This window comes from Rhea pennata, chromosome Z (assembly GCF_028389875.1).
Source record: "Rhea pennata isolate bPtePen1 chromosome Z, bPtePen1.pri, whole genome shotgun sequence".
NCBI classification, from domain to species: Eukaryota; Metazoa; Chordata; class Aves; order Rheiformes; family Rheidae; genus Rhea; species Rhea pennata.
Window position 1 is genome coordinate 30,771,554 of NC_084702.1, and position 121,896 is coordinate 30,893,449.

A 121,896-nucleotide genomic window follows, 5' to 3' on the forward strand; every position below is an offset into this window, starting at 1 on the left:
GCAGGAGGCTTCTGTGTCAAAGCAACTATTCTATCTCCCTTTCTGGACTGTATCGCCCATGAGATATCTTAGCCATACTGCTGCTGTGGCACAGCGAACAGCTCTGAGAAATGGCTTTTTACCACTCCTAAGCATTTATTAAGAATAAGGAATTCTTTTTTTATTGTAGAGGGATGAAAACACCAACACGGTAAGGTTGGATATAGATCTATACTTTTAGCTGACACTTAGGGAATTAAGAGTCCAATTATACTCCAATACTCCATTGCACCTACAGTTTGGTTAACTCGGAGCTATTATCCATCTTCCTGAGGTTCACAAAAATTAGCACTGCCACCTCACTCAAACCCCATTCTTGCATCCCTGGTAGAGGAGGGAGTTGTTTGGCAGTAAAAAAGGCTGGCAGTCTGGTTCTCTGCAGAGCCACCAAGGTCTACCCACACCCTTCTACTAGGTCCCACCACACAGTACCTTGCAGTGTCCTGTGACACCAGCTCTCCTCCCGCAGAAGCTGCAGTGAGGTCCGCTTTGAGTGTCTGCCCCAATTAGTCTCCCCTGTTGCCAGCTTTGTGCAGATGCTCTGGCTACATTAGACTGTGCTGTGAAGTCTGCTTTGCACCATAGCTGCAGCTTCACTCCATACTGGGCACAGGCCCTCTGCACTGTGAAGCTTTGTGTGAGCAAAGCCCTCTGCCACCTCTGACCAAGCTTTTGACCTTGGTGACTGAGCCAGAAGTTATCAACTGTAAATTCGGGGTCCTTTCATATCTACTTACAAAAATGATTTATTAACAATCAACACGTAAACAAGTCACATGTCCCATCCAGGCCTTCAAACTCAGCAAGCAGATTTTCGGTAAGCATGCAAATAAAACCCTCCAGATACATTTTCTCCTTCTTTGAGGAGCACAGAGGGGCTTAAACTTAAAACTACTTCCTTGTCTGCACCTAAAAAGTGACCTTTTCCCTGTCATCTCTCACGTCTTTCCCTTAAACCAATCACTTCAGATGAAGATTATGCTTTTTTCATCATTCCTCTCTTGAACGATTGTCCTGTGTCATGTCTTCTGTGTCATGCCTGATTTAGAGTTTAAATTCTTTGGGACAGGGGAAATATCATCTGTATTTGTAAAATGTCCTGCAAATTTATGGCTCTGTGTAATTTATGATTGTAAGTGCAAGACATTTCAGTTTGACATTCCAACTTATATTTTCAAAGCCATAAATAAAGTATTTATGAGCAAGATCTTGAACACTTTATTTTTAACATGTTATGCTTGAGTGTTTATTTCAAAGATGTATAAATATTGAAATAATGTGCACAGAACACAGTCTAGCTTTCTCCTTCTTCAGGCAATATTGAGGGACCAATGCCCTCTTTATTGCCAGAAAAGGGATATTTTACTCTGCTTATAAGGATCCAGCATACTGTGCGTCACTGAGGAAGAGTGAACAATGATGACTCCAGCTAAAAATGGCTTCAGAAAGGACAAACAATGACTCTCTTTCAAAAGCACTTGCTAACTAAACTGATATACAGAAATGTTATTTTGATATAGCACAGAGTGAATATGAATGTTCATCTCTTAAGAAAATATTTGAGTGCAGCTGTTGCTGTCTTGTCCCATATGGCTATGCTTTTAAGCATGACTTGAACTTGAAGCATTTTCCTTTTATGAAAAAAAAAATCTTTAGCAAAATCCTTTTCCCAATAATAATGCTCACATGTACAACAACTTTACTTCTGGTACTTTTCTTATTAGTTAATCTCTTGACACGTAGTTCCTTCATCCCCTTGCTCTGTTCTGTATTTTATACCCACCACTCTGAAACCTTCTTAACCATTTCAGGGGCATGGAAAGGTTAGGCTGCCTTGTTTTTGCTCCAAAGGATCTTAACTTACACTATTATGACAGTGTGTAAAGTCTCCCAGACCAGGTGTGCTGCCTCTTCGTCACAGGCTCAAACCAATCCTACTCTTTTAATGTACTTGCTGACAGTTTCCCGATGTATTTGTCTCTGGGAGACTGTTCTAAACTCAACACTCCGCAGGGGAAGATGCTTCACTAATGTATCACTTACATAATTTGAAAAAAAAGAAACATCCCTTTAAATATGGGAATGTGTTCATGCAACGTACTCTGGGCCACCTGGCGATGTAGCTGAGATTATACGTTAGGAGTTGGGCTTATATCTACACTGACACTGAAGCAGAGCTGTAGACAGGTCATTTTCTTTTAAAGGTAGTGTTCTGCACAGGATATTAAACAGATACCCTTTCCAGTAGCCAGTCAAATGGAAGCAAAAATTGCCCTGAGTCTCCCAAAGAAGATAGTAGAATTTAAATCCCACTGGTGAGGTAATAGCATGAAATGTTTGCTGCTTGTCAAATGGATTTCAGGAATGTCCTTTCTGAGCATTGTATTATTTTAGTGAAATTCATGTAAATAAAACCAGTTTGTTTCCCCATATGCAATCTATTACTGGCTGAGCAAAAAACAATGCAAACTGTTGCTGTATCTGCTTCTGGGGTATATCTACAGCACAGCATGAGAAGAGAGCCCTTTATATTACTGGGAAATGCTGGAATAGCTCTGATATATTATGGATAAACAAGAACAATATCTAAATATGCTACTTTCTGCTGTGCAAACAAGGTACCTATTGTGACATTAAATACTAGATTATATTAATCTGTGTTTAACCCAATGCATTCTGTATAAATAGTCTGTGACAGTTAATAGCCAATTTTATACATCACTAACTCTCCACTGTCATCTGCTCCTAACCTTTTTATTCTATGATGTCCAGCATTAGGCTCTGATGGCACTTAGTGCTCATCATAACATTTCTCCATTACACTTGAACAATATAAAATGGCTAGTCAAGCAGCTAGCTCCTGGACATTATTACATTCCCTCCTCCTTTTTTTCCCCCTTCTCTGTTGCAAGCGTTCCCTGCACTGGTTAACACTGTACTCTGAAACAGATATATATTGCTGCTGCACTTTTTCACAACTGGTTAATCCCTGTTTTCTGCTGCTTACATGACAGAGCTCAGAAGTCAGCGGACAGGGCCCTACAGCGGTGAGTGCCTGGTTTGACAGCAACCTTTAGAAAATGTGAAGAAGAAATATTTAATATTTGCAGGAAGGACACTATGCATGATGTTTACAGTCAGTATTTAAGGAACAGTATAGTATTATTGCTAGTATTTCTGAGGACTAGAGATAGTAGAGGTTTAGAGAAGGAATGATGAGCTTTGCCAGTTTCAAGTATTAAATGATAACAGATCAGGCCTCAAAAAAAAAAATCATGAGACTGCCTTAAATCCATGATAAAAGAAAGTATAATAATGAAAATCTTGTTCTTCTTATTTATCTTCTGTTGTCTGAGGCTTATCACTGCATTAGATTAGATTTTCAAACTTCAGTCAGGGTGTCTAGACACTAGTCACAAAAAACCTTGATTCAGCAGTTTAGGTGCTTGAGGCTTATAGAAAGAGGATCCAAATGTCCTGAGGATCTGGATAAAACTGTGTATCAGCAACCCTAAAAGGATAAAACTGGACTTGAAAAGTACCTGAAAATGCATCAGTGGCCCAACTGATTAGATAAAAATTGTGCAGCCTCTGCATAACTGTAAAAGAAAATTGAGCTCTCTGTTCTTCTCCATATTTATGCTTGACTCAAAGCCTGCTGAAATGGTAAAACAGTGGAATGTTTTCCAACAGCCTTAGAGCAGGCTTTGAATACAGGCTTAGGAGCTGCAGTTAAGGAAGCAGGAGAACATGGGGAAACAGCACTTTCAGGGAGATTTCTGTTTAGGTTTTTCCTTCCTATTCACCATGCAATTGCTGCACAGATGGTGTTCAGCTATGGAAATGAGTTCTGGTTCCAAATTTAGGACATTTTAGAACTTGCATTTTTATTGTCAGTTATTTGGAGGGAGGTTAAACACTCAAAGGATTTTAGATTACCTTGCCTTTAAACTCCCAGTTCAAAATAAGGGCATGTAAAATACATCAATAGCTGAAGGACTGTATCCTGTGAGACTGAAAATTAGTATGGCTAAGATTTAAAATGTGGCACTGAAGAGTCAGAAACAGTGTAAGACTGTAAAAATAAAATCAGCTGGAATGTGAAGATCCAGTATCTGTTTCTATGACACAAAGTCCCAGCGATAGAGTTTCATTTCAGAAATTCCACTCATTGATTAACAGAGGAGTTTCGTGCATACTTTAAACTCCCAAGTGGCTCCTTTAGCTTCTTTGGGTCTAAACAGGTGTTAAAATTTCTGAACAGACTTAAGAATTTTGCTGAATTTGCTCCCTACAGCTTTGGTGTCCTCTACTGACACACTGAATAGGGCACTATTTATGTGTGTGAAAGCTGCCCACTGTGCAGATGTCAAGTTTATGCCTCTTTCTTCTATACAATTTTGTGACTGAACTGCTGATATCACAGTGTTCAGTATGCTGCAGAAGGGGCTACTCAAGGATATGTGGTTTGGTCTGACTGGGCAGTTTTCTTCTCACAGCGTGCCTTGGGGAAGCAAAACTTACAACACCAATGCTCAGCTCCTCTCTGGTTTTGAGACTTCTGTTTATGAAATTAAATTCACAGGAAACATGCAACAAAATCCTAAGGATTTTGTATCAGTTTTTCTAGATGAAGGACCACATAATTGTGGTCTTACTGACTCTATAGATTTCCTTCTGCTTTCTGGATTCAGTGATCTGCATTTATTTTTCAGTAGATCTTCCTGTTAATCCTAATTTTGATCAATGTTGGGGAATAGTCATTGCATTCACCCTTCAAATCCAGGTAATAGCAAGTAGCAGTTAGATTACTTATTTAAAATGCTGACTCTCTTTCTTCCTCTCTCTCCTCCTCTTTTTTTCTGCTCTCCTCTTTACCCCCAAACTGTGCGAATGCAATAGCTGTACACAACGTACGTGTAGGTGCCTAAGAAAAGACCAATCTTTATAAGTAATAAGTATTTTTGTAAATAAGTATTATTTAATCTTCTAATACACGTTGATGCACAAACTTTTCTTAATTCAAAATTTCTGCACCTGGGCCTTTATTATCTATATAAAGATTATAACTGTGAAACTAATGGAGAAGCTTTTTTTCCTCTTACTGTTTGTTCAGATTCCAACTGAATTTAATTTTGAATGTCTGTGAAACTTTTAGTGTTTGCTATCTGCAAATATTGACTGCTCAAATTTAAATAGAGCAACTTCTTACCCCTCACGAGAGAGAAGGAAGGAATTTTAACTGAGCACTTGAATGCTTATGGAATAAAAAATCTTTTATGTACTTGGCTGTAATATGTGCAACTCAGCATTCACTCTCACCGTCACCAGAAGAATTGCATCTTAGACTTACATACGAAGGCTTGGATTAGCCTGTGCGTGAAAATGCTGTACAAATCAGTTGCAGTCCCAAGCAATGGAGTACCTTAGGGCCCATCTTGTCTCTCTTCAAGCTGCAAATACACATAACAAGGGTGCTGTGCTTCCCTCGGATGGGGAGAAGAGCACCACCACATCTTTGTGCCTCTCCAGAGAAGCTGCATTTTCGCACTTTTCTGGAAGGAACCCACATGAGGCCTGATTATTCAGGCATTAGGACTTCCCATAGAAACAGGCAGTAATTAACTGAGCTTTACAAGGAAAAATGTACAACACTCCATGTGATCTTGCTGACACTCTCAGCTGATTCATATTGGCATTGAACAGAAAGAGCAGTGGTTCCTCCAGGGGTCAGAGCACTCTCTGGGTAAGGAGGTGCCCACTGGAGCATCCCGCTATCACCTGCTGATGGTCATACATCATTTTCCTGTAACATGACCATTTCTGCTCCCATCAAGGGATCAGCATGTATGCCCCTACATTTTCTTCTGCATGTACACACCCAACTCTAGCCAGAATCCGTTGTGTTTCTTTTATCTGAGCTACTGCCCGTACACTTGTTTCCAGCTGACCTGCACCGGCATATTCATGAGACCCTTGGAAAAAGGGACAAGAAGGAGATTACTAGGCTGGCTGTGCTGGCAGGCTGTGTCTGACCTGCTGCCTGTAATCCAGCCCCTTGCAGAATACAGGCTGTCCCAAGGTTTGCAAGTTATCATGAGGTAGGGAAGTGGTCCCTAAAAGATAATTCCATCAGGAAATAGCAGTTTCATTGCCTACAAGAAAATAGGAAACAGGCCACTAGCACTATTTCAAAATCTTAGAAGGGAGCTGAGTGGTTAAGAGACACTACATACCATACCATACATGCAGCACTCTAGCTCCTTTACAGGATTGCTAGGCAAGAAATCATGAGCTGGATGATAATTTTGTCTGTTTTGTGCTTATGCTAATTAAAAATTCATGCTCTGTAGAAACATACTTCTTTAGTCATCATTTTAATTACACTCATTGAATAGTAAACTGCATGTGTACTCAAGAAATAGTATGCAAAGTGCAATAGGTCCTGCCTTAATTCAATCTTTGCCTATTAATATTGGAGAAATAATTATTTCTCTTTTCTCTTTAGTAGTTATTTTGAGTCTAACTTTTGATCAATAACAGAGACTTAAATTGCTTAGACAGTAATCACAAAAAACAAATACAACTGGCTTACTCTGAGAAGCTACCAATGAATGAATTTTAATTGTTATGCACCTTTTCTTCTGTAAAGTTTTTTTAGCTCTCTGAGGTGCTACAGCTCAAGATCAAAGCAGCTATTCAGATGCTTCTATTTTCATTTGTCCCTTTTGCTTGTAAATTAGTGCAGACTGTTCCAATTTATGGACAATGCTCTCACAGAGTTCTTTGCCCTTCCGTGCTCAAAACTGATGTTGGATTCTGAGGATTTGCCCAAGAATGGAGTCCCAGCTGGACAAATCTCTTTTCTAGGTAAGTCTGCAATTTTTTTTTTCAGAAACACTCTTAGCTCAAGCTTAAATGTATTATTAATGCATTTATTGGTATTTCGTGGAACAGCATGGGAATTTCCATATTTGAGTTGACTACTAATCATAAGAATTTCTGTATCTGAGCCAGCTACTATTCCATATATTAGACAGATATCCTGTCTCTACGTGTGTCTGAGAAAAGGATTATACAGAGTCTAGTTAAGCAACACAAGCAAATCAAGCTTCCCTATCACAGGTGTTTCTTCCTAGTCTCAGTCATTTAGGGACTGTCTTTCAGTGAATGACTGTTGAGATATAACTCAGTGGAGCTTTTAGGAGGAAAATCCTGCTGCCTCAGTACATGGAGAACATTTGAGCTTGCTTCAAAGTCAGCAGAAGTAAAGAGTATTCAATGCCTCAGAACTAAGCATAAAGGGATTTGTGAATGAAGATGAATTCTGCCCCAGCTTGCAATCATTTTGCTCTCCTTACATGTCAGTGTTACTGCACTGGATTTGGATGCCCCTAGGCAGTGAGTGTTCTGTATAAAGGCATTATAAAAAAATACTTGCAGAACCAAGAAAAGTAGATAGAGCTACCAGTGAGCTCCCTGTATAGCCCCCACAGTTTCCTGTGTCTCTTAGTGATTCTGTGTCAGCCTTCCAGGTGTGATGACAACCATAAAAATTAGTTCTCTAAAGTGACAGGAAAGATCACATGCCTGACTCCTTTCTTGATCTTGTCCAACAACGGCCATCATCTGAGTCACCACCACAGAGCAGCAACTCAGATCATAAAGCTAGCCATATTTACTGTCCTTTCATACAAATACAGACTCTAGACCACTGTTAAATTCTAGCGCTAAAGTAATACAAAGATAATTTAATGTAACATAGAAAAAAACTGTCAGAAATTCCACTCTCAGGAAAGGCTATTATTGTATGCATAGTTCAAAGTCCAGGAACACTAGTGTATTTCAGCAGCTAATAAAATTACTCTTAGGGATTTTTTAAATTTGCAATCCACTGTGCTTATACATTCCGGGGATAAAAAGGAAAAATACTTCATAGCTTTGAAGAAATGATGTCTAAGATGGAGTTGTTCCATTTGAAAACAGATCAACTGTAATGCTATAAATACCTAGCTGTGGTGCACTAGACCTTGAAGTGTTTGACAAAGAAGTCATTGTACAGGTAGGAAAATTGTAACACAGCCTGGGGAAGTGGTTTGTGAAGATTATCCGGAGCAGAGCTGGTTTCAGGAGTGAACAGTGAGGAAGGTTGCCCTGCAACACATGCACTTCCTAGCTTGGTTTGGGTAAGCAAGTCTGCGTTCTTGCACAAGGAGAGAAAGGAAAGATCAGAACAGAGCAAGAGCGGAGCCTCTAACCAGGCTTCCTAGCACTGACTATGCTGGGCCAATGAAAAATGTTAAGATGCAAGTCTCCTGAGCCTGTCAGATCCATCAGGATATAACCTCACCCTTATTCTCAGTCAGTAAATAATGCAATGGAAAAGAGCATACTTTTTTATTCTGCGAAGAAAATGTGATTGAACTTTTGAGATATATTATGACCTTTTAGTGTGAAACTTCTGCTAAAATGGTGAAAGAATTTTGGCAGGCTAGGAAGAGAGCAGGAAGAGGCGTATTAAAACTGAGGAAAGAAGAACACCAAGGTACTCTTCCCCTACTAAATACCTTCTGACAATATTAATGAATTTATGCCACGGGAACTGCCCAAAGTACAGAGATGGCAGTTTGTGTGATAATGTTTGGTCCAGAGGAAGGTGGAAAAAGCCTCTTGCTTCTCTGTTTCTTTTTTCTTCTTGTGCATCTCCTTTGAGGTTTCAGGCTACCATGGCTCAGGAACTTTGGTAGTTCCCTCCTACCTGTGTAGGAGTGTAGGAATGATGGGCAGTCAGAAATTTCTTTTCCATTTTTTCTTCTCAGAAGTTGGCCTCCTTTCTGTACTTATCCTCTAGTTTCCCCCTGCACAATACAGTTCTCTTTCACTCCTACATTAGTCCGTGTTGGTGCATTATAGTATAAAATGTCAGAGATAGGTACTCACCTTACAGAAACTCTGCTTCACCCACACACTTAACTTTTGCTCCTGCAGCTGTTATTGCCTCCCCCTTCTGCTGCACTGAATAACAAATAATATGCACTAGGGAGTGGAAAAGACCTTTTTACAGTTACGTATTTCGTCATGCCATAATGAGATGAACAGGAGAAATGTCTGACTACTGACCACCCCAGGTGCTAGGCGGGAGGGTGACTGCTGTTGTTTCTCTTGGTGTTGCTACAGCTGTTGTTCCCCAATGGGAATACACTGCCAATACTTTAACTCCATCCATTACACAAGCCTTCCTCTGCAAAATGTGTGTACGCATAAATATACAGTAAAGTTCGCATTGTTCTCCTTTTCTCTTGCCACTCCTCAAATCCGGTGGTCTTGCTGTCACTCTAACACCCAGACCAGAAGTTCTCCACTTCCCCCATTTCCTCCCTTCATTACCTGGCTGCAGCTTGTTTTGTTGGTCCCCCAACTCAGCAGCAGCGTTTGTGGAGGGGGTGGTCCCAGCTGACTGGGACTGACTGTCCCTTGGAGGGGTTTCCGTGTTCATTCAAGGAATAAGGATAGACTGGTCTCCCTGGCTGCTCGCTTGGGGAGCTGGGAGCCGATCTCGCTTCCGTGCCCGTCTCCGGATTGCAGCGCTGACTCGTCTGCGAGAGGGAGACGAAAGTAGCTAAGAATAAAGTGAAAACCGTGCAGCTCAGGTTGCAGTTTTTACGTCTACTTGGTGTGTGAAATATGCCTGCATACAATGAGAACCAAGGAAACATTCAGGTTCAAAAATCAGCATGGAGAGGTAGTGTGAAAGTAGCATAACCAAAGAATCGATCAAGGTGAAAGTATCTTTTGCTGCATGCACACAGGTAGCTTAGAGAGGAGGATTCACACAACAAATGGTGTCTTTTTCTTTAAATCTTTATCTTTTGCAATTTTTTATAGAAAATTTAATGGACTGTCTACAGTCTACATCTTTCTCCTTTTTAACACAGTTTTACCTTCTATACCTTCTAATGTGCTTTTTTATTTATTTATTTTTTTAGTATGAATAGCAGCAAATATATCGCCCTTTCACAACCTGGTGCAAGTTGTAATTTGCTAAGAAATTGAATGTAAAATCATTTTCAAATTAATAATAATCACTCTCCCATTAGTTCGCCTCTGCATGATTGCTGGAATTTTGCTTTGACTGCAAACCAGTTTGATGAAAAAGTTTTCACTTCTCATGTTTGCATCCTGCAAATGTTATGTCTTAAATCCTTCTTTTTTCCATATGACTTCATGTGCTAGCAATCTGACTTAATGAGTAGCTAAAATAAATGTACAGTATGGAAATGTTGTTGTAAGTCTAGAACATTCCCATGCTCAAACAAAGTGTTGCGTTGAAAATGTTGCGTGAAACATACAATTACACTGAGACTATGAACAAAATCCTACTTCTTACTTCATTCTTACCCTTTTTTGGACAATTGAGTAGGCCTTGATTATGCCTTCTTTTTAAACAGTACTGCTGAGCTCCTAAGCATCTGAGCTTTACTTTCCCTCACATCATCTATAAATGCATCCAAACTATTAAAAAGAACAGATTTTCTTGTGTATTATTTGTTTTATTTGAAGCCCTGCCACATTCCTTATGTAATGATATCATTAAAAAAAATCTTACCTATGTCCATTGGTAATTTTGGAGGGAAATTAAATTTAGTGGAGGCAGCAAACAGGCTGGGTCTAGAATTAAACACAGTGAGATTTCCTCTGCAGTGTGTTTACAAATATTAAAGAAGTTAAATCTCGGTAAGTCTGTCCGTGTGCTTCAGTGCCGGCCTGTTCCCAGTTTGTTTTTCCTTGCCTAAAAGAGCAGAAATCATAGCTGCTAATGCAGGTTCTGCGGATGAGGACTGTGATTTTTTTTTTCTGCTTCCCTTGCCACCCAAGTCTTTCAAAGGTTAAGGAAGTAGGTTAGTGCTAGCTCATAACCTAAACAGCTCCCGTCTGTCTTGTCCCCCTACTCCAGACTTCAGACAACAGCATGTCTTTTCAGGGGGTACCAGGCTGCCACTTGTAGTGCTCTCCCACATTAACAGCTGAGATGCTCTGTACTTATTTTGCATTTTCTATTGACCTGCCAGTGGCAGCAAGGAAGTGTTGTCTAAACACAGTCTGTCTGATACAGACCCCCTCTGTGAGCTGTGCTGCTCATTCTGTGCCCCAGCCTTTTATCACAGAATCACAGAATTGATAAGGTTGGAAGGGACATCTGGAGATCATCTAGTCCACCCCCACCCCTTCTTTCTTGCTGAGACACAACATGAACTTTAAAAATCCTTAAACACAGTGCATCATGGAAGATGCAACCTGGCTGGCAAGGACTCAACAGCATTTCCAGACAAGAATACTGCCAGTTGACCTAGATGCTTTGGTTTGTCAGGCAGACCTTTATTATTTTAAATGGAAATTCAGCATTTTTCACAGGAAGTGGCCATTTGTTGATTGAAATTTTGTTTTTTCTCCAAGACAGTTTTCAGTAGAAGTCCTCTTAAGTTCTCAGCTCCTTGCTCTCCCACCCACTTAGCTTTAGCACTGTTCTTGGGATCTGAATTGTATCTCCACCTTTGTCCTTGAGCTTGGCAGCTCAGATGCTTTTATCTTAATGTGCTTAAGAAAAATGTCACCTTTCAATGTTATTGTACCCTGTGCTGTAGAGAGGCCTGGGCAGACTGCAAAAAGCAGGAAGGGACATTTTGAAGCAGCACTTGGAAACATTTAACTAAACTGTGCTTGATCTAGACACTCCATCCTCCAAAAATTACGAAAACAGCCTTTCTCATGAAATGTCTTTCCTGTTCTGCTAAAATTACAAAGAAGAGAAAGTGCTGAAAATGTAGCAAAAAAGGTTGGCGGGCCACAGTCTGATTCTAGTTGAGCTCACCAAGAGGGACAGTGTAGAGAGTTGTGTTAGGTCCTATTTCACTGAAACCTTTTTGTAGCAGATACGCATCACTCTGAGATCTCTTGCCCTGCTTTACTTTATTCAGTTAGCATCACTGACTCTCTCATTTGACCAGCTTCTGGGAAAATTTTGAAAAATTTATTCAAAACTCTACTTTAAGCAGTTTGTAATATCAACACAGTAATAGCACTGTCATACTGTTTTACAAGGCCATAATTTGGATCCCTTGCTGGCATAAACCATGAGAGCTTTAGTCTGGTAGTTTCTCCACTTGGTGAGTGGCTTACTGCCTTGTAAAACAGCATGACAGGGCTATTATTACTGAAGGAAGGGACAGGCATCAAGAGATCTGATTGGGTGACACCCCTTTTTCATTTGGCATAATATTTTTCTTCTTGGAAGTACACGTAAAACAAAATGTTTGCAACTGTAACACCTCATAATTTACTTTTCCCTGCAATGGGAAATCAATTTTAATATAGTTTGCTTAATTTATAACCAACCTACTGATGCTATTATTCATTGTTTATATAACACCTTAAACAAGGAGGATGCAGCAGCCATGCAGGTCCAGGGAGGACAAGGTGGCCATGCCCTGTTCCCAGCACAGGAGTGCTTTCACTGCATTGAGCCACAACTCACAGGCAGGCTGCCGCCCCTTGGGTTCTTCCTGTAAGTCCACACCAGCTGGAAATACATGGGACATTTCATAACACTTACAGTACTTTTCTAAGCACTTGCGCAACTCCTCCTTAAAAATTTATTTGCGTGCACTTGCAAGACTTCTATGTGTTAGGGAAGCACTATATCTCCATCTTACTGTGCACAGTCAGTATGAGACAGTGTGACCATCTGCACCAGCATGGACCCTGCATCCCTTCCTACTGAGAGGGATGGAGCACTGGAACAGGTTGCCCAGAGAGGTTGTGGAGTCTCCTTCTCTGGAGACATTCAAAACCCGCCTGGATGCAACCCTGTCTAACATGCTCTAGGTGACCCTGCTTGAGCAGGGAGATTGGACTAGATGATCTCCAGAGGTCCCTTCCAATCTTACTGATTCTATGATTCTGTGATTGTAACTTGCCTTGTTCCACATTATTAAGTTCAGAGTCCAACCTGTATTGTTCCCATCCCAATCTAGCACTCAGGATTCCCTCTGCATAATCCCCAGTACCCCAGAGGAAATCCAGGATGCTGCAAGAGGTACTGAGCATTAAGTTATTTGGTCAGTGATGGTGTGGGCAAATGGACAAGTGCTATATTTACTGCTCTAGATGGAATCTTTTCACACAACCAATGTATTCTTTGAGAATTCTAAGGGCGAAAAAGAAACTTCCAATGACCTTCAAGTTATTTTGAATGATTACTAGAGAGAAAATTGAAGTTGTGGGAAAGAAGCTCTTAAAAGAACATTTCCTGCTACAAGTACCATTCAGTAATTCTCCTTTTCAGTGAGTGCTGAACTAACTGAAATTACCTGGTATTTGTCAGGAGCTGAGAATGTGTGTGCATACTCACCAGTGATTAGTTGATGTGCAGTAGCTTCTCATGTATCTGAACTGATTCTACACTAATATTCTCTTGCAATAGATTTATTGGAAATAACATCGTCCGGTCACAGATTTGTCTCCCTCTTGTGGTGTGCTATAGTTAGATGTCCATCGTTGTTGATGCGTACTGTCTCAGAGATGAATGAGTAGCTGAAATGCATAATACCAATATTTGGGGTCAACCTGAGAAAGAGAAAAATAGGGTTTGTTTCACGCCAAATTCTGAGACTGTCTATCCAGTATGAGATGCTAGTACTGCTGATACTGCTCCAACAGTGGGAGTCAAGACCTTTCCTGCAGACCTGCCTGGTGTAGAGAGAGCCCCTACAGACATGAGGGTTGTTTATTAAAGTTCACCTCCTTCTTTCCTGCTTTCTGTGAAGCAAGACACTTTCTGGGGAGCTGTCAGTAGTGTAGCAATGCTACAGCACACTCCAGCTATACCTAGCTAACATGGGACCCTGATGACCACGGTCAGCCATAACAAAATGGAAAAGTCCTCATGCTGCTTCAAACTTTGCTAGGGCTCAACCAGATGACTGAGCCAATTAGCTCTTTTTTCATTCTTGATCTGGTCTTGTGCATTTAATAAACATTACTGAACATGATACAGCCAGCTGAACAGTATTTGTCCTTTCAACTACGCAATTGCACATCTCCTTGCAAACTTGCCAAGTTTCTTCTAAATCTGTACTTGTTAGTCACATTTGCTCTCTGAACTGCTACCAAATGGTTGCTTTCAAGTTATCTTACTTCAGAATGGTGTGGAGCTGCCAAAGTGTTGCCTTGACGCCAAGTTCAGTTCCACATGTAAAAACTTGTAATTAAAGTGGAATTGATCTTGTCAATTCACTTTCTGCATTTGTAGCTCTGTTTTAAATTGCTCGGAGGCGCCGTTTTGCCAAGTGGCTGCCGTCACTGAGGCTGGACTCTCCACCGCAGGTATCTGCTGAGCCCAGCTCACCCTCCCTGCCCAATCTCACTATGGTAGGCTGCAGCTCAGTTGGCAGCTCTGTTTCTCAGACAGCGCCTGCTAGACCTGTCGTTAAGGTGCTGTGCAAACCACCACGGTTCGCAGCCCAGGGTGTCCCTGTGAACTCAATTAATGAGCTTATTGCAGTGTATGCCAATAACTGGACTGTGAATGACAGCATTTGAGAAGCAAGATCTTCCAGTCTGCAAACTCTGCTACAAGGTGGGTAACTTGCATCTAGTTGAAGTAACCAGAGGTAATTCCAATATAAACTTGAGTCACATCTCTTTAGGAAACAATGTGCAAATACATTTCAAGCAGACTGAGACAAACATATCAGAAAAAGCCAAATGTGAACATTCAGTCTTGAAAATACTCTTGTAGCCAAACAACACTAATTTAATTTCTTCTCAGACTTCATTAGCAAGTTTCCCTGGAGTGGCTGCATGCTGTGCAGGTAAACCTGGTTAGTCAAACATTTCTTCATTGCAAGTCTGCCAAAGACATGTTAAGTATGATTGATACTGTGGATATTTTTTAAAAAGCCCGGAGACAGCCAAGAATGGGCTTAACACAGTCTAATTCCCCACCTTGCAATACTACATGGGGAGTTTGTGCACTGTTTTGCATGCGGGTTCACCTAGGTGGCTCTGTGGCAGTGATGGGCACGAGCTTGATGGTGCTGGTGGGCTCCAGCAGTGGTGGTACCCAGGCCACCAGCCACAGGTCTGCCATGCCAGGGTGCAGCCAAGGGGGAAGGCCGGGGGGAGTGAGTGGGAGGATTCTGGAATATGTTGTCAATGTCAATATTTTTACAAGAAAATGGAACTTTTTTATTTAAATTGTGGATTCTGTTCGTCCAAGGGGAAGCATGGAAAAAATGACGTAAGCTCACAGATCAAAATCTAACAAGTTTATTCAAATCCCAGATCACTTTTTTTTTTTTTTGTTTTTTAATTGAAGAAAACATTCTGTACTAAAAGGAGAGTCTAATTCCCGCTTGGTAACATTCCCAATGCGCTGCCTGCTTTTTGGCTTTCTCTCAGACAGACTCTTCAGAGCACTGCTGACAAGATTTGAAGCTCGCCAGTGGTGCTGGGCTAAGTTTAAAGCCCAAAGCCAGCAGCTGTGGGGGCTGTCTGTGTTTCCATGCATAACTAATGAGACATTGATTATCATCTTCGGTGCAACAAATCCCAGGGGATTGCAATTTAAGGAATACCTCCTCGGTCCTGCAAAGAAAATGTTGCATAGTGTGCTCCAAATGAGCTTGTGGAAAACTGGCTTCTGCCTGCAAAGTGGGAATGTTTCTGGTCAGGACATCAACACTTTAGACAGCTTCTTGCCTTTGTTTAAATACTTGAAAGTGGGCTCTTCTGTTTATCAATCCTACCACCACTACCAGAAAAAATCCCACATTAGTTTAGTCACTGGCCGCCTTTTATTTTTTTAGCTTAAAAATCTGCAATTAAAACCGCACTTGATCATTTTATTGGCCCAGTGTTCCTGCTCTGAGAGACTGCACACCTGGAGGTTTTTACAGGAGTTTGGTTTTCATTTAATTCCTATGGGTTTTTGTCCTCCTCTCTTAACAAGAATCAGAATAGCTTACATTCCTATACCATGCCTTTCCTCCCAAAGGATCCTAAAACCATTTACAAACTATAAAAGCTGCTTTTTCTGTAAACAGAAATCCCTTTACCCATCACTGAAGTGCAGCCACCTGGAAGGGAGGGAGAGTGGAGCGCAGCAGCTGCTTAAAAGTGCACTGCATTCTTCTGTTTTAAGCTAGAAAGTCCTAAGTACTGTATCCAGCTGAATGTATGGCTGGAATTTAAGAAGGTAGGATGTAATTTTTCAAACTGTAATTTGACCAGGACAACATCTCCAATTCTTGCCCCAAGTGCAAAGAGGCATTTAATTTTAGTATGCAGTCAGGACACCAGCTTTACGACTTATCAGAAAAGAAAACAGGACTTCTGGCAGGAAATTATCCTAAAGCTATGTAGAAAGGAAGTAAAGAACCAAGTGGATAATCAGCTCCCAAGAAAAACTGTGTAATATTATTTTCATGAAGGTCCAAGTGCTGTGCAGATCTCAGGCTGCTTTGTTTTTCAAAGCTCAGAAAATTACAGCCCAGGGGCAAAATGGCTGCAACAATTCTCTTGATGGTGCTCACAGAAATCATCCTTCTCATCATTGTCAGAATATTAGAATAATAATAAAAAATAATTGCTAGTGATGACACAAGTAAAACCAAGTTCCCGTGAACAGACTGGAGGCTGTTTTTGTTTGTTTTCAAAGAGATTCCTTTTGGTGACTCAGAATGAGCCCCAAGCCCTGCTAAGGCAAGTTGTGCACTTGGCAAAATTGAAGTACAAGAAAAATATAGCAAAATCAAGACAAGTTTAGAGTTAAGATATGTGTATGCATCTTATCCAATTAGGAATGATGTGCTAAGGAAGAAACCTTTACGCCTTTTAAACCTTGCAGTACAAGTAAAAATTTGAAATTAACCTCTCCCCCCCACTCACAAATGGAGTTTCGTATAAGATGCTAACAGCTACTGAGGCTGAAGTTGTTACATGGTCATCATAGCAAAAATAATTACTGCTTATTTATCTCTCCTTGTCCAAGCGTCACTCAACTATCCTGAGGGGCTTCAGAAGAGAAGGAGAGAACTGTTACCCTGACTAAAATGATAGAAAGGTACCATTCATCCTTTAATGCGTAAATCCAGATTTTTTTAAGACAGAAGAAACCATTAAAGCACGTGTACTGTCTCCACTGTTCAGGAAACTCCTGAGAGTCGCTCCCTTGCTGAGCTTGGTGCTTGGATATGATCTAGAAAGAGGCCCGTCTTCCTTTGATGACGGGAGGCAAAAAAGTGTCCATCACCTTCCTTACCAACGTTTTTCTGCATGTTCCTGGAATGAAAGGGTGTTAAAGCACTGCCATCTGGTGAGTAAGATAACTACAGGAAGGCGTGAGTGGAGAGAGCTGAGAAAGGACTAAGCAGCCTAAGGTGGAAACCAGGAAAAAGGAGTGACCAGGGCAAGACTGTACACGTGCTATTCCTACTGCATTCGTCCCCGGATGCATCCAGACTCCATATATGACTCCAGTGCACACCTGCAGTCCCCTAAACATTTCATGTGCTTTGTCAGAGCCTCATACCATAGGCAGAAGAGACTACAGAGACCGTCGGGTAGATCTGGCGTGGAGGCCGCACGCTGCGAATGCTCTGCGCAACCTGCTCTCGCCACCTTGGCGGGGGCTACGCCGAGCACCACGACGTCGCCCACCTTTCTCTCGTCTCCACCACCTCTGCTGCAAACTGCTGTAGCCTAACTTGCCACTAGTCTTTTAATTATTCTGGCGTCTCTTCCGGTTGGCTCTTACTTTGATCCTCTGGAGTCATAAAGAGGTGACAGCGCAAAGAGACCCGTTTCCCTAAATCAGATCTGTGTCCTTGCCTAGACTCCACTACAGCATTCATGGGAAAGGCCAGTGTTAAAGCATTTTTATCTGAGTGTTCATTACTGTTCTAAACTGTTCTTGGCAGGGTAAAAAGAAAGTGATACAGGAAAAAAATCGGAAGTTCACTAAAGGAGAAATGTTCACTGAAAAATAGAATAAATTCTTCCTGTCCTAAATTTCTAAATATATCATGGATTGCAGAAGTTAAAAGAATTTTTAAAATGGTAAGTTCACTGTGCAGTTGATTTATTTCATATCTTCTCATCTGTCCAATAAAAATAATTCAATTTCATTTATGCAAGTGAATTCCATACTGAGATTGGAGCAGTACCATTTGGATATTTATATCCAAATATCAAGTAAAGCAGATTTCTGTGTGTTGATTCTTCCTGTTCATTAATCGAGAGTTTGAAGCTCCCTTAACATCGTCCCTATGATTTTACATTTTTATTCAAAATGAGATTAGAAAGATTTTCCAGCTAGGAGGACTTCTTCGAAAAAGCCTATGACATGGTCAAGTTAGAGTTAAAGCAGTTTTAGAAAACCCAAACTGCAGCAGGTGGTACATCTAATTTATTTTCTTTTATTAGCATTAATTGAAGATAACTCTTTTAATTCCACTTGCTTCCCATATGCCATTTCCATGTTAGAAGGTCATTCACAAACTGTAAGTCATAGCTGAGTTCACTCTGTCAAAAGACAGAGCGTGTAATTCTTGCAAGGAGATCAACTGATATTTCATCCCCCAGCGATAAGAGTCCATAACAGGATGAAGATAACATCAGAGTCACTGAGGAAAAGAGTAACTATACCTGAAATATATATCATGATCCAACTTGTGAAGTATGTGTGCAGGAAATCTTAGAAGGCCTCAATGTTTTTATCAACTCTATCTTATTTATGTACTAAAGTGATAAAAAGCGGGGGAAAATTATTACAGAATTACAATTCCTTTACAATATTTCCTTCAAGGCCATGGGTCAAATACAACTATACCAGAAATAACCTTGGACAATTTTATTTGAAAAGTACAAATGCAACCAAAGCCCTGGAGTTAATGTTTAAGTATGAAGTGTAAGTTCATGGTCCAATGAACATTTACATGTTGCCTTAACCTTACTTTGAGAATATTCCATTAAGTCCAGTAAGACTAACATAGTGCGTGACTTCAAGCATTGTTGACTGTTTAAAGATATTCTTTCTCTCCTACAGCTTTGCTGAGCAGTGGGTATATAAATAGAAGCCAGTTACACTTTGAAAAGCCTACCTAAAAGTTTTGTTAGTTTTTGTAATTGACGTAAGACAATTTGTACCCTAGACATATGAATGAAACAAATAGATACATAACGGCTTGCTCTAATATAAGGAGGATCATATTGTTGTTAATGGAGGAATAAATGCAATTAGTCCTTTAATGCATATATGCACTAGCTTGAAATTTTTGTAAACTAGACAAACATTGAGCAGCTGGTGTCCCTGTAACACATTGGTGAAGCTGGACTGTGTGTTACTTTTGGCAACCAAATAACTCTGATATTAAATTGTAATTTTGGCACAGATAATGCTGGCATAGATAGAGTATGGCAACAGACAGAGTTTATAAATGTGTATCTAGATATTGCAGCTTGTGGGTAGAAACAAAGGTAAGGAGAACTGTTTACCTAGGAAAAGATCTCTGGCATCTGACGTTTATTTTTTCTTGCTGAATTAGAAAGAAGGATGGTGGGTATGGGAACTGAAAAGGCTTTGGCTTTATTAGAAAGCATATTCAAATATTATTAATAAAGTTTATTTAACTTATACTTTGTGTAAGTAGTATTTATTGTACAAGCATATAATATCTTCTGTAATAACTTTAATACATCCATGTGATTGTTTGGTAAGATGTACCTGCAGAATGGAATATTTAATAGGCATATTGTTGTCACTGCTCTACCTTATAATTTGCCACATATGTATAGCATGTAGAAGATTCAGGGCCCGAATACGCAGACTTGGAGTAGGGTTAGGATAATATTATAGGCAAAATCAAAGCTTGGATTCAGAGGTAGATTCAAGGTCAGCCTGAAATCACTGCTCTGGTAGAATTTCACCTCAGTGAGGCTGATGGAAAGCATGAGAAAACTGTTCTGGATACCTCATTTGCTAACAGCCATTCTTGTGAGTGTCCCCAAAACTTCAAAAGTAAATCTGACTTCATGAAATTGTATTTGCATCCCTGTCCCATGCAGAAAAACAGACCCTTCCACATTTCAGATATGATCCAAACCCATGGAGGAACTTCTGATCTAAGAAACTATCAAACTCTTCCACCTAATGCCTCATGGGGGAAATGATCTGTTGTGCCGAGTACGATATGGGCTCTGTAGCCATGAGAGATGATTATACAGAGGGCTGCTACCCTTCCATAAGCTTCCTGAACCCTCCTATTCTGCTTCAGGGAATATAATCTCCTATTACTAGAGGGTTATTCATAAACCTTCAATTATGTTTTATGGGAGCTTTCTTTGAGGATGGGCTCTCTCCCCTCCTTTCCCTCTCAGAAATGAAGTATGACTCCAGATTAAGTCCACACCTAATAGCCTGCAAGCTTTTTAAACTAACCTGGGTGAGTCACGTGGCCTGAAGCAGTCCATGGTACTTTCATTTAAATCTGACCCCAGAATGGGAGCTAGGAGCCAGACATTTCCCAAAATGCAACCTTTCCACATAACCATCACAGGGCTTTTAAATGCCTTAAATCTGTGTCATAGGGGACTAATGCCCCTTTTAGGACTAACTAGCTCACTTTTTTGTTCAGTAGATGTCAATTCTTAGCACTGCATAAGACCAAAAGCCTACTTCAGGAAGTGAATCTTCCACATTAAGTTTCAGATAGTCACACTGGTAAGAAAACACCAACATTCATGCTGCAGCATTCAGCTCCTATTACTATTTTTAATTTAGCCCAGTGTCAGGATAGCTAGTAAGACACATATCTGCCAGAGACAGCAGAAGCAAAGGAAGTGGTGAGAAAGAAACCGAAGAATCACTGAAAAACTGTATTCAGGGCTTACACTTCGCTATCTGTCAGATATCCCATCTTCACAGAAGGGATAGATTTCACTAGAATAATTTTACAAATTGGAAGACTGACATCCAAAAAGAGTAGGAGATTTGTCCAAGATCACACAGCCTGTGCAATTCCTCATTCCCTGGTACCTAACTCACGGTAGACAAGGAGCTACCTAGAGCTGTTCCACCAGGGAACAAGTGTGTCTGGATTGCACACAGGCAGAAAGAATCTTTGGAATGGCAAATTAAAACATTTAGCAGTGTGTCTCCTAGCCGGTAGTCTGAATCAAGGAACAAATCATAAACTGATATCAATAGACTACAGATAATCTGCTTTTTTTCATTTTTCTATCAGACAAGCTGTTCTAAATTTGATACGGTAGATACAATATAGCTACTAATTTTTCCTAGCTGTCTTTAAATAATGGAACAAAGATGCTAGTTCCTGCGGAACTCAGTATTGTTTCTTTGCCTAAAGAACTCAATATACACCTGTGTTTTATTTCACGCATTGTTGGTGTTTTGCATCATTTTAAATATATCTGATTTCATGGAATGCTGCTGAACTTTAAACTAGATTTTCTGATGATCAGTGGAAAGATATCAGGCCAAATTCTCCTGTGGGCTCTGCTCATCTTCAACTGGATCCAGACCTCAGAACAGGATATGCAGCCCCACGAAGATCACTAGAACACCAGCAAGGTTTTCAGGTGGTATCAAGTCAGCTTGGGAGCTCCTGCAGGAATCTGCTTCCCTGCTGTCTGCAGCAAAATGTTGCTTAAAACTTCCCTTTATCAGCTTCTGGGTATGGTTTTAATTCCTTGGGGCTGAGAGCTGGTGTTGGCATTAGGTTGCTCTGACTAAGTATAGGAAATTAGTATGTAACTGAAACAGGAAAGAGATGGGGAGGATGGAAAAAAAGCACACAGCCACAGCCCCAAAACAGCTCCTACTGCATATGATTCAGCTCATGCCTATTGTGCTTAACTCTCTTTTCCCATGCACTTGTTTTTGATCTACAGCACACGCGACGGTGGTAACTACTAAAACCAAGAGAACATTTGCAAGCTATCAAAGAAGGTGGAGTAACTCAGGCAACTGGAAAGGGAAACTCTGCATTTCTCAGGATATTTATAGAAGGGTACCCCCACTGCCATTTGTGCTTCAGGGAGGTCCTTCGCTTGATTACTGATAGTGTGTACTTTAGCCATGTGTGGTGCAGCAGATTGGGCTCAGCACTGTGAGCCGCAGTTCCCCTTTCCCAGCGCTTCCTTTGAACTTTGCAGCCCTACACAATAAAGTTATGTGTGGTGTGGGGCTGGCCCACCCAGAGAGTGAGATATTTCTTGGAAGCTGTCTTCCACTTCCCTGTGCTAAGCTACTGTGAAAACGCTATGGTAGGATCCTTGTGTCAACACTGTTTTCCTTCCTCTCCTCGCCCCAGCCTGCCCGCTGGAGGCAGACTTGGACTGTCCTACATGAAGCAACACTGTTTGCTCAGTGTTGTCCCTGATCTGGGACCTTTCATTACTATCCCATTCATGATGGACTGTCTATAAAGCAGGATGTTCAGTCACAATATCATATTTGTCCAAAGCTATTGATTCAGCTTTTATTTTTAATTATTGTGCCCTCGATAGCAGGCCTGTTTTCCTTTTCTTTCATTTTGATAGAAACAGGGCCATGTTCCGTATGTTTCTTTAGTGACGATGGCTTTTAAATCTCTACTGCATCCAGAAATAACAGACAGAAAATACCTGCCAGGCCCTACTCCCCTGTAACAGCTGGTGCTTTTTCAAGGATGTAGGTTTAAGATGAAAGAAAAGGAATAAAGAACAGAAGGGGTGAGTAAGATTGTCAGCTCTCTTGTCCAAACACATTGTCATTCCCATGATTGAGGGGCTCTCAGGCCAAACTCTGGAAGTCTTTCAATTACACTCTCTCCTGGGGCGGTGTGAGTTTCAGAGGGTCATTCTGGCAGGTGTGACTCTACACATATTAAGTGTTAGCTCCTCAAGTAAGCAATGGCTCCAGAAGACAGCAAGTACAATTTTCATAATTCACTATCTTTGAGCAAAGCAAATTGTCTCAGACCTTAAAGATACTCAAGAAAGACTCTGAGAGTTTTATGGTTCATGAACCTCTGGGCATTAAGGTAACTCATTTACTACCTTTGCCTAGAAACATATGCTTCCCAGCCAACATTGCGAATATATATTTTTATTTCATAACTTTTCAAAAAAAGAGCTATATATTTAAAGTAATATTTTAGAATGGCATGCAGGAAAACACCCTGTTATCTCAAAAATATCCTCAAGGAGTAGCTTATTAGCAGGAAGAATCATATGGTATAGCCATCTTTTTGCTGAGAAGAAATATAACTAATTTTAAATGGCTTTTTAAAAGTCCCAAACTTGAAGAGTTGCAGCCTTTTATGTACACTTTTACACTTATGTACACTAAATAAAAATATTTAGTAGAATACAAAACTAAATGCAACTGTTACTCAAATTAACAATTTCAAATGTATTACATAAATAGAAAGGTCAAATATTCACCTTTTAAACTGAACTTTAAATTTTCACATATATCAATTAGAATGACTTGTTTTTCCAGTGTTTTCCTCAGCTACGAGCTGTCAGTAAGTGCATGCATCAGTCTATAAATGAACTGCTTGGACACCTGTTTCAGCACCAAATAAAAACACTTCTTGCTGCTTCCAGAAAGCAAATCACCTTCCATAATCCTATAAATAGTAGTTGGCACATACAACCATTTCCATCTAAATTTCCAGAAGTAGCCAAAGTATCCCTACATCTTTGAGAGATGCAGGAGTGGGAAGTGAGAAACAGGGTCAGGTTCCCACAGAACCAGCACAGTCAGAGCAGAGGTAAAGAATCAGTTCCAGTTCATCTCACCACTAACATGTTGCTGTAAGTATTAAACCTAACGCTTCTCATATTAACAACAGTCATCCAGAAGAGAATTACTCACCTACTTGGGAATGTGCTTTTGCCACATTTCCCCAGGCCTCTCCAGAGAACAACAGCCTCATAGGTTTCCTTTGGAATTGTCACAGGCTGATTAAAAGAAGAATCCCCCAAACTGTGTGATATGTGGGTCTACACATTTGGTAGGGCTCTTGGTTTGGCCAGCAGGCAGATGGGTAGAAATCAAAGACTGTATTCAGTCATTCCATGAGCTTTGTGGCTGTTTCCAGATTAAATACTCTGGGAATTTGCCTTTACACTGGAAAATACCAGAATTAATTTTTCTCTTACAATTGTACTAACTATGGTCACCAAAGGACAAGCGAAATTTTCTGCTGTGGATGACTCAGTTGGTCACGCACAAAAGTCTTGCTCTGGGCAGATCTTCATAATCAAGCCCATTTCTCAGTAAGAACGATGCCCCAGCTTTGTTTCCTCTGCTTTGCCAGCCCTCTAGGTCCCCTGCCTTTTTAAGAGTCCCAAGTAACTTGTCACAGAGGCTCTAACTCCTGCGTATGTCTAAGGCTGGAACATTTTAGCGCTTTATAGCCTACGCAAATTGGATCATTGTGAAAGTGCCCCCAGTCTACCCGGGCATATGAATCACCCCGTAAATAAGAACTTTTATTTACCATTACACTGCTTTGATGGTATAAAGGCAACTAGATATTTCATTTACAACTGGGTTCTGAATCGTGGCCTTGAGGATTTCATTCTGGTTTTGATTTCTTGAATTCTTTTGTTTCAAATGTAATGTAAATGACTGAGTATATGGGGTAGGAGGGGAAAGAGCAGAAGAGTCACCACATTGCATAGTTTTGAAAGGCTGGAACAGGACAGCTGCTGTTGAACAATGCACATTAAAAAAGCGCAGAGCCTGTGCTGGCAAGCTCAGGGAGCTTTAAAGTGGTATGGTTATAATACGTCCCGATCGTGAGTCTGCATTGCTGTCCCAGAGTACTGCAATGCAGTCAGCGCGTAAATGTAGAAAAGTCCCCAGTATCTCATTGACCATGGAGGCTATGAAAAAGAGGCACAGAGGATTTTTGTTGTTCTTGTTGAAAATACGAGATGGGCAGGGCTGATAGAGAGGGAAATCCCTTCCACACCACCACCACCCTGTACATGTTGACAGTGTAATCTCTATGATCGTTTTAGAAAGGATGGAGAGATACAGGCACTCTGGCAGAAATATCACAGCTATTTTAGAATCTGCTTTAAATTGAATTAATCATTCCCTTCTACACAATGATTGTATTGACTTGATAGCTATTGACTATAAAAAGAGGCTGGAATGACTAGCTCATAGGTAGATGCCCACACTGTAGACTTTCTATGGTTGGTCAAATAAAATCCCACTCAAAATAATCCAGCTCTGCAAGGACACCTTTCAGCATTGGTTCATGTATCCCTTGACCTCGCCAAGCTTTCTCATGGCAGGGCCAGGAGAAGGCCTTGGTTTGTTGTCAACATGGCAAATGATAACTCTGACTGCTTGGATGTTTGTGTTGAGTTCCATGACCTTTCCATAGCTCCTCATGGACAAAGAGTCAAATGGAAGAGATGGAATAAAAATACATATTCCTATACAAACACACATACATACGTACATACAAAAATACATATCATAGAATCATAAAATCACAGAATGGGTAAGGTTGGAAGGGACCTCTGGAGATCATCTAGTCCAACCTCCCTGCTCAAGCAGGATCACCTACAGCATGTTAGACAGGGTTGCATCCAGGTGGGCCTTGAAGATCTCCAGAGAAGGAGACTCCACAACCTCTCTGGGCAACCTGTGCCAGTGCTCTGTCACTCTCACAGGGAAGAAATTCCCCCTCACGTTCAGGTAGAACTTCCTGTGGTTCAATTTCTGTCCATTGCCTCTTGTCCTGTCACACAGGGCAACCTAAAAGAGTTTGTCCCCGTCCCCTTGACACCCTCCCTTCAGGTGCTTGTACACATTGATAAGATCCCCCCCTCAGTCTTCTCTTCCACAGGCTGAAGAGGCCCAGCTCTCGCAGCCGTTCCTCATAGGGCAGGTGCTCCAGCCCTCTGATCATCCTTGTAGCCCTACACTGGACTCTCTCCAGTAGCTCCATGTCTCTGTTGTAGTGGGGAGCCCAGAACTGGACACAGTCCTCCAGATGAGGCCTCCCCAGGGCTGAGTAGAGGGGCAGGATCACCTCCCTCCACCTGCTTGCTGGCAACACTCTTCCCAGTGCAGCCCAGGATACGTATATACAAAATATTCACACACAAATACACATGCATACGTAAAAACACATAAATGAAAGGTCAGATTTTGGCTCTCAGTTTGAAAAGGGGTTGTAAATGAGTATCTTCTTGATTAGTAAGAGCTCATCTATCCCTTACTGGTCTTATATGTCTTACTGGTGTCATTACATCAGCAGAGATGGCACAGCATTAGCATAGCATGATCACACATGGACCCTGTATGAAACAGAGGTTACCAGATGGAAGAACAGTTGATTCAAAGTGAGTATCATATATGTAAAATTAATTTTTAAAAATACTTGTCATTTTGCATGCATGACTACAGAATTTTTGCTAACCTTAGTCCTTTCTTGTGCCATAATGTGACACTGAATGTTGTCTGATCACAAGTTACCAATCTAGACACCATAATCCTGTATTTTAGGTATTTGTCAATTTGCTGGAGTGTTTTAATTAATTTTTACTCTTGCAAAAAATCAATACAGAAATGTGCAAATTGTAATGATTAGATATAAAAAATCAATTAGGTGGTAGTCGCATTGTGGATATTCTTTTCTTCCTTGCAAAACAGTTGGCTGTTAGACTGGATTGCTATGAAGGCTATTCCCAAATATTGGTTTTGATCTGTGGCAGGAATCCAAACTAAACTTACATGTGTTTCTAGTAGCATGGCAATTACTAATATAAGCAAAATACATTACCCAAGCTTGTTATACACTCCAAAGCTGAGCTGGAGCCTACAGAAGATGACAGGGGACAAGCCTCCATTCATTTCCTTCTCCATTCAGTTTCTCTTTATTCATCAGTTCAAGCTAAAGGTATATTACAAATGTGGGGTGTTTTTTTTTTTTGTTTTTGTTTTTAGATTTTTCTCTTTTTTTGATAAAAGGAGATTTTTATATTAGAGTTCTTATTCACTGAAGTCAAAGTGAAAAGGGAAATGTGGCAAATAATGGTGTCTGAAGAGGAAATCTTGCAGAGAATCAGCCTTAGAAGTAGTGGAGTTAGATGGAAAAGCATTCCCCGAGGTTTCTGTAATAGCCCCAAATATCTGAGCCTCAGGTAAAATTGCAAGAAAGAAATACAACATAGACAAAGGAAAACATGTAAATAAGCTGTTTGGAAGATTATTATTTTTGAATGGCCTTGATATTCTGCTTCGAAGAACAATTCAGTGTTATAATTAAGAGAAAAGAATTGAAACAGACAAAAAGTGAGAAATTAGAGTGAGAATAGTTTCTCCCTGCTCTTATTTCTCTGTCTGTTATAATTCTGTGAAAATACCTACTTTCTAGTTTGTTTAAATACGCATGCCTACTCTGAAGAGCACCTGACAATGACCTTCCTCTTAGGCAGAGCATTTAACAGAGGTTAATAATTTATATAGTTTTAGTGAAAGTTGTGATTGTTTAGATCTCATATAAATAAAAAGCATTGCTATCACCTGTCATAATACTCTATATTGTTGTAGGCCAAGATAAAAGTTCCTCAGAGTGATTGGCTGAGTCACTGCAAGAATTCAAAGGCTGTTTATCTCGATTAGTTAAAGACCTGTAATTACCGCAGTTTGACCTCGAGGAAGGTAATTACTCCACAAAAGCTCTCTACAGGAAACCAGATATTAGCCTTGGCTAATTAGCCTGACATTCACAAGCTGCCTGTATCAGAATGCAGATGGTTTGGCAACACCCGCATGCAAACAGGTTCTACAAATGCAGCAGGAGCTACCCAGAGAAAAGCAACTGCCAGTCAATGGTGGCTAAGAGTGAAATGATTTTCTTGATGGCTTTTATAACTCGCTTTAAGAAAAATCCGTTTCCCAGAGACAGTTTCCCATGGAGAAGGTTGGAAGAAATGGATGGCAGCCTGGGAAAACTGACTCAATTTATTATGGGAAAAAATAGATGAGGCTGGTTCTGTAAACTTTTCTGCTGTTCCTTGTTCTTCTGACAGCGATTAGTCTGCTCATACTTATTGGCACATTCTTCAATCCTTTCTCATTCCAGTGCCTATACGGTTTATATTTAGGATGCATTATGCTCCCTACACATGGTCCAAATATAACCGAGCAACAGTCAAATGAAAAAATATCATTTAATTTGTGCTAAAAGTTGCATCATTTGCATACAGAATAAAACTGAGTTTTGGTTTGGATTTATAATTCCAACATACATAGATGTATAAAAAATGACTCAATTATTCCTGTAGAGATGTACTCAAAATAAGGTCTGAGTAAATAGTTTACACTTATTTATTTATGAAAAGAGAATTTAGGTTTTTTTCACATCACTGTACCTCTCCAAATGACAGCCAAATTTTAACCTATCTTTGAATGCCTTCTCCAACACTTTTCTATTACCTACCTTACCAGGATATAGATTTGACATCATTTTCGTGAGTATGGTATGAGAACAGAAAAAAAAAAGTGGCATTTGGTAGCATGGTGATGTATCATGAGCCTAGGCACTGAACACTAAACTTGTTTGGGTTACAGAGCAAGGGGTTTATCTGCTACAAAAAAGTGTTTCAGCAAATGATTGGCCTATGAGTTTGGGGGGAGCCCCATAACTCACAGCCGCAAAATGGCTTGGCCATCTCTGAAGGTCTGACCTTGAGAGATGAGTGTTGCTCACGTCTCTGCATATTCACTGCCGAGACGTCCAGCTGTGGTGGTAGCAAATCCTGCCAGTTTAGGTGATGTGGACTCAGCAGAGATTGGACTGGCACAGCTTCTCACTAAGAAGGGCTGGTGTGAGCCAGGCAGTTTGCCATGTCTCTCATCAAATGATAGATACGTATCTGGATCAAGCATCTGATATGCCTAGACCTTGCTGAGGTCCCAGACACGTGAAGTCTCTTTCATACTTCGAACCAATCTCCTAATTCTCTTAGATATTACCAGGGGAAAAAAAGACCTTTGGAGAATTCATTTGGCTACCTATGGTTAACCTTCCTAAGAGTTAAGAGATGTTTTCCCTTTCTCATTGTTCATATTAAAAATGTTTTATTCAATGTCAAAACCTCTTACTAGCTCAAATGCAATTTTAAAAGCAAAACATTACAATGTATTAGAATATTTTTTCCTCCTACCATAAATAATTGTTACAAAAGAAGATCTGCTCTGCAAGTGAAGAAAGGATCTGAGAAGATGATGATCATAAAATCAAGGTAAGACAAAAAGATGGTGGATCTGAGAAGATGATGATCATAAAATCAAGGTAAGACAAAAAGATGGTAAATGCGTATTCAATGAATGTCACTAAGGAATATTCCCTCCTGCTTCTTTCATCTGTGCCTGAACATTACAATGTTTAATTTTCCATCACCTAAACCACTTTCACTATGCCTTCTGCAATTTTCCATAATTTTAAAAGAAGAAAGGACTAGATTACCTTGCCACTTTTATGAGATACAGATGAAGTAAAGAATGGAGAAGAAGAAAACCCTCCCGTGGAGTTAAATATTTTCTGCGGTCCTTTGTTTTAATTAACTGCTTTCCCCTCTGCAAAAGTGAAATGGACAAAGAATGCTGGAATAAATATTAACAATACACTTCTCCTATGTTTATTTGTCATTCACTTATTTTCCAGTCTCAGAACATGCAGTGTTTTCTTGCTCAACTAACAGAGTGATATTTGTATGTATTACATCTTTGTTAAATATCCCTAGAAATAAAATGCAGAAGAAAACACATATACAAAAGAAATTGTGTGGCACTGAAAAACATCAGCTAGCCATGCAGACGAATGTGCTTAACCAAAGAAAATTTGCCAAGTTGTACGAAATCATTTGGTGGACAAAGTGAATATTCTTCATCTCACCATTTCCCACACCTAGAGTCACCCCATATTTGCCTCTCTATTACAGTGACAAGGAGTCTTCAGAACTGTCACGTCTGTTATATTCACAGACATTCAAAACCCTATCTTGAATTTAACACTTTTGCTGGCAGGTCCAGAGTCTTAAGAGATGCATTTACATGGATCTACATGGAAGTCTGTGAGAATAGCGGCAAAAACCTGGTCCTTGCCTGGGGCATCTGTAGTTTTCTGCTAAAACAGTTCACATCACATCACTGACTGCAATGCTACTTGTGCTGCGTTGCCAGCAGTATCAGAGCTAGCTTGTCTAAAGCTGATCAGGTGTGTCTCGTGATCATCAGTTTCTGTCCTGGATACAGCACAGTCCTATCTCAGAGAAAATATAAAGGTTGTAAGCTGGCTGAATTTTGACCAAAGATCAGCTTAATAGTAGTTCTCCTTCACCTCCCCCCCCCCAACAGACATTTCTGGTTGTTTGGTCTGTCCACAGGCCACACACCCAGGGTCTCTGCTGAGGAGTACAGAAGGTAACTGCATCAGTGCAGCCACAGCACACTTCCTCAGTGTGGAGGAAGAATGAAGCCCTACACTGCTAACAAAATACAAACAAAAACATGCAAAGCACAGCAAAATAATTTCACTTTCTCTACCCCAGACATATGCCTTAACTATGACTCATGGCAACCCACCTCAGTGTGTGCATGTCCTGAGAAGTGAATGCTCCTATTTCTGCCTGGCATTTTGGAGGAGGCAGGGAAGCCAAGGGGAAAGTAGTCATGGCCAGTCACATGCCACGTTCACGTGTGATGAACTCCACCACATGTGAAGTGTTTGGGGAAAGCAGATAAGTGACAAAAGCTAAGAAGGATCAGGACTACGAAGAGGGACCTTGTGTGGATTCCCGACCTTCTCAGTAACTTTATCACTCCTCATGGTCTTCTAACCCACCCTCTTGCCTCAGCCCTCCTTTCACCCCGCCTCCTCAATCTGATGCTTCATGACACATCCATCACTTTCTCCCTCCATCTGGTCTTCCAGCCCAGTACTGAAAATCTACATAGCAGGACCTAAAAATTACAGTGTGCCCCAAAACAAAAATGAATATGCTGGCAGAGGTGCCTGTAATTTTATTGCCTCTTCCAAATTCCCAGCCCCTTTCCATGTGTTTCACAGGGCTGAGCACTATCACAGCTGTCTCCAGGACCCAAGGGACAGCACTATTGTGAACTGAGAGCAAGATATGTGTCTACTTTCCCACTCCACATAGCCACGGAGTTTAAGGCTATCTGCTTTCTAGATTCCCCAACACATGTAAAAAGGGAGGACCAAGCAGCTGCTGTTTTCCAGATCCATTCAATCCTCAATCTTGAGTGTCTTTTCCAACAAGGCTACGAAATCTAGTGGTGGCATTTGGGGACCTTTCTTTGGTGGGATAGGGTAGTTGAGGGAAAACAGTAACGGCTGTTCTTCCTTCAGGAAAGAGACTAAATCCTACCAAGGAGCCACTGGAACGAAACTGTTGACTGTGGGTGTGATGCCTCCCAAGTCCATTTTTGGAAAGGTAGCTTGTTATGCATATGGCATGAAAACCTGTATCCTGGAAAAATACAGAAAGTAAATATTTAAAGAAAAAGAAACACAATGAAACAAAATGCTTTGTGTTTACATTTCCATGGGCCACTGCCAAGTATCTCTCAGCCTGTTACCCATCTAATGTTTAGTATACCATATGTTTTTTAAACCAGTGGATTAAACTCCTCCATGGTAGTGAAAAACATCAGTGCATTTGTTCTGGACTTCCTCTCCCTGCATTTGTTCCTAATTTTCAAGTTTCTCACATCCTTCTGACAATTTCTGTCTGTCTGTTTACAAGTTTTAGATTTCTGAAGAAATGTATATATTGCTGTTACCACTATCCAGGATCTGTTGCCCATTATCTCCAGAAACATTGGATGTCACTTGGCCATATTTTAGTGGACATTTGAAAACACAGGCCAGGAGTATCTGGGATATCTTTTGAGCCTCAGCCTCCTCAATGCCTGCCTTTTAATCCTCGGAGACCCATCTCCTTTCAAGGAAAGGAAGTGTCATGCTCAACCTCTGTTCAAAGCTCACAGAAAATCTTATTCCAATCTTTTTTACGTGAGAAAGAACGAGAATCAGAAGCTCCTAATTCTAGCTTGGTCTCTAACACAGCTATGCCAGTCACACACTGCACTTTGCAATATGCAGTGGTCAAGCATCGCTTCAGAAGGCAGCTAGGGAACTGGGTTTTTGCACATCTCTGCATAACCAAAGATACACATATCTTCTCAGCTTCAGAAGCTCAGCCCTTGAAGACACAGCCACCAACACCACCCCTTTTCCAGATCTGTGATTTGCAACATGAAGAAAGGGGTCCCACTGACTGCCACTCACATGGGTCTGTGAATGGCAATGTTAGCATAATGCACAGTTTTAAAACATTTTATTGTTGCTGATATCAGTGCTGAGGTTTAGAAAATTTATTTGAAACATAAGCATTCTCCTATGTGGCTTCTAATTTCCCTGCAAGCAAAAATATGAACTGAGAATAAAACTGGGATAAAGATTGCCAAAACTGCTATACTCTTTTTATTTTAGAAACAAGTGGCAGTACATTTATAATGGCTTGCAGTAAATATTTTGGAGAATTAGTGTTTTAATAAAAATTTATTTGGAGCAACAAGCATTGACAAATCTCATATTTTGATTTTTAAATGTGAATGTAGGAATAACCTTGTTAGAGGGGGCAGTAACTCTTACTAAAGACGTATGGATTTACCTCAGGGTAGTGCAATATTGTCAAATGTTATAAAATATTTGGGTTTTGGGTTCAGCCTGAGGGAAAGTGGTTTGACAGCAGTCTCTACTACCCCTAACCAACAGCTTCTCCCTCACATTTCCTGCACAGAGCCAGGTACAGTGCTTGGATAGATATTTGCTTTCCACTTGTCTTCAGTACAGCTGGAGAGCTCACTTCAATACAGAGCTCAAGCCAGGCCTTGGGCTGCTGGGAAGTTGCTTATTCACAGTGGGAAAGAGGATAAGGCTGTCACTTTAAGCTGTGAAAGAAATCTTTTTCCACTGTTAGGTTGTGGGTGAGAAGTCAGTTCTGGTGTCAGGATGAGTGGTGAGCTGCATCTAAATATTCTGGAAATGTATTTGTTTACTTCAAGGAAAAGGAAAATCCAAGGAAACTTGGCTTGTGCAATGCAATGCATCTGAAGAGAGGGTGTCAAGGGGATGGGGACAAACTCTTATAGGTTGCCCCGTGTGACAGGACAAGAGGCAATGGGCAGAAATTGAAGCACAGGCAGTTCCGCCTGACCGTGAGGGGGAATTTCTTCCCTGTGAGAGTGACAGAGCACTGGACCAGATTGCCCAGAGAGGTTGTGGAGTCTCCTCTGGAGATATTCAAGGCCCGCCTGGATGCAACCCTGTCTAACATGCTGTAGGTGACCCTGCTGAGCAGGGAGGTTGGACTGGATGATCTCCAGAGGTCCCTTCCAACCTTACTGATTTTTTGATTCTGTGATTCTATGAAATATTTGGTTGTTGCATTACCTAACCTGGAAAAGTTTGCACCTCATGTTGAAAACCAAGAAAACAGTAAAAATGTCAAAAATTTATTGTTTCCAGTAGAAAAACAAAGTAAAAACTGTCACGCTGAGATTGTGGCTAGGAAGAATACTAACTGGTGCTCAGCTGCTCGTAAGTTCTTGATACCAAATTCCCATTGATCTCAATGACATGAGTGGAATTTGTGGGAATTTGACTCTTGAGTTTTCTTGAAGAGCTGACCTATCTTTTCTGTAGCTTGTGCCTTTGACAGGATATTGAGCACCAATAATTGTTTTGACATAGTCACTTTTGTTTGGCTCTTTTGCTGCTGCTCCCAGCAAGCGCTGAGAGTGTTCCTGCAATGGTTAGCAGAAATCCAGAGCTGACACTGTCTGACAGATCCCAAAGACACTTCAGTGCCAAGCCACCATTGCTTTCCTGGGCAGGCAGGAGCCTGCTCTGCAGCCTGCCCTGCCCTGCTGAGCGAGGGCCGTTGCCTTTCACCAAGAGTATGAGAACTGTGGAGGAATCTGTCTCATTCAGACTACATTGCTCCCAAAACCTGCTACTGTCTGCTTCAGGCTTAGTTTCCCTTTGACTATAACCCTGTATTGCTTTGTGTGCCTTCTGTCTATAAATGATATAGCAACACAGCTCCTTTTTTTAGAGGACAATTTGAACACAAAACCAAATGTTACAGTGAATTCTAAAGTGGCAAAAATATTTTTGCATGATCACCAGATGCAATGATTACAGAGCAGACACAGAGCTGCAGCTCTTAGTAGGGCAGTATTTTCATCCAGTGTCATGTATTTCCTTTAAACAATCTGTTCTCAATGTCCAAGAGGGATAGGACACAAGTAGGCACATATTTCAGCAAGAGAGATTCCTATCAGATTTTAAGAAAGTATTTCTAATGGTAGAACCGGTGAAATTCCCAGAGCTGCAGCGTTTTAAGAACAGATCAGTCAGGAATAACATAGTTCTGTGAGATATTTGACACTTACCAAACTTCTCTGCCTATTATTGAGCATTTTAAAAAGTAAGCCAGGTGAAAGTCTCCTTTGCTCTGTACAACTAGGAAGGGAACAGGATTTAGGGGAAAAACAATAACCTCTAATCACTTCACAACAAATCTAGTCAGCTATATGCCAACTTCTGGCATCATCAGAGACCAGGTGGGCAAGCTCTGCCTTTACCTCACTCCCAGCATTGCCAAAGCAGATGGAGAAGCAAGACTGCTTCACTTTAGGCAGAGCACGTGGGGAAATCAACCCTTCGTACAGCCCACGTCCATCTGCAGTGGTGTTGCCAGAGCTCTCACAGGAGCAAGCCTTAACGATGCCCCCACAGTTATCACCACGCACATAAGCACATGAAAGAAACTGAAAGGTCACTCTGGCGCATGTCTCTGAGGTATTCCCACACCACCCATCAAGTCTAGATAGCCCCACATATTTGTAACCCCCTCCTCCTCACCTGTGTCCAGCCATGCTTCTGCTGTGGATGGGGCAAGCTGCATGGGGAGCCCATGGATTCATGTCCTTGGTCTAAACATATATATGCCAACATGCTCAAGGGAAGTTTGCAGCTGAGATACTGGACTATCCATGTCTCTGAGGCCGCTGCATTAGTCCCTCAGGCAGGAAATTGCTATGAGGTTGCAAGTGGAGTGTATTTGTGTAGCATGGTGGGAAGGGAATGTGCGGTGTGCATGTCCGCATTGAGGTACAGGCCATGAGAATGAAAGTGTTGGCATCGTCTTCACAGAACAGCCACAGCAATATAAAAGTTGTTTAAAAACTAGCTAGGCAAAGTCTGGTCAAAATACTGTCCAGAGAAATGACAGGTGTTTGTTCTCATGGGCCCTCTTCACATCACAACTCCTCTGAATATTAAAAGGAATCATTTGTGTGTGAAGGGGTAAAGAAGGGTCAGGGTCACATTGTTCTTTGCTTTCTTTGTTCTGTTAGAACAAAGCAAAGAGTCAAACTTGAATCCACAGAAGCAGAGGGCAGCCAAACTGCATGCTTGGGAACCTGTTTGCATTTGTAACTAGCGTAGTGTTAATTAAACTGAAATGGATTCACAGACATACTTTCCGTGCTGATTTGCTTTTCTATAAAACTTTGTTTCAGGCAATGTAAAGGGAAGAGGAGAGACACTCACTCTGTGTGTGTGTGTGTGTGTGTGTGTGTGTATGCCCGCGCGTGCATTACAATTTAAGTGCAGCTACTGAGCACTCAAGCTTCCTCTGCTTGCATCCTGTGCAAATCACAAAAAGGTAGTTAATTCCTGGTCCAGAATATTATTGTAATTCTTACAACAGCATATAGTATAGGCTTACTTTTTCATCAGAAACTGTACAAAGAATGAAATAATATATTTACAGTATGAATACAGCTTGGGGTTTAACTAAATGAAAATATAGCATTCCTATGAGCAACAACCCCAAAACTCAGCTGGGAGCAAACTATATGTTATCTCGTCAGTATTCACCATCATCACCAGTGCCTTAAATTGCAGCTCTGCCCTAAAAAGTGACTGTGTGAACACATCATTGAATAGGCTCTGGGTGTCTAAATCAATCCGTATTAAATTTGTTCAGTTGGAGTATGTACAGAACAGGCATTCTGCCGCCTGCTCTGCTGCTGGTCTGTGCTTGCAAGGCTGGGGGACATCCTTGGCACACTGGACTTGAATCTGGGAGAGGGGGCCAGATGCAGTTCCATTTTCAAGTCTTTCTCCAAAGCAGAGCTGAAGCTGATAGAAAAGCACTACAGAAAAGTGAAGGGGAAGGAGAAGGAGAAAGGACAAAGGGAAGAGGAAGGATAAAAGGGAGAGGAAAGGGGAAGGGAAAGAGGAAAGATAAAATGGAAAAAGAAAGGGAAATGGAAAAGGAAAAGGAAAGAAATATGTTGCTCAAGAAGGGAGAAAGATCACATTTATGTAGGCCACAACATAGCTAGCGCTCATCAGCTGGGGCAGATGAGCTGCCAGGTTGCTCTACAGCTCCTGCTGTACCCTAAGGCCAGGTGGAGCTGGGAGATGCTGCAGGTTCTGACCTCTGGGAAGGGTCAAGGGCTTCTGCCTTCTGCTGAGCTCTAAAATCAGGTGGAGGGAAGAGATGTTTCTGTGTTTGCTTAGCAGAGGAAATCCCCAGGTCCACCAAGACAAGAACTTGGCAGGGTTCAGGGACCAGTAGCCCTCACTGTTTCCACAGTGAGGACATGACTTCACGAGCAGCAGGGCCTCCCTGCTCCAAACGGGCTCAGGAATGCGTGGGTGGATGATCAGCTGTGCTCCCAGCACCCTGCCTTTCCCAGGGTGACTGCCAGTCAAAGCCTAGAACAAAACCCAAAATATAAACTGGTGGCAGAACTTGGCGTGCTTGATCCGAGAGGGCGTTTCACACAACCATTTACAGACACATCCATGTACACATGGTCCTTTTCTGAAGACACTAAGCATTCAGAGCTTAATAAATGACATATACGAAGAACTTTAGAAGGAAGGATTATGGCTACCTTGAAACCAAATCAAGTGGTTACTTCTTCCAATGGGAGGGTTGTTTAATCCAGTAATTTGTCATCACAACTGTGAAAGCCTAAATCCAATAGCTAGCGTTATTCTAAAAGATTTTAAAGCACTTTGGGCTATATTATTTGGTATGCTCTCACCTATTTACACTAATTTAATTATACCAGTAGTACAGCAGTGGCTTAATCTACCACCTGAGGATTTTTTCTGCATGAGGGAGTCCGAGTGCTGAGATTTGCTTTGTGGCTTTGTTAAGGGTGGGAAGTTGTGCTGGTGGTTTGAGACATTAAATGAAACCTTTTTTGTGGATCTTTTTTGCTTTGATTTTTTGTTTCAATCAAGGTCAATGCAACTGAAATATTAAACTTTGCTTGATTTGAAGGGAGGCAGGAAGGAGAAATGTGATCTCATGAAAACACTTTATCTCTCCCTGAGAGCAATAGGTTTTTCCTTCCTGTGATTTCAAAGCTTGCCTAAGATTTACTGGAATCATTGGCAAATGCAGGATGTGCTTTGGTTTCATAATGAAATATACAACTTAGATCTTGCAAAGTTCAAAGTAGGCCCTCAGGAACACCATTAAAGATGTTACTATTGAGCGTTTGTGACTCTACTGTCTCTCTCTGCGCTTTCCTATAAAGTATCCTAAATTTGAAATTAATCTTTTTTTTTTATTGTCTATCTGTAGAAGTGAAAAACACCTCAGTGGTGGCAAAACTTCTGTTGAAGAATGTGGAAAAATAAAGTAGTTGAGTAGAAGGATAGAAGTGTGTATTAGACATACGGGTTGTTGGGTTTTTTTTTTCTTTTTTGTAAGAGTTTCAGCTACAAACTGATAGAGTTCACACAGTGTCAAACACTGCTGAACTCAGGAGAAACTCAGATATGAGTTTCTGTCTCTGAGTTGTGAATCTTGGGCCTTTGGGGTATAGGGGAGGTAAGTGGTACGATGTGGCACAGCATGATTTGCATGAACCTGGAGTTCAGAGAGGAGCTTTCCACTGGCTCTCTTGATATATTTCAGGTGTTGAGCCCCACCAGCCTGACTGCCCTGACTGCCTTTTCGAGAGAGATGCTGTTAACCATGAGAAGTGTCTTTTTGAAATTATTTATGAACAATTGTATTAAGAGATGTGGAACATCATGAGGCCAAATTAACCAATTTCCTCACTGTAGCTAACAGAGGATTTATAACATTTTCAATGAAACAAGCACTTCTGATAGGCACTTGTGCTAAGCACCCTGTAAAAAAAATCAGCTCAGCCACGGCCCTTATCTGCAGGATGCACCTAGTGACAGTTCACCTACCCCTTGCCTCCCCTTGTGGCTGAGGTTCATCAATCCACTTTCAAAACAGGTGGATATGTTTGGGGAAGGGAGAAGAATCACTAGAGCAAAACCTTGAGGTCTCTGTCACTCTGCAGTATTTTTCCCTTAATGAACTATGCTTGAGCAATGAAAAGCAGCAATTTCACCAGATGCAATGTTTCAACTAGGGAGCTCTGAAAACTCTGTTTTCAGGTAGCAGATAGGCACAATGATTAATGTGGGAAAAATTTATCTGACTTTATTAAATCAGTGGCACTTGTAGACTCAGCCAACTTTCCCAGAATCCCAGTATAGCTAATGGAGATGAGAGGGGGGAGGGAGAGAGAGAGAGAAAAAAATCGTGCAGATGGTGACTTCAAACAGGAGATACCGGAAGCATTTTGAATAGCCTTGTAGATCATTTCTTTTTTCCCACTGACTATATAATGACTTGAGTAGTTGAGTGTGGCTAGACAGCTGATTTTAGTTAATTGGGTGTCTAAATTTGGGTGATGTGAATATCTGCAGATTCCTCAACACATGTATGAATAACTATGTGCCTGATCTGCTCTGCTAGCCAATGTGAAAAGTTCCAGTTAACTCTAGAGAGGATCTCTGTTGTAACACTTGTGTTCTCCCTGCTGTAGATTGATGTGGAAGTAGGAAAAAGAGGAAGTGAGGAGGAAGTAAAGTACAGATTAAACTGCTTTACAGTCTTACTTGTGCACCCTTCACAAAACAGGTGCAGATTCCACACAAATACAGCCTCTAGTCTAGAGAGGAAGCAAGGCTGGCAACAGGACAGTAAATAATATTCCTTCGGTACTGCTGAAGCTGAGCACTGACTTGGAATGTGAAAGGTTCGTTTGGAAGAAACAAGGAAAGCCAAAGTATCCTGTGGCAGCAGTTCCCCTCAGTCTTCTTTTTGAAACAGACTGGAAGGATAGTTTCAAAATCACCTCCACAATAGACCTCTCATTGGAAGACCAAGTGCTGACAGGATGCTGGGGCCTCTAATGACACCATTTGGTCACCAATTATTTGTAGGTTGGGGCTTAGTGGGTGGCATCGGAGCTCTCTGTGAACTCTTTAATCTAGTTGTTGCTCTTGGCCTTTTTTTTTTTTCTTTTTCTGTTCCCTGGAGTGGCCGGGAAAGGGTGGTGGTGGGAGGACACAGCATTCTCAGCTAGCCTGAGACATCGGGCCAGTTTATTTACTTAAACAACAAACATCCAGCATGCCATGAGCGCAGTGACAGAGGGCAGTTCCTGAATGGGATGAGACAGTATGTCTTCTAAAGCGCCCACCCACGTCGGCTGAAAGGGTTTAGCAGTGCTGACTCCTCGTGAGGAAATGACAGCTTGTGTGTTCGGAAACGTCACAGGCTACCCAGCAATGTGTGCAATGCAAGGATCTCACAAGCGGTTTGCAAATGGCCAGAGGCAAAACTCTGCTCATTTGCCTTTTATTTCCTTTGCCTCTCTGCTCCCCTGGCCCCTCTTTTGGGGGTCTGTCATTCTTCTCACCATCCTGCTACAGCTGGCACTAAGCAGCACGGCTCATTCTCCATCAGATGGATGGAGAAGGAGGTTACACAAACAAACAGAACAACAAGAACATTTCTAGGAGCAACATCAAACCTGACCTTTTGTTTTATGGCAAAAAGTAACAAAGACATTCTTGGGAAAACAGCTTAACTGAGAGGGGAATAAACAAGAACCCTTGAACTGTTGTGCCTGTGTGGAGCTGACCAAGCAGTGCTTTGCTTTCTCACCAGGGCTCTGAACTCTGCTGGACTATAAAAACGTACATTGTCGTTGTCATTCTGTAAAGGCTGGTAACCTCAGAACCCAGCTGAAATGAAGCAAAACAAACTTTTTAGTATCTGTTGTTTGTCTAGCAGGCCTTTACTTGGATTTCTGCTGACAGCTCCTCAGCATGGCAACATGTGACACCAGTGCTCTGTGATCTCTGCGGCTCGCCTGCTGCTTTTCCAGACTGAAGCAAAGGTGTTAGTTTTGACCTACACATCCCTAAATGGCTTGGGACTTTCATACTTGAAAGCTTTTCTCCTTCTGCTAGCTGTGACCAGCAGAGGTGCTCCAGATGCTAAGTTTAAAAGAAGAGAGTAGTGGGAGCCTTTTCTTGTTAAGAACCCCTAATGGGTGACATAAGCTCCTCCAGACCCAGGCCAAAACAAAATATTCTTCCAGGCCCCAAGCATGCCATTTTTTCTGGGTCCTATCACACGCCTGATACACCTTCAAGAGAGGGCAGAGATCAGGCAACCGAGGAGAGGTTCCAGGTAATTCCTGGATGACCTCCTCCAGTGAAAGCATCCCAAAGAATATGGGAACAAGAGGTAGATATCTATCCTTCTTGCCAGCAAGTGCTGACACAAGCCCTGGGTATTCCTCCTTCCTGGGAGAAATTTTTGAGACCTACCTAGACATCTGTAATGAGATAAGGTGATCCATGCCCTAGAGTTTCTTTTTTCTCGTCACTGACCAAAGAAAGTGTCAGTCAATACTCAGACGTATCTGCAATGTAGTTACCTAAATAAATTTGAATAGATGAATCTCAATCAGGGGATCACATCAAGATGGTCTTTTTCACCCTTCCTTTTTAATGGAAGTACCTTTCTCTGGTTCTTATTCTGTCCCGAAATGTTTATGCTTGCTTGCCAACATTGCTCTTTCCATCCTCAATTCTTCGGTTGAAATCAATAGTAATCATTAGCAGGCCTGTGCCCATGGGGCACCTAGATAGCTCTGGAGATCAGAGCTCTGCTACCTTACGCACAGTCTGTCTAAGTCCCTATTGCTTGGTTAGCCTTGGCATAATAGCAGACCATATGCAAAGATCCCCTTCTCTTCCTTATTCTTGTGAGAATTAGAAAAACTAAAACTCATTCTCAAAGTAGACATTCTCAGGAGGTACTGAAATTCAACTAGAAGAGCACTCTCACGTGCACTTTGTGCTTTCTTGGGGATCAGTGAAAGCATGTGGCATCGGAGTGGAGCTCACCACTGTTCTGTGAGAAGGGCACTTCTCACCCTGCCTTTCCCACAGAACAGTGCAGCAGGCTAGCAAATACTTGTTACCTCTGCAGTTTCCTAGAGCTTCACACAACCTCACTTACACAGTTTTACAGGGAGATCCTGTGCTACAGAGAATGACGCATTGGAGCAAGGAAGGTACTGATTTCTGTGCATGTAAATGAGTCTGCAATGGCACACCTGTTTCTTTACAAACGAGTACCACAACTTTAAGTGAAATGAATAGGACTATTTCAATGAACGTGAAAGATAAGTGGCAGAAATGGAGACAGAAAGAGCTGATTCTCTGCACTCTACCCAGGCCATGAAAACATATAGCCGTATGTTTATAAAATATCTACTTCATAAATACTATTGTCTGTCTGACAGCAGTTCATTTCTACTCTTTTACAGTATCAGGCAGAGGAGATGAATCTATATGGATCTTTTCCCATTCCACTCCATACAGTGCTGTGGCACAATGAGGGCACAGTTGAGCTGACACCTCCATAAACTAATCCAGCATAAATGTTAAAAGTGTACAAATATCTACATACACACACAGATTAACCACACATTCACAGAAGAATACACATTGTATGAAGTTGATGAGAACGCAGTATTCTACTATTTCTTGCAGATGGCTTTTCCAAAATTGTCCTAAAAATAAACAGCATCTTTCCATTCCACGTGGACCATAAAGATAGCCTGCCACTTTTCTCAAAACTGAGATTTATCAGCAGACACAGTTTCTCTTGATTACCTTGGCTGAACATTATTTGCTTGTTACTGTCTATACTACAGCTGACAACAGTGCCCGGTTTCACTATCAACAAGCTTTCCTCTTCTGTAGTCTCCAGGCTGATCATAAGCATAACGGAAGTATCTGTCTGGAGATAAAACCCTGCATCCATCCCTGCAGAGAGGGTTTAATGCTACACACTGAGAGCATTCAGGGTGTTGCACTGTTACTCTGATTTCCTCTCTTCCTCTCTTTCCTCTGTTGCTGTTTGCTGTGCTATGCATAAGAACTCACACAACATCAGAGACACACCAAGCTACTGCTAAATGCTCTCTCAAATAAAAGGGCAAAGGGCATGTGTAATCATTTCTGCCTGGCTTTGGGCCCTGGAATACGTTTGCTCTGAACACCACACCATTACACTTAAGTGGTCAGGTTCTTGAACTACAGCAAATAAGCATTTCCAGGTTTCATTAATAAAGTGTAGGTAATCATTCCCCGGTAAAATTTTAATCAGAGTATCAGATTATCCCTGAGGGATGGAGAAGGAGAAGTCCAGATTTTTAAACAGCCATTTCTACTGCAGAGACTGAGTGTCTCCTCAGGGAGAAGCCACTCATATTATTTTACAAGTAATAACTGAATTTAAGCAATTTCCAGTTGGCATATATTTTAGTTGGTAAATTCTGGCCCATTTCAAAGTGATCATATGAAAAATAGCAGGAATCCTGTTGTTCACAAACCTCAAGTGAGTAACAAACCTCAAAGTTAACATAGCCAGTGGCACACATTTCACTTTTGCCTAGAGGCCTTTATCAACACCTCTCCTCAAGGAAGAAAGAGGTAGGCACCCAATCCTCAAAATTCATTTGCACTCCAGTAAAATATTGTCATCTACCTACAACAAGTCCATATTGCTAAAGGTGACAGACTATCATGGAAGGTGTGATCTGGAGACAAGTCCTGGCCTCCAATGTATCATTGCACACTTCACAGTGTAGATCTATCAGCGGACTGCTGTTAGACAGTTTCCTGGTGTTTTGGCCACTGTGCTTCTCAAAAATATGTTAAATAGCATACTGGCCAAAGTTGCTAATTCTGACAACTCATTCTGGAGCTAGCGTAAAAAAAAAGACTAAAAAACAGTAGAGCAGATACCGACAGAGATGACGAACAGCTCTCCCAAGTAATAAGAAGATCCTTCATGCCTTAATCCTAAAATATTTGGACAAAAATGAAGCTACATCATGTTAATACACAAACTGCCACTCAAGCATGAGAATATGTGATTGTAAAAATGAGCTGTCAGCTTTCACTCCAAAGATTTTAATGCGGTGGAAAGTCTGTGCTATGTGGAATGCCGATAATTTCCAACCTTCCAAGTACCTCCAGGATAATCCAAGAGTCATAATCTGAAATAGAATTAAATTCTAGTTGAGTTTTAGAACTGAAGGATGCGTCTGACCTCTGAGTAATCTGAAATTTGGTTACACTAAATCTCAGTCATTTGAGCTCACTAGTGTTATACTACAGATATCTGTTATGGATTTACATTATTAGCATATGTGTACCATTTTTTCAGATGCTTGTAGTCGGAGATACAGTCCATTCACTCCAGCTATCAGAAAGTAGCTTGTTGTTTGCTAAGCCATGCACATGTATTTTGATATTCTAGATTGCAATTTTTTTGCAGAGACTGAACATCATCAAACTCACCAAAATTCTCATAGCAACTCTGTGTACACAAAAATTCTCCAAATAGGGAAAAAGAGTGTTGGAAGGGATGCAGAATCCTTTCCAGGGAATCATGTGGCCTCAGTTATACAGAAGGTCAAAACAAATGATAATAACAGTCTCTCTGCGCCTTAAAATCCATTAAGCCTAAGCAAATCTAGAATTAAATGTAGTTAGTCAGAGAAGATGAATCATATTCTTGGTGAAGTTCTTTTTTGCTGCTGTTTACTTTTTAACAAGTAAGCTGGAATTCATGATGTTTACAAGCTGTTTTAGCCACACAGAGAAAAGCCAGAAGTCCCTTTATACATTTTAAATTCCAGAACTTCATTTTGTCATTTTGAAGAGACATTCTATTTAAAAATGTATCCAACTTTTTATATATATATATATATATATATGTATCTTTACAATGAAAGATGTAAATCAAACTTTGTTTCAGAAGTTAAACAAAATGCCCTGTCTTTCCTCCTCAACAATGCTTTTTGAACTTCTCATTTTGCCAGGGGCTTGAAAACTTAATTGCTCTTATGGTTGGACTGTAGGAATATGCAGATTTTTCATGAAAGCTCTTGAAATGACAAGACCAGATCTTGCAAGAACACATTAGTACTCTACAAAAGAAAACTGCATGCAGATGAATGTCCACAACACTCTTAGCAAGAGACAGCAAGGATGTATGGTACCCAATGCACCATACATATGCTTTCTATTCAAGAAAACAAGGCTTGGACTGTATGAAATGGGAATTCATTTCATCTCCACTGTATTTCTAGTTCATTGACCCTCTGATGAAGGAGAACAGGACTGAGACTGTGAGCCATTTTATTCTTTTTCTTTTTTGTTAAAATAAGCTCAAGAGCAGCACTTTCTGCAGAAAATCTTGGACTACATTTTTAGAATTCATCATAGCTGTTCGTTAGATAAATAAAGCTGACCCAAATAGTCAAATGGGGCTGTAAATCACTTGCCTGCTTCATGAAGCTCAGACAGTCCTTTTTTAAATCACTACCCTACTGAAAGACCCTTCCTAGCCTTAGTAACTGGGAGTCCTGTTTACATCATGATGAAAAAGAAAGGGAGAGGGAGAGGTACATTATGCCCCTCTGGAAAAAAACAAAATAAAATTGATTTTTTCTGCATCCCATCTAATAACCACAATATTGAAAGTCTGTGAAAAACATGGCAAAAATTGCACTCAAGGCAGACAGACCCACAACAGAATGCGCTGAACAGCTGCTGAACTTATAGAAGCCACAGTGTTTCCCGCACCGATTGTTTGAGGAGCTGAGCTGATTGAAGCCAGGGTGATTTGGAACAGCTTAGAAGGGAACTATTGACTGAAGAGCCCTTTTGTATGGAAAGCCATTGTTCGGTAAAATTTTATGACTTCACAGCTTTTTAACAAGAGGAATTTTAACAAAGTTTCCTTCGAGGTTTCTTTATGAAGTGGGTGAGCTGAGTTCCCCATTTCTCTCCAGATTAAGCTCTGTTCTAAGGAGCTTTCTCATCTTTCATCTACTGGAAAAACAAAAGGAGCAACCTTGGTTTAGCAGAGCAACCCCCTCATCACGAATCAATCCTCCCCCCCCAAAAAAAAAAGGAAGAAGAAATTTTCAGTTTAATTATTATTTATTTTGTAAAAGTTGTTAGAGGAGCCACTGGTGATGACCAAGTTATCTCCTTCTCTGGCTAATAGTTACATTACCATGAATCTCCTCTTTGTTGGCCTGGATATCTGCCAGCAAAAAAGGCTTCAGGTTGCTCCTCACCTCTGTGCTGTTGTAATACCAGTACCAACAGCAGTGGGAGGGCAGTAGGAATAACTAATGCTTTCACCAGTGTGTCGCCTGGGGGTCTTATCCTGAATGGCATTCAGTGATCTGGAGGTTTTGCATCTCATCAGATGCAAAAAAGTAAGACTTTGCTGACTAAAACATACTGTCAAATATGCTCTGGGTATGTGTGCTCCCTTCATCACTCATCCCCTTGCAAACAGAGACTGTAGTCCATTGGGGGCAGGGCTGCCTTCTGTGCTGTTTAGCAGTGAGACATGAGTCCTGTGCTTGAGTTGCATTTCGGAATAGCAAAAATATTGTGCACAGGGCAATTTCTACTTAACCCTGACCACTACAGTACCTTGCTAGATAGACTGTCTGTAGCTAACTCGTATTTAAAGGAAAAGACTAGGAATCTACTGTATGTATGGTGCAACCCGTTAATGACACTACAGAGTCTTTGTCAGAGACAAACCAGCAATCCTCTGTACTTTTGCTTTCATTTCTGTTCTTTTCCTAACCATTTTCCAAAAAAAATCAATAGGGCAAAAGGTATCAGGCAGTATCCGTGGAGACTGAGATCTCCTGTCTAGCTTACAGAAGCAGCACACGCAGAAAATCACGAGTCTCCACAAGGCAACAGTATCTTGCGCACTTACGAAAGAGCAGCTGGAGTGGTGATTTCTGCGCAGTGCATCCCTTAAAGCACCTTTTCAATAGCTTGTCCTCAGGATGGTGAGGGCCATCTGGTAAAACTACATTTCTGCCCCCAAGGAACAATCTAGTAGTAATAACACTGGAGTAATGTATGTAAAGTAGTGGCCATTCAGCAGTTCTTATGCTGCAGTGTGAGTCCTGGAACACATGGAAGGAGGACTAGACACCAAAATATACAGACATCAAAAGTACCCTCCTTACATTCCAAAGTCATATTAAAATCCACGGTAATCCTCCTTGCCAAGACCTTTCTGCCAGACCATCACTCACTGTCTTTATAAAACAGGCTCATAAATTTGAAGAATTATGTTTCATCTCACATTAGATTTTAAATGCTATTTCTAAAATGCTGATCTATGTCAGGACCCAGAAGTGACACAGTCTAAGAAACTGAAGTGTAATTTTGTTAATATACTCTTGAAATATATCTAAATGGAGTCTAAGAAACTATCTTGCTTCTACAAACATAAAAATATTCTAAGTTACTGTGACTGAACAGGACTTATTTTTCTTAACACTGTCTTATTTCCCTGGGTACCAGAGACAGTATTTTCCTGATCGTGCGTTCTTTATACTTCACCCTGTTGAGTTTTTTCCCCTCTATGCTGAGGAAATTTCTCATCGATTAGCATAAGCCAAGGTCAAAGCAGAGAACATGAGTGAGCCTAACAAAATGAAGACCCTTCTCAATGTATCTTAATATCCTAAAGTGTCAAGCTTTGTAAATTGTATCATTGTAGGATTTATTCTCTCAATTTTTTCCAGTGTTTGGACTTGATAGGAAAGGCTAATAGTCTCAAAAGAAAAAGAGCTGAGTCTTGAAGGGCAACAATTGCTCCCTATGTGGTAGTGAACTCCCACAACTACAAATTGATGTCAGCGCACCGCACAGCCGGCATAGCGGGGAAGCGGTTAGAAATAGCCCGCAGGGAGAAATGGCATTTATCAGTCATTTTGTTGGAGAAGCACTGCGCAGAAACCTGCATTTACTAAGCAATGAAATAGCAGGTTTGCTGTTGTTCTCTTGTTCGCAAATCTTGCACGTATTTGGAATAGCACCACGGAAAATATTTGCTGAGAACAACGCAGGTTATTTCCTTTCTCTGGACCAGCCAGCTTGCAGCTTTTAAAGCTTTGTGCTTTACCAGCAGAGCTGAAACCTCAGACAAACCCACCTGCAATTCCCTGGCGCTGTGCTGTGTGGGGAGGATCCCTAACCCTGCTGCATGGGGAGCAGGGGCAGCCACAGCAGCTTCCCTGCCGGCTCCCGGCAGAAGTGCAGCTGCAGCCCCAGTGGTTTTGAATTCTGGATTTGGTAAGCGCTGCCGCGGTGACTGTGCTCTATGTGTGGTCTTAGAGGGAAGGGTCTTCTCCTTGGGAGCCGGCAGCACAAGTGCAGCCACGCAGCACTGCCGCAGCCTCATCTCTCATCCACTTTCGTGGAATCTGCCCCATTTGGATCATTTATGCTTTAATTTTTTTCCAGAATTTTACTTCAAAACACTTTCTCCCTCCTATCTAGTCTGTGCTGTGACAGCCCTCCATAGCTTCTGTTGTCTCACCAGTGACAGGTATGGGTTTTATGACCTACAGAGTGGAGTTTTATGACCTACGAACAGTGCTACACAAACCCAAGAGATTTATGGTCCCTGCAGCTTATTACCAAATCAAAGGTATGATGACAGCATCTACAGAAAAGAGCTAAATTTCACAGATTAGCAGCCCAACTATTTCTGTAATATTGTTATCTCTGAGCTCAAGACATATTCAATAAGCATACATTTTATCTAGAAGTATCTGCTCATCTCCTTCCATCAGGGGAAATAATTGTCTGATTTGTGAAACCTTATGAATCAATATTGTACTTTTAAAGGAAATGATGGGAGGAAGACAAACGGGAGGTGTAAGAACTGCAGTGCTGGCCAGGTGCATGGAGGCCTTTATTACTTTATAACAGCTGAAAATAATTTGTGAATATGCAAGATGCATGCATGAATAATTTTGTGTCTGCTGAGTAATAAAAACCAAGCAGCATTATAAATGACCTGACAGTCTGAGAGCATTCATGTCATACATGTGTGTGAGGGGGGAGATATGACATATGTTTCACACATACTTTACTCCTGTGAACGCTAAAAAGTCTAGTCCCCCAGCAACATGCGTGCCTATGTGCATGTTCTGAAGAGGAAAAGTATTCACACGGCCCAGAAACTGCTCAGGCTTAGCCAGGCGCTGCACTGACCTCCAAGCTGAAGTGCAGCGTTGGCCCCGTGCTGACGCTGCCTGTGGGACTGCTAGACTCAACACTATGGTTACCCAGTTGGATGAAAGCAAGTTACCCCTTGCATACCAGTGTCTAGGAGGGACTGTGCCTGCCTTTTGAATTATACCACCACAATCAGCAGAAAAAGTAGTTTCTGAAGGTGAAATAAAGCTGAATTCCACTTTTACATAAACAGACAGTCTCTCTGTCAGCAGGCTCAGCCACCACAGCTTGCTCAGTGCTGGAGCTCTTGTCCTCAGAGCACCCATCGCCTTAATATCAAAATGCACAGCTCAGTTTTACACAGCCCAGGGCCAGGGCCAGCAGCACAATTTCTGAGCCCTGGATCCTGAGAGCAGCTCTCCGGTGGAGGGGGAGAAGAGCCCTGAGGGGCTGCTGGTCCTGGGAGCAGCAGCGGGGATGCGAGGCTGCCTGACCCAGAGGACAGGACCTCAGATCCTGCAAGGGGCCTTACCTGCTCTCTCCATTGCTTCCCTGGAGAGGGAAGATGCGTGCTATGACTGCAGAAGGATGTAGGGGGCAGGAAAAAAGAAGGTGGCCAAATCCACACGCAGCACCAGCTTTGGAGGAGGCATCAGCCACCTTCAGTGTATCCATGGTGCACAAGCTGGATGTCAGAAGTAATCAAAGGCTGTGAAAACACACCAACTAACAATTCATTCCTTGCTGCATTTGTGAACACCCCCATCCTATCAGAGAGCGTTCAGTGGCGTTTTGCCTTTCCCTCAGCAGAAAGGTAGTAAGTTATCTCATGTTTAACCTGAGTTAAGAATATGCCCACTGAAAGGACTCAGAGCATGCAGAAGAGCCAAAGACCATCTCTACAGAGGCCTAAAGGAGCAATTAAGAAAAGCAAACCTACTGCAGTGTTAAGCAAACATCTGCATCTCCACTGGAAAATACCCAGAAGTGTAGAAATAATAATAATTAAAAAAAATCTTGAAAATACATTGGTGTTAATTTTTTCTGTAAAGCCGATAACATAGCAGGCAATCAAAAGAATATAAGTAAGAGATGGCTGAGGAAAAGTTTGCACTGAGAATGTATCTTTAGAAAAACTGAAAGTAAAATCTGAGTTTTTCAGCTAACAAACATGTATCTGTATCTCTTGGCTACAGGCACGTGAATTCATTATAATAATGATTGTTTTGATATAGCTGTGATGATATAAGGATAACGACAGTCAAGGTTTATCAGAAGAGGCAATATGTGTCTTATTACATTAAGACATGAAGAAGGGCGTATGTGCCTGAAAGACTGCTTGTTTTTTCCAAGTATAATAGTGAATCTAATAAAAGACTTTGCCTCTCCTAACAAACTTTGCTTCATTTTCATTTCATTATACAGCTTGCTTGCTTTCTGTCAGGCTCTCTTATACTAAAATAAACTACTGTTTGTGCACAACATCTATTTAAATTTGCTTTAGTATTATTCTGGGGTGGGAGGCAAAGGAGGGGCTCCTCTACTACAATGTCTTTCTCTCTTAACAAACCATCACAAGTCATTTATTAGCAATGGATTTGTCTGGACTGAAACTGTGCTGGAAACAAACTGAAACAATAGATTCAGAGTACAACATGCTGTTCATGTGCTTGCCATATGCCTATGTTGCACTGCCAGGTCTACACATAGTTATTCAATATTAAAAGAATATTATTCAACTTCTACTCAAATCCTCTGAGATTTCATCAGTAAGATGGGTTTCTGTAATCCAGATGGGATCAGTGACATGGTTTAATAACAGAGGCAGCTCTGGAAATCAAGGTGGTTATCAGTGTACAGGCCACCCACTCAGTGCCGTTCATCCAGCTCTGCCAAACACAACAGGAAGAGAAACTGGCATCTACTGAGTACCAGCAGTACCAGAGATATTTTGTCACTTTATTTATTATCTATTTACTGATTTATGATGTGGGTTGGGCTTTAGGGGAAGAAAACTATCTTTTGAAGGTCTATAAAATCAACATGTAAGCACAGTTAGACACAGTTTTGCAAACATTTGTGTCAGACAGCAACAGCTTCTACCTTTTCTTTGTGCATAATATATCTTTAAACGCTGCCCTTTTCAAAACCATTGCTGCTCTGGAAATACAGTAAAATGTGTTTTGTTTACCCATTCTGAGTAACTGAGGTACTGTATTTGGGGGCAGGTGGTTAAGAAAGATATACATAAAACATCTTCAGAAGCTTCTAATCAGGAAAGTCTGGAGAACTTCCTTAACAAGAAATTATGAGTTTTAATTAAAAAATGAGGGAAATGAGGGCTTTGATAAATTGTCCTGGAGGAAAATAGCCCCAGAAAAGTGATGGAAAGAAATAAGTTTAGAAGAAAGGTGGGGTTACCATAAACTATCAAAATTAGAAGACAGAATTAAACATGAAACTGCCGTAATGCTATTAGAGCTGTACATCCAAATAGCTCATTTCAGTAATTCAGATGAATAGACTTATTTTAAAGGGAAAAGCTCTCAAAGCAGTAAGTAGTTCTCAAAAGTGCATCATCACAACAGCTGTCACGCCATGGAAGAAAATGCTGAATGGGTAAAGCTACACAGCATCTTGCAGAGAACAGCATGGGCCACATGCCTCCAATCCTTTTCCACCACGTGACTGAAGTCGTGTTTGCAACATATACCAGAACTGAAGAGAAAGAGAAAGAAGAAAGGGGACAGGCCTGTGTTTTGGCCACTTGATGGATACACACTTCAAACCATGCAACAGGGAGGCATTTCAGGACCTTAGAGAGAAAGAGTGCCTGGGAGTGACCTGCTAGAAGAGATCTGCCAGCCTGCAGCCTTTTCTGAGCTATGGAGACTTTGCAAAAGTATGACGCTGAAAAATGCAGTAAGTGACCAAAATAAAGAGAAGCTACAGGATAGGGAGCAATAACTGAAATGTTTACAGATCTTGTTCACTTTTAAAGCACAGGAGCCAGAAACAAATGTTTTGCTTGCTGCTGCTCCTCCAACTTCTCCTCTAGGAAAAAATCCATCCATTTGCCTGTGGGCATTAACATTGATACAAACAAATGAAGCTATTTCCCATTTTCATGCCTATTTATTTTTCTCCCTTTACTTCCTTGTTCTAGTCCCTCAGCTGTGACACATTCCCCATCCTCTGTTCATACCCCTCAACCTTAAGTTATCCCATCTTAGGCTGTGTCCAGAGTTCTCATTTTTCATGCGTCGTTCCAAGGCTCTTTTGCAGCCAGGTCTACTCCTTATCTTTTTCTTACTTTAAGTAAGTCCCTCGTCCCTCTCCTCAACCACCTCTTGCCTCCAGATTCCCTCTCTCTTCACTAGACACCTTTCTACTATGCACAATTTTTGTTCAGCAGAAGGCCCCTTATCTAGACAACCAAGACACTTACCTGTTGGAAAATACAGGAGAGAAAAGAGAAATTAACTAAACATAGGACCTCAATTAAAGTGAGGTCACATGAAAGAAGTGTTGGGTTCATGATAGAAAAAAGCTTTCCTCTAATTTCATCTCAAAGGGGCTTTAATTTTCCAAGATATTGGTCCAGTAGGACCAAGACAAAGAAGTCAAGAAGTCAAGAATCCATTTCCCAGAATGATCCACTCCAGTTCAAGGAAGCACAAGAGAAGAAGCAGGCATAGTCCTAGCTGCAGCACACCTTTCCTGCCTCTAGATCCATTGGGATGGGATCCTATAGTTGGATAAACTGACTTGGATATTTGACACCAAAATACTAGGGAGCCATGTCTTATACATTTATAACAGGTATTACGTCTTCAGATCACTTAAACCAACTCATGTTAGAAGCTTTGCTTGTCTTGTGCCTCTCACAGGGACTCAGAACTCCGTTTACATTTTTAGAACGTCATTCCTGGACTTTTCAAATCAAGGGTATTTAGGATCAAGTGCTCCAAAACTGATGCTGAGAGGTTTTTGTATGACTGTTCAGCTTTGCTGGTGAGGGCAGCATGAAACCTTGCTCCAAGGCCTTTGTTGCTCTCTCTTTGCCTAGAAAAGCATCCAGGCAACTTTGCAACTGTGGCTGTGCCTAGGAAACTCCACTTTCCCACTGGCTCCTTACGCAAAATTAAATTCCTTTTCATCTTACTTCTTTCCTATACTTCTCTTTCTCTCCCTCACACTCAGATTCCCTTGGTGCTGTCCCCCAGTGCAGGAGGATGAAAGCCATTTTGATAGCATCTGAGCGACTTCTATTCTCTTTCAAGTGAAATGTTGAATATAGCTGGAAATCGCCAGTGTTGCTCCGTTGATATCCATAGGCTAGTGGGCAGGGAGTGGAACAGATTAGAAAGGAGATGCAGGTGAGACCCCAGACTAGAACAAAAATGGAGAGTAAACACTCAGTTACACTTTCACAATAAACTGTACTGGTGAAGGCAGAAGTTAATCATAACCAGACAAAATAGGAAATTTGAGGGACAGATTAAAGCAGCCTTACATGCTGTGGGTATTGGACAAACACAACAATAACTCTGTATCTGTAACAAAAGGGGCGATATAACCACCTTTGATCAGGAAGATGGTATACAACATGCTTTCATGTTCTTCAAAGGCAGAAAGATATTTTATTTACCTAACATCATTTACACCATTCTTTGCTCTCCCAGAGCAAGATCTAGAAGCATTTTTGCTAGCGTGGAGTACAGTGAAAGATAAGACCCTATAAAACAGTCGGATGATCTGTCTCCTAGCCGTATGTTAGCCTGTAGATAGGAACAGAACAGCACAGGGGATTTAGACCGAAGTCAGCAAGCAGAGCAGACATAAACCAGAACCAGGTGTGCCCCTATGGGCTGATCTCCTGTAGTGTTGATCCTTCTTCAATACTATATTAACATCAGTGAGGTTTTTGTGTGAGCATGCCCAGTTGTCCTTTCGGAAGTTATTAATGAAGACGGCACGCGGCTGGGAGGTGCATGAAAGGCAGGACTCTCTGCCATATTTTTGGACCTTCCAGCTCAGCATGGAGCTGAAATTTGCTGTGTCCTGTGTACAGTTGGGTTCAGAACAAGGATTACAAACTCTGATGTGCTTACTCAGCTCTTGCCCAAGCAAACACTCAGGATTTGTTTTTGTGATTTTTCTTTTATATATATATATATAAACTACATTTACTCTTTGAGAGGTAAATAAAATGAATGCATGAAGCTTACTATGACATACCAGGATGATAGCAAAAAAAGGATAAAATAATAGGGAAATCTGGTAGGGATTTATTTTGAGGACATAATGCCCCCCTGTGGTAGTGTTGGTTCAGATGTCTGCATGGCTTGCCATAAGTTTTAAACGATTTTATTTATACAACAGTGCACATTAAGATTTAGCTTGTCCTCCTAACCCTGCTTGTTCTGGTTTTTGTGGGATTAAGTCAGGTTTTTGGTGTGCAACTTAGTAACTTTACCTTCAGCAGATTTTAAAAATAATGCAATTGGTATTTTCCGTACGCAAGTTGCTGCTATGCTGCCACATGTGTTTCAATCACATGCTCTTGTAGCACCCCTTAGTGGTGAAACTATCTCTTGATTTATGGCTGCACAAGACAGATTTTTCAGTCACCAGATAATGTTTCTATTTTTCAGTACGACACAGTAAGAGGAGCGCACTTTGAGGTACCTGCACAAAGAAACCCCTGTAGCACTCATCAACCTCACCTGCCCGATCTCCAAGAGAACACATCCCTGACACGCTCAGGTCTGTCCCAAGGGGGAGGCCAACCTACACCTCGCTCCCACGGATCCCAAAATTGATCAGCAGCTCTGGCCTACATTTGCATTTAAGATTTGGTGATTTGTTCTCTTAGTTTCAGTAACGGCAGTTCAATACACAGCAAGAAACACCAGTTGGCCTGAGTAATGCTTTCATTCACTCCTCTATCAGAAATTTGTGCTATATCTCAAATACCCTGTTAACACTGAGTAACTAAGTAACTTGCATTATCATGCTGTACTTTCGCTGGGACTCCAACAGCCAGGCTTGGCAAAAGATGCCTCTTTTTCTGCAAACAGTTATTCTGTTTCACCATGGATTGAGCCAAAGCCCACCGAAGTCAATAGGGATCCTTCCCCCTTCTTGCTTTCTATGCTGATAGTTCATTACCCTTTAGAGTACACCGGCAGAAGTCAGATTAACCTGCTCAAGGAAACTGAAGCAGTTTTAATACTACTTTATGCCACATCTTTCTTTTTTCAAAACGTTATTTTAGGCTGTACATCCTCGAGGGCAAGAACTACATTTACACAGCACTTGCAGTGCTGCCGTACTCTAAGTTACTCAGTATAGCTAATACCGAGCAGCAGCCTCTACACTCGTGTTAATAAGCCTTCCAGGAAAGATGCTTCACATCTTAATATCTCTGATGTGGGGTGACTGTCCATATCTGTTCAGATGGGCACAGATCCCCAGAGACCTGCATGGACCAGATCTCCAGAGACCTACATGATCACCTCTGATCACACAATGAATCTGTGCAGTGTCAGAACATAGCCTCGATCTCTTCACTCCTACTCATCCAGCTCAGGCACCAGTCCCTTTCGTTCCCTGAGGTATGCTTCTGTCTATCATCTCAGACAATTCTTTTTTGACCTCTTCCTTTAACATGCATTTTTGCATGAATGTGTTTTTACTGTTGTTTCTTTCCCCAGGCCACCCATTTGTTCGAAGACAGTGAACAGAGCACTGTCATCCACTTATTTGGTTTTCATGTAGCTATTCACTGATGACATTTCCCCAGCAGAAGCTCACGCTGTGCTCCCAATGTAGCAAGGTTTTGCATCAGGAAAACGTCTCTTTCTGTGTCACAGCAGCAGTTCAGCGAAGTCTCTGTTTGAACTCAGGCAGGTCTGCCCTTACCATTTCTGACAATGGAAAGAGCCATTATTGGGCCACACAGATTTTTTTTGCCATCCTCAACATTCAGAAAAGCTCCCCAGGAAAGCCATACAGATCTGAAAGAAGTTCACAGGCAGTAACAACCCTTGTTCCCTCGGTACTTCAGAGAGGTACGGACTGCTCTAGGTCTACCTCCACTAGATTTTACACTCTCCCCTGGTGCTAGCAAGGCTATCCAGTTTGGACCTTCATGTATACAGCCCCCCACGTTTTCTCTCTGTACCCTTTACCTCTGAAGTGTGCAGAGTGGCAGAGGGGGCAGAAGGAGTAAGAGGGATGTAATAGTCCTCCTGGGCCAGCTGCCTTTCCTGTGCTTTCCTTCATCGTGCCAGTAGGTAGCATTACTAGCCAAAAATGTTTTCTTTCAGCATTCTTTCTTGGCACCAGGAAACAACATTTTGGAGAAGCAGAACTATTTCACAGGTTGTTTCTTTTTTTGGTCCATTTGCTACAGTTTTTCATGACAAACATCCAAATTCCCCTAGATTTGAAATGTCAGAAGTTTAGAAGGTTCCGGTTTGAAATATCACACACATATATATAAATGCATATGTGTATGTATATACATTACAGTTACTCCTGTTCTTGTTAATTTCTGAAGGTTAAAATGCACCCAGATCAAAGCAGGAAATTTTGATTGTCTATTATGGCTCAACTTTCTCAAGTTGCTGAGTAAGCTGGCCAGTGATTTGACTGTAAATCACATATACTGTTCTAAAATGGATATGTAAGTGTGTAAGTAAGTGTGGATTTTGGTACTTAGCTTTAGTATCCAAGATGGAGAATGGGGTTGAGAAAGCTCTCATTGTCTCACGGCTGTCCCAGGAGATGCAGGGGGATGTCAAGGGGCAGCTTATTCCAGATGTCTGCCGTGCTTCTGTCGCAGCCACAGACAGTGGCCTTACTTTGGAAAACTCCTAGATGTAATATTGAACACTGCCTTCACCCCAGAAACCTAAATATATGAAGAAATGTGCTGTCATGGCTTGCGGACCAGGCATAGGCTCTGCAAGAACGTCCATAACTGAGAAAGTTCCTTGCAAAAAAATAACAGACAGCTAACCCTTTGCACACAAATTATGGTTCATCCACAATCCTTGAAATGGGAAGACATGAGGACACAGCAGAACATCCTGGGAGGCCATTTGCAGTCTCACTGCCTTTCTGCAGTGTTTTGGAGGACTGATATTTTCTGAAGTGTGCACTGCAGTCTCTGTCAAGGCCAGTCCCATCAGCTGCTCCCTCAGCAAAGACTCCTTGCTCCTACAGCTCCTTCATGCTGTTACCACATACCGGTATATCGCAAATAAATTTTTCAGGCAAGCTGCCACATCAAATTCTTTCTCTTGTGGGTGGTCTTTGAGAACAGTAGGGCCCTGTCTGTATTACCAGTCTTGATAACAGACTGTTTACTACGTTAGGATTCAACAGTTTAGATTTTTTTGCTTGTCTAGACAGATTTGCAGCTCCAATCTTTTTAAAAGTATGACTTTGAGTCAATTACTGATGTAATCCACTGGTGGAGTGCATCGCATTGTTTAAAGCAAGTCTTGCACTCGTACTTTCTACTTTCTTTAATCTAGTAGTCTTGCAGACAAGCGAACTGCATTTTTTTTCCTGAAAGACTGTCTCCTTGCCTGAACAGGGGACTAGTTCAATAACTGAAATTTGTGTAAATCAAAAATTTGCTGTTTGCTTTTGAAGACTGTAAATTGTTATAGCTCAGAATCTGTTTATCCAGTAAGCGGGAACTTTAAAAATAGTGGAGAGTCATAACGAAATAACAACACACGGCTGTGTCCAGCCTGCCTGTCCCACAGCCCTTAGCAAGCGCTCGTAGCGGCAGTCCTGAAAGAGGCCTGAAGCGATTTTCTGCTGAATCTCAAACTGCTAATTCCCCGGTAGCCCACGCGCCTACCGCTCCAGCGCGGGGCGCGAGGGGCGGCGTGGCGGAGCGCAAGCCCCCAGCTCCCAGCGAGGGCGCGGGGAGCGGGGCAGGCGGCGGGCGAGGGGGCCTCCCCGGGCGCCGTCCCGCTGCGCGCCGCGGGAGCAGCCCGCTCGCGGACCCCACCCGCCCCTTCCCGCGGGCGCGACGACGTTTTCCCCCCGTCTGTTTTTCCGCACGGGCCAGGCCTGAGCTCAGCGGCAGGGGAAGGGGGCTGGGGGTAGGAACCGGGCGGACGCGGGGCCTCCGACGCCGGGAGGAAGGTAGGCGGCAGCTGGCCCAGCCACGCGTCCCGTGGTCCCTGCGTACCCCGTAAGCCAACGTTCGTCTGCAGCGGCCAACGTCTAGATACCTTATTGCTGCAGGGAGGGCAAAGAGGTGCTCGTTAACCTGAGGTAGGCAACTCGGGTGAAAACCCAAGAGAGCAGGTGGCTGTAGGGCGAGACCAAGCTGCAGAGAGGAGAAGCTGCCGGGGCTGCTGCCACTGCCACCGAGACATCACCTTCACCAAGCTGCAGATACGCACGTGTGTAAATCAGAGCTGCTCACAGGCACATCAGAGCATGTCTTGGATGCAGCCCTGTCTAGCATGCTGTAGGAGACGCTGCTTGAGCAGGGGGGTTGGACTAGATGATCTCCAGAGGTCCCTTCCAACCTCAACTATTCTGTGATTTTGTGAAAGGCAAAGGAGGGGGGGAGAGTGCTGCATTCACTGCCATAGCTGCAAAGATACTGCTTGAAAACACACATCCATGGAGAAATGTGTGGTCATACCAACGGCGAATACCACCCTGCGTTCCACACCCAGGCCTGGTACTGAACGAGTTTTTCCCCCATGGACTTCAGCTTTTAGCCCATGTGTAATATCTGTCATATATTATATCCCTAGTTATTTGTTGAACAGCTGCACAAATATCACAATTAGGAGAATATAATTTAATCACTCAAAAACACAGCCTGTATGAAATGATGAACAAAACAGTCCTATTCCTTGTTTCCAAAACAGCAGCATTAAGAGGTCCAGCACAGATGTATCATTTTCATTTCAAGATGTTTTCTGTATTGGGCGGTAATAATCAGTAGCAGTTTTATTTCAAAGGTATTTTATATAAGTATATATAAAATATATATATATTTTATATATATATATATATTTTTTATATAAGTATATGTATGAAATACAATCAATATGTAGAGGCCATTTAATTAAAAAGGCTATGAGATGCAATGAGCATATTGCACAGAAGAGATTTTCAGGCATTTTTACAACTATGGAAAGAAATATTTTCATGTTACAAAGTGGAGAATGCAATGCTCTTATGACTAGACACAATCTAACAGAAATGAATTAGACAACATTTTGAAAGGACTGAACTGTTTCATACTCCAAGGGTTGATGATACTTTTGCTCCTGAACCACAGAATTTTACCTACAGCATTTAGTTCTAATGATGATTAACAACATCCAAAAGAAACATCTTCATTGCTTCTTCCTTAAAAAACAGCAAAATGATCTTGAAATAACCACCCTTCCACATGTACAAAGTGGATGTTAAGACTTCCACTTGCAGATTGTTAAAACTAAATTTCGTCTGAGTGCCAGAAGTGACATTTATTACACTTTCTTTCCTGCAGATGTAGGGGATAATTTCAGGAGAATTTTGGAGAAAGGTCCCAAACAGGGCTTGCTTCCCATGTGCACTCTGCCAGTGCTGCTCTACAGTGCTCCCACCACTCAATGCTTTTGCTAGCAGCCTTCAAGAGTATGGCTCCGACATGATTTTTCTCCAAAGACATTATTTCATTTTTTCATAAAAGGCACAAAGAAAATCCTTTCTTGAGAGAGAAATGATAATGCTGCCAGTGACATAATCACACCAAGATCTGTATTTGCTTATGTTTCTCTTAAAATACTAAATTCTAAAATCTTGTCATTATGTAAGAATTGGAGCTTATGCCATTAAATATTTTTAAAGTAAATGCTAGATTTTTGTGCCCACAGATAAAGCATGCAAATTTCAAAAGTTCAAAAAACAAACAAACAAGTACTTGCTACATATTAAAATCTCATGATTTTAAGGCTTTTTTAATGCTGGGGTTAGCAACGCTTGCCTGCAAGTGACCTATTTCTCCCTTAATCCCCAATTCTGACATGAATAAATATAAGTGTATGAGCAGCCTTACCGCATTCAGTGGAAGGACCCGGTGGCCCACGTGATTAAGGTGATTTTTTTGTGATTGACTGCAGACCTAGACCAAATCTGCTTGTATAACAAGCAAAGTACATATTATTTGGCAATCATTTTTATGATTTTAGTTTGGACATCTCAGCAGGGTCCTTAATTGTTCCTTGTGGGAATTACAATAATAAGAAGTATCTGGGGAAAGTTGGGACCTATGATCCTGTGTTATAAGTCTATGTGGTGTCATCTCTATTTGTCACTAGATTCCATATTTGTCACTAGATTCAATGTGGCCCACAGGAATTTCTGAAGTCAGTAGACTACATTTAGTGATTCAGCTCCATTCCACACAGCAAATATTACAGAGACTTTGCAGGTCACATCTGGCCAACAAACACCAATATACACTTTTTTGAATAGGGCCTTTGCTATCTTAACACAGCTTTACAAAAAACCTTTTTGGAATTCAGAAGTAAAATAAGCCTGCAAAATGCTTGTATTAAAATTAGATACATTAAACTTTCTAATTTGTAGCAAACAGTTATAAACAGTGAATAAACAGTTATCTACCATTGCATTCTGGTTTCATCCAGGAAAAGAGCGTTACTGCCTACTTTTTGCTGATTCTCCTGCCTCTTCCAGCTCATGTCAAATATTGTAGAGGAAGAAGGCAATCATAGGATCTTGCCAGCCATAGATTTTTTATGGCTGCAGACTTCCAAAACCTCCATATTTACATTCCTTGTGAAAGCTTTCTATTCTACTTTTTTTTCTTGTATATCTCCCAGTCTTTGCAAAAGAAACCAAAGACAAAATACTTTCTGAAAACAAAAATACACTACAAACAAGTCTGGAAATAAAGCAAGTGGTTGTTTTATTTGTGAACATCAAGTAAATGCAGGTATCTGCGGCCTCCAAGCTTATGTTAGAGTAGTAACAGCAGCAGCATTTCTCAGAACCTATCCAGAGCTCACTGAAGTCTCCAAAGACTTTATGGTCTTTGGAGAGGGATGCAAATGAATGTGCACATTAGATTCACTGGATCAAAGTATCCTTGGTAAGTGATCAGGACAGAGTTACCTCAAACTGATCTGACTCCTTGCACACACATGCACATACACAGACACGCATGCACACAGGCATTGCAAAATGCATCCCACTGAGCTTGTCAATTGCACATCTTCCAAAAAAACGACTCTCTTAGGGGTTCCTCCACCTCTTCTTCAGAGAGTTGGTAAATGCATGCAGGACTGTTTCTTGAAGTCTGTCACTGTGGAATACCCATAAAGGGATGAGCTGCAGGATGCACGCCTTCAAAACAATCAAGCAAAAACAATACAAAGACAAAAGGTTACAGAAGCCTCTTGAAAGAAATTAACTCAGTGTTCACAATGCTGTGGAAAATAGTAAGTGAAAAAGCTTCTACTTTATACTTTTAGTATGAATATTTCTTTTAACGGAAAATGTTCTCTTTCTTTTTCAGTTTTCAGAAGATTTGTTCTCTTCCCAATACTTTCATTCAGTGCTCATCATTGCAGCTGCCGTATATAAACATTTATTGTATTTTCTTAGTTTGGTTTTCTAAGAAAATGAAGTTCATATGATAGCAGTGGGGTTTTTTTGTTTGTTTGTTTGTTTGTGGTTTTTTTTTTTTTTTTTTTTTTTTTTTTTTTTGTCCTTTCCTTTTCCCATGAACTTTCCTTCACTCACCAATAGCTTGAATCTGCTGGCCAATTTCTGTAAAGGAATAGAGATCTCAAATGTATTTCCTAACAGTGTCATGAAAATAGGCAGCTGGAGAAAGGAGAATGACTAACTAGACCTGAGCACAGCTCAGGATACAAAAGCATAGAAAGCCACACTTCACTGAGGGCCAATGCACGTTGCTTGCATCTGCCTCCCTTCATAGTTTCTTATTAGCCTTAACAATTTATTCATCATTTCTCTTTTGAAGCCTAATCTTAATGTCTTTGAAGTCAGTGAAAAGACCCATACTGCCAGTCAGCCTTGGTCCCGCTTTTTGGACTCATTTACAAACTGTCAATTACCAGTATTTCATGGGCTAAGCATCCAAAAATCTCATCTCCAAACATGACATAATTCAGTGATTCACTAACAAACTCTTCTGCCGTCTTCATGATGAGATTGGGTTTTTGGTACATCGTCATTGGAGTAGAAACACCATAAGGAGCCACTGCCTAAAGTAAGAAATCAAAAGAATAGTGTAATGGGATCAAACACTTTCATAAGGGCTTTCATTTCACTGTGCAGAATACCCCAGCATCTGACAAATTATAATAGGTACTTGCTCTGAAATGGTACTGCAGTAGAATAAGGAAAAAAAAAACTATAGTTCCACACAGGGAAAAGAGAAAGCTTTGGCAGGAACGTCCTTCACTAAGGATGGCTACACACTACAGGTTTAGGCATCCCAGATCATATTCAATTATTCATTAAAATGAAGGTAAATATGGTAAGATATAGTATTACCTGTATGATAATTCCCTTTTCCTTATATTCTGCTTGTAGTGCTTTGGAAAAAATGCATATAAAAGCCTAGAACAAACAAACAGAATTATATTAGCACAGGAACCTGTAAGTACATGTACATATCATCACAAGTATGTGCACACGTGGTCCTTACCAAAATGACCAAGCATTACACAATCTAAGTCACAGTGTTGTGGCAAAAAAGCTATAAATGATCTTTTCTAGACACATCTCTGCTGCCCTGCATTAGGAATGGCAGGGTTGACTCTGCACGCAGTAAGATGTAGCCCAACACTAGTTCAAGGCAGACTTGAAACAAGTACTGTGCACGTTGTCCTGAAAGCTTTGTCTCGTTTCATGAAAATGCAGAAATATATATACCGGAGTCCCCTGTACACTAGCTCTTGGCACTGTTGCATGTGGCCCTTTTTTTTTTTTGGCTGAAACATACCGTCCCAATCCAAGGCTTATGCTGCTCCTTTCTCTTGCAGTAGAAAAGGGAGTGAAATCCAACTCATGTCTTAGGTGTATACATATCAGCATATTCTAGAAATAAGATTTTTGAAGTAATGTACTTAAGGATTTTGGTACATTGTCATTGGAGTAGAAACACCATATGGAGCTTGTTCATGCTCTACAGCTTCAGCCTTTTAAGGTTCCTGTTTCCAAGTTTTTTTCTCCACACCATGAAGAGCGACATGTACTAATTATTTTTTGTGTAAAAACTGTGGTAAAATGAGTCACTTCAGAAGCTAGACCTTTGAGAAATATTCAGAACTTGACAACCTTGACTCAAACGTCAGTAATCAGATGTACAAAAGCCATATTAAGGAGAAAATCTGATAGCATTCCACAGCCATCATTTGCCAGGTCTTACAATTTTAGGCACCAATAGTCTCATGATATGACATGAAACAATAATATGTTGGTAAGTTAAATAGCTTCCTTTCAGGGCACTGTAAAAAGCAGTTATGTTAAAAAAGTGCTTAGAAATAGATACTCAAGAAAAAGCAAAATCAGAAGATGACAAGCAATACACCGTATCAGTTTGAAATTAAGAAACTAAAATTGTATGGTTTGAACGTAGTTTTGAGTACAAGAAAGTTATTTTAAAAAGAGAGAAGGGAATAGAATTTTTACTTTTTAAATTTTTTAATCAATTTTTTAACCAAGTTATGTTCTAGCTGTGGTTCAGGCAAATATCATTCCTCAAGAGTTTTCATCTGAGACAAATCTGAGCTGAGTGGACTGTTTTAGGAGATTCAGTGAAAGGCAGTAATTCTGTATTTTGATATGCTCTTGGGTTTTAATTCAGAATAGTATCTCAAAATGAAATCTTTGAAGTCAGGCAACTCATCACCCACCAAGCAGTGATTCTTCTCTTCATCCCATAGCTATATCAAGTCTTGTGCATCTACAGTTTTGAGTAAACCAAATAAAACTGCCCAGTAAAAGTAATCACTGCCCTGAGTCAAGACATATTATGAGCATTAGTAAAATACTGTTAAATTACAGGCAAAAATCTTCCCATTATGAGCCATACCTTCAGCTGCATTTCAGGGAAATAATTTCACTTGTTCCCGGTCCTCAGCTAGTGCAACTTCACGTTGCTCCATTATTTCAATGGAGCAACACTGTCTCATGCCATCTGAGAACCTGGCCCTATGCTGCTGATACAGACATTTCAGTGAACATTTGGCAACTAATATTTTTTTATAAAGCAATGTGAAAGACTTACCTTAGAAGCCGAGTACATTGTGTATAGTGGACAAGGAAAAGTACCGAGGCCAGAAGACAGATTCAGAATAAGACCTTTCTGTCTGAAATTTAATTTCAGCATGATTATATTCAATTATACCCAATGGCATTACAGTAAAAACCTGTGGAGGTTGAAAACAACCTTCTCCCCCAGAAGACAGATCTCTCTTATTACATAGTACACTACATTCTCAAAGGATCTAATCTTTATAGTTGTTAAGTGCAATTAAGTCCAAAACAGCCTGGAATAATGTCATAAGTGGAATTTACTGCCTAGTACAGCCAGAACCATGGGAACATTGTACATGCTATTGTACACCTAACAGAGCAAAAACTGCCACCAAAAGAAGGATTTTATACTCCTAAGAAATTGATAGGTCTCCTCTGCTCATTAAGCAGCACATTCTTTCTCCTGTTTCTTGCATTTGTTGTTTCCATTTCCCTATTCATAACTCCCCACACAAATCAGTAAAAACAATTCAATCAGCAACACCCAGAAAAAAAAAGGACAGTAAAAGTTTTTTTTTGGCCCAGAAAAAAAGCATAGACTGTCCTCTAACACACAGTAGTAACAATGTTTTCTAAAAGCTCCACTGAAGAGCATAACTTCTAGTTTAATAACTCCCATGTCTAAAATACACACATTTTTTTAATGGAGAAAAGAAATCTGTATTTACAAAGCTGAACTAACCTCTCTGAGGAAGTATAAATATCTCCATTACATGAATAGTATTGCCTTGAGCACAGCTACCACAAAATGTTACAATATTTTCAAACGCAATTGCTTGCCTAACTAGGCCCACCATATGCAATTTTATTCTTGCAACATATGCATGTTTTTCCTGGAAGCAAGCTCCAGACTTTTATATTTTCTGTCTTGTTCTACAGCTGACAGATGGTTCATGGTATTTCCTATCATTCATTCACACAGCACTAACATCAACAGGAATAAATTGCACCAAGTGACATACCATTAAATTGGTGAAGTTAATCAAGAAAAAGCATAGCCACCACTAAACAAACTGAAAGCAACTGCTAAAACATATAGAAAGTTATAGTAAAAACTATAGTTATAGCAAAGTTATAGTATTAGAAGTTATAGTAGATATAGAAAATTAGAGTAAAAAAAGAGAGGGAGAGAGATTTTTACCGTGTCTCCATTTGTTTCAAAATTATTTGTGTCATCTGTAAGACAAGTAAGTTAAGAATTATATCCAGTCTCCCTGCTTCTGATTATATTTTTTGACTTATCATGTTTTTTCACACGATTCTTCATTTGCTGAAGCCCCAGCCATACGTATGCAACTCAAGCAACTGAAATATGGCACCTTGAAACTTCTGGGAAAAAATTAGAAATATTCATGGCCTGCCAATTGGCTGAATTCTTGTTAAAAAATTCCAAAGTTTAATCTGCTAAGTGGTGAAAATCTCATGCTTATCCAAAAGCTTTTCAACAGTATCTGAATTTCCTGAATCTTCAATATTTGATCAGAAGCCTAATGAGAAAGTAGGGTCACAGTGTTTTCATGCTTTCACTTCTGGCTCTACCTGGATCTGAAATAGTAGAAAATCATGAAAAGACAGCATCTTTTCCTGCTAGCAAAATAGACTTAGGATCATATTTATGCCAACTATTTAATCATCCATTCCTTTTTAACAATAGACTTAATCATGTTTATACTTTTTTAGAGCATAATTAAACCCATTTTTAGGTATAAAGCCTGTTGCTGGATGTTGTACTTGAGAAGTATTCTTGACATTAAGCCTAAACTCTTTGGGAATTGATACTCAGACTATTGACTTGCTATAAACACACACAGTGTATAAATCTCTGCAGAATAAGAGTATGACCTATATTGTAAAGGGCAGTAATGAAAAGCAGTGCAAATGAATGGTGTGATTTAATTCAACCCTTGATAATTCCCTGTGTTTTTTTAGAAGTGTGATTGTGTGCAAGGGATGAGTAGGAGCAGGGTGGGGTTCGCAAGCTTCACTTTCAGAAAGGATGTTAAAAAAAGAGAGGATGGAGGTGCATCATGTCAGCTTGAGCAGAGGGGAATTAACAAAGTGGTGGAAAACTTGGGAAAAGGTGCTGCCTCTGCTAGCCAAAATGCTGAAAGTCCACAAAAGCCAGGAAGAGGAAGCCAACAAAAGATTTCAAGCTAACTTAAACCTAGCCATTAGAAATACTGGCTAGGAGCATGATTTCATCGCAGAATGTTGGAGAAAAGTGAATACCGTAAAAGGCCAAAAATGAGGTGGTTGTAATAGCATGGGAAAGGAAGCCCTAGATCACAGTGAATTGGAAAAAGCTGATTTTGTGGCATGTGTAAAGTATGCAATGGCAAAGGGAGAACCTTTCTGTATCCAGACTGTCTTGGGGCAAACTGTTTGTTACAGGCCTGTTTGTGTGGGATATGTATGTTTACCACTTAGGTTTTGCAGATGTCTCTGTTCTTTTGATATATAAACAGAATAAGACTTGGGAGCAGAAAGTTCATTTAAAAACACCTTATAAAAGAATGTGTTTTAATTGACAGATATTCCATGATTTATTATCTGAAGTCATTAAGCAGTACAAATTTGGGAGGTAAGCTTGCAAGCCAAGGAAAGAGGAACATCTGCTGACAATTTTTATGCCATGTTTAGAAAAACATTAGCCAAGGTTGAGACAAACTGTAAAGTGTTCTGCTCTTGTTCACGTTTACATGCTGCTTGCACACAGTAGAGCAATGTAAATCTTAACCAGAGGTAGAAAACACGAAACATTAACTGCCCCTATAAGCAAGGAGCCAAAGGGGTAACAACGGAGAACTGCGGTTCAGCTCCTGAGGTTTCTGTCCTGCACTGATGCAGAAACACTTTTGCAGAACAGAATGATGTCAAAAAGTGCCCTTCCAGTACAAAGCGCCAGACTGCGTGCCTTCTCCCCCTATAGATTTTGGTTCTGTAACAGATCTTTCTGTTTGCTGGAATCAGCCTGCTTTTGCAAAGCATTTCAGCTGCAGTGTAACAAAACGTCTCGACAAACCAACCGCGTTGAACAGTTTCCAGTCAGCGCTGATCAAAACGTTTCAAAAGCGCCTTTTGGTTCCACAGGGAACCAAAATTACTAATTCCCTGAAATAACACTGACATGCCTGTCATAAATGACTATCCGGGAATAAATGAAATGAAAATACACAGGAAAGGTAATTGGTCACTCTTTCATGGAATGGCATGTTTTCCAATAAAAATGTTATGGATTAGATATGGGTGTGGCACATACCTTTGTAACAGAAATAATGTTGCAGTTGATGAGGCTCTGCAGGAAGCAAGAAAATAGTAAGTATATAGTTAATTTAAGATTGTGTAGCTTATCTAGATGACATACATAGAAATTCCAACCGAAAAACTATCTAGCAAAACAGTTGCTTTTTCAGCTGCTAAGCTTGCCTCAGATTTTCACTGCCTGTGCCTAAAATTTCAGGTACTCAAAGGGAGGCTAACCTTGGATGTATTTTTTCTAGCCTTGACATTCAAACTCCCCAATTTTATATTCCTTTGATTCTGTGTGCAGCGTTTGGCTCAGCCAAGACTCTGCACATGCAACACCTGGAAGCCTGGGTGCCAAGCAGTGCAGGCAGCAGCGAATGAAACCAGATGGATACAGAGAGCAAACTATAAAGTGTCCCCATGACACTGGATGACTCCCAGTGACGGAGGCTACGACATATTTTATAGCCTGCCAATGCAGTATACTGGCCATGTAGAGAAACCCTCTTAAATCCAGCAAACGAACCCAGGCCACAGCTTCCACCTAGCTGCCATCACATAGCATTGTACCCACGGCAATTAGTCTAGCAGAGCCCCTCTCTCACGTGGTTATATTGCTTCTGGGCTGCAGCTCTAAAGGAAGCAGCCTGCCTGAGGACCTCTAAGTTGTGCCAGATTATGGAGCACAGATGGCATGGGTGCTGTGGCAGGTGGCAGCAAGAAAATCTGTTTTTTCCACAACTAAAACTGTATAGGTAAACAACAATAAGGCAAAGAAAATCTTGATCAGGTCCATAGTCCTCTAAAACTATTCTGTATGTATAACTTACTTCTCAAAATAGGAAACTTCATTTAAACTGGTTGTATTTTTCAGTTTTCACATACTTAGGTAACAGTGTTTCAAAGAAAGGAAGCTCTAATAATATTAGCAAGAACCAAATACTTCAGCTGAGCCTGTGACCGGGCTGGACCCCATTACATTACGTATGATCAGTGAGCCAGAGAGGCTGCTGATCTCTGCTACACCAGGGCCAACTGCGCTCTCTGATCTGTTGCTAAGCGTCTGCACCAATTTAGCTGAAATCTACCATGCTTTTTCTCTTGCATGCTCTTCTGAACATTCAAAACGAAACAAAACTATGCTCCTCCAGGCCCCGTTCTTTTCCTGCTCAATTGAATGGTTAAACATGCGCCGATTGTAGTAGGCGCAGAATCTGTCCCTTGTTAAGTGGAATTATAGTTCCTAATTGTTACAGTGCAAGTAGAAAACCACAGAGTAATCCTACCTCATCTACGTCTGGTCCATTAAGGAAACGGCACGGAAGAGGATTATGAAGCATTCCAACATTGTTAACTAATCAAAGGAAACACAACGATAAGAACCACATCTAGGGAAAGTACATAGCTCGGCTGGTTAAACACAACGGGCTCTCCCTAAGACTCAGACATTTTTAAGCTGTATATGAAAAGAGATGCCATCTAGCATTGAGTCCTGTTCTTACTGAAGTAATCTGTACTGACTTCAGTGAATGGAAAAAAAATTCAGTCTGTTTCTACAGATTGGGTTTGGGGTTTTTGTCCGGTTGGAGATTTCTGTTTGTTTGTTTCACTACTGAAAGGACAGATTCCTTTACCAACAACAACAAAAAAGTTTTCATTGTTCCTATATGGCTCATACCAACTAGGGATAGCCACAGGCTCATTTCAGACTGAATATAAGAATTGGACACAGCTGTAAAACAACCAATAGTGAAAACTAATTCCCTGGGGCTAGAGGAAGAAGTCACCCCACAAGCTGGATGCTGCTTGTAATGTGGCAGAGGAGCTTTCACAGGAAAGAAATCACTGTACAGGGTAGAGAAATGGAAAGCCCTTGGAGAATTTTAATTCAATTTAAAACTTGTTCATAACAACTAATGCTCAAATACACTGGGCACGCTTGGTTTTAGCAGTACTGCTAAGTATAACAAGCTGTTGTGATACACATTACTTTATATAGTTCTCTGTATAATACACTGCAGCCACAAAACATCTTTCAGTTAACAGGTTTTAGTGACTCACCCAAAACACCAATTTCCAAGCCTTCAAGACTTTCTTCAATACTCTCATATACTGAATCTTTAGTGAAATCAGCTTGTATAATCTTCACCTTTTGACCTGTGGCTTGCTCTGCAATTAAGAAAAAGGAGAAAATTCCTTTGCATCTGCACAGAGAGAAGGAGAACTACAACTGAATAATGAGTGAAATAATCAGATGTTCCATGTAATAATGCCCACTGCAGAAAAAGTAACAGAACTTTCTGGCTTTGAGAAGGCTCACAACACAAGCAAAATACTCTTGATGTAATCAGTTGTTTTCAGGGAATGGCCTGAGAAATATAGGATCAATTTATGCAATGAAATCAATGAAAAGCCCCTCATAAAACTATTTGGGCCCCAAGTAAGAAAAAAACAGAAATAAACAATACAGGACTTCTTCCCCCGGTTATCATAATATTTACAAAAGAGCACTGTCAGCATATGCTAGACAAGTAAATGTGTGTGCCAGATCTTCTACATAAGCTCCATTTTGCAGAATTGTTTCAAAGTGTTTTCCTGTACAAAATGACCATTTTAATAAGCAGACCTTATCTTTTCACGTAGAAGAAGGGGAAAACAGGCACTGTGATGCCTCCTTTTCAAACTACTCCTCTCCTGTTTTTACATTTGCACTCCCATGGACTGGACCTTCCCTAGGATTCTGCAGGACTAAAAGGCATTTAAGGGAGGATATAACTAACATTTTACAAGGTAATTTACACACAAGGGAAAAGGAAACATGTATGATTTTTCCACTGTCATTGTTATGCAGGAGTGGAGCCTAGCTCCACTTTTATCAGCAGTTGGTTTACTGCTGTCCACATTTTCAATGAAGTTTTATGAGAAAAAGTGGAAGAGACTAATTTATTCATTTTTAAAGGTGAGGTTCTCCTTTAAAGGGGCCCAATGAGGTCTCCTCTAACTAGAGGATAGCACTGTAAATTCTTGCTACTAAACCTGCTTTCAAGTTTTATGGGCAACCTGAAATCCAGATGAAGTTTGGTGAAAAAGTGACAAAGGGAAGCTGGGAAACATCAGTAGATAGTCTGAATGCAAACTGGCTGTAAGTGGCAGGAGTTCAGGCATGCATAGATGGCAGAAAGTCTGCCTTTCAGTCCTGCTTGGGAAACTGCCTGTGTTTGTTCAGAGCTTGGTTTTATATCTAATTTCATACAGGCAGGAGAGCACATTGCTCCACATGAGAATCAAACATACTACTATGTCTACCCAGAAACCTTGCCTCATATCTCCTAGCATACATTTAAATTTAGGAAGTGGCCAGTTATTCCTTGTGTCAGCTCCTCCATGGTGGTGAAGCTGGCAGGATGCCAGCCACGATTTCAGGTCCAGCGGGCTGGTTTGCACCAAAACAGGGCCCGCTCTGGAGGACCGCAGTGGCAGATCTCCAAGCTGTTCCCTCCTTGCTGCACTACACACTGCGAGACCGAGCTGCCTTTTGCTATTCAAGCAACACGAGCAGCCTGAGGAATGGCAGACTCCCTGGCTCCAGGTCTGAGAAGTGGGCTGCACCTTATGTGCAATTTTAGAGGACATCTGTCTCCATGACAGGGGTGAGAGGGAAGAAGTGCCCTTTTTCTTGCCTCTTCCCAGACTGCGGTTGTGTGTATGAAAGGGACAAAACATACCCTTTGAACCTTCAACCTATAAAAGCAACTCCAGTGGCAAATGACCCCCTAGCGGTCCCAGACCAGGGGAATGGTAGGACTACAAAGAATAAGGACATTGTGAGAGTAAACGCAGGGGAGAAAAAGAACAGAGCAGCAGCTGGAGCAGACGCCTATAGCGACCTTTGGATTCAAAGAGCTCTATAAACAAAACGAGATCGCCTTAAAAAGTGTAGTGATGTTGTGGCCATCTTTCTTTTGGGCAGTCAGAAGGGCAGCCAAATCTACAGAAACATAAAAATTAGGATCAAACAAACCATTTGGCCTGCCTCTGCATCCCCTTGTCTGCGCAGCGCTGTACTGCTGAAACCAGTGCTGTCAGCCAACAAACCAGTACTCCAGGTGGCTTTACTCTGTCTCATTTAAGAATGAAACAATATATTAAAAAACAATAAAACTATCATGCTGATAAATTAATTATCCAGGGACAGCTCTTTAGAAAATGATAATAATTCCGTAAAGGAGAGAGCCAAAAAAAACCCTTTCCAACGTTTCCCTCTCAGTGACACAGATTTATGACAGCCTTTGAAGACACAAGCCATTCTAACCTTTTTAAAAAGTCCTAAGTGTGCCAGAAGCAAAGGGCCTAGGTTTTCAAATATGAGCACATGTTATACACTTCTTTTTAATGAAGGGAAGATTAATCTAATGAAAATTTAAAGCTTGAATTGAGGTGTTTAATCTGATATGTTATAAAATGCATCATTAAGAAGGATACATCTAACTCCTTCTGACCTCAGACAACTTGGGAATCCTGCTTGTCAGAGAGGATAATATGCTGCCTTTTGAAATTTACCAAGAAGAAAATAAATCAGGCTGAAGCACAAAGCTGGTCAGAACATGCACTCTGCCAGAAACTCTTCCTTTAGGCGTAGAGAGTTACAAAGATCATCCAAAAACCTGAAATAGCAAAATAACGAGGGCCTGAGTGGCACAAGAACCGATCTTTGTAGGAATAAGAGACCCTTCTGAAGCAACTATCTCAGGATTTGAGTAAGAAAAGTACTCAGATTAAGAGGGTATTCGTATTCAGAGGAAATTCACAGACAGCAGGGCAAAACAAGAAGCTGAGTGAGCTATTTTAAAAACAGAAAGAGGTAAAAATAAGATTTAAGACTGGAGATACATGTAAAAAGTTCTATAATATTATAAAGCACAACATTTGGCTCTAGCTTTTCAAGAAATATATCCTCTCAGAAATACAGAGTAAAAACAATTCAGAAAGAACAGGAAAATAGAGAAAATCTGAAGAGAGAGGGTAAAAACTTAGAACAGAAAAAGATGATAGAAAATACTAGATAACACAAATTCAGTGAGAAAAAAAAAAATGGGAAAATACTGTTAACCGCTAAAGCACCCAGAAACATTCATCAAGGCCCTAAACCTCTTGGTTCTGTAGTTATGTGTACTGGAAAAAACAACCCCAAGCAGTAGTGCCTCACTAACAGGCAGCAGCAATACGCGATAGCTGCAGTTTAACAATAGGTAACCAAACAACCTTGGAGGGAAAAGGAAGGATGTGTCAAGCATTTTACGTTATGCAGTCATCTCAGCTTGTTATCTGCTCAGCTCTGGGAGCTAGCTCTTCTGGAGGGACAAGGGATGGAAGGAAAATAAAACAGAGAGGAAAATGAACTTCTAGGAACAAAAGCAGCTAAATGAATTAGCACCTTTACAGGTCTTACTGGGAATAAATCACATTTGATTCTAAACCGTTCTGTAGGGTGATTTTTTTCGTTCTATCGTTTCATATTAGTGGACATAATTTCATCAGCAAAGGTTGATAACCTTGTTACTGTATTACAAACTCAAATGCATGAACCACACACTCCGCTAGTCCAAACCAAAGTATCTGAGGATCAAACACCTCACATTCTCTTAAATACAGATTTGTTTCTTCTTAGAAACAAAGAGTTCACTAAATAACTTCAGTGTCTTACAGAAGCAGCATTTTCTCTTCTACTTGGTTTAATAATATATCAGCTAAACAGTTCAGACCTTGATTACACCAACACATCCTGGCATGCATCTCTTCAATCAGGATCAACCCTCTCCACATAGCTTGCTTAGGGAGTGTAGGCAGAAGAAGTTAAAGGAGCGCAGTTAATAGCATGCCTCCATTGCTAACCTCCTGTTTTTATGGCTTGACCAGTGTTTCACTAGAATATAAAATGTGTTAAACGAGCAGTATGCCAGACACAATGGTTCTATTTGTCTGCTCACAGCAGGACTTATTTTGTTACCTTTTATCTCACATTCTGAAAAAGCCTTCCTGCTTGAATAGGTGGAAATTTTGCTTTTAATTGCAACATTTCTTTAGAGAAATGTTTCTCTTATTGCAGATTTCTGCCCACTCCAAATTCCAGTTCTGAGAGACATTCCCTGGAGCACCCCCAATTCACAGGACTCTTTGAAAGCCAAATACCGGGGCCTCTGGACTTACCCACACTTTAATCTCCTTTCATTTATACTCTTCAGTATCAAAATTGAACTTAACACTATGATTAGGCAAATAATATTGTCAGGTTGAAGAGGGAGACAACTGTCTTCATTATGATGTCCAACCCCTTGAAAAAGATATACGGTACAGCAGTTAAGGGGAAACAACTTGTTTGTGTAGCCTAAAGCAAACTTTTTGTCTAGACCTCTCTGTGCCTTAATCTCCTTGCATGTCAGTTAGGGATAACAATAACTGCTTAGGCTGAGACACTGCTTGTTTAAGCAGTTTAGAAACAAAAAAAAAAAAAAATAGTGAGAGTTAGAAAATTTAGAAAACAGTAAAAACACTCTGGTTAAATTTTTCCTTCAGCTTTGGTTTCCATTATTTATTTACTCACATAAAACAACAGTAAGTTTAACCTTTCTCTCTCCTGCTCTGATGAGCGGCTAACTAGGATGAAGTTTGCAAGCTGAAATGAGGGGAACATTTCCAAAGCGTTAACATAAGCACACGTTTAAAAGCCTGACCTAGAGCCCCCTGCTGATTTAATGGCCTTCAGATCATACACTCTGTGCTTTTCTTCACTCTGTCTTCCTCTTCCTCTCCTTCCTTTTGTTTGTGCCATCTACTTGTTGTTATGTACTCATTTCCAACCTGACACAATAAATAACACATGCGTCACTCCGGGCTCAGCCAAAACCCGCAGAAAACAATGGAAAGATCTTGCTGGGATTTGCCACCAATTTCAGCAGACTTTGGGGAAAACTCTCTGTGCCCACAACCCAACCGAACATAGCGCAGACACGTAATCAGCGTAGCCTGAGCTCCTGGGGTCAAACCGTCCGCCCCCCTGCATCACAGACTACTTGAATAACACTGCTGGTGTCGGCAGGGTTTCCTCACGTGCAGAAAGTCACAGGCTGCTCTTGCAGGACACGCAGGAGTGTTTGAGGACAGGACATTTGAGCTATGCTTTTCAGGACACGGCCCGGCTGCTGCTACGTGTTTGTACAGAACTCAACACAGGAGGGCCTCAGTTAGGAAGGGGGCCAGTGGATGGCCTTAAATGAATCACAGTTCAGAAGAATTTACAGTATGTTATCTTTCCAGCCCTCCACCACTTCTTCTCTTTATTTAGTTAGTTTCATGAATCTTCTTTTTTTCCATTGTTTGATTATAATTTACAACACAAAGGAATTATAAAAAATTCTTAGTCTTTTTTTAAGGATTCTGACATTTTAATTCTTTAATATCTAGCTGCAAAGAAACACAACAATGGCAGTGGAGCCGGCCTAATTCCCATGGAATTTTTTTTTCTACTATTTCCTTAAGAGGAGCTAATGTAAGCTATAATCACATTGGCCTCATGGATATGGCTGCTTATAGAGATTGCACACAGCAAGCTGATGCTTTCCTGCACCAAAACTCCTTGCTTCTCAAGGGAACGCAGGTCTGTCCCTAGGGCTGAGGGAGAGGAATGGGCAGAAAATTCAGGAGCTCAGTCCTTGACTTTAGCAGCTTCACATTCAGAGATTACAGATTTCTTTATCCACTTAAAGCCTGTCATATCCCTGAGAGATGCTCTGCTCTCTCTGCAGATAAGTGTCCTTGACCTGATACTCTGTTGGAGCCAGCTGCCAAGCCTATTTAAAGGAAAGTCTTTCTGACAGAGGTGTGATCTTGGAATGACACACACTTAACACTAGAATCTGTAAATCAAACACTGCGTGAACAGAAGGAGAGACACTGAGAGGAATAACCTTGACTACAGCAATCTTTAAATTCAGTGGAGGATATAAACTCTTTCAACTCCTATAGGAACCCCAACCTTGGATCTCAATTTGTTTAAACAAGCCATTCACTAAACTAGTTTCCTCTGATGAAAAGAGAGTGAATGTTAATTCTAAAAATATTTAGCTGCTTTACCAAAAGCTAAATATAACTTGTATACCTTATAGAGAAAAAGCTAGCAAATACATTCATTTGACTTTTACTCTTACTTTGCTATGTTCCATTTACATTGATTTTCTTAGATTAGTTACTTTTTCTGGATTAAAAGAACAAGCCTAGAGGTAATCTTTTTTTCCGAGTCACAAACCGATTACTAGATTCTTTAGACAAACCTAGTATTACATATCATTTGCCTGCATTTACAGTTTTCAAGGTCAGGTGAAGCCAGCAGAGAACCTGCATCCATTTTTGCCTCTAATCCATGCCAGTGTTTGAATTCCAGCATATATTTTCAAAGCTATCCATGACTCATTTCGTAAGGTTCAAGCAAGGGAATATTACTGTAACTAATTTATAGCATTGCAGCCATGCAGCTGGGGCTATCCATGTAGCTATACCTGGGGTCCCACTATGGCAGCATACCTAGAAAACAGATGGACTCCCGAGCCCTGTGGAGCCAGTCTGCTAAACCTGAAGATGAGTTTGAGACAAGCACTTACCAACTTCAGTGGCTACTCTCTGAAGCTTTTCGAGAGTTCTGCTTATCATAACTATATTTAGTCCACGTTTTGCCAGCTACAATAGAGGGACATAAAATTTGTTAGAAAAAACAATGAGGTGACAAGAATCTTTATAAACTTCCCCAGTTTTACAATAAAAACAATTATAGATTTTTTGTAGTTGCTTTCATTCATCCATCACCTGCTGAATGAGCAAACAACAAATGTTAAAACAAGGCCAAACATTAATCAGAGTTCTTACCATCTGCCTAAAGCTCTTCTTCACTAAATAGTCTTGGACTTGCACAAGAAAAATATACCGGACTATTGTCCAAAATCACCCAAATATACCCCCAAATAAATAATTTGAACACTTTTCAAATGAATGAATGCCTACATTCTGAAAAGACAATCTGACATTTCCCAGAAAAGGGATTTTTACTTGGAAAAAGCCAAATACATTGATGACTTCCTAGTCATTTTACAGGACTGCTCTCCACCCCATCTTTTCTTTCTTTTCTTTTCCCCCCACCCAAGAAGTAGATTAGAATCATAGAATCAGTAAGGTTGGAAGGGACCTCTGGAGAGCATCTAGTCCAAGCTCCACACTCACCAGGGTCACCTAGAGCATGTTAGACAGGGTTGCGTGCAGGCTGGCGTTGAATATCTCCAGAAAAGGAGACTCCACAACCTCTCTGGGCAACCTGGTCCAGTGCTCTGTCACTCTCACAGGGAAGAAATTCCCCCTCACGTTCAGGTAGAACTTGCTGTGCTTCAATTTCTGCCCATTGCCTCTTGTCCTGTCACACAGGGCAACCTAAAAGAGTTTGTCCCCGTCCTCTTGACACCCTCCCTCCAGGTACTTGTACACATTGGTAAGATCCCCCCTCAGTCTTCTCTTCCCCAGGCTGAAGAGGCCCAGCTCTCGCAGCCGTTCCTCATAGGGCAGGTGCTCCAGCCCTGTGATCATCTTTGTAGCCCTACGCTGGACTCTCTCCAGTAGCTCCATGTCTCTGTTGTAGTGGGGAGCCCAGAACTGGACACAGTACTCGAGATGAGGCCTCCCCAGGGCTGAGTAGAGAGGTAGGATCACCTCGATCACCTCCCTCGACCTACTGGCAACAGTCTTCCTGATTCAGCCCAGGATACCATTGGCCTTCATGGCCACAAGGGCACGATGCTGGCTCACGGTCAACTTATCATTCTCCACTCTCTGTCACACTCTTGTCATCCTCCAGCACTCCCAGGTCTTTCTCTGCAGAGCTGCTCTCCAGCAGGTCAGCCCCCAGCTTGTACTGGTGCCTAGGGTTATTCCTCCCTAGGTGCAGGATTCTGCACTTGCCCTTGTTGAACCTCATGAGGTTCCTCTCTGCCCAGCCTGTCCAGGTCTCTCTGAATGGCAGCACAGACCTCAGGTGTGTCAGCCACTCCTCCCAGCTTGGTATCATCAGCAAACTTGCTGAGGAGGCACTCCATCCCCTCATCCAGGTTGTTGATGAATAAATTGAAGAGGGGACAGCACTAGCCACAGGCCTCCAACTAGACTCCACGCAACTGATGACAACCCTCTGAGCTCTGCCATTCAGCCAGTTCTCAATCCACCTCACTGTCCACTCATCTAACCCACACTTCCTGAGCTTATCTGGCAGGATGTTATAGGAGACTATTATTGGAGCAGTGTCAAAAGCCTTGTTGAGGTCAAGGTACACAATGTCCACTGCTCTCCCCTCATCTACCCAGCCAGTCATTCCATCAGAGAAGGCTATCAGGTTGGTTAAGCAGAATTTCGCTTTGGTAAATCCATGCTGAGTACTTCTCATCACCTTCTTTTCCTCGTATGTCTGGGCATGACAACCAGAATAGCTGTTCCATCACCCTACCTCCATCAGGGATGGAGGTGAGGCTGACTGAACTGAAGTCTCAAAAGACTGTGAAAGGATTTGGACTTTACTCTCATATTGTATAGAAATAAAATCTCATGCAGCTCAGATAGCTAAATTTTAAGTGTCTGTTTCATTATATGCAAAGTAAAAAAAATTAAAAAAAAAGTGAAAAGGTGAAGTCTGTGCATAAAACTTCAAAATACAATCACACAAAGATACATCCATGGAGATACTGGCAAGAATTGCAGTTTACAGCTGTGAACACTATTTAACAACAGTCCATTTATAGTCAGTTTCATATTACCATGTGCAGAACAAATGCAGAATAAACAGAGAAGGATATCCTCTCTTTTTCCTTGGGCCTTCCATTCCCATCGGTTTGAGTTTTAGGCCGGGCTTGAGAGAGAAATATGCCTCCAACTTGTGAAACTAGGTTATTAACAAGCAGCAGCCAAACTGAGTTGTGCACACAAAGAAAAGAAAGATAGAGCTGAAGCTAAAAATTGCCCATGGGAGCAAAGAGAAAGAGAGTTAAATTAGTTAGCACAGAAGATAAAGCCAACTTCATCTGAAGTACCAGGTTTGCTTAGAGCAAGAAACGAACTGGCGAAGCCCACACGCTGAACACCCATTCATTGCTGTCGCTGACTCCCTGCAATGCTTTCTTCTTAAACCTATTTGAGGGAAACAGTTTGTCCTATTGAGCTCTTCTGAAACAATGAAAAGAATGTTAAGAAATAAGGATCTTTGTTTAAAAATTCGCTACATCGAGAGTATGAGGGGCAGACTGTCTATTAAATGTATCAGCCACAACCATTTGCATTTTCAGCACAAAGCCCATCCTCACAATTCTCTGCTTTTGGAGACCCTCTTACATAATTGCCCAGTGCTCCAAAGAGACATGCAAACACTTAGACACTCGGGAGTTTCGAAAGCTCATTTTAAGGGCTGCATTTGAAGTACTCAGGAAGAGAACTCTAATTGTCCACATACTGGCAGATTTCCCTTCGTCCACAATGAGCTTGACTCAAGCTGTTTCCAACCCATTTGGAAAGCTGTGGAGACATGGTCTCTGTTTCCATGGTCACTTATTCCCATTTGAAACTTAGGGATGTTCCGATAGGGATTATTTTAATTTTTTAGCATGCAAACCCAATACCAAATACCAGCTATGTCAAAAAACAAAACAAAAGCAACAGTCTATTTTTTCTGGGCTTCTTAATGTAATTTCAAATATATTTTTGTGCCATTTGGTAGAAAAACCACATTCTAAAAAACTAAGTAGATTTGCTACTACTAAGACCTCATGAGTTGTCTCTCAGTTACAGGCAAATGTTTGTGGCAATTTTATAAAATTGTTAATTGTTAGGTGAGAGAAGCAGACTTTCTGTTGCTGCTGTATACCAGACTAACCAGGACTATAAGGTTGTAGCAGCCATTTCTTAACGCAAAAGAAGCTACATTTGACTACTTTTTTGCTAGCTCACCCACATAGAAAGCACACATCCTTTTCAGAAATAGATTTCACAAGACATTTTAACTATCAGGAGATTCAAGCACACCTTCAAGGCAAGTAAAAAGCATTGTGATTTCCTGGCCACCCACACTAACGGTTAAATCAACTTTAACACTACTGCATTCCAGATAAAAGTAACTTTCATTGTAGATGTCGTCAGCACAAAGCATTTTGCTACCACACAAAAGCTTGATGCTAGAGAATGGAATTTCCCATCACAGATAAGAGTAAGTGCTGGCTGCCAGCACTGTGCAGCGTGATCCCACATGTATTAGGCAACCCTGACTCCCAGCGGCAAAGGATTAAAGTGCTTCTGAACTTCTGAGAACACTAAAATGTAAGATTATTACTGCCTCCAGTCATAACATGCAGTGGTAACTTAGCACTTAGAAACTAGGTTAATACAAAAAGAAAGGTCAAGCAGAATTTCTAGAATCTCTCAAAGCCACTGTTTAAAAGCTTAAATCCACATTAAACTAATGCAAAAAATCACTGTGCATCTTCTAGTGCATTTTTGCAGTTCAGTGTGAGACAAATTTTCAAAAAATGAATGTTACACACAAGACAAGACACAGATTCTTGGATTCAAACCATGCATGTAACTGCTGCAGTTTCACTCATAGATTGTTGATACTCAACACAGAACATTAGATTTCATAATTTAAAACCTCTAATAATGCTTTATGGAAGCTGTCATTTTACATTTCTACCTACTGCAAGTGAGACTTTTCTCTCTTCTCCAGATTTGCACTGATATCATCTCAGCACTTCTTTCATTTTCTTTCCCTGGGGTTCAGACCTATAGAGTCTCCGTGATTCAGACCTCTCAAACTGAGACCGCAGAGCCGCAGGATTCTGCACACTTTGTGCTAGCCCTGCGCCTGTGCAACAGTACTGGGACAGTGATATCTGCAGGAATAAATGCAGGATCAAGTGGACAATTATAATATGGATGCAACTGCAGCAGGACAAACCAAATCACATTTAGATTGCATAAGACTGCTGGTAATACTGTGCAAAATTTCAGGAAATGAGACAAAGGTTTGAGATTTGAGAAAATGTTGTGTTAATAAATGAATGCAGTGCCTATCTCAGAAAGGTCTTCTGAAATACTGATTTTAACATAAGCAGTGCCCTGATTGTAAGAAAGATAAGCACTATTACTAACAACAAAAATAGTGACCCAAATATTCATTAAAGCAGTTGACTAGGTGAGGATGTGAGTGAACAACATCCTGCTGTGTCTCAGCATCAAATGAGAAGTCTGCGGGTGATAAACTATAAATCTCAGAGTATGATAAGCCATTTCCATAAGCCGAGTAAGCTTGAGGTGCTAAGCCAGTGATAGTAACTAAAGTAGATCTGTGTTTACTACCTCAGAAAAAAACAGAGCTATTGAGACTGCAGCAATACTGTGAAACGCTAACAGCTTAGTAGAGATGTTAAAGAGCTCTGAGACATGACAGTCTAGCACAGCATGCTCAAAGATGACGTATTTTTGTGCCTTGCTAGAAGTATGGTGAGCTTGAATCCCATCAGTCCAAGAACTAATGGACCAAATCTAACAGCAACATGGCTTTTGAAATAGGTATAGCAAATTAGAGCCAACGTCCCAGTACCTTGAAATCACAGCCAGTTTAAGCAGCTGAGTCTATGTGCTCAAGAAGGCTAGGCCTTTAAGATCACCCTGATGTGCTAGAAATATTGAGGCCTTTAAGATCACCCTGATGTGCTAGAAATATTGTCATTGCCTTCATGGAAGCCAGAACTTTCATGCAGAAGAGAAGAGGCTCAGAGTGTTTGTGTGCTTGCCTGTCAACAGGACTGTCAACAGTTTCCTGCCAGGAAACTAACGGAACAATAATTTGCTCTGAAAATCTGTGTCCTGAAAGCAGCAAAGTATTGTGCATATATTGTTTGGAACACCTCACAACTCAACCAGCTACTGAGCTTGATAAGCTTTGCAGAAACCTGTATTAGCTAACCACCTTGAAAAGAAGGGTGCTGAACCAGTAAATATTGCAGTGTCCTTTGCCTGGACCTCTGCCAGCTGTACCTAATGAGCACCTCCTGGGATTTCCACATAAAACACTGAGCAGAGAAAGCCACATTGCACTGGCCTTTCAAAAGCAAGGAATGTTCTCCTTAATCTGAAATCTTATATACTACCAACAAGTGTGGAGTCCCTACATTGATCTGTGAATTATCAGTGCTTTAATGAGTTTAGGATATCACAGAAAACCATTGCTTAGTGTCAGAGCACAGACTCTAGAGGAACTGGCATTACCTGTGGCCTTGTAGCCAATGAATAAGACTTGTGGAGAAGACACACATCACAAGATCTGCCTTCACATCAGCCCCTGACACCACAGGAACCTACGCCTGAAGAACATCAGAGCATTTTGTGCCCTGACATCAGACCAGCAAGACAGCAGAGCTGAGCCAGAAACTCCAAAGGCACACAGACATTAAAACAGCAGGGTCAGATTTATTTATCTGTGAGCCACACACAAGCGTGTGCTTTGACCTCTGCTAGCAAGATGAAGGTGCCAAGCTATGAGCTCATGTGGAGTGGGCTTGGGATCTGCCCCACAGTGCAGTAGCTGAGCAAAGCTTAAATCAAAGAGGCCACCTGGGGAGGAAGGTACGCCTCAGCATACATAAAGGATGGCTCTCCTTCATCCGGCAAAGCCAAAAATAATTAACAAATGTTCTACAAAAACATGCCAATTCCAGCCAAGTTTTTCAAGAAAACATAGTAGTTGTTTTATTCTTTCTTATGGTGTAAAGCGGTCATTCTGCAATAACTGGCCTTTAATGGGACTTACTGTTGTATCACCCAAATAGCACGAAGGAAGCAGAACAAAGAGAGATTCTGATCCTGACACTCATAGATGCCTGCAAACCTCACCTAGACGAAATACCACCAGGTGATCACTTTAAAAAGTTAGATTAGCCACCTGCATGTGCAGGAGGCTACACCCAGAGGTGGGGGTTTAAAGATACAATTAAGCACTTAGCTAAATCCTCTCTCCTCTCACCCATCTCATCCTTCCTCAACCTATTCGTTCCTCAAGATCTTCCCATTTGCTGACCACTGGAATAATTCTGTGAGAAAACAGAAGGCAACATTCTGCCTTTTCTCCCACAAAAGAGTTTGTGATTTTTATCATAACTATGACAAATGCTGAGTGTTAAAATGTAATACTTGGCATTTGTCCTTGCACTTCCTACATTCAATGTACTTCCAAAAGTACTTATTATATCGCCACTCCCAGAAATCAAAATCATGAGGTTGGTGATTAAAGTAAATAATGTATATGCTTAAAAAGATTCACTTTAAAATTGATGTCAATTAATTCAAAAGGAAACTCATTTTCCTTTCTTCTGAGATATATTTTAGATATAATTTATGATCAGAAGGGATCACATCTAATCCAAACGCTGACCTATTAGATGCTGCTAATTTTCACCTGGTCATCTCAGCAGTGAAGGCAAAAACTTGCGTTTCACTGATGTGCAGCTTCTAGAAAGAAAGCCACTTTTGAATGAAGACATCAGAGAGAAAATCTACCTCTCAGCTGCTATCACTAGCAGCACGGATGATCGGAGAGGCCACCCTGCCCTGGGTGTTGGCTGGGCGCACAGAAAGGGTCTGCCCTAGTGACTCTGCACAGCCACCACGCAGCTGACCAGCCTCACCGTCCTCCCTTCGCTCTCCTCCTGCCCTTAGAGCTACTGATTCCTCCTTAAGGCTTTTAGCTTTTGTTACAATTTTCGTAACTTGTAGTTTTTCACTCACGTAAGATTTCTCTTCTATTTGTGGTTTCAGACACATCTGCCAAGCTTTTCTCTACAACTGTGAGGGCTAAAAACAGTCTATATTTCATACGTTTAATGGTAGATAACCCAATTGAAAGACACGTAGCAGCAGCCCTAGGGAGCCAGTTCAGGAGATTTCCTGCTCTGGACAGACAGCACAAAATCTTTTGGAGTACTCAGTGTTCCCATTCAATTTTCTTGGTCTGACGTGAGTGTAGGAGCATGAATGATTTTCCTCTGAAAAGCAATACTGCTTTCCTTTCAGAAGTTGATTAGTGTTACTCTGCACATGCAGAGGAGAAGGATCTACTGAACCACGTTCTTCATATCTGCTCTTAATCCTAGAATAACCTTACCAACTTTGAGAGTCCGGTGGAGGGGTAGCAATTGCTATTTAGTTTAAAATAAAATCAAAGGGTAAGTAATCTATCTTACCTCAAAGGAATACGCTTTTCCAAGCCCATCTCCTGCTCCTGTGACCACTAGAGAAAGTAAAAAGGAAAAAAAAAAAAAAAAAAAAAAAAAAAAAAAAGAGGGATTACATTTGTTGCTCTGCTTTAGCTTGTTCTTTCCTGGATTCTTTAAAAGCAATCTTCTGAATTTCCTGACCATCACTGTCCAAATGGTACTCCTAAAACACACAACCAACCTCATCTTAAAATTTATTTTCTTGTGACTTTTTTGTCTAACAATTTCTGTCATTTAATTTAGCAGTTTTCCTCTTCAAAGTGTTCTACTAATACTAGCAAATGCTTCTCCTGTAACCCAGTTAGTACAGCGGGTAATTATTTTTCTCATTTTCAATAGGGAGAAATACAGCAACAAACCAACTGTCCTCAGGGTGGCAGAATTTTTTTTCTATATGCATATCTTTGCAAGTTTTGCTTTGCCAGTTTTTTACTTATATTTTGGTGCTAGAATGGAGATAAGGACTAACTAGTCCCTAAAGCTGACTCAACATCTTTCCTTCACCAGAAATCTATCTGTAAAGAAACACCACAGCAAATTTACCACTAGCTCTTCCAGAGTTTTCTCACTTACAGCAGATTTAGTATCACTGAGAAAGTAAACAAGTATTGGCATATGTAAAGCATCCTGAACTTCAGACATTATGCAAACAAATACCAAAGAGGAAATATAGAAAGAAAGCATTATTTATCACCATAAGGAAGAAATGCAGTATGAAAATACTAAGATAATTCCAAGGTAAACCTAGTAAGTTTTCAGAGCAAAATGGATTTCAGTATCTGAAAAATGCCTCTCTGCTGCAGATGGTTTTTTATGTTCCTTGTAGACCAGCAGATACAAAGCAAATGTCTATTGGGGAACAAGTTTCCACCAGCCAACTTTAATTATTGTGATTCTCAGCACCTCAAGTGCCATGTGATACAGCCAATCATTCAAACCTATGAATTTCTCTGTGTCCAGAAGACTACACCTTTTTAAAAAGATAAAGCATAAAAGGTGAGTCCACTGAAGGAAGCAACAGTCTCTCAAACTTCAGTGGGAACAAGACTTTCGTACAGAAACCTCTACTTAGTGGCCCTTTCCTCAGGCACAGAACTGAGGCCATGCCTCACCTAAATCAAAATAGAGTCCACATGTTATTTTAGAAATGTCTTTAGGCACCTCTTCTGCAAAGGAGTGAATTTCACTCTTTATCCCACTATGAAATATACTTACTAATACTTATTAAATCTAGTGAGTTCAATGCTCTAACGTGGGGGCAAGAAGAAAGTACAAGAGTACTGATAGAGGTCCCCTCATTAGCAAGATGCCACCATCGACGGTGGCAGAAAATGCAGTAACTTTTCATCTTTATTTCAATAATCTAACAATCCTAAGAAAAATATCAAAATTCAGTAGGAAGAAGGTATTTATTGAAAATTTTGGTTATTTTTATAAGAACTTGCAATATCTCTAAAATAGAACTGTCAGGTGGCAGCCTTTGAAGTTTTTGGGCAAACATAGATTTACTTCATTAATGATACAATTAAGAATAGGACACCAATTTGGGAAAAGTGGACTGGAGTGAAGCCACCAGGAACAAAGAAAAGTTGCTTTGAAGTGTGGAGGCCATATGCCAAACATAAACTAGTCACTTCACATATCAGGAAACTGAGGATATAGGCAATGTTATTAAAACTAAAGTATTTGAGGTAGAGAAAAAAACATCAGAGGTAGGAATGGGGAAGGAATTCACATCTCTTCACCAGGTGTGTGAGCTTTTATCAGTTTGCTTATTTTCCTACTCCCTTTAAGTGTTCAGATCCTTCTGGTTCTTAAACCAAAGTTACTAGGAGAGATAAAAAAGAAATAAAAGAAAAAGAAATGAAACAAAGCACACTTATTGGAACACGTGTTTTGTTCTGAAGGAACAGGATAGGAAACACAAGAAAAACCCCTCCTAATTAATCACATAACAGCTCATCACTTGGTTACAAGAAAAATGTGAAGAAATTTCCTTTACCTGCCCATTCTCCCAGCGACCGAAAGAAAGCCTGAGGCAAAGCACTCCAAGTATGTGGGAAAATATATTTCAGAAATCGGAGGCATTTTACCAGAGTACAGAAACAGATCAGAGCCCCCAAAACAGTCAGCAGCTGACGCTGGAACTCCTCCATGGCGAAGGCAAAGTCAGGCAGCTGGGACAAAACAGTCCCTATCTCCCTGAGAAACGCCTCTTAGTGCACTGCTAGTCTCTGAGCACTGGCCTAGAAGGGAGACGTCTCATCAAATCACGTGATTTTTTTTTCTTTCCCCCCCCCCAAGGAGTGTCTGGAGTTTAGATTAGAATAACTTCTATAAAATACACCCAAATTTGTAAACTACTAAAAAAAATCCAAACTAAACAATGATTGCTGGTGCTTGTTTTAGAGGCAAGGTTTTGCTCCTTTTCTGGAAACTATCCAAGAACAAAAAGAAGAAAAATATTTTTATTGTTATTGTTTAAGATTCAGAGAGACTGAAAACAGGTCTAAACCAAAGCCCTGGATAAGAATACTCCAAACCTTGGGATTAATACACATCCGCACTGTGTCTTACAGTGCTGAGGAGTTAAATTCCTAGTCCAGATATTTCCAGGGCAAGTTCGCACTGAACTTGTGCTAAGGGCAAAAAATGGATTTATCTTCAAATTTCAAGGGTAATAACAATATTGAATTCTTTCTAAACAAAGAAAGCAATATCATATACCTTTTAAAAGAGCTTCTGGAAAAAGAGATTAATACCATTACACCCATTTTACAAAGGAAGAAATTATGGTATGGAGGGGTACAGTAAAATATTTAAGGGGGAACTCTTTGGAAAAAAATCTGTTTGAACTAGTATTAAAGGACAGGTACCAAAATCCTAAGGGGAAAAAACATTTACAGGAATGCTTACTGCAAGAAAAATAGTCTGAAATTAATAAAGCTCAGGAAAAAAAAAAGTGATTTAAAAATCAGAAACAGAAGTTCTCAGGGAAGGCACAGAAACAACCTAAACTCTTCTTTGTAGTAATCTGAAAGATTTTTCATTCTTCAAAGATCAGCTTAAACTGGAGCATCTTGCTTTATATTAAATGCATATATAAAGTAGTGTGTATAAGTAGCGTGTATGCTTTAATGATATTCCTCTGTAACACATGGGACATCTTTAAAATTTAATCTGAACTGCTGACATCCAGTAACCTTCAACTGAAGAGAAGCAGCATATGTCACATGTCACCTTCAGCCAGAAAATCACAATATGCAGATGAATTGCAGAGAAAATGTCTGAGTCACAAGGAATGTAGTACTAAGTCTGTCTGCAACAAGATATAAACCCCAGTATTATTTAGCCTAACAAAAACTTATTTTCCTCACATATAAGATTTCAGTATACTTACAAATCTCTATACTCTAGCAGTTCTTGTTTTACTCCATAAATAAAGGTCAGTCAGAACATTAAAAAGTCTGAATATTAAATTTCCCAAATTATTAACAAACAATTACAAATTCTCTACAGAATCATTAACTAAATTTGGATAAGATGCCCTGCATTTTTCATATGCAACAAGGATGCTGAATACCTCCTTTAAGTGAAAAAAATAACAATAATAATAAAACCCTTCTGTTTGACAATGGAGCTACAACCCAAACTTCTGCAACTGTGAGCCTCTTCTGCTGCTCTTCTAGTGCTGCCCATGCTCCCAAGCCACCCTGGCCATCTCCTTTTTCCAGAAACCTTGTTCTTCCAATACTCCATAAGCCTAATATTCTTCAAATGGGCTGAGATACCAACAGAAAAAACAACAGATCCTTATGAAAGTGAAATCCTATTTGTTGATGTTCAAGTTTTCTGCGGAGGTATTGCTTCTTTGCCTTTCATAGGAATCACTTCAGATCTTTACATGCTGTATGGCTAGAAAGCTGCTTGCGATAGCTGCTGTATTTTTTTCTCTTAATCCCTTCCCACCACTGCTAGTCTGCTATTAAGCAATCCCTATAATATTACACTACACACAGATTATTGTACAGATTAATATTCCTTTCCAAACCAATTACTGTTTAACTGGAACCTGTCTGCAGTTTTTCGAAAGCTTCTTCTTATGTTCCCTTACATAACAAATCTGTTGCCACCTGTAGGACTTTTAAAAGCATTAGACTAACTCAGGAAAATCCAGTTCTATGGCCAGCATCACATATCTACATGACCCTTATGTAAGGGAACATGATTTTCAGAAGTCAGTCCAGTATTTTTAAAAGTAGGCCACTTATTAATGCCTAAATTTGCATTTTGAAGGCTAACACTTCTTTATAACCATTTTTTTCCTAAAGTAACTAAATCATACAATTTTACAATTCATTTAGTATTTGATTAAGCTAACATGAAGTCTGTAGAAAATTAAGATCAGGAGTATCTACAGATATTCCCTAAGACGAATCAGTTTTAAATTACTACTTTATTTACTGAAAGATATAATTACCCGCTAGAGGTTCTGAATGAAGTGGACATTTCCATCATGGCTCAAATTCTAACATGAGAATAATATCTGAATGAGCCCATATAATCAGAGTTTCAATCAGCTAATTCAGAATAATGAATATTCTTTCTGTAGATAAAGATGAAGAATATGAAGGCATTGAAGTTGTGCTGCTCTTTGAAAGGATGGAGAGGACATTTTTTTTTTATTCCTGGGCCCACTTTGATACTCAACATTAAGTACATTAGAAAGCTCTTTTAGTTAGTACCTATTTTTGGTTATTTCTAAATTATCTTTTAAACCATTTTGAGTAAATTGAATTAAACGTGTGAAATCACTTCCACTACAATACAGAATGAACAAAACTACTTCAACTATAGTAGCGAAACTGATTGTACAAAACACATGTTTATGCTATACAGGTGTGCTTGAAAACATTTTTCCTTGTCCATACAGAAATAAAAAGCAAGTTAAGAAACATATTTTGTATCTATTTATTTATAAAAGGTACAGCAAAATAATAATCAATTAAAACACATTTGCTAGCTGTTCCTTTGTAGAAACTACATCTTTCTTATTCAGTAGGTGCCATTAGGTTATTCATAAGAAGTGCAATCAAACTCTCTGATAATCTTTTACTATTCATGAAAACCTTTCTACTTTCCTATTGTCTAGTCCCACTACTGAGGGTTGAGGCTCAATATTTAAGATTTTGGAGGTAGAAATCACTGGGAGAAAGAGATGTCCTACAAAAGAATACACTCAAAAATATTGAAGGCTTTTAAGTAGAAATATTTTAAAATCAAAGATCTCTCCCAAATATTTACAGACCCTCATCCTCCCATTATCTTATTAGTTAAAAAAAAAAAAAAGTCACATCTCTTATCCAGCTATGGGCAGCCAGAAAATCCAGACTCTTGTTTTCCATTTCTAGGATCTTCCACTTCTAATAATCTGCAGTCACTCCTCCTTTTGCCGTTCAAATCCACGGGCAGCCCAGCAGTCCGCCAGAACCTGGTCCGTCCTCTGAGGCTGGTCAGAACCAGAGTGACTTCTACTGGCAGGAAGCTGAAGCAACCTTTTTCTTTTCCTTAAGGAATACAGCTTGTGAAAATAGTAAACAGCCAAGATATGGTTATAGAGACATCAGGATATTGCTGTCACAGGGTCAGATCCAGATCCATCAAAATTAGTGCAAGCATCCTCTAACACTGACTAATGTCAATTCCACAGAGAAACTGATGATTAGGCTTAAATGGTCATCACAAGCAAGCAACTTGGTTTGAGGTTTTAAAATTATGTTATATAAGGTAGTGAGCAGATCTCAGCTTGAACATACCTAGTCTATAGAAGGACTCTTGAAATCCAAACCTGGATTGCAAACAGCTTCTGTTGTTCTCCTTATGGGCTGAAACAGCCACTCCGTCTCCCAGAGTCTAAGATTTCAGCATTCAGCCCCAAAGGAGGAATTGTTTCTAAAAACATGAGGCAAATAGGGTGTTTGAGTATTATAATGATGCAACTGTGCCTATTTTTCCAAAGAGTTTTAATGGTTTGTGGCAAGGAATAGATGTAACCCACATAACTGATTTCTGTATCAGATCTTGACAATATGAAGACATTCACCTCAGTAGATGTATGACTACGAAATTATTCCAGTGTAGCTAAGCTGTGAAGTATCCAGTTTAACGAATGTAACTCCTAGTACTGTAGTTTTATTTTACAAGGTTTCACAACGGATGTAGATTTTAGAAAGATGATGAATAAAAAGGAGATGAAATAATGGTAGAGCTAAGTAGATTAAGAGCTTCTGTCCTTTTTCAGTAACTAGAGAGGAAAGTAATGCTGCAAGAATGCTAAAAAAGGGAAGGAAATGCAGTATCATTACATGAAATCTTTTTGCATACATGATTGTACTGTGAAATCATTGCCACAGGAGGCCATAAAATCAAGAACTTAAGACTGCTGAAAACTGGTTTTTCCACTGAAGCTTCTGGTATGTGCTACTCACATACTTCTTAGATTTAATCTAGTCTAGCCATTCACATGTTACACACAGAATAAAACTTTTTCAAATTTTGCTGTAATTTAACCCAACTCAGGCAAGACAAGTCATGACACGCACCTAGTTCCATGTCAAAGTCTTCCAAAGTCTTCTTTTAATTTGTTTATTAAAAAAAATACTAATCTTGGCTCATGTCTGATTTCATTTGCCATCAGCAAAATGAATTACTCTGCTGTCCTCCAGCAATGCAATGTTTCTAAGGTGCTTTCAAAGACTAATGCTTTATCCTCAGGGATGCAGGTATGTATAAATCATCCGTATTTGCACCAAAGAAAATAAAGATACAGCACAGTGCCACTGTTGTCTTCCCAAATAATCCAGCCTACCAGATGCCAAATCTGTTTTTTTTAACCATGAGATTAGCCTTGCCCACTGCAGCAACCCCATGGACTTGTAATAACTCCTTGTTCTGAATTTAGCACATAAAATAGTACCAGATTAGCTTTCACTAAATATGTAAGACACGACATGACACTGGCCCTTCTTCCTCAACTAAACACAACGGTCAGTCTTCCACACGTCAGTCACTTTCCCTTTTGTAATTTGTGCATTGTAGTGTCACATCGCAGTGTTAAAGAACTAAATACACAAAATGTCAGAGGAAGGGACTGATAAGAAAATATGAATGTACCTGAACAGAAATAAATTTATCTTTGTTCCCTCTCCTAACTACCCGTATGATACTGGCTCAGACAAAAAAACCTAAGACCCAAAACCAAAAAATATCTTTTCAAACATTAAAATGCCTCTCTCTGTCTCTTTATTCCTTTGATCCTGCAGCAGTTATAAAAACCCACTTATAACAACGGTGACAGCTGTAGCAGAAGACCATGATGTTACTGAAGACACTAAAAGGATCATGAGGATGACTACCCAACGCATACAGAAAACACAGGACCATCTCCTGCGCCCTTCTGTCAAAACACACACAGGGAACAACCCCAGGGCGCAGCTCCTCTCCGACCCCGGCACTCTGCAGCCCCTCACACATGGGCAAATACGTATACGAAATCGTTCTGAGTCGCTAGTGCCTTTCACTGCCCAGAGAGGCGGTGGAGTCTCCTTCTCTGGAGATATTCAAGGCCCGCCTGGATGCAACCCTGTCTTACATGCTTTAGGGGACCCTGCTTGAATGGTGGTGGTGGTGGGGGAGGTTGGACTAGATGATCTCCAGAGGTCCTGTCCAACCTTACTGATTCTGTGATTCTATGATCTCTTCACTGATATCAAAGACCACATATGGTATAAGGCAACGATAAATCAAGCCTCAGGATATTTATAGAGCGTTTTGCCTCAGAAAGTACTGAGGGAAATTGAAACAGAACTATTTTGTAGAGTATAAATAGCTCCAAAGTCTAGAAGAATGAAGAAATTCACAACTTGAGAATTGCTCATGGCGTTCCTTCCTGCAAATTAGCTTGTAGTGTAAAACCAGCTAAAATGAAACTTGTCCATGTAAAAAAAAGCAGTATGCAAGAATATTTCTGAACTGATGAGATATGTTCACATCTATGGCAACTGAGGTAGATATTTTTCTTGCTTCAGATATGTTCCAGTGTACACTTGCTTAAGTTTTCAGCAAAGCTAAACAAACTTGCATCTTCAGTCTTTTTCAAGGCAGACCTTTTTGCTAACTCTTTGGCTCAAGAAGTACATTCTCTTCATCTCCAGGTTGCTTAGGCTTGCTGTTTCCTCTTAAGGTTAAAAATGAGTATCTCAGTCCTCCTGCCATACTAAAGAAAAGAGAATTAACACAGATGTCAGATACACCTGATATGGTATACCCATGGTCATTTTATGGGTACATAACTTTTCTTCCAAAGGATCAAGGAATGCCAGCCAGCATAAATTAGAGCATCTTAGAGCTGTGTAGATGAAAGTCATCTGAGAAACTAGCCCTGAGTGCACAAGGATCAATACTAAGTTGCTCCAATGGATTCATACGAGCAGGTGCAACAGTTCCTCCAAACATAAAATATAACAGTTCAGAAATAATAACTCATATGGAAGAGCATAATTCATTGAATCAGTGTTCTCATTTCCCACACCATTTGGCGTTTCCTTGGAAGCCTCTAAGTTCAGAACTAATCAGATCCAACAGTACTATTTTTTTAAAAAAAATAAAAAGGACCAACAACCCCAAATAGTAAATCCACAGGCATATTTCTATAGTTAAGATTCTAACATGATAACACTCAATAAACAGGCATGTAAAACATAACTAATTGTAATGAATTTTACATCCTGACTCAGTACACAGTACTTCCTCAGGCTAGTAGTTTCAATATCGCATCAGCCAACTGGGCCAAATCAAACAAAAGATAAAACTATATCTCACCAAAAAACCTTCAGCTTTAGCAAATAAAGGCCAAGTTCAAGTTTCACTCACCAAATATTAAGCCCTATAAAGTTTAACGTGGAGAATATGTAATCTCCACCAACCAACATTCCAATGTAAGCAATGGATATATTCTGAAAAGGAAGAAAAAGTCATGCAATTAAAGTCAGTTTTCATCTCCAAGAATATAAATGATACCAATTAATTCCCTTTTCTAAACAAATAGCTATATTTGGCCTCTCTAAAATTAGTGTTTGAATTAGTTTAATGGCATGTCAACTTTATAGATAATGCAACAGCAAAATAAAATCAACATGTTTTCTAAACATTAGCAATGCACTGAGAGTTACTTTTTGAGGAAACAAAGAAAATCACCTAGTTGCCTTTAGGAACAAATGGAACTGAGGCCACCTTTTGAAAATGTATTTCTTTTCAAGACTTTGAAAAACTGACTTCAAATCCCGTTTCCTAAAAGCAGGCTTTGGTTTCTCCAAGCCTAGAAGAATATGTTGTAAAGTTACAATAAAAGCTCTTTATTACTGCTCTAAAAAAGTTACCTCCTTGCTTTGCCACCTAAAATTGCAGTGAAAGCACTTGGCTCAAGTCCAGCGCTGGCACAGTTTTGAGTCAAACGTTTTTTTTTTTTTTTTTTTTTTTCTCCCCTCCCTTCCTGCCACAAGTTTCAGAAAATGAAAATTGCCCCTTATAGACAGGCTGAAAGCTATACAGCTGTGTGCTCATTTTCCCAACACTTTGTTGACTTCATATGTTTTAGCAGCTAGAATGGTCAATGACATAATTTCTTTGGGGACTACTGAGTCATAAAGTGCTTCTCAACTTTAAAGCAGTCCAAAACTTCTCAAAAAGTAATTATTGTTCAGAAAAATAGACATAGCATTGCATTATCTTAATGGTTCAGTGCAGACATACAAAACTTAAAAAAACACTTTCAGGGCCACAGAGGAAAGGCTGCTACATCAATCTTGCCAGCTTGCAGAGACACAACTGTGAAAAGAGAACTGCTATCTTACTTTTGCAGGTTTTGCTATGTTGGAGGTACTGTCTTCCTGTAGCACCCTGAGGACTCTCCTGTACCCGAGCTAGTTTGGGCACACAACTGTCAGCAGCCACAGCAGCAAAAGACAACTCTTTTAGTAAAACGTTTTCAGCTTACAGCTCTGTGCTTCTCCCCAGAATGCCCTACAGAAAGATGCCTGTGCAGTCAGTGATCCTCCCACCTTGGAAGCTCTGCTCTCATCAACACAAAGGAAGTTTCGCTGATTTTATTTTAAGTTGGGTATAGAAAACTGATTGCGAGAGCAACAGCTTCAATTTTTGAGAAGCTTGTTCATCAAACTGACCAGAATTCATACAAATGAAAATGAAATAGTCCATCCAGCTAGAATGCAAGTTCCCACACAGAGGCAGAAGCAAGTTACCACAAAGCAATAAACTTCCTACTAAAATTTAGCTATTATTTTTTATTGGTTAATGCCCTCTTGATCAGCAGAAATAAAAATGTTTAGGCCACAGCAAAGGAGTGTTAATCTGCATCAGTTTGCCAAGCATTTGCCTAGGCTAACTCAGCTCACTGACAATAACTTGTTAAAGAATAATAGCAGGTGACAATACAACAGAGATAAATGTGGTTGAACGTACAAATTTTAATTAAATTGGTGTAAGTGTCTCTTATAGGAAAAAAGTCAACAGTCATATTTCTTTAGAGAGTAAACCTGAGTTTCACGGAGAAGAAACAAAATCTTTTTGTAGTGTATATCTCCATAACAGATCTCCATAATGCAAAATGCAGCAATGGTATGAGTAGCGTTACAGGCTCAGCCCTTATTTTGTGTTACCAGCTCAAAACATAATCAGGATACTTGCTGAGGCAATGCTTTTTCCTGCTCATTTCAGTGTCCTTTTCTCCTTCTTCTGCTCTGTAACTTACCTTGATGGCACCAACCACTGTTGTTGTAAGCGCAGAATTGTAATGACTGCACAGAACAGTAGAATACATCAGGAGAAACCTATAGTAAAGCAAAAATTTTTGAAATTCCTCCTCTAGGAACGAACACATTTAGCAGCACTTTGAAATAATCAACATTTTTCAGGGATCTTCAATCCTACCGGCTCCAAATCCTAAGAAAGATATTGTGGACCTGTATTTCAAGTTAATGATGTGCATGTACAGATTATTCAAAATATTGCCTAGAAAGGAAGTATTTCTGTATGTAACTAGATATACAGTAGAGAGTTATCTGTGTTCTCTGTGCTTCTTTAATCACTACTAGCAATAAAAACATCCATATTTGAAGTTAGTTTGACCCCTTGGTGGAGGACATGTGCAAGAGAGTAGAATAGGAACCAGCTCACTTTTTTATTTTTCTTTTGGCACTGTAGTGCCAACAGGAACAAAGTACTGTTTCATTACTTATGTCCCCTGTACTATTCCAGGTACTTTAAAGAACAAATATATTGAAACAGCTCCTGCATTAACAGCCTTACACTCTCTTAAAAGTAAAGAAAGTCAGATAATTAGAAGAGACAGCTAGCAGAGACAGACATATATAGTACAGATGGTGAAAAGCTAAATGTCCAGTTGTTGACTACTTGTGAAGACAACAATACAGATAGTATTGGAACAGTTATATTATAAATATTACTAGAAATCATTAAAAGACAAGACAGGAGCCTGGGAGAGAAATAAATTTTCTTTGAATTCCCACACTACTTGTCAGTATGTCTTTACATTTGAGATTTGAAATATGATCATCAAAACTTCTTACTTGATCATTCTGTGTCTTACCCCAAAAAACAGGAAAGAAGAAATTGAAAGATGAACAAAAAATTTGTCCAGTGCTGGAAATCTGTTGCCTATCAGAAAACAACAGAGAGAATTACAAGCTATATAAACAACTGTAAACATAGAAAATACATAGCTAAAGTGAAAGTGTGCAAAATTGCAAAAGAGACTACAGTCCTATTTGAAAGGGTTTATCTTACTGCTGGCAGCAGTTTGATGCATTTAGCTTCAGAGACAACAGGATAACAGCACTCATGATACCTACACACATTTTCAAACTGTCTCAGGTATAGCAGTGCAGACATAAGATTGCACACTGCAAGCAATGAATACAAATATGTATTTTACACAAGATTTGTGCTTTTTGTTTATTTATGGAGATATCAACACTGCAATTAATATTATGTTACAGATAGCCATGACATGAGAAGAGAGAAAAACAAATAAGAAGATATCTGATAATAACCAGGTCAGTTTAAGTCACCTATACCAATATAAAGCTCAGCAGAGGCTGAAAAATTACCTGAGAAACAGGGTAAGTGCTAAGGCTGTTGGTCCACACTGACTTGCAGTTAACTCAGCCTCCAGCACCTGAGCTACTAGATCTAAGGTACTTTGGGCAACCCTGACCTGCTCACCCTGCTGCAAGGGCACTGGTGTCCAGCAACAAACTGCAAAGTGCTACGGCAAGATAGCCTGGGGCTTCATTTCTGTTCCACTGTCTCATGCTTTTCTGTCCTCCTAGCCAGTTAGCTGGCAAAGGACAAGTAAATAACTGGGATGCTCACAACCGCAGCCTTTAGGAGATGTAGCAATTACTGCTCCAGGACTAACTAGAGGAGCAAATAAGAACTTCCCATCACACAGACAAGACACAGATATTTTTTGACTGGCACATGCTGTGCATTGTCTGTGATGGATTTAAGGCAAAGACCTCTCCTAGGCTAGAAACAGGCCAACTCCTATGGCCTGAAAATTTCCTAAATACAAGTATTACCTAAAATAATTTGTTTATTATTCATCAGCATTTGTGTATTTTCTCCTTTTTTTTTTTCTGTGACTGAATTGATACACATCACATTGACACCAGTCATCCTTATCATGTAACAGGACTTCTTAATACTAAGTGAGTAAGCCAACACACATACACAATCGGTGCTACATGTTTTCTCTGGTATTTATTTATTCTTTCTTTTTAAATAAGTGAGCATTAACTTGTTTGTGCCTAATCAATAGGTGGGCACAATGCTCTCTCTATTATTTCCCACAGAATAAACCTAGTAACAAAATAAACTTCCTTGTCCACTCTTCGCAAAATGCCTTCAACTCTGTTTGTTGGGAAAGCGGTTGAAACCTCACAACCATATGAACTTGGCCTACACTGTGGTCCCGACAAGGGCATCAGCTGCACTGCCCTAAGCTGGCACTAGCTCATACTGGACTGATGTCACAGGAAAGCATTTCCCATACATAAAGATCACACCATTTTTTGAAGGACTGACAGTTTTTCCAGGTAAAATAGACTTTTAAGAACACAACAACAAAGTGTTATGTGAATTAAGGGCAACAACAACATACAGCAAAGGACACTGGAATCATTTATGACACCGACAAGTTCTGCAGTGATTTCCAGCAGCAAATAGCAAGTATTTCAAAGGAAGAATAAAAACTATTAGCCTTATTTTAGAGATAAGGAAAAAAAGTGACTCAGCAAGTCCATGAGTGGCCAGCAAAAGAACAGAAATCTCCTGGTCTCAGACTTTATCTCCTAGAAGATACTACTTACAGTATTATACTGTATTATGATTACCTATCATTGGTAGTTCCATGAAGACACAAAATGTAGGTTACTAAACTAGACTGAGACTAAATAGGAATCTCTTTTGAATAACAGAACAAGAACAGGACTGCAAACTGCCTCTTTCTTGGTATTTGTAGCCTCATTTTGGAGCATGTTGGAAATCTCTTGGTACAACTGGATTCTCAGTTGAGAATCTAGCTGATCTAGGACCTCACTCTAGCTGAGAGTCCCTACTCATCTGTTAATGCTACACACCGACTGCCGTGCGGGCTACCATACAGCTTCAGCTTCTCCTTAGAGAGACTAATTACAGTTTATCTCCTTTGAAGGGGAAGTCCAAGTCACACAATCAAAAATAATAGCCCCTAACATGGAGGTAGGATCATCTCTTAAAAGAGAAAAACAAAAACAAAAACAAATGAATTACAAACAAATAAACAAAAAAACCCCAAACAACTGAACAAAATACCACTATCAACCTCAGATGGGGAATATTGCTCCTTACCTGTTGAAAGTCTCCAGTAGAAAAACTAATAATAACTGTTGGAACCACCATAAAACAAGCATTATAGAAAAGGACGCCATATTTTCCCAGCTCCTGTAAAAAATGAAAGCGTGTTTGGAAATACGAGCCTTCCGACATTCTCGTCAAGGAGCAGGCAAAGCATAACAAATTACAATTTAAAAGACAAGCTTGCGACATTTGGGTTCAGTGTTCAACACTGAGCCAAGCTTCCTCTTCAGTCACGCTGCGTGCACGCTCAGCAAGTTATTACTGCTTTGCTATGCTTTCAAAAATTCATATACGGCAGCAGCTTGTCAGAAACTTCCCGAGGCGCAGGTCCAGGACTGCTTTGCGTTAGACCGCAGCAGAGCCTGGCCAAGGGATTACCTGTTCTGAATACCTCATATCCACCCCAAAAGTGTAGAACGGGGGGGGCGCTCCTTAGAGCCACTGCAGTCGGAAAATGAATATAGCCTCGCTCCTAAAGGGAGCATCTGGAGCCGTCGGTACTAATGCCACTTCAAGGAGCTCGGAGGGCTCTCTACACCCTGCTGGTTAACTCGCTCGGTGCAAAGGCAGAAGAGGATTAGGGGAATGCAGAAGCAGCCTTCCCGTCCTCCAGATCCAGCCGTGCTACTTAGCAAATCCCTGGGGCTTAACTTTCCCTTTAAAATGAAAGCCTGTATTTTCCAGAAACCTATGGGGCCATTAAGTATTGCTCATAAAGCAAAATATGGAGTCTGGACTCAGTGTGATTTCTGAGATTATTAAGAGATATATATTTTCACTGAACAGACTGACCCTCTAAAGTCTGCAGCTTCAGTCCAAAACTGCTCTTTGCTACAACTTGCTAGGTTTTCTTGGCATTGCATTTGAAAAGCAGCCTGTTCAACATTTATTTAAATTATAGTGGATCGAGGCATCATCTATTTCTTTGGCATATCAGTGTATGGTGTAGATTTGCTTTTAGATAGCCAACAAAGATATCAGTTGTTTTGGTTGCGGTAGTATTAATACTTGTTGACTCAAACTTGAGAGGTCATGATTCCTTACTTTATTTTACATAAATCTCATCTAAAGTGTATTTCTGGTCAAAAAGTCGCATTTCTCAGATCTATGTATCATGCTTAGAGGTAAATAATTTGCTTTGTTTTGAGGATATATACATATCTTTTAAACAAAAGCAACAATTTAAAGCCACTGTAATCTCTGCCTAAAAGACTCAGGAGAAAAGAAAATAAATTGTTAGCTAAGTCTAGCCTGGGATATTCATAAGAAGTTTTCCCCAGCCTGTTCCACATTAATGATGCATATATCAAGTGAAATATGAAAGCAAATTAAACTGTTTGTTAGGTCATAGCAGTATATTCATAAAGTCATAAAATGGGTAAGCGTTGTTACCATATTTTCATAATGCTAAATTCAGCCCAATCACCCCACAGTTACCTTTGGATCAATTTTCTGCTTTGTGTAAACTCCATTTGCTGCTGTGAAGATATCATTTAGGAATACAAAGGTGTAGCCCTCCAGATTAAAAGCTAGATCAGACCTTGAAAATAAATAATATATTGTAAATAAATAAACAGTATACAGGATATTGTACTACTTTTTTTTACCTGCAGAAGTATCATAGATTAGGAAAAGCAAATCCTGAGAACTCCAGCAACTTACAGGCTTTGCCTGAAGTCTTCTTTGTATAGAAGGATACTTTACACTTCTCCACTTATGTCAAAATAACAAGTTATCAGAGAGTTCTCAGAACTCAGTATGGTGACAAGAAATGTTTGATTCTCATGTGGTGAAAATTTTCATCTGTCTCAATCCTGATGACTTGTCCAATTATTACTGAATATATTTATCTACTTCTTTTAACATAAGAAGTAGGAAATAAAAATCTGACTGCTTGTTTTTCATAGTCAGACCAGACATATTGTCATCTTTTCTGTTTTGACTATTTACCACATGGACATAGGGTAATTTTTCTATTTTCGGCTTTGCTATGTACAAAGGTAAGTAATTTCCATGTGATGTGACTTGGATAGAGCCACTTCCTATTAAATAGCATTATATTTCCATTTAAGTAAAGGAATTCTCAAATAAAAAAAGAGAAGAGACTAACAGATGAGTATTTTGTGAACTTGTCTTATATATGAACTTGTTTAAAGTGATAAAGAAGTAAACATTGCCAAATTCAAAACAGTATCTGACAACTAAAAGATCACTTTTTCTACCCAGAAGAAGAATATATTTTTCTAAGATTATTAAAATATACTGATACTATGAAAGGAAAGCAGTAGTTCTCACACAGTTTTAACTTGCTTCATTTATATCTCTGCAAACATGGAACATCTAGGGAGAAAAAAAGAAGCCCCAAAATATTTCCAGCTGGAGTCTGATTTCTTCCCTTTGTGTACCTGCATCTCCCACTGATACCAGGAGACAGATTTTCCAAATCAACTTCACCCAGAGTAACTGAACTCAGTTTACGGCCACTTGGCCCTCAGCAAGGAAGAAAACCCTCCTGTTGTCATGCTTAGTATAAACAAATGAAAGCCTTACCCAGCTGCTATGAGGGCCCCAAGAACGATAGCAAATACGCTGACTATAATACTTAGTGGGTGTCGTTTCCTGCAGATGAAAATTGGACAGTTCACATTGTTGTTATTAAAAAAAAAAAGGAGATTAAATGGTGGTTTGCTTGAAAAATTTCAATGCAATCAGTAATCACAGAACATTTAACAGAGAGACACAGCCTTGATAGCCTTACAGAAGTGACATTATCGACTAAGGGAAGTTCTGTCCCTTTCGCACCGTCAGGCTTCGGCCCTGAGAACAGAGATTGATAAGGCTTCACAAATATTCTGCTATGAGATAATTTTCAGAATAAAGACTAAAATATCTGCTGGAACAAATTGTCATCTACCCTATATTAGTTCTCACAACACACGTATTTCAGTGTCTTCCATTAATTCAGAAAAGCAAAACCACTACACAGCTCTTGAGTGTTTTGCCATCTCTTCCTCTCCTGGGGAAGATGCTACACAGCACAGCATCTGGGGTATTTCTACAATATATACTTATTTTGAAGTCAAATTGAAACCTTGCACTTGAAGTGGAAAGCGTTGACATTTATGATGCTCTTCAGTATGTCTGCATTAGCACTGCTGCAAAGTAGGGCAAAGCATATCTTTATACTGCTTCTAAAACCTATAGTACTTTATTTAGAAATGTCATAAGCATTTTTAATATCATACTGCCAGGGTCCATTCTGGCACTCTCAGGGTCCATTCTGGCACTCTCCTAGCTCCTTAACAAGTTTACTCAATAGCTCTGAGCTGGCCTGAGAGAAGAAAATCCATCAAAAACTAGTGTTTACTGCTCTCAGATAAGTCCTGTATGTCAAAGGAGAACAACAGTGGACCACTGTCTCAACAACAAGGCTGTGGACAGTCTCACACATACTAGGTTCTGATCATAATCAACCTTGAAGGCGACAACCCAAACCATGGGTGCTTTGGAAATCCTGAGGTAAGCTGGTATAGACGATCCGGAGTCCTCTTGTCTCCAGCCCTGAGAAATACACTGTGGCATTCTGCACGAGCAGGGCATCCTGCTCTTAAACATCCCTTCATTTAGGAAGCTGCCTGCGCTCATACACCACATTGCTGCAGTCCAGCTGAGAACTGAGGACAGCCTTGCTGAGAGACATTTCCCTCCCTTGCTAATGCATCCTCAGGCCAACAGGAGGAGACGGCAACTTCTGCTTTCCCTATGAGAATTTATACTCAGCCAAGAATCCAGGAGCATCCTGAAATAAGGATCAAATTGACCATTTGCTGCTTGAAGTGAAAGGAGATGGCAATCTAATGGGGGCCTTTCAGAAAGCTTTTCCTCTAACCATTGCTCTCATCTTGCTTGGGTTCAGCTTCAGCAGCTGTTTTTCCCCTTGTGACCTAATTTCATCCAAGGGCAAGCTGTCTGGATAGAACTATGCTGGTGACAAAGTATTACATATTCAGGTATCTGTTCTTCCAAATCGTAGTACAACTGAAATTAATGATCCCACATTGCAATATTTTAAAATTTTAACTTCTCATAAAAAATAAACTGATGTATTTATAATTAAAGATTTTTCTGAAAGAACCTAAGCACACTGTTAGATACCATTTTGCTGCATTAAAGTGGCCTGTGTTAAGACCTTGACCCAGGATCCTGCTCTGTATAAGCAGACTGCCATACTATCATCATTGGCTTGAGACATAAGGATCTGGCTGCTTGAAGTAGTTTGCAGCACAGGAGCCTCCAAGACTTAAAACAGAAAATGACAACTCCTAAAAGAAGCACATTCTGCTTACCTTATTCCTGCGCAACAGTCAAGGGACTGATTTGTGTAAATGAGAGCAAGTAGAACTCCTTTCCTGCACTCACTAAAGTGCACACATCTGTACCCTCAAAAAAAGTTATATTTCTTTGCTTCTCTCTATCTGACAACAAAATCCTGATGAGATGCCACAAGTACTCAATTCGATATGATCTAAAATAAAGGTATCTTAAAATGGAAAAAAAAAGATCACCCAAGTATGATGATTTCCAGCAGTAATGTAAGTGGAATGGTAAACTTCCTGAGCACTGTAAACATCGGCAAACTGTCGAAAAAAATTTAAAATAAAAATAAATTAAAAAATCAAGCACAGGGTCAGATTAATGGCATTTGTATGTTCTAATTCTTATCTAATTTTACTAAGCAGAGGATGAAAGATTAGTCTAGCAAAAAGCCACCAGAACAAATTCCCAGCATCTTACCGTACATAAAAATGTCAGTCTGACACTAGAGGCAGATTAGATAACCAAATCATTGACAATAATGAGATTTGCAAGTTTTTAAAACAACCCTAACTGGCTACATCCTAAAATGTCCCTTTATATCAGAAAAGGGGAAAACAAAGGTTATTTTCTGGCTATTACAACCCCAGTGAATTTCTGCAGAAATCCTAGGCAAAGTAATAAAGATCTCTATTGCAAACTTAAAGGACAAGCAATAAATCTGTCTCTGAAAACACATACCAGAAACAAAATACAAAGCAAATACGCTTAGCAAACAATTTGTACTTTAGAAATGTAAAATAAATCCACAAGAAGAAAATAAAAAATATACAAAATACATGAAAGGTAGGACCAACTGCAAGTGTCAAACAAATGGCTACACTTGAACAAAATATTGTTGATCTGCTCAAAGTGATGCATTTGGAAACTTTTTGGATCAATTTGAGAAAACACTTGCATCTGGTCCTTCGGAAATCTGACAGCATGGCCAGCTGGAAATTAATCCTTCATTATAAGATAGCTATTAGTAACTGCATTAATATATGATTCAAACCACAACATTAAGTTTAATTATATTACAACACACTGACATTTTGAACTTACACAGAAATCATCTACACTTTGTAGATGCTTCAGACAAGAGGGGAACTTCCATAATGTAAACAGTCATCATATTATGTAACAAAATGTTAATGATAGAAACACTGCATCCATTCTTATTTTTTTGTTATGAAAATCAGTTATGAATAGTAAATCTAACACAACTGTATCAGCTCTATAAGGAGGAGATTCAGCATTTAAAATAATCAATTTGGCTAAAGTGCTATTTGGAACAATACTGCTTTTCTGAACTCTTTTTATCTGATTAAAAAGTCATTTCAGTGTGATGATTTGTGAACATGTAAGATAAAAATGTGCAGAATCAGATGTTTCATGTTGCTAGTCAGAGAAAACTTACTTGTTAAATAAAAAACAAGTATTTTATCTTCCAGCCTCTCAAAGTTAAGAAACATTGAAAACCTACAAAATTCTCAATTTTGATTTAGTTTACTATCAAATCCGCAGGAGCCTATAATAACGCACAAGAAATTGCCCCAACGGTTTTGCTGTAATCTTTGATACTGTTACAGCCGTAATGCTTCCACATTCCTCTTCCATGGAGAATTTGGTCATTTGATCGGTCATAGCAGATCCTTGACAAAATGCGTACATTTACAGTGCATTTATGGTGTGAGGGCAGCTTTCAGGGAGGAGCCCACCAGCCCATCGGCGGTCTCTGGTAGGGCTATGCCACTGCCACCACCACACCCCACTGCACAGGGCTTTCTCCATCACTCAGACTGTCCTCAACAACTTCTACCAATATCACAGCATTAACTTTTTTTTTTTTTTTTTTTTTTTTTTTTTTTTTTTGGGGGGGGGGGAAAGAAAAGTATGTAAAAGTCTTTCTTACAGCTTTCATCCCTTTGGTAAGGTCACTCTGGTTAGGAAAAGTAGGGCATTTGGATAAGAAGGGAAAAGAAGTCGGAAAACATGGAAAGCCCTTCTGCTGTTGCACAGTTTTGATTTTCTCTCAGTACAGGCCATGCTCAGCCCCCTCAAGAGACGCATATAACTTGTAAACATATCAAATGTCTAAGTAAGAGTTTCATGGTAGTATCAGTTTAGATAGACATCATCCATTGAAATGAATATGCATTTAAGTCTCTATGCAATGCTTCTCTTTGGTGTTTATTTTATATTCCCTCTTCCCCCCAAAAGAGTGAAAGCCGAAGAGTCTACTTATATCTTCTGTTTACTGTACCTGAGTCTGCCGGTACTTGATAATCCACTTATGTGATTTCCAACATAAATCAGAGGCAGAGGAAACAACTGTGACAAAATTAAAAGCACAGCTCAGATTAGATCTGATTTTTAAAAAACTGGTGAGAAACTTTATTTGATCGAATTTGGTATCTTTAATATTAGACGTACTTTTAAGAAGAAGAAAGGTAGGTGTTAAAAGAAAAAAAACAAACTATAGTGCAAACTGACCTTCAGCACTTGTTCATGGGACATTTATGATCCTATCTTTATGTATTCAGTGGAAAAGCAGTGATTTACCTCTAGAGACTTAAAGTCTATTTAGATTAAATTACATATATTTTACCTTAATTGCTAAAGCCCTCAGATTAATACCCTTCATAACGTTTGGATTTAGGGTTAAAAGTATTATTAATAACAATAAAATAAGCAAGAGAATATGGAGAGTAGAAGAACAGTAACAGAACTTCACAGCCTCAAAAAAAACCCTAAAAAGATAGTTATCGCCTGTAGGGGTCTGCTACAGTTCCGAATCCGTACTCCTCCACTGCAGGAAAGCTACACAAGATTAAAGTTGTCCAAGGCAGGTAGCAGGGACAAAGGTGGTGCGCGCACACGCTCCCGATCGGTGTCGGCCCGTGGAGCGGGCGGAAAGGCAAAACCCCCACGCCGCGTCCCCCGCGACGCCGCTGCGCTTGCTGGAGGGGGGCGGCGTCCTTCCAACCCCTGGGGCGCTGGAAAAACGTAGTGAGGAGCGGGCTGCTTTTCACCTACCTGAAAAGGCTATGCCATTCTTTTACAGCAAAGAGCAGGGAGGGGGAAAGGACTAGCAACAAATGCGCAGCTAAAAACACGAGCTTGCAACAGTACAGTAATTCACCGCCCCTTCCACAGGCTAAAATTCATACACAGGATGAAAACAGAGCTGATACAACACTCTCTTTCCTTTAATATTCGTGTAAAGGCAAAATTACAATCAGCTTTCCTTCGTCTAGCCCAACCTAAGAGATCAGTGAAATATTCACTTAAAAAGGGTCAAGAACTCCAAAGCTTTTTCACTAAAGTAAACACTTTGCTGCTTTAAAACTCTAGCCGAAACCACTGAGGCCATAAAGCCTGGGAGTCAAAGGGGACAATAAGCTTAGTATCAGGGAAGGCAGGACGTTGCAGTTATTTGTAACAGAGAAAGGGTGCTTTACAAAGCAATCAAAGAGCAATGCCGCTGATTCACTGTGACTAGCCAGATCCCGCACCACAAGCCATTCGCAGCTGCTGCATGCTGCAGAGCTGATTGCTCCCAGCATAATGTGTAAAGATAGATGTTATTAGGAAAAAGAAAATATACGCCACATTCTTTAATTCCTTTGTGTTCAGGTTAGAGGCTGAAATCTCCAGCAGGAAGCATGGCAGGATTAGGGAGGATGTGTGGGCTTAGGCAAGTTTTTTAAACACGAAATTCAAACCTACTGTCCCAACTAGGACAACTTCCTCATTCATATTCAGGAAAAAATAAGAATCGTCCACATTTATAATCGACAATTAGATATTCCTACAAGACTACTACAAGTAGAGATCCCAGGAATTTCAACATGCATTAAAAATATACAGCATTCACCAAACCAGGCACTTAGGTTGTGAATTCCCCATACTGAAGCTAACACAGACGGTACAAAAGGATTCTTCAGTGAAGATCCTGGCCTGAAATCCTGGGAGACCTGAGCTCTGCAGCAGAGCTGGGAACTAACTCCCTCCACATCCTGGAGCAAAACACTGGCCAGTCCCCCGCAACCAGACATACATATGCAGGCGTATGCACCACAGCAAACCTTCGGCAACGTTGCACAGGGATGCAAAACTGTACTTACATGCAAGACCTCCAGTCTGAGACACTAAAAGATCCTCTCGTACTCTCTCAGCCCTGCCCAGTTAGACCCAGCTTAGCAACGAGGGCTGTTTCTTCCTGCATGTGATGTAAAGCACCCAAGATGCTAGAATCCTGATTCTGGTTTGGATGTCCCTGTATACAGTAATATCCACCCAGTTTACACGTTCGTCTATAAAATGCAGCTAGTCCCTACCTACAGTGTTTTCAGTAGGCATTATTTTAGTCCTTTCTATGGACCTGAAATAGTACCTTTGCAATCAAGTGCTGCTTGGGATTTTACTCAATGATTTATTATTTTTCTATTGTTTTTCACAAAGCCCTTTCACATTTCCAAGCAGCACCTCTCTTCATCCTATGAATCTGACAAAAATTCTCTCTTACACATAGATCTCACATCAGCCTCAGAAGGAGCTGTACAAATGCTGAAAAATACTTCAGCCATCTGAAAAAGTTTGTTCTGCTATCTGAAAACACAGCCTCTAATGCATCTTTTTCCGTGTACTACATAACCAAACGACATGAGATTGTACAGACAGACAGCAAGAATATTACAGTGAAATTAAAATGATTAAATCCAATGTGGAAATTAAACAAAGATACGACAAACACATTTGGTAAACAAGCTCAAAAATTACACTGCTTTTCTTTCATAGCCTGTTTCCATTAGAAAAAAAAATTAAAGGCCCACAGAAAAAACACTATCATAAGAGTTAAAATTTTCTTATTAACATGAAGTCCTAAGTAATCCTTACCTTCACAGGTATACTTTTGTCAAAATCAGGGAAATTAATAATCTTATTTAATTTTGACACATACAAGATAAGTATGGTGGCTGCCATCTAAACAAAAAGAAAAAGGAACTCATGTAAAAGCAAAATCCTACTGTATGCACAAAAGAACTGCTTCAAAGACAAAATCATTGTATGCGTCTGACAAATGCTAGATGTAACATATTTCAAAGAATGACACGGCATGCAATGAATAAACCAGGATAATCATTTTGTCTTACCAATTTTACCTGTTATTTATTTAAAACTTCAATATAAACATGATGTTTTTTTACTGTCTTGAGAAAGTAAGTGGCACCTTGTGAAGCAACATAGGCTTATTAAGCAGCTGAGAAAACAAAACATGACTCAATCCCAGAATAATCTTGCTATTTTCACGCAGGCTTACGTCATATCTGTGGAATCACTCCTGCGGCTTTTTTGGTAATGTGAAAGGGGGTCAGGCATGGATCAGTCTGTTGGCAAGTGGGCAAAAACCAATAAGCATACAATCAGAATGAAGGAGAGTATCTGAGCAAATACATGCCACTAGAGTTTAATGTTGGACACGAGAAGGAAAAAATTGTTATATTTTCCTTATATAAAAATAAAATAATTGTAAATCTGCAAGGACAAGGTAAAATAGTGCTCTGAACTATATCTAGAGATTAAGTCATTTCATATGCTCTTTTCAAAGTGTTTGGGAAAATCTGCGATGGGTCAGTGGAAAAGCATGGAAACGTCATTGAGTCTCAGGTTCTGCAAAGAAACAAGGCTGTATCATTGCCCTTGGTGTGAAGTATTACCATATTTTCCACTCTGCCTTCCACTGAAGCACAAGCTCCCCAAGGATGTGTGGTTCCTGAGCCATCCTGAAGTACACCGTGATATACCAACCCTCTTTCGCTCCGCCTTTCACAATAAACATATGACATTTTACTCTCTTCAACATCATACAGTAAAGATACGCAGTAGCCTGTTTTCTGCTCTTCCTCCTTGTTCATTACCACAGCACCTTGACATAAAATGCATCCTTTCTTCTACATGTATTTATCTAAACAATATTTGCCTCAACACTCCAGCTTTCCTAGACATCCCTTTGCAGAGTCGCCCATTCCTGTATTTTCTATTTTTTTTTAACAGGCCATGTGCACAACTGTTTGAACCTTTGTTTTACAGTGATGTCTACCAACAAAAATCTTACAAAAATCTGTTGCACCAATGTAAATTGCTTACAGGCAAAAAAGACAACAGAGAACCAAAACTGCGTGGCAGTCCTAACAGAAAACTGCAATGAAAAGGAGAAGATTTAAGAGGAAATACACAAGCAGTTTGTCTACATACAGAGGCATTGACTCTCCATATATTTCACAAATGCTCAAGGACTCTCCCAGGACCCATGCAGTTCCTAGGAAACTTGACAGTTTTGAAGGCCAGATTTCTCAATTATTGAGTCCTACAACACAGATGAATAACATTTCCAGTCCTTTATGTGACTTTTCCTAGACAATAGTTTTGACTTGTACTGAAGTTTCTTCCATCTCACTAAAATAAATCACTTTTTCTTATACTGGGACTAATTCAGAAGAGTAGCAGTGCATTATAATAGGGATTTATTCTTCTAAAATATATCTCTATGGTAAACAAATTTAATTTACAACATAATCAATAAACTTAGTATGCTTTATTTGGGAACATACCTGTCCAATTCCAAGAAATATTGGTGATGGGAAGCTGAAAAATATAAACAGATATTTAATAAAGAGAGAAAAAAAAAGGACAAGTTCAAAATTAGCAATGAAGTGAACAACTGACTATATGGATGACTGGCAAGAATTTCAGGAAAGCAGAGGAACTGCAACACTTTCTAGAGTTCTAGTATTTTACTGTTGCAGCAGGATAACAAGCTACATCAAAATAACTCAGCATACACTCTGATGACCAGTTTTAAAGAGTCAGTTGTTTCTGATGCATTTATAAGTAAATGTTTCATATGGGAGAACAGCAAAGAAAAAAAAAAGCATAATTTTGGGGAGGCCTCACATACACAAAATATCCTAGAACTGCATGGTTGGTTAAATCTCTTGCACTTGGAAGCTTATCCTCACTGCTGAACCAGGTTAAAAGTATGTTTTCATAAAAGGAAATCACTTATTTTAGAAATACTTACTGGTTCCTAAAAAGGCTAAACACCTACCGCACCCTTTCAGTTAGCCTCAGTTGTAAGCATGGATGCTTGAACATTAAGAAAGTAGAAGCTTTAGCGGGATGCTGGAAGAACCCAAGAGCATCTGGGATTTTTTTTTTTTTTTTTTTCCTAAATCCACATCAGGTTAAAGCAACAATGAAGCTGCAGCAGGAAGTGCTAATTCTCAGTGTGCCTATTGGGATACAAGCAAAGAAATTATTTAGTATGGGCAACCAGTAGAGTTTAGAACCTCTCTGACCAAAAGGTTTAGGTGTTGAAGAGCTTCCTAAACGTAATTTGCTACTTTCCAGGAATCAGGCAGCATTTTGCTGAACTGCATTTTTGTGGATGGTCACACAGGAACTTACTTGCAGGGAATCTGAAACAAAAAACTATTTTATTTCCCTCTCATGCCTGTAAAAAGAAATGCCTTAAGAACTTCCGCCTTCTTGACAAACTCTGTAATTTTCCATTACCACAAACTGCTTGAGGCTGTGGCTATGTGTTGCAGAGGTCACCAAGAACTGCTAAAATGCTGCTTGGCGTGCTGGGAGCTGAAGCGAGTGACACTGGAATGGGAACGTAGTTTTAGCAAAAGAAAAAAAAAACACTCCCAGACATGGCAGGAAGGTCATAAGGACCCTGGAGCCATAATGTAGATAAGAGGTTAGGAAAGGCCAGCAGTAAAAAGATTCCAGAAAACAGAGGTATTAGGAGAAAGAAGAGCAGAGCTTCCATTTATAATCATGTTACACCTGACCTGTGTTTTAGCTTTTACTAACACTTATACAACATAAATATGGAGTTTTTATTCACTTATATGAGATAGTTGTTTCCACACTTTTTTTGACTTGCAGATCCCTAAAAATTCCCAACAGTGTTGTAGGCTCTTTATATAAAATTTAGGCTAACTGATGGTCTTGCTTTCCTTGATCATCTTTCACAGACATGGTACAAGTATGCCAGGGACTTACAGAGATCTACAGACCATGAGATGAAAACCACTATAAAACAAAAACGAAACTGGTCTCATATGATATATTTAGGAGACAAGTGACATGGAGTACTTGCTTGTTCAAATAGCATTGAATATTAGAAAAGAACAGCAAAGATTGCTTCCGTTTGCCTTTTTTTCCCCCTCCTTTTGTAGGAACTCATAATGAGCTAAGACACAGCAAATACAGGAAACCTTAACCCGAGAATATAGCTTTAAAAATCCTGAGATCACAGTTGCAGGGCTATGATTCCATATGGGACTCCACATCCAGTCAATGATGTAGCACCTGTAGTGTTTTTGTGATTAGAGAGGTTTTTCAGCTACCTTGAACAGAAAGGTTCTTGCAAGAAGATGTAGAGATTGTAATCATCAGCAGCATGAGCTGATGCAATTAGAAACTGCCAAGCTAAATGCAGGTCTTTAGTGGAGTATACAGTGAGCCTGAAGCTGCCATTGATGGGCCTTGTGGAACTGGACGCCACACACTGCGACTGAGCCCAGGTTAATTATTTTAGAGTGCAGGATCATGCTTAAAATTTGAATTTACTCTTTGGAATTTTGCATGTAGTTATGACCCATGATCAACAAAAATTCCTTTTATGCAAGCAACCATCCATCTGGCCTATCAGTTAGTAAACATTAACTAGCTTTTATCAAATGCACAGCTATTGGGAAAGAACCACTTTTCCATCTGACTGAGCAGTGTGGTTTAGCCCATGAGATCTGCAGGCTCTCTGAATCGAGCTAATCCTTCCTTAGCGCAAGGAAGACGCTAATGGCATCGATGATCTTCCTGTGCTGCTGCTGGTGACAAGAGCACTAATAAATACACCAACTTTGCAGTGCTGCTGAGGTCCGCAGGCACCTCTGGAGGTCGCCCAGCCCGGCCCCTCTGCTCAAAGCTGGGTCAAACGCCCCAAGCAGCCTGGGGCCACGTCCCGTCAAATTCACTTGCTTGGTGTCAGATTACTCTACTTACTTCCACGTCTGACCTGTCTTTCTAAACAAATCGGTGTGGCTGGGGTCGGCGTTACTGAGCTCCTGCCTAGGACTAGGACCTCCGCTGGGGCCTGGGCCAGCGCGCTGGAGAAGGCAGTCGGGGCGCTGAGCGAAGCCGAGCGGCTCCGCCGACAACAGCTTCTCCCCCGCGGCTTTAAGCACGTTGTTCAGGCGGTGGGGGGAACCTCCACTTCGCGGACGGGGGGCGAGCGCCTGCTCGGCATCGGCGCTCAGAGGGGTGAAGGACGCACTGGTGGCAGATTTACGGGTGCCAGGCACCGAGCGCGCTGCCGTCGGCCCCGAGCCTCGGGCGCGGCGTGCGCGGCGCGCAGCTCGGACCCGGAACGGCGCAGACCGGCCCCGGGGCGCGCACTCACCTGTAGGCGCTCAGCAGCGCCTTGTTCACCAGCACGATGAGGAAGGAGCACGTCCCGTAGAAGAGCGCCGAGAGCGCCCGGGCCAGCGGCGGCGCCGCCGCCGGCTCCTCCGCGCCCTGCCCGGCGCTCATGGCCACGGGCCGCCGCGGCCCCAGCGCGCCCGGCCCGGCCCGGCCCGGCCCGGCCCGGCACGGCCCCTCCTCCTCCTCCTCATTCGCTCTTCTCAGGGCGCCGCCTCCACGCGCGCACACATACACACACTCGCTCCGGGGGCCGTGGGCTGTTACAAGGAGCCTTCCCGCGTTTTACACACGGGATTATTCCAGCGGAAAACAGGCGACGCGATCAGCAGCGATCCCAAAATCCGTGGTTCCTTAAAAAAAAAAAAAAAAATCTTTCCTTTTTGTGAAGGTATAAAAGACTGCAAAATCCATGGTGAGAACTATCAAGATCTGATCCCTGCTGCCATTGTCAAAGAACTCTGAAGAATTGGCCTCTGAATGTGCTTTAAAAGGTTAACTTGTAAATGTGTGAAATTTCACCAAACAGAACATAAAAGTATTCTTTTTTCCTGTCACATCAATAGGATTATAGAAATAAGGAAGAGCAGAAGTATTAAGAATTACCAAATACCACACATACATGCTAAACTTGAAAATTAAATCAACCTTTTATTCAAAGCGCCTATTAAAATGACAGCATATTTACTCTTCTGTTGTTAAGTCACGGCAAGCTACAACTTAATCTTATGAAGCACAGAACACTTCAGTGTATCTTATATGTAATCACTTTTTAATAAAACAAAAAGCAGTCTTCCACACCTCAGTTTTTTAACTTGATATTTTACACCCTACATGTCACAAAGCAAAACTGCTTGAGCTGTCTGAATTTTGTCTACAGCTAAGTAAAATTCAGTGTACTTGTCATACCAGATGAATATTCTGCAAGTTGCCCAAAGCATTACAGCTGATTAGGAAGATCAAATTATTGAAATAAGCCTTGACTTCAGCCTGCAACTGGCTGGTGATTACAAGTCTTGTGCCCTGTGAAATACTACTCAGAAGCAGTTTTCAAGATTCACAAGTACAACAGATCAACACCCAGGATTTATTTTAGGATCAGATTATTTGCACGCAGCCAACTGAATGGTCAAAAGGATTCAATTTGTTTTAAAGTTCTGAACTGACACACATTAACTGTGAGGCAGTTTTATGTAGGCTAAGAAGCCCTGAAGGATTACAAAGTGTTTTGTTTCCTTAAGCCCAAGAAACTTGAAAGAGAAACAAATAAACCTGAGGTCAACTAAGTTTAGGAACTGAAAATAGAAATTAAACCATATCATGGTGCAAAAACTAATTACATTCAATGAAGGTGATTTTTTTAAAAAAAAATCTGATTATTCTCTAGTTAAGTGCATCAATACATGATTTTAAACAAACGAGGTTAATACAATTTCTCTACCACAGCAGGTATCAATTATCAGAGAACACAATCCAACAGTTGCAGTTTCTGCTGTAAAATTACAGTATCTCTCTTAAACAGCTGTATGCATCTAGCCAGTCTATAACAAGTAATTGAACAATTCTTCCTCTTGATCAAGCAAAAGGGAAAGCTTGATCTCATCTGAATTTCCTGACCTTCAATGAGAAGCAGGAGTTAAGAGCAAGCAGGTCAGTAAGTATAAATTAACATCCCTAAAGCAGTAGCTAAGCTGGGGAAAAAAAAAAAAAGTATGTCCAATTTGAAAACAAAATTTTGTTAGCATATTAGGAATCTCTGGTTGCTTTCCAAGCAAAGTATACAAAAAAAATCATATGAGACAATGGAAATCATGTGAGCCAACGGTATTGGAAACTAGATAATACTCATGAGGTGACAAAATGTTCTGCTAAACATTTTCCATCTGCATCTGAAAGTACTAGGCAGTGTTCTGCAACTTCATTTATTTGGGAAATATATGAAATCACATAGCTAACACACTTTTGGAAGCCTATTTTCTAGTTGTATAGTGAATACTTTTCTGCAGTGTTTAATTGAAAGCTGTGCTACAGTTAGTGAACACAAAATTGGCATGTTATCCTGACGTAAAGCAATAAGGTGGCTTTATGCACGGGAAGTATGGAGGCTTCTATTTGCTAATAAACATACAAAAGCAGTACTTTAAAACTTAGTGTTTGCTAATAAGAGATCTAAAATAGTTTACTACAAATCAATACCACCCTGTAAATACCCACTTTATTAACAAAAACAAGTGCCAAATCATTACAGGGTCCAAAAATATCTGAAAAAAAATATTACCAATTGTTTACCTTTGTCTAGACTTTGCAAGACTAATCATTTTCAGATAAACCCAACAATGTGCAAAGGTTCCTAACATCTTATGTTAGGAGTAACAAGTGCTACTCAAACCAAGAGATTCTGCTGAGATCAAATCAAAAAACATAAAATAGCAAAGTCAAGTCTCATACCTTGAGCAGTCACAGTGAAGATCCTGAACTATCTTACAGTTTCCTGCACAAAGCAGTTTCTTCCCCTCTACAAGTTGAGATATCTAAGCTTTCCCTTCTGCCTTAGTGATACTAAGTAAAAAATACTGACACTAGAAAAGATGGTTCCATTGCTGCTTATAGTATTTTCAGACCTACCATTTAAAATAATTTTGCTTAAATAGTCAGATAAATACTTTTCCTTTTGTCAGCCTTCTTTGGCTACACGTACCATTCTACTAATCACAAACACTCTGTTCAGAAAGTCCTTCCTGTGTAAACTGCTACAAATAAATGAGTTAACCTTGCAAAATCTAGCTTCCCACAACATTAATTTGTCCACCCTGCATTATGCAGTCCCATATTTACAAAATACTTAAAAACTTTACATCTGTCTTATACCTTACAAAAAGTGCAATTCTCTCACCTCATGTTACGAGGCAACAACATTCTTCATAAATTCTACAGAATAGCAGCCTATGAGAAGCAAATAAGGTGCTTAGCTTATGCCCAGGATCTAACTGGTTAAGTACCACCAGGAAGTACATTTTGTATAGGCAGACTCTGTTCCTATACTACTGTCGCAGCGGTGCCACAGCAAGGTTTGCAAGCTCAATGAGAGCCAATGCGCCATGCATGCGTTCACGCTGTTCCTGGAGGCGGCGATGGTGAGCAGCTGAATGAGCGCTGTTTTTATCTTCATCATCCTCTTCATCAGACTGAAGATATTCCATTGGGTCCTGCTGTTCCTGATCTGTCTTCTGCATTGCTTTACTTTTCAAAGCAGGAGCACGCTGTTCTCTAGTCTCCCAGTATCTACAGATCAAAGGTGGAGAATGCTTTTAAATAATGTATAACTCACATATCAACTACCATTCAAAGCTGGCCCAAACCTCTCAAGCACTGATGCCAATCAATGCATTTGGTTTTATCTTTCAACTCTTACACAGTGGTATTTAAGCTGTCAGAGGCCTCCTTTGCTCAGCATTTTTAGCAGGTTCTCGTGAAACAAAGAGAAGTTAAGTGAAGAAGGAAAAATAGATGAGACAAGGCCCCAGGGGGAACTTTGTCTTAACCATAAGTCAATACTTCTTAAAGAAAAGGCAACATTGAGCTGAATCATGCTAAGGAACAGCCAGTTTGGATTGTTAGGGGTTTCCACGTGCAAGAATTGACCACAGAAGAGCTTTCTCAGGCTGCTGTGTTAGGACTTAAGAGAGAGATCACACCATAAAGGGAACTTACTTTGCTAGCCACTCAGCCACAGCTTTGTTATCAGCCGTCTGTTTTTTACTGAGTCTGTCTGTGAGTTCTTCCCTCCTCAGCCGGGCATAGGGATGCTTGGGGCAATGACGGTTTGCATGTGTGAATCTGCTTAAACAGCCTTAAAAAACAGAAAATACCAATGCACAACATATTAAGGAAAGCAGTCCATCAACATGAAAGCCTAACATCCATGGGATGAAGATGCTGCTGAATGTAACCTTCTGCACTCCACAGAAAGCCGGATTCAGTTGAAAACGGCACATTCAGCTTGCATGCCTGTACCACACCCAATCATTTTTTACATTAGTATCAACTAATTCAATTAGTGACAAACTGCTTATATAATATATCCAATTCTTACATATAAGTCTGCATGATTATATGGAGATTTTACATGGCTCCTCCCTTCCTTAGATGCTAAGATCCAAAGCTTTTATACACAGTACTGCCACATAAGCATACCTACATTCCCAGTGCTAGACTGACCCTATTTCTGAATGCCCAAGTTACTTTCCGGTGGCTCACCATTCTCTGAGCAGACGAAAGGCTTTTCCCCTGTGTGAAGACGCTGGTGAGTTTTAAGCTGCCCACTCTGAACAAAGGCTTTCCCGCAATCTGGGTAGTCACACAAATAAGGCCTTTCACCTTAAAAATAATGACAGAATAGATTAGTGACAGCTGAATATGAAAGAAGAGGCATCATAGTATCCCATGGTGGTCCTTGGCTTGAGACTTACACAATCAAACTTTCCTTTTACTCTCAGACACTCATACCTACTCAAAAAGCCTTAGTATACCAGACAGAGACCTATTCTTACCCCAAAAAGATTTTGATGTCAAAGTGCATATTAAATACAACTAGATTATTCCAGTCACAGTGAAAGTCAGCTTCAGGTGGGTTGAAGTGGGAGATAACCCTAGAAGGTATAAAAAGGATGGGCTGAGGGCAATGCAGAAAAAGATAAACCCTACTCCACAACCTCTAGGAAAAGAAAGAGGTTTCTTGTATGTTACAGTCTTTTTTTTTTTTTTTTTTTTTTTTTTTTTTTTTTTTTACTTTTGGAATGCAGTAGAAATGTAGAAATTCAAGTGAGGCAGAAGAAGAACCATTGCACATCTCATTTGAAGGTGTTGTAGCGCTCTGTCAAGGAGCCATCCTTACTTCTGTTCAATTCAAGCAGCTGATGCAGCGGCAAGTAATGCCCTCCTCTCTGCCACTGAAAACTTCTAAGGAAGAAAGCTTATTAGCATACAGGTTTCCTGTAAGACTGCAAAATGACAGTCATGACAGCATCTCAGCATTTTTGGTATAAGAAAAGGCAGTTTGACAGAAGAGAAGAATTTGGTAATGTTTTTTCCCTCTGAGCATTCCATCCTGCCCTTCAATCTTTCATGATAGTTTTTTTTTTTTTTTTTTTTTTGGGGGGGGGGAGGAAGGGGGAGAGCAGAGGTGTTTGTTTTTAAGCACTTTTTTGAGATGAATCTTTCCTAAAGCATTGGTATAGCTACAAATAACACAGTTACAAAATTTGTGTGGAATGAAACATGCTCAGTATATTGTATACATAGCATCATATAGTAGAACAAGTAATGTAATTCAAGTTACAATGAGGAACACTTTGTCATTATCAAAACCTGAACTAGGGCAATAATTGAGGTCAACAATACAGGAACGTATAATATTGTATATTCCATCTTCTTGATGTATAGCATCATCATATATACATTTAAGAAGATGTATAACCATCTTCTTAGATAATATTACTGAACTTTTTCAAAAAGGTTGTAATGAATATACAGAGAGACAAACTTACTCTAGACTTGAGCCAAGAAAGCTCTCTCAGGCCAGCTATCGAGAACTTCTGTATGCAAACGGTAACAACGGGAACTAGCATCTGTCTCCTCTGTCTCTCAAGAAAGTATGGTTGAGTGCATGCTTGAAAAATGTGTCTCACACCACCACTCTTCAGTAAGCACAGCTATAAGAGGGTGATGTGGCCTTACTAAGTTACAGAAACACCATGCAGAACTCTTCTCAATTAAGTAGTCCATGTTTAATTTCCAAGTTCAATACATAATTCAAGCAAGCAAAATAAAAACATATTCTGATGAGAAAGTATGAAGAAACTAGCCTTTAATATGAATATACAGTCTTGCTTTATTTTAGTCAGAAAAAAAGACTACAGGAACCAAGGACTTCGTTGTTTTTAAATGTATATGATAGTTCACATTTTATTACAAAACACAGAATCATGTTAGAATGCGAGGAAAAAAATTAGTTAAAGAAAACACAACAGAACAAAAAAAATCCTCTTTTGCAGTTCAAGCTCAAATTGGCAGTGAGTTGAAACTGCAGTTTAACTGAACTGTGATATGCCTTCCACAGATGCTTTGTATTTACAGTTTGGTAAATTAAAGTGACCACCTCCAGCCCAGAAAATAAATTCTAAATAAGGAGATGGTAAGGGAAAACAACAGTGATTTAAGCTACACAATTTAAGGTATTAGATTGTACAATTTGCCAATTTCCTTTTAAAGTATGTTCTCCTGTGAAAGATACTGTTCAATTACTGTGATAACTACAAATGCTAAGGAAACAGTCTCTCTCAGAGAGACCTGGACAAGCTAGAGAGTTGGGCGGAGAGAAACCTCTCGAGTTTCAACAAGGGCAAGTGCAGGGTCCTGCACCTAGAGAGGAATAACTCTATGCAGCAGTACAAGCTGGGGGCTGACCTGCTGGAGAGCAGCTCTGCAGAGAAGGACCTGGGAATGCTGGTGGATGACAAGTTGACCATGAGCCAGCAAATGTGCCCCTGTGCCCAGGAAGGCCAATGGTCTCCTGGGGTGCATTGGGAAGAGTGTTGCCAGCAGGTCAAGGCAGGTGATCCTGCCCCTCTACTCAGCCCTGGGGAGGCCTCATCTCGAGTACTGTGTTCAGTTCTGGGCTCCCCACTACAACAGAGACATGTAACTACTGGAGAGAGTCCAGCGTAGGGCTACGGAGATGATCAGAGGGCTGGAGCACCTGCCCTATGAGGAAGGTGGGCCTGCAAGAGCTGGGCCTCTTCAGCCTGCGGAAGAGAGAACTGAAGGGAATCTTATCAATGTGTGCAAGTATCTGAAGGGCGGGTGTCTCAGAGATGGAGGCTGGACTCTTTTCAGTAGTGTCATGTGACAGGACAAGAGACAACAGGTAAAAACTGTACCACAGGAAGTTCTGCCTGAACGTGAGGGGGAATTTCTTTCCTGTGAGAGTGACAGAGCACTGAACCAGGTTGCCCAGAGAGGTTGTAGAGTCTCCTTCTCTTGAGATATTCAAAATCCACCTGGATGCAACCCTCTCTAACATGCTCTAGGTGACCCTGCTTATGCAGGGAGGTTGGACTAGATGATCTTCAGAGGTCCCTTCCAGCCTTACTGATTCTGTGAAACTGGTTCTTACTCACATGGAACAGGCAGTCAGAATGAAAAATATTGTCACGTGCAGAACACCAAGTTTTGAAAGCTTTTTCTTCCTGCTATGTAAATCTCTTAACAATAGTAGAAAAAATATTTACACTATTTGCCTTCGCCCAAATTGCTGCTACAGCAATTGACAAAAGTAGTAAAAGACCTATTTTTTTTCCCAGCTGCACTAACATGCCTTGGGAGAAGAGTGTATTTAGTTACCTTCAAATATTAACAGGATGAGGGTTCCCCCCCTAGGCTCTTTTTAAGTGGTTTATATCAGCTAGTCACATTTTCTTTTTACTCTCTTCACCTACCAGTATGGGTTCGTTTGTGTGCCTGCAGTGACTTCTCTCGTGGAAACACCCTGTTGCAGATATTACAACGTATTCTGCTAGAGGAATGCTCTCCTTCATTTATTAGGTCACGAACCGTGTCTGCTCTTGGTCGGCCACGCCTTATTCCATCCTGCATCAAAATAATTAAGAAACTGAATTATCATGCTTTTCCATGTAAGCCATTTAGAAGAAGAAGAAACAAAAAGAAAAGAGAAGCAATCCAAAGGATTTGTAGGCAGCAACAACTTTCCCTGCAGGAACATGGAAATAAGTTACCAATTCATTGGAAGAACGCTGTAACAGTTTTCCTAGTTTAGTTTTAAACCAAGTTAATTAAACAATTATATGCAACTCTGAACTAGTCTACTGCAGACAGGAAAAAGCAAAATTCAGAGTGGTACAACTTAAATGCAGTTTTTGAAGGTGTATGGCAATATGAGTGCTCTTATGTAATCTCAATATAATTGAAGAACTTGCTAAATGAGTGCACGCGACACCACGTGCTTTCTCCATGGAAGACCTCGGCAGAGGTATAACACATTTTCATCATCCTCAAAATACTTTGCACAGCCATAATGCAGATCTGCCTGAGATCGGTAAGACAGCAGAGCTGTGCAAACTACGTCTGAACTTCCTTGACAGTACAGGTTATGGCTCGGAGGAGTCACTAGGTGGCAGTGTTAGTTTTTTAAAGTTTTCTCCCCCAACACGTGTCTTTGAAGGCGATGCCGGCAGCAGAAGAGCCCGGCAACAGCGGTGCGTGTGTGTGTGTGGGGGGGGGGGGGGGGTCGGCTCTGCCCAGCCCCACCGCTGCCCACCTACGCCTCACGGACCGCCAAAGGCGGCACGAAGGGGGCCGAGAGCGCGGTACCGCGGCGGCGACGCCGTTCCTCGCCCCGGCGGAGGGCCGCCCGCCCCCCGCCCGGCCGTTGGCGGGTTACCGCCCCACCACCGCTTGGGGGGGGGGGGGGGGGGGGGAAGGCCGTTAGCAACCGTCCGCTGGCCAGCCCCGCCCCGCGCGTGACGCGCGCGCCCGGAAGTGACCTCACTTTAAATCTCCGGGAGGAGCCGGGCGCGGAGGGGAGGGAAGGGGGAGGGGCGCGCGCCGGTGCCCACCGCCCCTCGGCCCCCTTCCCCCCGCGGCCGCGCTGCCCGCCGCCCCGCTCACCTTCAGGTGGCCGCCGCTGCTGCTGCTGCTGTCCGGGCTGGCCGCCTCCTCGTCCTCCCCGCCGGAGGCTCCGGCGGCGCCGCCCCGGGCCGGCGGGGCGGGCGAGGCGGCGAGGGCGGCGGCGGGGCCGCCGGGGCTGAGGGTGACGTTGTGCGCGTTCTCGCCCCAGCGCCAGGGGTACACCATGAAGTCGCTGAAGCCGGGGCTGGTGGGGACGGGCGGGGCGGGCGGCGGCTCCTCGCCGCCCCCGCCGGAGGACGGCTTGATCGGGGTGGTTTTGATAACAGACACCAGGACGCGCTTCGGGGAGTCCTGGCAAAAAATCACCGGGGGGCCCGGCGGCGGCCGCTCCGCCATCACCGCCCCCTCGCTGGCGCCGGCACGGGGAAGGGCGTGGGAAGCTCCGCGGCGGCTCAGCCCCACTCTCCGCGTCCCGGGGAGCCGAGGCGAGGCACGGAGATCCCGTCGCCGCCTGCTGCCGCCGGGGCTACTTCAGCCGCTCATCGCCGGGCACGGCGGCTCCGCGCCGGGTCTCGGTGCCTCCCGCCCGCCCCGGCCACCACCGAGCCGATCCGCAGAGTCAGCGGCGGCCACCGGTCATAGCGACGGCCGGCGCGAAGCAGCCGCAGCTCCCCCCCCCCTCCCCCGCACCTTTCCGAAGCGGCGCCGGCTCCCGCTCGCGGCCCCGGTCCCGGCGACGCCCGAGGAGGAGCCGCCGCCGCTGCGACCCCTCCGCGCCCACAGCCCAGGCCGAGCCCCAGCTTTTCCCGCGTTACATTTCGCGCCTGGGCGTCACCAATCACCGAACCCGGCGCGGCGTCACCGAGCGGCAGTTCCCGCTAGCCAACCACGCGGGGAGGACGGGGAGGCCACGCCCTCGGGGGCGGGGATCGCCTTCCCTCCTGCCGCCCTATTGGCCAGGCGCACGTACGATTGGCAGAATTCGAAACTGACTGAGCTCTGGGGCTCCTAGCGGGCGCCCCGCCCGTCTCCCACCCGCTTCCTCTCCGGAGGCGCAGCCGGACCGCGGATTGGCCCGCCGCGGAGGGGGGGGGGGGCGGGGCCGGCCCGCCCGCTCGAGCTTGGCGCGCGCTGTTGTTGTTCCGCCTCCTGGGCCAATCGGGGCGGTCGCGGGCCCTGGCGCGCCCGGCTCGCGGCGCCGCGCGGCGCATCACGTGCGGCGTTTAAAGGGGCGGTCGCGGCGGGGTGGAGGGGGGGAAGAGGCGCTTCGTGCCGCGGGCGCGGCTGGCGGCGGCAGGGATGGGATGGGATGGGATGGGATGGGATGAGATGAGATGGGTGGAGAGAGGAAGGCCTCGCTGCCGGCGCGGGTATGCGTCCTTCGCGAGGGGCAGCCTTCCCCCGCAGCAGCTCCGTCCCCAGCGACGGAGGGCGGCGGGGCGGCGGGGCCGTTACGGCCGTTGCGGCCGTTGCGGCGGAGCGACGCGGCCGTTGCGGCCGTTGCGGCGGAGCGGCGCGGCGCGGCCCGTGTGCGCAGTGCTGGCGCTGGGGGCGGCTGCGGCGCGACGGGGAGTGCCCGCCGCGCCGACAAGCCGCGCTGCGCTGCACGAGCTGCTCGGCTGCGCTTTCACCCTCCAGATCCGGCAAAATGATTTTGCGCTAGCCCCGTGCAGTCGGTGGGTCGTTACCTGCTAGCGCCGCGAGTGACGCTGTTTCGCGGTGGTTGTTCGTACACGGTCCGTACGGGACTATCCTGCAAGCCTCCGGCTGGACAGCCTGAC

General features: G+C 41.0%; 3 protein-coding genes across 5 annotated transcripts; all 3 read right to left on the reverse strand.

Annotated features, from left to right (window-relative positions):
- Positions 1–60,631: 60,631 nt before the first annotated feature.
- Positions 60,632–76,005, reverse strand: HSD17B3 (hydroxysteroid 17-beta dehydrogenase 3). 2 transcript variants are annotated; one of them, XM_062599901.1, is made up of 8 exons: positions 75,932–76,005; positions 69,339–69,446; positions 67,291–67,326; positions 65,173–65,207; positions 64,003–64,084; positions 62,265–62,330; positions 61,823–61,972; positions 60,632–61,085 (listed from the first exon to the last, which is right to left on the reverse strand). In XM_062599901.1, exons 2-8 carry the CDS (start codon positions 69,384–69,386, stop codon positions 60,975–60,977), a joined length of 528 nt encoding a protein of 175 aa, XP_062455885.1. In that variant the 5' UTR covers positions 69,387–69,446; positions 75,932–76,005; the 3' UTR covers positions 60,632–60,974. The 2 variants fall into 2 exon arrangements, with proteins under 2 accessions (XP_062455885.1, XP_062455886.1); XM_062599902.1 differs by lacking the exon at positions 75,932–76,005 and adding an exon at positions 71,299–71,471.
- SLC35D2 (solute carrier family 35 member D2) lies at positions 75,953–111,580 on the reverse strand. 2 transcript variants are annotated; one of them, XM_062599900.1, is made up of 13 exons: positions 111,450–111,580; positions 108,589–108,622; positions 106,874–106,960; positions 104,238–104,305; positions 102,184–102,255; positions 100,169–100,237; positions 99,056–99,158; positions 97,610–97,702; positions 95,307–95,374; positions 94,449–94,527; positions 92,552–92,634; positions 91,786–91,895; positions 75,953–76,007 (listed from the first exon to the last, which is right to left on the reverse strand). In XM_062599900.1, exons 1-12 carry the CDS (start codon positions 111,578–111,580, stop codon positions 91,793–91,795), a joined length of 990 nt encoding a protein of 329 aa, XP_062455884.1. In that variant the 3' UTR covers positions 75,953–76,007; positions 91,786–91,792. The 2 variants fall into 2 exon arrangements, with proteins under 2 accessions (XP_062455884.1, XP_062455883.1); XM_062599899.1 differs by lacking the exon at positions 75,953–76,007 and having other exon boundaries at positions 88,580–91,895.
- Positions 111,581–112,123: 543 nt separating this feature from the next.
- On the reverse strand, positions 112,124–120,672 carry ZNF367 (zinc finger protein 367). The gene is made up of 5 exons (XM_062599844.1): positions 120,155–120,672; positions 118,966–119,116; positions 115,727–115,846; positions 115,181–115,319; positions 112,124–114,751 (listed from the first exon to the last, which is right to left on the reverse strand). The coding sequence occupies exons 1-5, from the start codon at positions 120,509–120,511 to the stop codon at positions 114,511–114,513; spliced, it is 1,008 nt and encodes a 335-aa protein (XP_062455828.1). The 5' UTR covers positions 120,512–120,672; the 3' UTR covers positions 112,124–114,510.
- Positions 120,673–121,896: the final 1,224 nt, after the last annotated feature.

Bases quoted from the DNA above. Each gene is read 5' to 3' on its own strand.
- HSD17B3 (XM_062599901.1), bottom strand. From the start codon at position 69,386: ATGAGAGTATTGAAGAAAGTCTTGAAGGCTTGGAAATTGGTGTTTTGG. The intron at 67,327-69,338 runs GTGAGTCACTAA...TGCTTCCTGCAG, and splicing joins CTTGGAAATTGGTGTTTTGG to AGCCTCATCAACTGCAACAT. The intron at 65,208-67,290 runs GTATGTGCCACA...CTTGTCTTACAG, and splicing joins ACATTATTTCTGTTACAAAG to ATGACACAAATAATTTTGAA.
- SLC35D2 (XM_062599900.1), bottom strand. From the start codon at position 111,580: ATGAGCGCCGGGCAGGGCGCGGAGGAGCCGGCGGCGGCGCCGCCGCTG. The intron at 108,623-111,449 runs GTGAGTGCGCGC...TATATTTTTCAG, and splicing joins GCGCTGCTGAGCGCCTACAG to CTTCCCATCACCAATATTTC. The intron at 100,238-102,183 runs GTGATCTTTTTT...TTTCATCTGCAG, and splicing joins CTGGAAATCATCATACTTGG to GAAACGACACCCACTAAGTA.
- ZNF367 (XM_062599844.1), bottom strand. From the start codon at position 120,511: ATGGCGGAGCGGCCGCCGCCGGGCCCCCCGGTGATTTTTTGCCAGGAC. The intron at 119,117-120,154 runs GTGAGCGGGGCG...ATTTTGATGCAG, and splicing joins GCAGCGGCGGCCACCTGAAG to GATGGAATAAGGCGTGGCCG. The intron at 114,752-115,180 runs GTAAGTTCCCTT...TTTGATCTGTAG, and splicing joins GTGGCTGAGTGGCTAGCAAA to ATACTGGGAGACTAGAGAAC.